The sequence below is a fragment of the Tursiops truncatus genome, chromosome 14, assembly GCF_011762595.2.
Source record: "Tursiops truncatus isolate mTurTru1 chromosome 14, mTurTru1.mat.Y, whole genome shotgun sequence".
Taxonomy (NCBI): Eukaryota; Metazoa; Chordata; class Mammalia; order Artiodactyla; family Delphinidae; genus Tursiops; species Tursiops truncatus.
In genome coordinates this window covers 64,086,556-64,209,306 of record NC_047047.1, presented here as the reverse complement: position 1 = coordinate 64,209,306, position 122,751 = coordinate 64,086,556, and the positions used below count along the sequence as shown (strand labels likewise).

Below are 122,751 nucleotides of genomic sequence, written 5' to 3'. Positions count from 1 at the left end.
TGTGAAACTCCTTGTTTCTTTCTCACCCACCCCTCACAGAGAAGAAAAGCATCTCAACCAGCTTCCTCTTCACTTTATCTAGAGTGGAGTACGATCACTGCAGTATCGATTAATTAACAGATTCCTGGTCTGGTTGCCCTGGCAATGCTCGCCAAAGCGTCAGAACCCTTCCGGAGCAGCACGTCCAGCAGGAAATTAACTATTTTCTTCACACACGTAAGTCAAGTGCACAGAGCACCTGGTGCAGAGATGGGCACCGAGGGGACACACTGTAAGCACTTGCTGACTAGCTGACAGCACCTCGGCCAACGAAGACAGTGCTGGGTCTGCTGCCTTGAACATCTGAAGGCGTTCAGAGCTGGTGGCTGAGACACCATCTAAGGGGAATAGCAGCCAGTGTGATTGTACAAGAGCATCAGCGTGGTGCTAACACCTTAGAAATAATCTAGAAGAGCAGAGAAAAGGCTATCAGCCCTTTGCCAGGCTAGGCTGCCGCTGGACCGGAAGCAGCGGGGGGGCTAGATTGATTTCTTCTGTACCTGTCGTTTTCACTACCGTCTCTCGAGGCAGCAAAGAAGACTTTCCACATTGAACCTCAGTCTTGGCAGTTCCCCCAGAGCAGGCCATGAGCCCAACTCATGCTAGGTCAGATGTCCAATCAGGAAAGTCTCCCTCACCCAAGTGTGAGTAACAGAGAACACTAACTGTATAAATAAACACAAGTACCAGCTTTCAGCTTAGTTATAGACATGCCTGATATCCCCAGTTTGTTTCTTCTGAAGCTATGTTTATGGCTCCAGTCTTTAGGAAAGGTGAGTCCGCCGAGGTTCATCTCAAATTCAGGTTTAAACTGTTTGCTCCATTACATGCCCAATCACTGACTGCTTCTCACATTTCTTTTGAAGACAAAGAACGGAGAGCTGGAGGCTCACTCAAGCTAGCCTACTTGAAGGAGAGTTTATCGAAAAGATACAGAACTCACAGTCACCTGACCCAGTCAAAGAAGAAGCTAATGTCATAAATACAAGCAAGATGATGGAGCTGGGACTGGGCCAACTGTGGCCCAAATGGCAGTAGGAGATGGATTTGAGAGACATTGTGGGGAAAACCACCAAGAGCATGTAATTTGCTGAGAGAGCCAATGCACGTACTTAACCTGTATGAGTTAATCTATTTTACGTGACAGAGAGAAACTGGTTGAAGAGGAAGGTAATGTTAACTCTAACCAGGAAAGACGTCATAGGGAATGTGGCTCTGAACTGGGGCTTATTGAAAGATGGGTAAATTTGGACATGCAGGAATGGAGGAGAGTGGGGACTCCAGATGTCCCCTAGGAATATGTTTCAGGGTTCAGAGGATGGGTCGTCACACTAGTGTACTTTATACATAGCCTTCTACTTACCCAGTGAGGAGTAAAGCCGGAAAAAATAAATCAGGTAATATGGAAAGTGCACAGAGGTATTCATTTAACATTGGCCAATGTGTAGCGGGTGTCTCCTCTGTGACAGGCACTGTGATTATACACAAATTGACGTCACACAGGCGCTGCCCTGAAGATGCTTTTGGCCCAAGCTCACCATATTCACAGCCCATGGAACAGTCTCTAAAAGCAGAGTCTGAAGATCACCCGTATCAATGTCACCTGGGCAGCTTGCGCCAAGTGCACGTTCCCAGACTTCTCCCAAGACTGACTGAATCTGACTTTCTGAACTAAGACCCCAGAATCTTCCTTTAAAGCAGATTCACCAGGGAGCGTGTATGCATCTCAAGGATGAGAATGGAGTCGGGGGCAGAGGACAGAATAAGTATTTTCCAAGCGACCGTGCCCCATATGAGACAAGCATTTTACATAGTATTTCATTTAATCCTCCCAACAACACTACCGTGTTTATATTATTATCTCCATTTTACGGATAAAGAAACCAAAACGCAGAGAGGTTAAAGGTTTTACCTTATGATACAACTCATATGTTTTAAAAAATAGAGGTTCCACGGGTGAAATCTCCTCTTTCACAATAGAAATTTTTTTTAAGTTCACTATAACGGTCAAAAAATTGAGGCAGACCACCACCTTTCAGCTCACCAACAGAATGACATTAGTCCATTTGATGAAAATGTCCAATGAAGATCTACTGTGATTCTCCCAACAGAGACAAGCAGGTATCGTTCCCATGGGCATCTCCAGGACAGGGGGAGCAGTCAGGGAGAGAAGGAACAGAAGGAATGGGGGGAATCAGAAAAGAAGAAAATAGACTTACAAATTGAAAAACTGAGTCAGGTGGGACCGAAAATCACCAGAAGGGCCACTTGAGGACTCCCATGCTATCACTTGGCAAAGTCATTGATTTGCAGATAAAACTGCTTCCCCTTAGCACTGAGATTCAGTGGGAACTCAGTGGTCCAGAAGTATAGACCATGCAGAGCCACTTCGAACAGGGAGAAACAGCAAGCAAAAATATCAACACTCTTTCTTCCCCCTCTACCGCCATTTCAGTATAACCTCCTGGGTCAGGCACTCCCTGATCCTTCCCAGATTGCAGACCATACTCAGCAAAGTAGACACAAACCCAGAGAACCAAATCTACAATGACACCACTGGGAGTTAAGAGGAGAGAACTGCCAGGTAGAATAAGTAGGACTGAGCCTGCAGCAGACAACAATGGACGTTTAATTTCATCATGCAGGAGAAGATTGGCAAGCATGTCCCAACTGGAGCGGATTATTGCAGTGGAGGTGAAATATTTCATAGGATATTTTCAGAGGGAGATGCATGCAGAGGAAACTGTTCCAAATATATATAGTTTAAAATATCTTTGCAGTAACAAGCTAGGTAGGAGCATGTGGGTAATTGATACATACGCATGAGAGCATAATTAAGAACTATAAGACCTGGAAGATTTTCAAGCTCTATGGCAATATAAATTATGAAAAAGTACCCTTTCTTGGGGTGTAGGGCTATTATTCGAGCATCTCGCCTCATTATAAGAGCTGGAACTTACATAGCACTGCACAGAAATGGAATAAACAAGGGGTGACTTGTCATAAACTAATAATGACTCCCGGCTTTGTGTTTCTCCAAGAGTCATCCCACACAAGATCTTATTGGATCCCTAAATGTATTAGTTTTCTATGGATGCTGTAACAAAATTACTACACGTTTAGAGGCTTAAAATGACATTTTTTTCTCTTACAGCTCTGGAAGTCAGAAGTTCAAAATGAGTCTTGCCGGGCTAAATCAAGGTGTCAGTGGGGGGAGGGGGGTGTCCCTTGTGAAGGCTCAGGGAAGAATCTGTTTCTTCCCTCTTCCAACTTGCAGTCCTTGGTCTGTGGCCCCTTCCTGCACCTTCAAGGTCAACCACGTAACATCTTCAGGTCTCTCTCTGCTTTTATTACCACATCGCCTTCTGTCCCTCTGATCTCCTGCCTCCCTCTTATAAGGACCCCTGTAATTACATCAGACCCATCTGGATAATCCAAGATAATCTCTCCATCTCAAGATCCTTAATTTGATCACATCTGCAAAGTCCCTTTTGCCATATAAGGTCACATAGTCACAGGTGCCAAGGATTAGGATGTGAAAATCTCTGGGGGACATTGCTCAGGTAATCACACTCCAAAAATCCTGTGAAGCAGGCACATAAATCCCATTTTTCAGATGAAGAAACTGAGATCCAGAGGCTGCTTGACTTGCCTTTGTTGGGTAGTTTCATTCATGTGTCCCACCAGTATTTATTGAGTGTCTTCTGTGTGGCAGACACTACTGTATCCACAGTGAAGGAAAAGGAGCTTACATGGAACAATAAACAGTTATTTAAAGATCCACATAGATACAAATACGTTTGTGTTGTAAAGGAATGGGGCGGTAGGAAAGGAAAATAACAGAGGAATCATCAGAAAAATAACAGAGGAATCATCATGTAGATTTGTGGGGAGTGAGGTCGGGGAAGCCTCCCTGAGAAAGTGGTATTTATGCCAAGACCTGAAGATATATGGGGGGAGATAGTCAAAAGGAGAGGGAACAACATTCAATCCTGAGGGAGCAGAGAGTGAAACTACTTGGAGTGGGGAGGAATCTGCAACTGCAGGAAAGACCAGCATGGCTGGAGCATAGTGGGAAGATGTCACCTCTGCCTGGAAGCTTTTCCTGATCCTGGACTACGGACCCTCCTTGGACTTACGTGAACCCTTACACTTACCCCTCATTAGAACACCATGTTGAATTTAATTCTCCTTAACTAGACTGTGAATTATGGATAACTAGACTGGGTCTATTCACCTCTGAATACCCAGCCTTGCACAGTTTTTGGCATGATGTAGGTGCTCAATAAACACTCATGGAATAAATGTACAAATGAGTAACATACGGTATTTGGATCCTTTTCTGTCCCAGGACCTGCCAACTCAGACCACAGGCCCATAAAGACAGAGTCCTCCAGCCCTTCCAGACACGAGGGCTCCTGCAGCAGTTGGAGGCCTCTCTCAAATGGAGAAGGTGGTAAGAAAGCTGATTTGCCCATAAGTAAAGAGCTGTTGTAATTATGGAACATTATTCTCAACAGACCAGCAGACGGAAGACAATTTGCATAACAGACGTGCTTATTCATGGAAATGTTTGTGATTTATCTACCAAAGCAGATGAAGACCCTAAAATTAAAATGTGGATGCCAGCACCAGGAAGCCAAACGCTCGCTTCATCCTCTTCTCAGCAAGGTACACACTCTGCCAACAGGTCAGATTCAGCATCTTCAGATCCCTTTACGTGGGGAGCTCTGGAGAAAGTGCAGATCTGAGAGAGCGGCACAGAAGGAAGGATGAAGAAATGTACAAACAGCCCAGCATTTTCCTCTATGCCGAGAGGTCGGTGCTGCCAATGCTGGTGGGTACCTGGCATGAGTCGGGTATGAACTGGAAGCCTATCTCCAGAGCCCGTCTTGGAGAGGCATGGAACAAATGAAACCTGGCAAAGCGAAGTTAGTAGGTTCTGAAACGCATCAGATCTTTGCATATGTCAGAATCATTTCAGTGATTTTTTTCTGAAAATGTGGGTTTTGTGAAAACCTGGATTTCCATGTCTTGGCCGCAGAGTTTCAGATTTCAGTGGTGAATGAAGGTGCCGCCCTGCACACCCAGAGAAGCAGCCACTCTACAGTTCAACCAACAGAAAATCATCTGTGAGCTGGGAGAACATGTCATGCCCTGAAAGTGCCGTATGTTCAGATGAAGAGGGTGACCTACGGGCCCCTGGAAGCTGTGTGATTAAAACTCTCCAGGAGATCTGACGTGAGGTCCCACTGGTAAGACACACTGAGGAGGTTAACCAGGTCCTCTACAGCATGTCAATTACCCAAACCCCAGAGTACACTCTTTTAAACCAAGTAAACAATCAAGAAACTCAGTTTTGAAGCAAAACTGAACTCCTTTAAAGACAACTTCCCTTATGAATGGGCTTATAATAGTGAGAGCTCTTACAAACCATTTGGAGACCAAGTTGCGGGGAACAGATACTCCCCAAATGAAACTTCATAAATGTGGGGTTCTGAGGGAGAAATTCACACTTGAAGTTAAAGACATGGGGTTTATCTTTAAGGTTTTGTTTCTTCTAAAAAATTAACTTCGAAATGCATATTAACAACATCTAATTGTTTACTTGTCTTTAAATAAAAAAACTCTTTGTGAGGGGTGGAAAAGCTTTCCATTTCAAAATCCCAAACTCTTAACTCAAAGGTTGGTCTTGCTTAAGGCCCCTGCACACTTTCTATTGTTTTTGGCTTAAAGGATATTCATCTAAGCTCCCACAGGCTGCCAGCAACATTAAAGGCAGCATCTATTAGTGAAATAAACCAACACAGGTGGCTCTTTAAGGGCAGGGCAAATCACAGAGGATCTCTTTGATCAGACCTAATGGGAATCCACACTCCTGATGCGGATCAAGTGTCGAAAAGGAAATCTTCCCCGGAGTAAATTGGGCTGTGGGAGCAACTGGGAGAGCGCACACTGGTGAATTACTGGCCCTCTTCGGACACCCAGAGAAGCAGCCACTCAAAAACGCAATCAACAGAAAATGATCTGTAAACTTAGCTCGGCCTGCTACAAACGCTAAATGTGTTCAGATGAAGATGATGTCACACAAGCTCAAGCAGATGGATGGAAGTAACTGACAGCTGATCAGGGCGCAGCCGGAAGGCAGAGCTCTCCGCCATTGCGGAGCGCCGACCAGGGGGAAAACGGGAGCGCGCATCTGGCAGCGCAAATATTTAATCACTAGAAAGGCCTGTGCTGCAGCGGCCCAGACTCATCTCACTTCCTGGGCTTTAAGTCTGTTTAGCCATCTAATGATTTGTTTGCTTTTCCAGGTTCCCAGATGTAGTGCCTCTTGGAGGATGGACACAAGCATCTGGTCACCCTAAAGGGGGCTCCTTCAGATGGATGAGTTCCCAGGATACATTACAAGCACATGAGCATGGTGATGGGGACCCAGTTGCCCAGATCACTTCCGGGTGCCCTGACCCGGGTTATCTGACCAGCTGCGTCTTGAACTGCGAAAGTCCCACCACCATACAGACCCTCAGAGGCCCAGCCAGAAGCTGGTCTCTTCTCTTCCTCGACCTCACTGCCTCTTAATAAGGGGACTTCCAACATGCTTTATTTGTCTGAAAAAGCATCTGATTACGTTTGATCTAGGATACAGAAAGTTACAAAGGCATTAAGGAGGGGTGCTGAACATATCTGAGAAATGACAAGAAACCTTGGGAATTGGCTACTCAGAGACTGCCTTTGGCTGGTAGGATACAGACATGGGGTGGAGGGAAAACTTCTCGAATGTAGAATGCAAGGGTCGGAAGCATCTGAGACTCCTGTTCTAAGGCTGGGTTTCTTCCCTGTCTTATGAAGGCCAAAGACTCCTCTGTCTTAGGAGTAACTGACCATGTTCAGCTCAGCCCTGCCCTCTACCTCCCCGGGGGCGAGGGGCTGCAGACCACCTGTGCTCGGCTCTGACACACACACACACACACACACACACACACACGCACGCACGCACGCACGCGCGCGCGCACGCGGTCTATTTCCAGGCCAGCGCTATGTGGCTGATTGGGTTTGGTATTATCAAGCCCACTTGGTTGACGGACCTGATGCTACATCCTTCAACCTGGTCTCTATTTGTAATAAAAGATGACATTTGGATCCTAGTTTTATTTTATTTTTCAACTTATTAAGAATCTGGACAAAGAAGAGGTGGGCTGTTTACTGGGAACCCCGACAGTTTTGGTGGAAATGGCACAGGGTTTGAGGCCAGGAGCCCAATTTTTAAATTCTACCCCTATTTCCTAGTCTAGGGGCTTGGCCAAGCCAGCAACTCAGCAGTTCTCCAAGGGCAGTCGGTGGACCCCCGTGGTTTCAGGATCCTTTCAGGGGCCCTGCAGGGCCAAAACTATTTGAATAATTGTACGGAACTGTTCTTGTCCTTTGTTGTGCTGACATTCACAGCGGCGATGCAGAAGCAGTGGCAGGTAAACAGCTGGCGCCTTAGGTTCAGCCCACTCCTCCCCAACCGTACCTGCCATCATGTTCTACACCACCACACATTTGCAGGAGAACAGGGGGGTAACAGCCAATTTCATTTAAGAATGTCTCTGATAAAGCAGTAAAAATGATTAATTTGATTAAATCTCGGCCCTTGATCTCATACCTTTTCAGTATTTTGCGTGAGGGAAGTATACACATGAAAGGTGCCCCTGGTGAGACACCATCCCATGAACAGCTTTCCTTAGCACCCTGGAGGGCAGATTTCCAGCAGGTTCTGGAGGGCAGAACTTGAGCACGTTCCAGAGCTGAGCTCTGCAGCAAGTCTGCCCCTTTGCCTGCACCCCAGTGGCTTCTCGGCCGTGCAGGGACCACAGCGTGCCCTCCCCACCAAGGCCTGGATCAGCTCTGGGTGGGGGAAGGGAGTTACTTCTTATCTCAGGCCTAGGGGTAGCAGATGCCCTTCTATCTGCTTTTGTGGCATTATTTAGCCCTCTCGTTACTTTTCACTACCCCGTCTCTCGTTACTCCAATCCCCCGTTACAGTTAAAAAGTCTTTATGTAAAAGACCCCTGTTCACCTTACTGTGTGGTTTCTCCCTCCTGATATGACCCAGATTGATACCCATACAATAAGATGGTTTCCTCCACATCCCCTAGAAAGGAAGCCCCCGGTCCAACAGCCCCCTGAATGTTCAGTAAGTTTCCATGGTAATAAAAAGGGGTTTTTAAAACCGCTGCCCAGAGGGCTCGTCTTGCATACTGTGAGTCAGAGGGGTGGGAGTTAGGAGGGGACCTTGCCTTGTTCAATGATGCCCCGTCTGCTTCTTCTGAAACAAAATGCCTTCTCGTGGAGAGGGCTGAGGCAACACTGAGGAGTGAGAAGCAGCTCTGAAGTCACCCATGAAGCCTCCTCTTCCTTCCCTCTCTTCCTTTACCTCCTGCAGGACCCTCCCAAGGAAGGGCGGCTGGGGCAGCCTGAGGCTCTGGGGAAGCTGCCTCTACACACCTGCCTGTCCCCGTCACACGCTCAGCCTGGCCTTTGTCTGGGTCTCTGATGATGTGAGGTTGCACGGGGCAGCCTCCTCCCCTCCCCTCCCTTCCAGAGTGGCTTGATCTGCAGCCACCAGGGTGTGGGTTGACAGCAACTTGGAGGAAAAGGCACCTATCAGGCCCTTCCGGGATTCTAAGAAACCTGAGCGGGAGGTCTGGAAAGAGTTGAGTCATGAGGACCTACCACTTCCTGTGGACCTCGGGTAGGTCATTTACAATCTCTGAACTCCTTCCCACTTCTACTCCTGCCAATCTGTCCACTGCTAAGCTGTTGGAACAATCTCTCTCCAAATCACCCTCTATCCTGCTGCAACCACTTGTCATTATAGCACTCATCCGTCTCCTGATGAATCCACGTTTCAATACTCTGTCCTTTCCCACGCCCTTCCTTCTACCGAGCTCACCCTTCTGTCCCTGGATCCGTCTCTGAGCATTCAAACTAAGTAGCACGTCCTCCAGGAACTCTTCCAAGACTCCCCAAGTCAGTCTGAGCTCCCCAGGTGTGCTTTTGCCCCCTACACTGGGCTACTTTCTTGTATTTTCCTCCAAGCAGACTGCAACCTCCTGAAGAACTGGAGCTGAATTTTCATCTCCATGTGTTAGGATCTAGGCCAGCACCTATATGTCTATTTAAAAAAAAAAAAATCTAAATAATAAAATAAAACCAAATAGAGTAAGTAAAGTAAAATAAAATAAAGAACTACCTGCCTTCTCTGTGCTTGGGGTTACTGAACAGACATCAGCTGTTACAAGTGCCTGGTCAGGCATCATTTTACAAATGAAGAAACCGAGGCCCAGAGTTTAGGTGACTCGATTACATGCCACAGCTAGTACGTGACAGAGGCGGGACTCTGACCCAGGTTTCTTTGCGCTCAGACACGTAGTGTCTCATGGATGACTTTCAGAAGAGGCTATGGGAAGGTGATGGTGAGAAAGTTGGAACACCCGTCAGGCCAGTGAGGAGAGCATGAGATTCTGTCAGGTGGCTGCTGAAATCACTTGACTTTCTGTCCTTTTAGGACAAGGGGAGAGAGCGGCAGGGTCGCTGGGAACCTCTCCACAATGTGTGGTCTTAGGCATCGCTCAGCCCTCTGCATGGGAGCTGACCCACCTGACGAGGGCTGCTGGGGAGGGGTGTACTGAGGGGCCCGCTCCACCCACCATGCGTGTAGACACGGCACCCGTACCTCAGCAGCCAAGCTACAGAGCTGGAAGCATGCAGTCGTCCTGCCCCCAGCCCCAAGCTCCCCGTTCTGGTCCCAGGTGTCATGGGGGAAATAACCTTGCTGCACGGGTGTCTTCCGACTCCTCTACCAGTAAGTCACCGAACAGAAGGGCTTGCGGACCAACAAGCAGGAGCCTCAGCTCACATGGTTGATTGGATCGATTGAAAACAGGGAAAAGCAAGGCAGGGAGAGACGGGGTCGTGAACACACTTAGGATATTATGGAAGGTCCACACCACTGAATCCTGGGCTACAGAATGCTCGGGTGTCCTGTCCCTCTGCCACATCAGCCCTTCCTGCTGACGGTGTGCTCACAAGCACCAGAGTTGAGGCTTTGAGCAAAAGACTGAAGGCTCTGGGCCCAACCACACAGGTGCTCTATCAGTGAGCCTCCGGCAGGGATGGCAGGGTACAGCTGCAGCTCGCCAGTTAGCTGAAAGCCATGGTGCTTATCTGCATTTCTAGGGGTTAGAATGGGAGCAGGTGGGCGTCACTAATGGGCGGCTGATTGACGATTGAGTGCCTCGTGGGTCTCGTGTATGTTCCACGTATCCTGAATATTTGATGCTTCAGGTGCCTCATGTATATTTAGTGCAAAGCATGAATATTCAGAGCCTGCTCAGCTCCTCCAGCCCTTCCTAAATGCACGCGGTGATCCGCTCTCTTTATCTATGTCTGACTTGCCTCTCAAGCCATGGGCTTCTACACTTAGTTTTATCTATCCTCCTTATTTGTTGGTTTCTCGTATTTTCTAGAGCAGAATCAAATATTCTCAAATAATCTGGCAAATGCATACGACTCCAGGTCTATCCACTAGAATAGTAACCCCCAACTATGAACCCTCCTTTACGATTTGCAAAGCTCTCTCGTGCTCACAATCTTATTTAATCTTTGCCACCAGCCTGGGAGGCAGGAGTCACCATCCCAAATCGGAACATGACTACACTGATACTCAGAGAGGTTAAGTGAAATTCCTAAGGCCACACAGCCTCACATCCAGTTGGTGGAAGAGGGGACGTAAGCTCATGTCATCTGGCTCCTGGTCGAATGTGTTGCCCATTTCACCAGCCCACCCCTGGATCATTCTCACTCCGTTAAGGACCCCAACTTTCACAGTATGACTTGCAGAATTCAGACCTCTCCTCTCAGCTCCTGAGCCTCCTGGCATAGCCTGGCATAGCCGGATCTGAAGATACCATCAGTTCTGGGAGCCTGGGTGTCGGACACACATGCACTCAGGCAGCAATGAGCAGCCCTGAGCAGCAATCTCCCAGGCCCCTTTCCAGGCAGTGCCTGCAAACCGTACTGCACCTTCACAGCCACCAGAGTCCCCAGGAGACCTCCCAGCAGCTCCCCACCTCCAGAAGCTCCTCCCCCACCCAGAGGCAGGGGCAGTTTTAGGGGAAGAGTGCCTGCCTCCTGAGAACTCCACGGCCCTCCCATCATTAAAGCCATGGCCAAGGCACTCTAATAATCTCAGATTCCTCCCTTCTCAAGGAAGCCAAAGACCAGGAAAAGAATGTTCTGTGTGAGTCAGCCATCCGACCTGCACCCAGGGAACCCCAGACCATGCAAACTGGGAGAGAGGGTGAGCACGCAGCCCAGCCTTGCTGTGCAGCCTGAACCGGCCTACTTCTCTAAGCGTGTGCAATACCGAGGGTGAGAGAGCAGAGGCGCCAGCCTGGGGCCCCGCAACCTGTCCACCGGCTCTGTCTGAGTAAGGCCCCTGCTGCCGCTGTGCAGCCTTAGCTGGGCTGCGTCTGTCATTACTGCTGATGAGCAAATCAGGCCACCAGCTGGGTGAGTGGAATGTCAAGCTCGGTGACATTCCCTCTTGGGGGAGACTTGATGTGAGGCCAATGGAAAGTCAAAACAAAGACAAAGATCATTTTGATCCTTTCATTCGGCCAAAAGGAAAATGAACCTGGCAAGCAAACCCTCTGTACGAAAGCCCCGAAATTGATGTTTTCCAAGCAGAACTGAAGCTTGGGTTTCAGGCATCAGAGCCTTATGGCCTCTGGTTTGCCCTGGTTCAGAAACCACTTAGCTTCTCCCCTGGGGGGCATCCTGGGGGGGCCACTGTAGAGTGGAGTTAGCCCCTCCTGTGGGTCCACAGTAAACCATAGCAGAGGCCTGGCTCAGTGCTAAGCAGCTTACCTACATGATCACACGTGATCCCCACCATCCTCTGGACCACAGACACATTGGCAACTGGCCACAGGTAACTTACACTAGTAAATGGTGGAGCTGGACTCCAGCAGGCATCTCTTTTCAAGCCCAGCCTGTACCCTCGGCAAATTTATCTCCAGCCGGAGGCAGATTTAGAAGTTATACAGTCCAACCTCCTCCAAGTGCACACATAGCTTTTGTAAACAGTTGAATTGAGAAGTTAGAGAACTCATCTAAGGCCCCATGGATTGCTCTTCAGGAGAACAAAAGCCACCCAGACTCCCTGCCCAGGTGAGGCCTGCTCCTTTCACCACCCCACCCTGCCCGTTCTGGCCTCATTTCCTTCTGCAAGCCGGAGAAGCTGTCGAGGCTTAGGACGGAGATGAGGACTTAACAACCGGCCTTCAGGCCCAGGCCCAGCCGCCTCCCACTACTCACAGAGCTGCCACTGCCACCCTGAAAGCAAAAGTCTCTGGAACTTTCCTCAACTGGTTAATCCCTCTGGAAGGACGAATTCTGAATGTGTGAGAGAAAATGATGCCCAAGTCCCCGGAATGTCAAGATATGAAGAATGTCTTCAGGGAAAGCCTGATGAGCTTCTCAAAGGTGGTTTGAAAAGCCACAGTGCTCGGCATCAGAGTGAAACTATACCTTATGCAACATCAGAGGGACCCTTTTAGAGGAAAGTCGTTTGTCCCCAAGCAAACATTATGTACTAAATATTTTCCCCTAGAAACTCAATTAGATGCTGACTTTTTAAATGACAAGATTCACCTATTACTTCAAAAAGCATTCATTCATTCAATTAATACCAAACGTGGGTTCGGCACTAAGCCAGGCGCTGGGTTCTGAGGGTGAGTGGACTGAGTGCATCATCAAAGAGATGCATTTGAAACAAGGGCTTAAAAGCATAGTTTGCTCTTTTTCAGAAATGAATGAGCTGTGTAAAATGAAGTACAGTACATCAATTAAAACCTGAGCAGAAAAAGGAGGCAAGAAAAGGGGAGTGAGTCCATGTGGGGCTGAAGGGGGCCTTTTGCTCTGAGTCAGGCTGTCAGGACTCTAAATCAGCTGGGGTTTCCCAGGTCGGGGGCTGAAGTTGTCATCTGCAGTCCAGCACCCAGGAAGGAGCCCTTGAGTGGGGACAGGGCGCCATCTAGTGTCTGCTCATCCGCAGCACATGCCCCAGATGTGGGAAGGAAGGTGCTCCGCCCCCAACCTGAAAGATCAGGCTGAGCTCACACTTTCTGAAGTGCGTTGCCCAATGCGAGACACGCTCAGATCTTGTCTCATGAAACTCACCCTGTGAGGTTAGCATGTTTCTCGCCGTCTTATCGACGAGGCTGTAGAGATTCAAAAAGGCGACGTTCCGAAGTAACCCGTGAGCTAAGCAGTGATTTGAACTCAGTTCTTAGGACTCTGAGGTCCTTGCCTGCACCCTGCTGACAAGGAGAGGAAGGGCTGGAGAGGAAGGGCTTGAACGTCTCATGACCAAGCTTGAAGGCCATGGCTGCTGCCTCAGCCCCTCAGGAGAGGGTCCCGATGCCATGACAGAACTTGCTGGGCCCCTGCCTGCCTGTGCGAACTCGCTCACCGGCTCCCTCACGACAGAGCTAAGCTCCGCCCCTCGGAACCATGGCTGTTTCCCAAACACACCGTTCCCTTCCCTGCTTCTGTGTACTTTTTCTCCACGCGCAGAACCGTCTATCTGGAACCTCACCGTTCTCCCTTTACTGTCTTATCTAGTGCCTCTATCCTATAAGACGGCCACGCATCACCCCCCAGGAAGCTTCCCGCCGACTCTCTCAGGTTGGCCTGGGCACCTGTCTTCTGTGTTTCCCCAGCGCTCTGTGCATCCCCAACACAGCGCGCCTCAGACCATCTGTCCGTCAGCTGTCACTCCAGTAAACTATGACTCTGTGTCCCCAGTGCCTAGCACGGTGCCCAACCCATTATAGGAGGTTGACACATGTCTTCTGATGGATGGGTGAATGTTTGAACGGCTGGTTGGCTGGACAGGTGGAGGGGATGCAGTCCCACTGCCCAGCTGGCCTCACCATGCCAGGGCCTCATCAGCACCACGTGCAAACCAGCTGAGCCAATCAGCATGGAGCACCACTGTGAGGACATGGGTCTAACAGAGAGTAACCGCTTCCTTGCCATGGCTGTGCACTGGTCAGGCCTTCTCACTCCTAGCGTCAGGTCAGCTCTAGGTCACATCTAAATTATCCAACAGAGCTTCTGGAACAACTGCTGGTCAGTATGGTCTCCAGAGTTGCTTGGTCTGTGGTCCAGAAAAGCCCTCACTGACAACCTGGGCCTCTGACGAGTAAACCTTCTCCTGCTTCTGAAGTTCAAGGTGAGTGGAGGGCAGAGCCTGTGTCTGTGTGACGTGAGAGGAGCTTTAATAACAAGATGGCCCCTTTTGCAGGTGCCTGGCATTGGAGACGAGGGGTGCCCTCCAGAGACCACACTTCAAGGAAGCAGTGATAGGTTCAGAGAGGGGAAGTAGAGGAAGAAGAGGAAAGTAGAAATGGGATATGAAACCTTGGGCGTTTCAGAAGAGTGGTCGTTGTGAGTGACTGTGTTTTAAAAACAAAACTAAATAATAATGGTTGTAAAGAAAGACTTGTCCTGCCTAAGGAAAACAAGAGCAGCTGCATTTACTGAGTGCCTACAGCATACCAGCATTATTTAATCTTCATAATGACCCAGTAACGTAGACATTTTGGGCTCTATTTTACAAATGAGTAACCTGAGGTCCAATGTCATACAGCTAGAATGTTCCTGCCCAACCTCTCCTCACTTTCATTCCTGTTGGATTTTGTACGCCTTCAGTCTTCGGGACTCTGGGAGAGCGTTGGTAACTCGGGTCCTGGGGCCAGTGACCCCAGAGGGCTGTCTTTGCAGAGCTCCCCAAGAGCTGGACACACAGCTTACTCCTCCACAAAGCCAGGCAGAGCTGGCCCCCTTTTACCTACCTAGGGCCCACAAAACTAGTTTTTTCCTTTTTGTCCATTATAAATATTTTAAAACATATATTTCATTGGGAAAACATCAGCTTGGAAATCCTGGAGGCTAAAATCATTTCTCTAACCCGGCGGGACAACAGAAGGAAAGCAGTGCTCTGTACAGTAAGCTGCTGACTGCCCTGCCCTGGGCCTTAACTGGTATCTAGAAGGTTCTCTCTGGTGACTAAGTTTTTGTACAAAACATGAGAGAAAGGAAAAAAGAAAAGCAAGGATAAATAAAGGGCAGGTATTTTAGTCCCCTCTTGCACTGTCCTTTTAGCAATTAGAGTCCTTTTTTTCTGAGAGTTGAAGGCTTAGGACGGGACCCCCAGGCGTGCTCTGCCTGCTTGGGCTGGACTTCTAGACAGCCCTAGCTTCTGGACTCCCTGACTCACCTGTCTTGGCACCTGAGGACTGACTGCTTGCTCCTCCGTTGCTGGGCTTCTGGAATGCAGACTTTCCACCTGTCTTGGTCATGATAATCACCTGGCTTTTAACTTCTGGAAATCACTGGTGTCCACCACTCACACCTTCAGCATAACTTCATCCGGACCCTTGAACGGTCTACCCTGTCCTAGAGCCTTACTTGCCCCCCATGCCCTGGGGTGACAGAAGATGGGGAGGGGATATGTGGGTGGGGACATGGCTTTGCCCCTCATCTCCAGTACTCAACTTTGGGGGGGCGCAGAGGGAATCTGTGGGGGTGAAGGTTGGCAAGGCACAGGGTATCTGTGAGTTGCCACAGTGATACCTAAACTCGGGGGGTGAGGGTAACACACGAGGGACAGGAGGGCAGCTCAGACCACCACCAAGAAGCCAAACGGGGCGCTTTATCAGAATTAAGTGATCTGAATGCAGATCTCATCTGCACCAAGCAGAACCATCACACAAGTGTGATGAATGGAATAATGTGCAAGTGTCATGAACGGAATAATGGTACAACCTTCCCATCACCCCAAAACTCTGCAAGATGGCCTTCATGGTGCAAAGCAATAATAATTTAACTAAACCAAATATTTAAAATGGCAGGGTCTAAAGGTAGAAATAATGATAAGTAAATAGACATAAAAATCTTTAAAAGACTATATATGATGACTGTTTACAAAATCAGTAACGCCTCATGTATTAGAGCACATGGCACTTATGGTAAACCACTTCACATTTTATCATTTGGAATAAATAAAGGTTTTTATGCTTTGAAAGTGCCCCTTTCAAGCGCTCCTTCCTCCCGCACTGCCCGTCTACCAGGCTGTCAAACTTCCTTTAGTTCTGCCAATGGACACCCTTTTATCCCCTATTCAACCTCCTCCTTTAGTCTCCTATGGACCTGGAAACCAGGTAGTCATGTTTGTTAGAACAGTTTGTAAATTAATAATAAATAGAATTTTAGGGTTTCCCTGGTGGCGCAGTAGTTAAGAATCCACCTGCCAATGCTGGCAGCACGGGTTCGAGCCCTGGTCCGGGAAGATCCCACATGCCGCGGAGCAGCTGTTCGCCACAACTACTGAGCCTGCGCTCTAGAGCCCGCGAGCCACAAATACTGAGCCTGTGTGCCACAACTACCGAAGCCCGCGCACATAGAGCCCGTGCTCCACAACGAGAGAAGCCACAGCAATGAGAAGCCCACGCAGCGCAACGAAGAGTAGCCCCTGCTCGCTGCAACTAGAGAAAGCCCGGGCAGAGCAACGAAGACCCAATGCAGCCAAAAATAAATAAATAAATAAAAATAATAACAATAATAAATAGAATTTTAATGAATGGCTCTGGGTCGCTAACTTATGAGTAAAATGCATGGACCTTGGGAAATGGCCACTGTTCTGATTTTCTGCCTGGGTTCTGGGTTGGTAGGGACGCCAGGAAAGTGAGGGATCACTGTAGCACAAAACATCGTATATACCGACCGTCCGCTGATTAACTCTACAATGCAGCATGGATTTGTTGTTCTTCTTTGAAGTAGATCTGATAGCCCATAGGTCAGGTAAACAGACTGACACCCATCACATGCAGAAGCCCTTTAAGAAGTCGGGTGTTTTAAATTCACTGGCACCCCCCAAATCCAACCATCGGGAGATACTGTCAGCAGAAGATCACGCAGTGACCTCAGATGCCAGATCCAGCCCATCCCACCTGGACCCTGACAGCTCTGTTATGTTCTGTGCTCTTAAAAGTTCAATGTACCCCCGCCCCACCCCCAGACAGTTAAAAGTTAGCCGATCCCTCTACCAGTTTATAGATGCCGGTACAGATGCCTACAAACATATCATTCCCTCTTCAGGTCTTAAAACCTAGACTATTACCCCAAATGTGAGAACGCGGCATGTCTAAGGTCATTTAAGTTGGACACCTGTGGAGTCAGTATCGTATAAAGGAAAGAACACCAAGCCTGGAATCAGATTGCTTAGATGACGTTTCTGCTTGTGACAAGGTCGTGGTCACAGGGAAAGAGCTGGTCTTGACAAGTCCAAGGCAATCTTTCTGCCTCGCTGCTTCCCTCTTTGTATGCTGCCCGTCCAAAGGGGAGATCTGCAGAAAAGAAATCTTACCAGACGAGAAAGTGATGGCTGGAGACACAGTCCTGAAGAGCTGTGGGTGGGTTGAGCATGGGTTGGTCTCAGCCAAAGGCCACCCTTGGGCCATATGCAGAGTCCTCGGTGAGGGCCAACGAGCGTCCAGGCTTCTCAGGAGCACAGAGTCATCATCGGCCACTGGAATGATGAGGAAGAAAATTATGATCTATTCAGACCCATCTCTGACATTCAGTTGAGGATGCTTCATTTCTCAGTCACCAGGTCCTAGAGCCTGATGCAGGACTTGGGGCCTCCTCCCCCATCACTCCTGGGAAGCCATACAGGACATTAATGGAGAGCTTAGCCAGAAGGACCACACCATCCCATAGTAAGTATAAATCAACCTGAAATACAATCAACCTTGACTTCCCTTGGCGCCTGTGAATGATGATAGCCAAGATGCAGGCTGATTCTATATTCAATTCTCAATGCAAGTTTCCCCCATGAATTCAATTTGGCGTGCTTGTGACAGCAGTGTGCAGGTGTGCGGGCCGACGGGGTAGCAGAGATCCAACAGAGCACAGTCTACCTGTTTACATTTGTGGGCCCATTTGTCTGACAGCTTTATGTGGGTGTGATGAACGGTCCCTCTAACTCACATAGGGGGGAACCTCTGGGGAAACCACTCCCCGGGCCAGTTACATAAAAATGGTGATGCTGGTGATGATGAAGATGAGAATGGTGAAGTTACCAGCGGGGTCAGAGAAAAGCCCAGAGTGAAATTCCAGCAAGTTGGCTGCCACTCCCTGTAGGCCTCCTCGATGGCCTTGAGGATCTCCTCAAGGAACCAGAGGTGGTCAGAGCTGGAGAGAACGTTAGACATCACCCAGCCAGCTCATCTCGCACACAGGGAAGCCGAGGCCCAGAGATGCAACGCGATGTGCTGACAGTCCCACAGGTGGTTACGAGGGGTGCTGTGGCTTCACCTTGGGTCTCAGTCCAGCTCTCTTGCCATGATAGCACGTTGCTTTCTAGGAGCCTCTGCTCGAGCTGTGAGCTGCCCTGCGTCAGGAGCCACTCTGATGGCTGTCCTGCTCTCTCAGTGCGGAGTATGTCGCCATGGAAGGATCGCTAGGGATCACGTGTCCTTGGGGATCTGTGATTGGGTACGGGCTCAGAAGTTCTAATCATTGCCCCTCCACCTGCATCCCACCTTCACACTCAAATATGGGAGTGATTGAGGGTAGATACACGTTGAGGGTCCCTATATCTTAGAAGCTTATTCCATAAACTGAACATCCGAGGTCAAGGAAGAAACCCCAGCTTTTATGAGTCTCTTTCTAAGCAGCCCAAACGGAGGATGTGTTTTCGACAGAAAGGGCGGATGATTCAACTCCAGACTCCAGTGTCTCCACATCTGGCCCATGGCAGGTGCTCAGTAAATCTGTGCAGCTTGAACGGAAGGGGAAGACAGCCAGTGTCAGACACAGAGCTGTTTTCTCCTCAGCGTATCACCGCATTCATTCAACAAACACTTGTACCTTCACATATGCCTGGCACACAGTGGGTGCCCAGTCATATTTGATGCACAAATGAATAAGTGCAATGAATACAGTGCTCCATCGTGCACTCAGCAGAACGAAGGGCACTCAGAACCCTTCTCCTTCACAAGCCCCTGAACCGGCAACGGCCACTGCTCCCTAAGATGACATGAATCGACCCCGTGGAGAAGGTCTTACTTCTGGCTTCTGGAGGTATATCCCTTTGCCATCTTGGGTCAAGTTTTGGAAGACGTCTGTGAAAATGCAGTAGAAAAGAACACAGCTAATGCGTGTGTATGTGTTGGAAACAAGAGGGACTAGCTCCTCCCATACGTCCCCTCACCCAGGAAGCCAATTTCGGCCTCTGTGCAATCACACGCGCCACACTTGTTCTAAGCGAGCTGCTTCACACCTTGGCCCTGGAGCAGACAGGGCATAAGTTAGTTCGGGTAGATGCAGCTAGGTTTCACAGGCACAGAGCCAGCGTTCCCCAGAGCTCCCTGCACTGGCAGCAGTCCTCTCTCGTGCTTGAACTGGGGACAGGTGGGCAATCCACGAGGAGAGCAGAGGAAGCCCGGGCCCTCCCTCCTTCCCCCCAGCTCACCCTGCATGTTCTCCACATGCAGCATCAAGCGAATAGAGCTGACGAAGGCCATCTGGAGGTCAGGGCCGCCGTAGCAGATGAGCATCAGCTGGCAGACGTCATCACTGAGCGCGATTCCTGCATTGAGCAAGGGTTCCCACCCTGGGTGCCGGAAACCTCATATCCAGCTCCCCTCCCACCTGAGGCCCCTTAAATTGTCCCTCCACTTCCGGGACCTGAATCCTAATAGCCTAAGATCTTCTTTTACGCGGTTCATTGTGAATTTTTCAATTATTTAGCCTATTAATTTTATTGTCTCTCCATTCTCCATCCCTGTCCCCTAGGCAACCAGCATGAGGATCTTTTCATCACGTGGGTTACTGGCCTTGAAGGCAGGAGGCAGTCTGCTTAGTGGTCAAGAGCATCTATCTGCCTTGGCGTCTGGGAGTCCTGGATTTAAGCCCCAGGCAAGTTAACTTCTCTGAGCTTCAATTTCTTCCTCTGTGCAGTGGGGATTAGAACAGGGTGTTGGCAAAGATTAAATGCGAGTATACATGTGCCAACCCTCAATAAACGTTAGCTGTGATCATAGTGATAATAATCAATGGTTTAGTTATTCACAGATCCTGGTCTTTGGGCCTCTGAACTCGGGGAGTAACCCTACTCATTAGAAGAATGCAGGACGCCACACACCCTGCCCAGCACCACTCACCCCCGCCGCCCCATCCCCTGCCTGGTGTGCGCCCTGCAGCATCACCTCCCCACCCGCCTCCAGGCCTACCTGTGTCCCTCATGGCAGCCCGCAGCTGGGCCCAGTTCAGGCATCCTGAGCAGTTAGTGCCTTGCTTGTGGAAAACCTCCTGCGAAGAGCCCACACCAAAGGCTAAGGAAGCCAGGCGTTTCCAAGCCCCACCTGAGAGCCCTCACACGCCAGTGTCAAGGCTGCAGGACTGCTGAGTGTGAGGCTCCACCGGTAGGCCTGGCTGCCTAGACAAGAATAGGGCAGGGGGTCCCTGTCAGGATCCCACCTCCTCTCCCAGTTCTCCTTAAGGCTTGTGAGAGTGGGCGGTCTTTCTGTTACGGGGGATGGAGAGTCTTGGTATAGGTAAACGTGCCTAATCTGAGCACGCCATCCAAATTTTGAAGGGCTTCCAACCTTATGACTCAGGAGACGGGAGGAGAGTTGTGAGTAATGATTGGAAAAGTAGGAGGGAGCCAATTTATGAAGGACTCTAAATGCCATGCTAGGGAGTGTGAACTCGACTGACGGCCATGGGGAGTCTCAAAACATTTTTAGTAAGGAAGCGATGTGATCAGATGTCGCTTTAAAAATTTAGAAGACTATTGCAACAGGCTCTCTGAGTTTGGGAGAGAAAGGAGGAAACACTAAAAGGACATTAGGGAAGATTAGGTGAGTGGTTGGGCTGAAAGGGCTGAAAGGGAGAGGGGTACCTTATAGTTTTGCAGAATTGCCATTTCTGCACTGTCCCGTGGGAGGCGTGGTGAACACTTGTTCTTACCTGATAGAGCATCAGCTGCTTCCACGGGTCCCCGAATTCCTGGATACTCACGGTGCCGGACGCATTAAGCTGATAGCAGGGTTAAGGTCAAAGCCGCCAGGGGAGTTTTGTCCACACCTCTGGAGGCAGTAATGGGCCCTCCACACAGCAATGTGCAATTTGGGACACCCCATTCAATGTTAGCTATCCCTAGCTGGCCTCCCTTGACTGCTCAGTGCAGCCCAGGGCTCCCTGGCCCTTACTAGGAAAGGACAGAATGAGCTGCAACACAGCAGCACTGAGAGGAGAGGATGGTCTGATGATGGTGATGATGACAGTTACCACTTAGTGAAGCAGGGTATTCTGACATGGCCAATCTGATGCGATTTAAATAAAAAATAGTAACTCTTTTTCTCACTGTTGTCAAAACCAACTCATGGAAGGAGTCAGGCACAGGGCGGCTAAGGATGCCTCTTATATTTAGTCATTTTAGGAACGGTTAAAAGCTGAACGCTTAGCCCTGTAGACCACGTCCAAATACCCCCGCATCAGAGAGACTGGCTCAAAAACACCATGACACACCACCTCTCTTTGAGCCCTGATGGTGGGCCTAGCACTGAGCTATACACTTGACCTATGGAACTTCATTTTCACCTAGTAGGTGGGGTAGGTACTAACTCCTCCCTCTTATGGATGAGGAAATGAGGGCTCAGAGAGCATGATCTTGTCCAAGTTCATACAGCTGCTGACAAGGCTGGGACCTGCCCCAGTGCCTGCATACCTGACCACCATCCCACACTGCCCGCAGCCTCTGCAAAGTTTCTGCCAACATTCTTTATATTTGCAACCCCTCTCACAGTATCCATTCTATGTGCCTCTCTGTGGCGTGGGTAATTAAACTCCGAACAACTTAAGGCAGAGGGTTTGCTAGAAAAATGACAGTGTTGAGAACGAGGAAAGCTGATTTCGCGGCACGTCACGGAACTCCCCAAGCTCTGGTTTCCTGATCTGTAAATGGGGGCAGCGGCTGCCCCATCACCAAATGGAAAACTCAGGACCCTGAGGCTCTTGTAAAAGCTTCTTGTAACCTGGAGAATTGTTACTAACCGCCACCCTGCAGCTGCCTCATCCTCGCTGTCAGGAAGTAAGCTTATTGTTATTAATAACAATATTGATCACTTTTTGATGACAGTTCTGTCCTAAGCACTGTACGTGGGTTATCTCATTTGTATTCATATACAAATCTTACAGAATAGGTTTCATTTTGGGGTTGTTTTTTTTTTTTGTATTTTGGCTGCTCTTTTTTGGGTCTTCGTTGCTGCTCACGGGCTTTCTCTAGTTGCAGTGAGCGGGGGCTACTCTTCGTTGCGGTGCACGGGCTTCTCATTGCGGTGGCTTCTCTTGCTGCGGAGCACGGGCTCTAGGTGCACGGGCTTCAGTAGTTGCGGCGCATGGGCTTAGTTGCTCCGTGGCATGCAGGATCTTCCCAGAGCAGGGATAGAACCTGTGTCCCCTGCATTGGCAGGTGGATTCTTAACCACTGTGCCACCAGGGAAGCCCCAGAATAGGTTTTAATACCATCTCTGTGCTGCACATGAGGACCTGGGGCACAGTGAGGCTAAGTGACTAGTCGGAGATCACAGACCTAGTAAGTGCTAGGGTTGGGATTCAACCCCAGGCCGCCTGGCTCCAGGGCAAAGCTCTCTAACAGCAGAATGCATCCTCCCACAAACCCAAAAAGATACATCCAGTAGGGCCAGGATCCCCTGGCAGGCCTCGAGGCTGAAGACAGGCTGTTCGCTCCTTAGACCTGTGAAGGAACGGAAAGAGTCTGCATGGGCGTGGCCCCAGGGCTGCATGGCCCTTTTCTGAACAGGAAGGGGCAGTGCTGCCTAGGCTGGCCATAGGGCCCAACGACCACCATTTACGTTGGGGCAGGAAGAATGAGAACAGTGGAGACAGAGAGAGAAGGCTTAGAGGGGATTCCTACATCCCAGTAACACAGTAAAACCCTGCAGAGAACATTCTGGTTTTGCTTCACAGTAGGTCAGATGAACATGGCCCTGTGTATCGGAGGGCTGGGATGGGGGCAGACAGGACGATAGAGTCACAGGCTCCCCAGTCTGAAAGGGCACCTTTTTCAAGCTCCCACCCAAACTGGAAGACAATCTCAGATGTCCTGACAGATGGCCTGTCGGTTCTGGGAGCTCACTTTTTCACATGGAACCATAGCTCCAAGTCAGGAGAAACTTCTCCTGTTAATTCCAAGGGAAGCGCCTGTAAAACTCACTCACTAGTCCTAGTTCTACCTCCAGAAAAGCATAAACAGGTATTTGTCCCCTCTTCGACTCCTCCCCTCCATTCGAAACATCTAAACATTTCTCCATCGGTTCCCCAGATGATATGGTTTCTAAATCCTCACCTCCCTCTTCTACGCACTTTGCTTTGCGAGCGTCTCCCTAAAATGTGGTACCGAGACTGGAACGCACTCCTGCAGATGCAGGTGGATTAAGCAGAGTACAGTGGGTCTATCACTTCCAAAATTTTCAGTCCACATTTCCCAAATGAGGTTCCCAGGGAGACGTTTTGCAGAGAAAGGGTTTTGAGTTCAAATCCATTTGAAATATTCTGTATCTATGACCCTTGTCTGCATCACCGTGTACCTTAGCACGTGATCCGTGTACAGGAGCCAATGTTGAAATTTTGTTTAATGCAGAATTTCCTAAGCACCATTGACCGTAGAATCGAACCCATTTTACTTCATGGAACACTTACTAAAACCTCTCGGTTTCTAACATTTCTCGGAACACAATTTCAAAAACACACACTAAATGCTTCCATTAAATACCGCCTGAATTTGGATTCCCTTATTTAGCAGCAACTTGAAACTATTAGCACATGTTAAGCTCAAGGTCAACTAAATTAACCAGATAGCTTTCAAATTAACTGCCACAAAGATGAGGTCTCTTCTCTTAGGAACTTGTGCAACTGATTTTTTAAATATTATAAAATGGCAGATTTTAATTATCACCCTGACTACATTTCATCTTTTGGGCTTGGGCACAGCTTGTGGTGAACATTCTGAATTTTAATTCTGTTGGCTATTATATTAATTATTCCTCCCAGTTCTGTGCCCTCTGCAGATCTGATAAGCCTGCATCCCATGTCTTCTTCCAAGACATTGATAGAAGTTGAGGAAGTGTAAGGGGACCAAGGGCAGAATACAGAGACTCTCAACTAAATACTTAAAACGTATAGGCTCTGACCCATAACATAGAATTATCTCTCTGGGTTCATATTTATATAACTCTTGGGATGATGATAAAACTTGTGAATCATATTGCAAATTTCCAACCCACATTTCATCATTTATTATGGGAGACTTTACCAACTATTTTGCCAAAAGCTATAGCAGCTCTCTGATCTATCAACCAGAAACCCTCTCACAGGAATAAATGAAAGCAATGTGTCCATCCATTCTTTCCAAGGTCATTTTGCATACTTGTGATTAATGCCTTAAAAATTTAAATGTGCAGAAGCCATCTCTTTTACATTTTTTTTGGTTTTTGAGGAGGTGTAGGGAGGGGCTGCATCTCACATTGTATAATTTCTAGAGTCTCCCTTTCTGGCTCTTTTATGATACCCGAGTTTGGCTTTGAGAAACCATCTGGAAATTATACAGTTTCTGAGTGTGTTTGGGTTTGAAATCTTGGCTTCATGTAAAGGAGAGGCAATCACATATTTCAGGTAGCAAATACCCTTTAATTGTTTGGTTTACTTTTTTTCAAAATCATGTTTTTCTCACTCAAAATACTTTTATATGGGCTTTAAGCTTTCCTGATGATTTATCCCAAGCTTCATACAAAGGCATCCACACCGCCCATCTGCAGTTCTCCTTCGTGATGTGCTCCTATCAGATTTCTGTGGGTTAATCAATTTAACTATGAGCTCATCAGAGAGCTCTCTGGTAAGCTAGTCGATACTTAATATTTATTTGCCGGGTTGAGAAAATGAATGCCTTTCTTCCACATGGACTTTATATGCCAAGGAAGAACTATTCAGCTATTCTTCTCAAATTAGCAAACTAGCAGAAATCTTCATTTTCACTGCCATCTATCTTTACACACTCAACTAAGCAAAAAAAAAAGAAACAATTTTCTAAGCTGCATAAATTCCTCTACCTCTTTGTCAGACCACACGACCCACCCTGGTATAAGACACAGCTCCTGGGGCGACCCGTGGGCATTCACATGTCCCACCAGGAGAAAGAGAAATAGACCCAGAGTTCAGAAAGGTTGTGACCCCTGAGTCCTACAGGATGACTCTGAAATACTCACCTGCCCAGGGCATGTGGTTCAGGATCTTCTGCAGTTGGACTGCATTTATTTCTGGATGCTGGAGCAGAAGCAGAGTGGTAGAAGAGAATCATCACTGCTGAAGGCTCGTTAGATGCAGAGGGCCCACAGCTAAAGGGGGTTGGGAAAGGCCTCTCCCACATCTGCTCAGGGTGGCACATATGCCATTTCTGGGCAGAATAACTGATGCCATTTTCCTGCACATAAGGAACATGACTAGACGTATAATTAAATCTGGAATTTCATAAGAACTTCTACAACAGTTTAACTGGGTGCCAAGTTCAGAGCACCCCAGCAGGGCAGGACTCTTAAGAGGTAGACTAATAGCAGTGATTCTCAAACTGGGTTCTATAGAGATGCTTTGAAAGTTCAGCAGTTGGGTTTCAGTTTTATTACTAATAAACTATCCTTAGCCAAGAGTCCAGATTTCCATTGTAGAGTTCAGAAAAGCAACCCTTTACATGAACATTTAACTTTAGAACATATTAATGCAATATAAGTACCATAAATTTGAGCTTATAAAATGGCTGTACGTTATCTGTTCATATTTATCTGTTTTATATATGTTAGGTAGAGGACTGCCGCAGAAGATGTTTGGAAACCCCTGGTATGGAGGAAAACTTTTATAAACAACACACATAAGATTCTGATGTATCCTCTCTGATGACATTAAGCAAAATGCCAGTGGTGAAGATGAGAGAAGACGGGAGGGCTGTTACTAACACAGGCAGTTCATGTTCTTCCAGTTGTAATGACATCACTCAGATGTCAGGCCCAGATTTCTTGCCCTGTTTCTAAATGTATTTCGCATCCTTCAGGTTAGGGACGGGGTGGCCTCTTGCTGGTGCTCAAACCTGGGTCAGCCCAAGGAAAGAACTGGAAGGGACCAGGAGGGTAGGCTTCCTCCTCCCCAATGCCTCTTACCAGTTCTACCCCCACCAACCCACCCACGGGGTCTTCTCCCTGGGCGTCCCTCCCCCAGACCCCCCAGGGCTCATCATTGCCAGGCTCCACCCACACCTCCCAACACTGAGTCTCACCTCTGCCATATTCCATTGTCACAGGGATTAAAAATTAAAGTTGTTTTTCCTACAACAAATCAATGTAGCGTCCAAGAACGGATATGCATTTTACAGGAGCCTTCTGGAAACAACAGCTCTGCTCATTTGTCTAAAACCTTGAGGGCTTTCATAGAAAGTGGCAGTTTGGGGACTAGAAAGCCTTAAATCACAATTTAGACACAGGGTCAGGCAGATGCAAACCCACCCGCCATGGGATTATAGGCTCCACAGCGTGCCCTGCTCCTTGCTACCCGCCTTGGTTCAACTTACCTTTTCAAAGAGTTGGGTGAAGAATTCATCCTGCCCTCCATTTGGTCTACGGTCTCCTATAGGAACAGACACACAGAAGGACTTGGTCATTCCCCTGGACGAATGGACTCTCGTGCACACACTAATGTGCTCACGGCTCCCAGGCCTCTGAAATCTGTGAGTCTGACCTTGAGTGCTGGTTTAAATGTTTTACCATAGCACTCACCCACATCCCTGTTTCTCCAGTCGTCACTGGCTTTGGGGAAGTAGCAAACTGTGAAAGGGGCAGAAGAAACACCGGGTAGAGAGAAACAGAAGGACATGGAGGTGTGACTCCTGCATCTGGGGCTCCGGGCCTTCAACGCCAAGGACCTGACCAGAGGGCAGTTATTTTGGTGCAAAAACAGCAGAACCTGCATACTTCTAGGGCACGATAGATAACATACTATGTGCGCCATAGAGTAGGGCCTGCAGGATCTGCAGACCTCTTCCCCGGACCCCTGAATGTGAGGGGAGAAGCCCCCTTTCCCAGCTCTGTAAACAGTTCCCATCATGTGGAATTCCACCTGACAACCCACCTTAGGGAAGACGACACTTGAATTGCGGCCAATTTCACTGAGGGGGGAGAAAAGACCGAATTACTTCTTGGGGATCATTTTGGGAACGTTTTGACCAATATTCTCCCACCCCTGGGAACTCACCTTCCCAGTTCCTTAGCTGACGCCCCACTTGCCCTTGAAGTGTGCAGTCTGGCACAGGGCTCGGCACACGGCTGTACCTCTCCACGTGCCCTGTGTTCTCACCCCACGGCCTTTGCTCAAGCAGAACCCTCCTCCCCATGTGCCCTTTCCTTTCCCCGCCCTCATCTAACTACTCCCACTCATACGTTCAGACTCAGTGGTCTCACAAGGCAGTGAGGCCTGGGACCAAGATAAACTATCTATGCCCGAAATATGATGGAAAAAGAACTGGGTTCTAAGCACTGAAGGGCTGTCATGTCAGAACAATCATAGGCAAAATACAGGCTTACCTCATTTCACTGTGCTCCGCGTTAGTGCATTTTTTTACAGATTGAAGGTTTCTGGCAACCCTGCATAGAGCAAGTCTATGGGCGCCATTTTTCCAACAGCATTGGCTCACTGCCTGTCTCTCTGTCACATTTTGGTAATTCTCGCAATATTTCAAGCGTTTTCATTATTATATTTGTTACTGTGATCTTTGATCAATGATGTTACTATTGCAAAAAGGTTCTAACTCACTGAAGGCTCAGACAATGGTTAGCATTTTTTAGAAGTTTTTTTTTTTTTTTTTTGGGCGCACAACTCGGCATGCAGGATCTTAGTTCCCCAACCAGGGATCCAACCTGTGCCCCCTGCAGTGGAAGCGCAGAGTCCTAACCACTGGACAGCCAGGGAATTCCCGAGTATTTTTTAATTAAGGTATGCACATTGTTTTTTTTAAGACATAATGCTATTGCACACTTAATAGACTACAGTACAGTGTAAACATAATTTTTATATGCCCTGGAAAACCAAAAATATCCTGTGACTCTCTTTAACACAGTATTTGCTTTATTGCAGTGGTCTGGAACTAAACCTGCCATATCGCCGAGGTAGGCCTGTAATAAGTTTGGCTGGGATGAGTGTATATTGATTCGTCTGAGCCTGATGGTTGATGACAGCCCCCCTCAACTGAACAAACCCTGTGCATCTCTTAGGAATCACCACGTCCTTGAGGCCACCCCTGCTTCCCCCAGGACCATGGAAGGGCGGCTCAGATGCTTCTCCTTGGTGCTCTCCAAACACCCTGGACAGATAAACGCTTACCCCAGACACACCATAACATAAATAACTGTTCATACGTCCATGTCCTTTCCAGCCTTTGAGCCCCTGGAGGGCAGGGGCCAGACCTGTTCTAGCTTTTTCTCTCTACGTCCAGCAGAGTGTTCATTTGTTAGAAGGAGAGCGGGGAGGAAGAAGTGAGGGATGTCTCCGCGCAGACAGCTGCCCTGCTCTCCTGCTCACCCTGTCCCCTGTGTTGGTCACAGAGACCCCCGTCCTCCGCCATTTTCGCCTCACCCTGCCCCCCTCCCCTGGCCCGAGTGGACCCCAACCTCCGGGAGAGGCCTGGACCTTACTAAAAGACGCGCTTCCTGGAGAAGACTCTGAGGACGAACTCAGACTCCTGGCGGGACTCAGATGTGCAGGGCACAGTGACGTATGTCCCAGGCTCCAGCCACAGCTCCCGACTCACTTCCTTCTCTCTGAGAAACGTCTCAGGCCAATTCAGGGGAGCATTTTCCCAGAAGAACTTGGGAGGCAGTCTCCTCTGGTCATCATAGCTCTGTGGGTAGAGGACGGGCACCTTTGCTGGAACCCTACATGAGGTTGAATAAATATGTCGACTGATTTGACTTTGTGTTAAAAACAATATCATACACAAGATGAGGTGAGGAATGTCACTGTGTCTGCACTTTCCACTTTACAGTTGAGGGTCTGAAGTTCAGACAAGTTAGGTCATCTGCACAAAGTCACCTAGCGGGTAAGAGTCTCAGCCAGGATTGGAATTCAGGACAGCTGAGCTCCAATGTCCACATTCTTGATACTTCCTGAAGCTGCCTCCATGTATGTGCTACCATTTCAAGGTTGATCATGACATGATTATGCTCATAGGTACAGACGGACCACCAGCCATCTCCCATACAGATTAACTGGATACTCCGTGTCATCTCAGTGAAAGCAGCCTCTTAAAGAGGAAAGAGTACTGGCCAAAGCTCAGAAGACCCAGATCAGAGGTCTGGTTTGTGTTTTGTTTTATCTCTTATTTTTATTCTCTCTTTCTCTCTCCCTCTCTCTTTTATATCCCCCTTTGGCCCTCTTTTTCTCTCTTGCTTCCTCTTCCCTTGGCTCTCATGCAGGGCTATGGAGGGAGGGGAGATCCATAGGGGGGATGCACACAGTTGCTGCTGAAGACACTACCCACCACATAAAGACATTTCCCAGATTCCACTTAGGGCTGGGGAAACAAAATGTATCTCTTGGTGATACATGCTTTCTTTATTGAGACAATGAGAACTAGAAAATCAGCCCTTTGCTGTCTTTGCCCTGGCTGCCAGGAATCTCAGAACTAAACTTTATAATCAGCTGCAGTAGCTGTTCTAGGTTTAGTGCTCCTGGTAGAATTAACTGCTTCCCTATCTCTCATCTATTTATAACTTTTTTCTTGCCTTTTGAATTCTGTAACTGGTTCATAGTTTTGTTCTGTTTATACTTTTTATTGTAGGTTGACCCAATTCTATTTAGGAATAGGCTTGATATAAATAGCTTTTTTATATATGAAATAGTAGAATTTAATAGAAATTCATGGCCTTTTAGATTTGTCTGATTCACCAATGTTTATTTTGAGATCTGGCATCATTTATACTATTTCCTAGACTTTTTTTTTGAATTTTATTTTATTTTTTTATAGAGCGGGTTCTTATTAGTATCTATTTTATACATGTTAGTGTACATGTGTCAATCCCAATCTCCCAATTCATCCCACCACCACTCCTCGACGAAATAACTTTTTCTTTTAAAATTAATCGGCACCTTTGGGAGCGCTCAGTATTCCCTCGGGAGGAAAACAAAAAACCCAACCAAGCCAAGACACCCAACGCAGAATGGTTTCTTTACAAAAACCCTTTCACTCAATTCAGTCCAATCTGAGAAAATTAAGTGTTTCACTCCTGTTTTCTTTGGGAAACAAAGAATATCTGCCACCCTTCAGAGGCTGGGATAGCTCAGGCCTTCTTAACTGATCCCTCTAGGCTGCCACCGCAGCTGAAACACAGAGCTGTTGCTGTCCTCTGCCTGTGTTTCTGTTTTGTTTTCCCAGCCTTTGTCCCTCGTCCCCTAGTAGGTGGGCTGCATGGGCTCCTGATGTCCCATCTGTTATAGATCTATTTTATTATGGGCTTCAGAACTCAGGCAAGATTGTGATTTTTCCTTCTTCCTACGTTGTGACAGTCTTCAATATTAGCCCTAAGTATTTATGTAGGGATTTAATCGATTCTAAAATGTATCGGTTCTACATCAGGCTCAGACCTGTCTATGGAGGTGTAAGGACTTTGGGGGGCCCTTGGATAAAAACAGCAGATGCTCTTTACTTGCACACACAGAGGCAGTTGGCATTATTGCCAGACCTTCCCGTGGCTCCTTACATAAGGCTGCTGCAGTCTCAGTGAACCCGGGACATCACTCCCTACCAGGGCCAGCCTGGCAAGTGTGCAACTCACCTTGCTCATCTGAAAAACAAAAAAGAGAGGCCTCATTAGGCAGTGAATCCATCTCTTTCACAAGCATGAATTCTATTGGAGGCTGGTATACAAGAAGACTCTACCCAGAGGCCACTTCCCCTCCCATAAGACTTGCTGTTCCAGCCAGTGACATTTTAATCCATCATCAGAAATCCTGGATAAAGGTGAGGCAAGGTAAGCTTGGCTTTTGGGGAGGGGCAAAGGGAACTAGAATTAATTGTACCAACTGTGTGCCAGGCACAATGATAAGCACTGCTACACGATCTTCTTTTACTCCACCTTTTGCATAAATATCATTGTCCCCATTTTACAGATGTAGAAACTGATGTTCAAATGCAAGAAGGTGGCTTGTTCTAGATCACACATTCCCAAGGATTTGCACCCATGGTAGACAGAGAAGGATGTAGGTAGACAGAGATGGATGGTAAAGAGGACCGGAAACAGGAAGAAAGGATAGGACTCCACGAGAGGCCCACCTACCCTGAAGAGGTAGAAGCCAATGGCGAGGTGAGGCTTCTTGTTGCGGTGCCTGTGCCTGGGCTTCCGGAGCAGGGACACCAGCACACTACAAGGCATCTGGAACCTCTTGCCCTCCTGGGGCCTCCAGACCGACAGCAGGAACTTAGGGTTCTTCCAAAATGTGTCTGGGGCAGAACATAGCCAAGGTAAGACAGGCTCCCCTAGCCTCCTGCTTGCCAAACCACAGAGAGGAGCACAGACCCAGGGTGCTGCCCCGGGATTCCCACCCAAGGTCCACCGGACAGAGCTGGGGTCCACCCGGACAGAGCTGCACATAAGCTAATGCTTGGTCCCCGTTAAAATGCTGCTCCCCTGGGACCACAGGCACATTCTCTTCAGTTAGTTAACAGTCACTGACCCAGGCAGTGAACATCTCCAGGACACAAAGTCTGTGCCAGGCAGTGTGCTGGGCAAAAGCTACAGTGGAGAGTAACTCTCAGGTCTGTGTGTCCATAGAAAAACCCGAGGTGGAAGAGGTGGGAGGGAAGGGGCAGAGCTGTGGGGACCAAGCCTTAGCTTATGTGCAGATTCAGCCTTCGGGGGGACACTGTGGGGGAGATGAAGGCAGAGCCAGGGCCACCCGGGCCCCGCCGAGATCTTACCCCCTTCACATCTTTCCTACCCAAGAGACGGCCCATTGTGGAGAAAGGGACACAGTCCCCAAACCTCTCCACTTGGAGAATGTATACGCTTTCATCTCCTATACCTGATGACCTGGGAATCCTTGATTTTGTTTCTCTACCAAACTCTAGGTAAGGAGGGCCTGATACATACGATATAAATACTATTTCAATCCTGCCTGTTATGGGGTGGTTACTTCAGCATATCAGTGACCTTATCCTAAAACCACAGAAAGATGTGACCCAACCTTCTACTATGCCTGTGCGCCTGTGGCCGCCTGGTGCCGATTAGGAAAGGGAACCCTCTGGAAAGATACACCCCCAAGAGGTAGGCAGCCTGACTGAGAATTCTACGCCCTGGTGCAAATTAGGACAAACGTGCCCCATCTTCCTGGTTCACGTAGCCCGGGGCCAGCGCACGCAGCTTGGCCAGCAAAGCCCCCTCACCTTCAGCCAGGGGCCCTGGGCAGCGGCTCTGTCTGCAGCCCCACCTTTGCCTGGAGAAGCTGCCCCTTTAGACCCAAGAGCCCCTGTCTCCTGTGCACAGGCTCACCTTGGGGTGACTTTGTCGGGCCACCAGCCGTGGTCCCTTTCTCCCATCTCCCCTCCAGCATGGTGTACGACCACTTCTGGACCACCTCCTGACTCAGCAGGTCTGGGCTCAGTTTACAGATGACCAGAAGCATGAAATGTGCTTTCAAGTCCTGCAGTGTCATCCTGTGTAGAGGACGAAGGAGATGACATCCAGTCATGAGGACCAGAAGGGAGGCTGCAACTAAGTAACGGGCCTCCCAGCCCTCTGCTGGACCCAGGGCCCCAGCCTCCACACCGCCATGCAGAGCTGAGCTGGCTTTGGACCCATGAGACTGGGGCTGGATGGACCAGTGTGACGGTCCATCTCGGGCAGGTGGTGCTACCAAGAAACCCCACCCTGTGGCTGGAAGAAGCCTCCAACGATGGCTACCTGAGGGCGATGTTCTTGGGCCACTGATGGTGGTGATAAAGTGGAATTGGGGCATTCATAGCTAGTCAGTTGATTTATACATGTTCAATAAGAATTGCACAAATCAGTTCCTCATCATCAATTGATAAAAATCTTCACCCCAATTGGCTAACGTTGTGCCCCAAGGCGTGTTGTCTGAACCAGCTCAGTTTACTATCTGTAAACAGAAATAATAGTATTTGCAGGACTCTTGAGTTCAATGACCACTTACTTAAAGAGCGAAAGGGACACAGCAGTCTGAAAAGGATGGGTACAGGGAGAGGAGGGACAGCGTGGGAGTTAATAGTAAGGGTGAAAAGTGGAAGGAACGGGGAACAGGTGGGTCTCATGTCAGACACCCAGAAGCAGCATCAGCTCAGGGTGTCTGGTGGCCTTTCATAAAAAGGGGTGAGAGGCTTCGGGGTGGGTGGGGGTAGTATTGCTTTGCTCTGGAGGGCACAGGTGCGGTGGTTTATAGTCGGCAAGAAACAGAAGTCAGAAAGGAGGCAGTGGCCACACCCACCCTCTGCTTTGAGCACCCGCTGAGTTCCATGCCAGGGGTCTCTGATCTCATTCCAGAGACTGTGACTGTTTGATTGCCCTGCTAGGCCATGAGCCCCTAAAGGGTCTTCTTGATCTCTGTATAAGAGATCTTGTCTCTTGATCTCTCTTGATCTCATGTATGCCTGGCATACATGAGGCACCCTGTAAACGTTTGCTGGATGGATATCCTAATGTAAGCCAGGGCATGTGCCCCAAGTCTCTGAGTCAAATACCAGAATTCCCCATCATCATCTTTCCTCAGCAGCAGAATCTTCTCCTTGAGGCTCAGTAGCTCCCACATACTTGAGCTGAAAACAGAAAAGAAATGTTTTCATGGGGAAGGAAAGGATGGAGAGGGACATGCAAGAAATTCTTCAGTAAATGCTCTATAGTGTTGCTATTTATTCTCATCTTCATACTGCTTGCAGACAATTACATCTCACATCCTCTATTATGAAAGCAACGTGTGACATTCATTCATCACTTACTCTGAGCCAAGTTCTGGGCTAGGCTCTTGACATATTTTATTTCATTTAAGGCTAACAGCAACTTTACAAAGTAGGGATTTTTATTGCCATTTTAAAGATTAGGAAACTGAGGTTAAAAGAGATTAGGTCACTTGCTTGAAGTCACAAAGTTATTGAATGTCAGAACTAGCATTGGAACCTATGTTACTATTGGGTTTTTTTCCACAGCCCATCATTTTGGACTTCTGTTTCTGGCTACAAAGGAGTAAGGCTTTCATGTACCACTTCCTCACTAGAAACAACTAAAAATGGGACAAAATACAAGAAACAACTGTTCTTGGACATTAGACAGCAGGCAGCACAGAATTGTGACCCCAAGAGGAGGGAGACAAATAAAGTGAGCCTAACATTGCCTAGACTCCTGCCTGAAACTACTTCCCTGGACAGTGACGCAGGGAAGTGGACCCACAAAGAGCCCAGCAGTCTTGCTGAGTGGAAGAGACAGAGTCTGAAGTTCAGGGAGACAAGACAGCTAGAATTTGCTGGGGAAAGTGCCCAAGAGGAGGGGGCTACTTAAACAAGGACCTCCAGAGGACTTAACAGGTGTTCCCTTGAGTCTTTGGCTAAAATAAAATCTGTCCATACATAAAATGAAATCCCACAAGACTGGACTATACACAGAACAATTTCCAGAGCTGACACCAGGCTGGAAATCATTTGAATTCCCACCAGCCAGAGTCAAAAGACCTTACAATATACATGGGGTCTTTAGTAGAGAACCCAAAGGGTCTACACCTTAGTAGTGGGGTCAAGTTAGGCCCCAACTAAAAGTTTTCCTAGAACTGTCCTAAAAGAAAACTTCAAAGTATCAAAATAATCCCTAAGCAACTAAATCTACAATGTCCAGTATCGAATAAAAAATCACTATGTATATGGGCTTCCCTGGTGGCGCAGTGGTTGAGAGTCTGCCTGCCGATGCAGGGGACACGGGTTCGTGACCCGGTCCAGGAAGATCCCACATACCGTGGAGCAGCTGGGCCCGTGAGCCATGGCCGCTGGGCCTGCATGTCCGGAGCCTGTGCTCTGCAACGGGAGAGGACACAACAGTGAGAGGCCCAAGTACCACCAAAAAAAACCAAAAAAAAACCACTATGTATATGAAGAAGCAGAAAATGTGATCCACTATCAAATCAATATCAAAAAAACAAACAACCCAATCCAAAAATGGGCAGAAGACCTAAACAGACATTTCCCCAAAGAAGATATACAGACTACCAACAAACGCATGAAAAGATGTTCAGCATCACTAATCATTAGAGAAATGCAAATCAAAACTACAATGAGGTATCACCTCACACCAGTCAGAATGGCCATCATCAAAAAATCTACAAATAAGAAATGCTGGAGAGGGTGTGGAGGAAAGCGAACCCTCCTGCACTGTTGGTGGGTATGTAAATTGATACAGCCACTATGGAGAACAGTATGGAGGTTCCTTAAAAAAGTAAAAATAGAACTACCATATGACCCAGCAATCCCACTATTCGGCATATACCCTGAGAAAACCATAAATCAATAAGAGTCATGTACCACAACGTTCATTGCAGCACTATTTACAATTGCAAGGACATGGAAGCAACCTAAGTGTCCATCGACAGATGAGTGGATAAAGAAGATCTGGCCCATATATACAATGGAATATTACTCAGCCATAAAAAGAAACGAAATTGAGTTATCTGTAGTTCGGTGGATGGACCTAGAGTCTGTCATACAGAGTGAAGTAAGTCAGAAAGAGAAAAACAAATACCGTATGCTAACACATATATATGGAATCTAAAAAAAAAAAATGGTTCTGAAGAACTTAGGGGCAGGACAAGAATAAAGACACAGATGTAGAGAATGGACTTGAGGTTACAGGGAGGGGGAAGGGTAAGCTGGGACAAAGTGAGAGAGTGGCATGGACTTATATACACTACCAAATGTAAAATAGATAGCTAGTGGGAAGCAGCCACATAGCACAGGGAGATCAGCTTGGTGCTTTGTGACCACCTAGAGGGGTGGGATAGCGAGGGTGGGAGGGAGACGCAAGAGGGAGGAGATATGGGGATATATGTATATGTATAGCTGATTCACTTTGTTATAAAGCAGAAACTAACACACCATTGTAAAGCAATTATACTCCAATAAAGATGTTTAAAAAAAAAAAGAAAATGTGATCTATGACCACACGTAAAAACAGACCTAGAAATAAGAGAGATATGATGGAATTAGCAGATAAGGACATTAAAACACCCATTATAAATGCGCTTCATGTTCTCAAGGATGTAAAGGGAACTATGGACATGATGAAGAGAAAAGTGAAAGATATTCTCAAATGGTATCTCTAGTATTAAAAAATATAATATCTAAAATGAAAACTACTCTGGATGAGACTAACAGCAGATTAGACACTATGGAATAAAGCCCATCATTTTATTTAATCCTCATCACACATCTGGCTCAAAGAAATTAAAAAGTTTGCCTAAGATCACACAGCTACCAAAATTAATTTAACCCGTCATTTTTCTCAAAGACAAGCACTTGTTTTCCTAAACAAACCACTACCAACAACGTTATGATGCTATATTTCTACACCACTTTAAAATTTATATAAATCGGGCTTCCCTGGTGGCGCAGTGGTTAAGAATCCGCCTGCCAATGCAGGGGACGCGGGTTCGAGCCCTGGTCCGGGAAGATCCCACATGCCCAATTAAGCCGGTGCGCCACTGAGTCTGCACTCTAGAGCCCACATGCCACAACTACGGAAGCCTGCGCGCCTAGAGCCTGTGCTTCGCAACAAGAGAATCCACCGCAACGAGAAGCCCAAGCACTGCAACGGAGAGTAGCCTCCACTCGCTGCAACTAGAGAAAGCCCAAGCGCAGCAACGAAGACCCAACGTAGCCAAAAAATAAAAAAATTTATATAAATCTTTGGATGCCATTTTTCCACATAGACCCAGTCCCTCTGACAATTCTCTTTATTAATGTATAATAAATAGAGTGTAGTACATTCTATCAGGAGTAATATTCCACTTATTTTTCTGAGCCTTCATTTTTTCATCTGTAAAAATGATTAAGTGATAATGCATATGTGAAAATGTCAAAAGCACGCATGTGAATTTGTGTGCCAAAGGCAGCCTCCTTTGCAGCCTTTACCTACCCCGTGCTCACCTCTCCCAGCCAGTCTCAGAAGTTCACCTGTCACTCCAGTCTCCTTTCCATTCCACTCTTCCCCAGGGGTTCCGCAGCTTGACTAGGTAGGCAGGTCCATGTTTGGAGGTCACCTGTATAAAATGAGAACCAGTCCAGGTGGCTGGGCTGAGTGCCAATAGCAAATGTTGCAGATATCTGGGTGAGATTCGTGCCTGCAGATGAGACCTTGAAATGAACGATCAAAGGCCCTGGGAGTTGGTAAGAGGAGAAAATGGCTCTGCTGCTCACTAGCTGTGAGACCTAAGGGAAGTTACTTAACCTTTCTGTGTGCTTTTCCTGATCTGTAAAATGAAGCCAATAGTCACATCTACTGCAATGCGTTGAATGGGTACCCTCCTCCAAAGATACGTTTACCTAGACTCTGTCAATGTGATCCTATTTGTAAAAAGGGTCTTTGCAGGTGTAATTAAGTTAAGGATCTTGGGATAAAATCACTCTGGATTAGGGTGGGTCCTAAATCCAATGACAAGTGTCCTTACAAAAGAATAGAAGGGGAAAGACACAGAGGAGAAGGGTGTGTGAAGATGTAGGCAAAGACCGGAGCTATGCATTCCAAGCTGAGGAATGCTGGAAGCCACCTAAGCCGAAATAGGCAGGAAGGATCCTCCCCTACAGCTATTGGAGTGAGTACGTTATTAAGGACACATTGATTTCAGACTTCTGCCTTTAAGAAACACTGTGAAAAATAAATTTCTCTTGCGGCAATTTGTTATGGCAGCCCTAGGACACCAATACACCTACTCATAGGACTCTTGTGAGGATTGAGCTAACATGGGTAAAGCAGTTAGGACAGTATTTATCACATATTAAGTGCTAAATTTTGTTAAATACATTTGTTAAATAAATATAAAATCATAAACATAAATATTTTTAAATATAAATTTTGTTATCTCAATATGAAAATAAAAGTTCTTGACACACACAAACATGACTGATGGAGATCTAAGAGAAAGAAGAAATCAGGTGCGAATGGAGTTGAAAAAGTCTGAAACAGAGTTAAAGGGAATTGGAGGACTTTGGGGAAGTCACACTTACACTTACAGCCAAATAAACCTGGGGTCTGAACCCAACTCTAACCATTTACTGACTCAGTTTTATCATTTCAGTTTTATCATCTACAAAATAGGGATAATATATACTTTGTAAGATTAGTGGGAAAATTCAACTATTCATTTCGTAATGAATACAAAACATTTAGTCCAGTGGCTGGTCCATAATAAGCACTCAGTAAATTGTGTTAAAATAGTAATTAAAATTATTCCGTAATGATTGCATTTAGTGCTTACCAAGAGGTCTTCGGGAAACTCTCAACCCTGGGACTGAATGTGAGCTGCCTGTCTACAGGATACCCAGGGGAAGCTCAGACTGGAGATATGAATGTTTAAGATTATTGGCATACAGATGACAACCGAAATCTTGCAAGTGGGTAATAGCACAGCAGTAGATTGGTTGTTTTTGCCCTCGCAGGGAACAGTCCTCCAAATATAATTTTTAAAATTTCAGTTCCTTAAGTTAACCATAATACAACACAGTGATTGGCTCCCTGACTGTTAACCATACCATATCAGACCACATCTGGGTTTATCCATCAGTTCACCTACACTTCATAAAAACTGTGGCGTGTGCCCTGCTCTGCCTCGTTCTAGGTACTAAGCTTCTGTTCCTCTCTCTGGGAGAATCATGACACTTCGAACTGTCATGCAAACAAAGTAAGTCATGTGTGTGAGAGCAGCTAGCATAGCGCCAGCCACGTAACAGGCTTCCAGGCAGCAGTGATTATCCTCATCTCCTACACTTGGGCGCATGCGGCTCAAACCTTATAATTATTTTTGGCACCTACATCTTAGTGTTGACTCACATCGAGTTTGCTGTCAATTCAATCTCATGTCTCACATGTTAAAACATGTGAGTTCTGTCCCATCCTGCAAAAGGAAACCCTTTGAGAAGATCCTGGTCTGAGCTTCAGTATCCTTGTGGCTATCAGTAGATATCATTTTCCAAACCTACTGCTCCTCCTGTGGTCTCAGTTTCTATTCACAGCATCACCATCTACCTAGGCTTCTCAGAAACACTCAGAGCACGTAACACAAATATGTAATTATGTATGTAGGATTCTATATACACACAAATACATGTATCTGTCAAATCTAAGAGGATGCTATATGCCAGATGCTAAGAATACTTTTTTATCTGACCCACCCCCCCAAAAAAAAAGCATTGAAAAAGATCACAACTCCCAAGCCAAGGAGGTGAAAGAAAGAAGAATCCAGATAGGTATCAGAATAGCACTGACATGGGGAACAAAAAAAGAAGGCTCCTTTTTAAAATTTCAACATTGTTTTGAAAATTCTGGCAAAATATGAAATACAATTATAAACCTAAATAGTATTAATAAAGAAGAAAAACACTAGTTGATCCTCATTTAACTGGAAAACTAAGAATGAACTAAAAAGTACTGTATGAATGAGTATTAAGTAAAAAAACTATACATTAGATAAATACTTTTTAAAGTAATGGCATTCCTCTATATAGCAATAAGCAGTTAGAAATTATCATAATAGAAATATCTTTCATAGTAACAATAAAAATATAAAATAACAGAATAATCTTAAAGGAAATTTTTTTACCTATTTGTAAACTACAGAAAGTTTACACGGATGTAAAAGAATAAGTGGAAAGCTGTATCATTTCCTTGGATTGAAAATTTAAATATTAAGAAGATGCTAATTCTCCAAAAATTAATTTATAATTTTATTGAGATTCTGATAAAAAAATATCCCAATGATCTTGTTTTGTGGGGGAGGGGAGAGACGAGGAGAAGGTAATTGACAAAACATCTTCAAAATTGACCTGGATGAGTAAACACAGAGACATAAGATTAATGTCCTTATTGTAAAAACAAGGAAACTTTTTCAAAACAATGAGAAAAACACAAAATGTTTTTAGAAAAATGAAGGATAAACAAAAATAGACAGTCACAGAAGAAATATAAGTGGCTAATAAACAAATGAAAAATTTCAAACTTTTTTGTAATAATATATACACTCATTTTTAAAAATGAGATATTTTCCAGTTCCCAAATTGGTGAATTTATTTAAATAATAACATACAGTGTTGGGGGGAAAAAAAACCCTAGGAACTCTAACATCCCTGCAATAGGATATAAACTGTTGTACCTCTTTTGAAAAGCAATTTGGTGGTAAGTATCAAAAGAATTAATAATGTTGCCAATGGTTCCATTTATAAAATACATATTAAGTAAATAAAACCATGGATGAAGAATTATGTACAAAGGTGTTCATCTTTCAGTGAAACAGAATAGATAACTCTGAAATAAAGCTTTTATTATTGTTGGCAATAATTCTGCCAATGACTTACATGTTCGTTATTTAGTACGGCTAATTAAATTAAGGAATTTCCATAGAGTTGGATATTAGCATTCATTCCAATTAATTATTTGAATAGTTTTCCAGGATATGTGAAATACACATGGTATAATGTTGACTGGGGAAAAGGCAGAGGATAAATAAATACATATTGACAGAAATAAGACAGAAACTAAATTACCCGCAAATTTCATAATTACTTTTCAATTAGAAGGAACAGAAGATTTTGAGAAAGAGAGAGAGAGAGAGAGAGAGAGGAGGAGGGGGAAGACAACAAGGACAAGAAGAAAGTGAGACTAAGAGATTGTTAAAACATGTTAGTAAGGGAGAGTGAATATTCATACCAGATATTAAGATGTATCATAAGATTACAGTAATTTAAATGGCATGTTACTAAAAATAGACACAGCTTGCTGAAACAGGGTAACTCTGAAATAGGGTTATCCTATTTCAATAATTTATAATAATGTGTCTTTAAGAAGACTTGACAAATCAAAAGAGAATGGAAGACTATTCAACAGAGAACTGGTAAAGAATCTGGAAATAATTTTGAATACATCACCACTCCACAACTTTATACCAAAAAAAAAAAGCTAATGATGAATTTTAAAGTTACATATAAAAGTTTCAAACTAGAGAACAATTTCAAGAAAATAAAAACTCAAATTCTTGAGGAGAACCCTTTCTAAGTTTAATGTCGTAATGGGAGAAATCATAAAGAATAAAACCAATAGCTTTGGGCTTCCCTGGTGGCGCAGTGGTTAAGAATCCGCCTGCCAATGCAGGGGACACGGGTTCGAGCCCTGGTCCGGGAAGATCCCACATGCCGCGGAGCAACTAAGCCCGTGCACCACAACTATTGAGCCTGCGCTCTAGAGCCTGCGAGCCACAGCTGCTGAGCCCGCGTGCCTAGAGCCCGTGCTCCGCAAGAGAAGCCACTGCAATGAGATGCCCACGCACCACAACCAAGAGTAGCCTCCACTCACCATAATTAGAGTACGCCCGTGTGCAGCAACGAAGACCCAAAGCAACCAAAAGTAAAAATAAATAAAATTAAAAGAAAAAAACCAATAACTTTTCCTATAAAACAATTTTAAACTCAGTAAGCAAAAAGAAATTTTATAATCAAAATTGAGAAGCAAAATACAAACTAAATAAAATAAAAATAAATACAGTTTTTAAATAGAGAATAATTGAGACATAGCTGCTGAGTAGCAGACTTTTAAAGACAGGAGCAGGCTCTGCTTCTTCAACTTCCACTGTTGTCTGCTTTTGTATTTTTAAATAATGCCTGCTCCTATCTTCTGCCTTTATCAGTTTCCTTCTGCTGGTACACATTGTGTGATGGTCATAGCCTTATTGTTTTACAATCATTAGCCAACTGCAGGCAATTCACATTTCCAGTCTCTCTGCCCATCAAGAGCCACTTCCCTAATGAGTCAAGTTTGGGGCCTGCTTCAGCACTGAGCGAGATTTCAAGAGAAATGACAGCTCAGCCTTCCTCATCAAGAAGCTTCGTCGACCTCCCCTAGTGGGGAGACAGGCAAGATTTACCATCTAGGAAAGATGCTCAAGACTTGTCCTTGCTCCAGGGTCCCTCTGGATTCCTGTGCTTTTGTCGTTTCACTGCTTTGTTACTTTTATTATCCAAGGGGGGTTGTTTAGTGGGATAGTGCTATCAAGGTACTGCCTACAGGGACAGATTGATATGTCTGGGCTTGGGACCAAGAATTTACTTCTGGTTTTGCTTTCATCAGGAAGCTCGGAGCCACACAAGCTGCTCACTTCTAAGGAGCACTGGGTGAGCTCACCTCCCCCCGACATGATCGCTGCTGCACCAGCCACCTGCCCCTTCTCCTCCCATCTACTGCCTCAAGGGTTAAATTATTTTTCAGAATTCAGGAGATTTTGGAAAGCTGCCTCACACCTTTTTTGGTTGATGGGAAAGGAGGTAGGATGATAGATAGCTCCACAGAGGATGCCTGTGGGGGCAAAGCTTTCGACCTCTCTGTGTGAGTGTTCCTCTCGAGGAAGCATTGGTATCTTCACTTTCAGCACTGCTGTGAGGACCAGATGCTACAAGGGCAATGCCCACCCTCTAGGAACACAAGTGCTATGAAAGCAGAGACTGATAATGAAGGTGATGATGGAACGTTTTCTAATTATAGCTCACATCTTGTAAGTTACAAATGTCTTGCCTTTGGGAGATGAGGTTCTCAGAGAGGAAACTGAGCTGTAGGGGCTCAAGAAGCAGACACTTTAATAAAACCAGACATCCACCACTGCCTCCCATAGTGTGGGCTTTCTTCCTTGTGATATTGGACTTTTCCGGTGAGCTCACCCCTGGTAACCTAGGGATGAGATTCTCTTTCTGCCCCCAAGAGCTGCTGTGTATGACAGATGCACGTCCCAGTAATTAAGTATCAATAGGTGTGGCAGTAATGGTATGAACAGGGCAGGCTGTTCAGGGACAACTGGACAACTGGACTCAGCCTGTTACTTCATCTCCTTTTCCATTTATAAATTTCCCGAGTACAATTTCCTAATCTCCTTATTTTTATTCCAGACTTGCCTTTCTTTGTATGTATTCAGTTTTCATTCATTCAAGGGGAAAGTACAGTAGTTCAAGTAGAAAGAACAGTAGTTCACTTTCCCCTTGAATGAATGAAAACTGAATGAACAAAAGTGAACTTACATGCCATATGTATGTGTATATATATATATATATATATACACACATATATATATATACATATATGTAATTATGTCTATAGATAGATAGATATTGTATAGAGATTATAAAATGGTATTAGGTCCTTAACCTACACTGTGTCAGTTTATCCCCACGACAGCATTGTGCAGTGTCATTCTTAGACCGGGTTTCACATATGAGAATATTGACATAAGAAGAGGTTAAATAGCTTAGTCTAATTCTCAACAAGAGGAATTGGCTGAGCTGACGCATTTTCCCCTTCAGCGGAGCTCAACAAAAAGAGTAAACTATGGTGTACTCATCTGGGAGGGGCCAGGCTGGGAGGGGCCCAAGCTCTAGGGTTGTGGACACCTGGGCCACCACTTGAACCGTCCTCCTGACTCCTCTAACCTCCCCAGTTAGGGCCAGGGCTCAAGCTTTTTTCTATTCCAAGTTGCCACTGCAGTTTTCACCTTCTTCTCCCTCTACTTCTGGCCAGACTTTGGTGGTCTTAGTGAGAAAGGGAAGAAAAAGAAGGAAAAAGCCCAATTTCATAGCGTCACCCTCAAGGGCCTATAGTGAAGGGCACACATTCCACTACTAGCAGTTGTGCTTCTTGGAGCCGATGAGCCACCCTCAGTTAAGATACAAATGAACTGAAAAAAGTTACTCACTGACCAATGATATGCTAGCTTATTAAATACGTCCAGAACACAGGGCAGTGCCCACATAGTGAATAACAACAACAGTGATTATTATACTAAGAGCTAACAGTGTATACTGAGCACTGTCAACTGACCAGGCAGTCACTGAGAAATCAACATGCATTGTCTCCATTCATTCTCAAAAAACTCTCACTCACAATGGAGCTGAGGCTGGGAGAGTGAAGCCACTTTCCTGAGGTCACTAAGGATGTGCGGGCCCAGGGACTCTATCTACTGCAGGTTGTCTGCCTGGGAACCTCAGGGTAACTATAGGAGCCACGTGGTGGGCACAGGAGAAGCACCTGGTAGGAGAGAGGCCGCTAGGAGCCAGCGGGAACTGAAAGCGAATGCCGCTGACAGAACGTTGAGTAGGAAAAAAATTAAGTTCCAGGGGACTACTTGTAGCAGGATATGCTTTTTACAAAGTTCCAGAGCACGAAACCTCAACAATATGCTATTATTAATGATAACATTAATTTAAAAACCAAGGGAATAAATTCCAGGTAGTGGCTAGCTCTGGGGCTGGCGGGGCACAGGATAAGGGAGGGACACATAGATACAGGCAAACTATTGCTAATTTTTCCAGTTCTCGGATTGGCTGATAGGTTCACCAGGGGTTCGTTGTATTATTTAAAAGTGTGTTCAATAAAAAAAGAAAAAAATGTAACAAAAAAGCCAGGTATAAGGAGTTTGTCTTGAACCACGATTATGAAAAAAAATCTACTTTTGTGTATCTAAGGACCAGATATTTTTTATAAAGGATGGGGGAATAATAAATAAATAGCCAAGTACTCATATTCAAGGTTAAGAAATAAAGCACTGCGAATATATAGTTGAAGCCACCTGTGTCCCCATCCCCAATTTCACTTCTGTCCTTAGTCCCCAGAGGACATTGTTTTCCAGATTGTTTTCTATTCCCTTACTTTTTAAAAACTTCTGAGCATCATGAAAAACAGGGAGTGTTTTTTGCATAATTTAAAACTTTAGAGAAGTGGTATTTATTATGCTTTTTATCACAGCCTACCTCGGGCTTTATTTACCCAGCACTGTGTTTTGGCATCAGATCCAGTGTCCTCATTTTCACGTTGGTATAGTACTATATTATTATATGAAATTAATTTTGTTATATGAACATGGCACAATTTATCCACTTTCTTGGTGAAGAAAATTTCATTGTTTATAATATTTTGCTGTTACAAACAATGTTGCCCTCGACATACTTATCTCCCCATGCACCTGCACGTGGGCAAGAGTCTCTCTAGATAACAAGTAGGCATGGGATTGCAAGGTAGATGGAGGACACGCACACCTTGAGCTTTGCCAGGTAATGCCAAATTGTTTCCTAAGGCGTTTATGACTATCTACATGTCCACCAGTGACGAGTGAGAGTTCCCATTGCACCACATTCTCACCACCACTTGTTATCAACCAATGTTTTTCTTTTTGGCCATTTTGGTGGGTGTGAAGTTCCATCTAATTGTGGTTTGGCATTTCTCTAACTACTGATGAGGTTCAACATTTTTTCTTGTGTTTATAGGGTAGAAGTCACGTAGCCTCTTTTGGAAAAGGAATCTGCCTTCTGCTAATATATTTTTTTCTGTTGGAATGTTTGTCTTTTTCTTACAGATGTGCAGGTATTAATTATATATTTTGGACGCTCTTTGGTTGGTTTTATGTATTGCAAATATCTTTTCACTATCTTTTGTATCTTCAGTTGAATAACAGTGACTTAGGTTTACTATTGCCAAATGTATTTCATTTGCCATTTGTTCTTTTGGTGTCTTATTGAAGGAATTCTTCCTGACCTTGTTGTAATATATATATGCATTCTCTGTTACAACCTCTGTATATATCAGGTTTCCACATGTCCTGACTATTTTACTGGGTCACTGTTCTCTTGATCTATCTCTATGCTAAACCTCACCACCTTAACCACTGCAACTTGATAATGACTTCTACTATGGCAAGTTCCCTTCACCTAGTTGTTGCTCTTGCTGTTGATATTGTCTTCTTTTATTCTCCTCCTTCTCCCTTCCTCCTCCTTCTTTTTTTTTTTTTTTTTTTTTTTTTTTTTTTTTGGTACATGGGCCTCTCACTGTTGTGGCCTCTCCCGTTGCAGAGCACAGGCTCCGGACGCGCAGGCTCAGTGGCCATGGCTCACGGGCCTAGCCTCTCCGCGGCATGTGGGATCTTCCCGGACCGGGGCACGAACCCGTGTCCCCTGCATCGGCAGGCGGACTCTCAACCACTGCGCCACCAGGGAAGCCCTCCTCCTCCTTCTAATCCTCCTGTGCCTTCCTCTCTTTTTCTTTCTTCTTCTGGGATACCTTAGCTACTCTTGGACTATTTATTGTTCTACGTACATTTTAGAATCACCATGTTTATTTCCATGGAAAACCCCGTTCAGATTTTAATTTAAATTCTATCTATTATTGAATCTGGCAATTACGCTATAAAGAATTCACATCTTTGTGACATGAAATCTTTCCATAACTGAACATGGTATGTCTCTCCCACTTATTTAGAACTTCTTTAATGTCTTTCCATTTAGTTGTGTTACTTTTCATCTAAAGGTCTGTACATCTTTTGTCAGATTTATCCCTATGTTTCTATTTTTTGTAAATGATTTATTTTTTTTTAATTCTCTCTTGTAACTTGTTATTGTTAGTATATAGACATGCTGCATCATTACTTGGTTCCTTTATTTAAAAGATAGATTTCCCAACTCTTCACGACTGCGAGCTAGAGTTAGATGTGTCAACATACACTCAATAAGTTAAATATTCAGGGCTGACATTTGGTTGTACACAATACCATGGTTGTACTAATTACTAAAATATTGAAATATTTCCACAAAGGAACCCCTGACTTCCCCACCAGCACCCTGGTGATCCTGACCTCTCCCCCTCAACAGACCCAGACCTTCCCAACTTCCAGACACTACTAATGAGGTTTAACATCTTTTCTTATATTTTTAGGACATGCTTGTAGCCTCTTTTATAAAAGGAATTTTTGGGTCTTTTGCTAATTTTTTTCTATTGGAATTTTTTTCTTATTAATATACAGGCATTAATTATATATTTTGGATGCTCTTTTGTGGGTTTTATTATTGTAATATCCTTCTGTCTTTTGTATCTCTACAAAAAAGGGCCTTAGGTCTTGCTTCACTGAGAAGACAGACGTCTGTTCTGATTGCTCCATTCCCATGCCATGTGAGTTGTTAAATATTTTGAAAGTTGCCTCTTATGCTCATATGCCAGTGCTAACTTAACACCAAGGGTGAAATATTAACCTGAGTGGTTTCTCAACGAAGGGTGCAGAGAGCACAGAAAGAGGTGATCAGCTCTGGGGTTCAAGTAGGGAGTCAGGAGATTTGAGCTGTAGCCAAGGAGATCGGAGCCAGCACCCACCTCTGACAATCCCCACTTGAAACCCTGCAGCTCACCACGCTCCTCCCCTTGGAGTTCCCATGGGCACCTCGACCACATGTTTCAGACTTTAAATGCTAAGTCTGCTCTCTTCCCGACTCCGCTAATTGTTGGAACAGTGTCTCCAACCATCTTGTCCCCTACAGTAGAAAATTCAGAATTATCCTAGACTCCATCTTACCCTTATTATTGCTTACCAAGATCTGTCAATTCTATGTCACTAAAAAAGAAAAAAATCTCTTGAATATGACTTTTTCCCAGCCCGATTACCCCAACTCCTACATTTTTGAAGTTTCCTAATCAGTCTCTTGGCTTCCAGCCTCTTTTGCTTCTCCAGCCCCTCCCCTGCACCGCTACCAGCATTAGTAGTCCCACCTGGCCCATTAGCCTACTCTGTTTCCTCGTCTGTGGAGGCGAGTATATGGGAGCCATCTGCCTTGGCAGGAGAGAGTATTTTGTCACTGATGCTGATGAGAATGGTGAGAATATAAAGCAGATTGACTTTGAGTTGGTTTTATTGTTGTGTTTAAATTCCCTATAGGCAAATACACCCCTTTTTGCCTACACCTGGCCAGCTGTCATCCCCTTCTCCTTGGCATGACACTGGAGACATGATCTGCCTCACAGAGCTGCTGCGAAGGTTAAATGAAACAATACTCGCTGGGAACGTAGCCCAGGCCCCTGCCCATGGTGAGTGCTCAGTCAATGTTAACAGTTATCTGCAGTAACATTATTATTGGTTCCTTATCTCCTCCATGATTCCTGTTTCTGCAAAGCCTTCTGTGCCTGGCCTCAGTCACTCCCTTCCACCCTCCTGAACCCAGTACTCTAGGTAGCAAACTGTTCTCTCTGCCTTCACCACACCAAGTTTTTCCATGTTCCCCAGCCTTTGCAAGTGCCCTTTACTCAGCTTGGAATGTCCTCCTTCTTCTCTGTAGATTCGTCATTGAAGGTCCAGCTCACAGTCTGCCTTCTGTGACATCTTCCTCATAGTATCCAGGCAAAAAGAATGCCTCCTCCCGCTGTGCACCCAGGGCCCTCTGCTCCTATCTCCTCTTTAAGGCCGGCCTGGGCTGGAGCTCCTGGAAGGGAGAGACTGTATGTGCTCATCTTGGTGATCAAGTTTGTAACCACAGTCACCAAAATTGTGCCATAATACCGGTTCACTACTTGTGGAGGTTCTGCTTGTTTTGTTTGGTTTTACCGGACGGAATGAACAAATGAATGAATGAATGAAAATGGTTTTGACTTCTTCCTAGACCTAGCAGAAAGTTTGGGTAGTGACAGTTTTGGTCATTTGGGGCAAGCTGATATTGGGCTCTTCTTTCCATGCCCCAAGAAAAATATTCCCAAGTAATAGAGAACCTGTCATCCTAAGGAACTGAACTCAGCAACTAAAGGAAAGACTACATCTAAGAGAAGGGAGAACGTGAAGCAGGTCAACTCTGTCTTCGCAGCTGTCCCTGAGAGGGCGCTGTTCCCAAATCAAACCTCCAGTGGCCGGGAATGAAATACCAGACCGTTCCCACCGAGCTCAGCATCCCTCCCTTTCCAGGCAGCAAGCGGTCGCGGGTCCCTAGTGGGGCGACTGCCCATAAACATGGCGGCGCCCTGCTCAGCTTCTCCCCGCCGGGGCCGCAGGGCCACGCCAGCCTTGCCAGTACTCGGGGACTTCCTCCGCGAGCCGGCTTCCTGCACGGCTGGCATTAAAACAGGCGCCTGGGGCTGCGGGCTGCGGCTGCAGATGCTGAGCTGTCCGCTGGCTGGGCAGCGCCCCCTCCTCCCCTGAGCCTCCCAGGCGGGCGGGAGAAGAGCCAAACCATCCCTAAACTGCACCCGAGCCAAAGCGGGAGAGAGCTGGGGGAGACCGGGGACCCCGGCATCTGACATTTTAATTGCAGGTTTGACTTTTTTCCCAAGATCGCAGCCCTCCCGCCCAGCCAAGATATTTTATCTCCCTCCGGCCTTGGTTGCTGGATGAAGCCGGGCCTGGGCTTGGTCTCAGGAGCAGGGGAAGAGCGCGTTCGCGGCCCCGCGCAGTCGCCCCAGGGACCCCCGAGCCCTGCGCCCCGGCCATGGTGTGGCTGAGCCCCGCGCTCCGGTGAGGCGGCGGCGCAGCTGGGAGCCCGACGGACCCGCCCTGCAGGACGCCTTCCCCAAGGAACGGGGGTCGCCGGACTCCGCGCCCTCCTGCTGGGACTGCGCACCGGGCCCGAGAAGGCGAGCGGTGGCCGCGATGTTCAGCTGGCTGCGTTCCGATGACCGCCGCAGGAAGGACCCCGAGGTCTTCCAGACGGTGAGCGAGGGTCTCAAGAAACTCTACAGGACCAAGCTGCTGCCCCTGGAAGAGCACTACCGCTTCCACGAGTTTCACTCCCCCGCCCTGGAGGATGCTGATTTCGACAACAAGCCCATGGTCCTGCTGGTGGGCCAGTACTCCACCGGGAAGACCACCTTCATCAGGTGAGCCGGCCAGGGCCCCCGCAGCCCACCCAGCCGCCCAGCGCTTAGGCCCTGCGCTCACTCCCGATGTCCCCTCCTGCGTGGAGACAAGTGGGAAGTCTTCATTAGAAGGCTCTGAAAAAATCCTTATGTGCGGGTATCCGAAGCTTACCCCACAATTGCATCGGATGGTCCCCTGCTCTATCCTACCTAGTGCCTCGCCACTGCACTTAGCCCTTGGCTTTGGTGGTCAGTTTGAAGTGTTAAAATTCAGAGCCATCCCTATTCTTCCCATTTTATGGACGGTAAAACTGAAACCCAGGAAGCCCAAGTGAGAAAGCTCCTGGTCGCAAGAGTACCTTAGGCTGGTGGGGTTGTCTTACCCCCTGTCCTTGTAGGGACATACCCTTGATGGGCAGGACCACTTCCCTTGCCTTCTAAAGGCTTCAGCCACTCATATGAGGTCTTTACAGTTGCAGCTGAGGAGGTGGGCTTGGGAGCCTATGGCCCTCTGTCTGGTAGTTCCACGTGTCCTTCTTTTATCCGTTTCCTTCACTGAGCAGAGCTCCTACAGATATCTCTTGGAGACTGGCGACAAACAGTGTCCAGAAGCAGGATGCATTTTTCTTTTCCGTTGATCTTAATGGCTCAGTAATCATATTAAAGTCTTTTGGAGGTGGAAGGGATATTGGCCATGGTCTCATCCGGCCCCTTGACTTGGCAGGGGAGGTAACTGAAGCACAGAGAAGTTAAATACATTGCTCAAAGCCATGTAACAGGGTGGGAGACTGACCTGGGATGCAGGTCCTGGATGCATGGGAGGAGATGGTTGGCTAAATGCCTGTAACTCTGAGCGTGAGTCATCCATCCCCTTGAATTACAGAATCCCTGGGCTGGAGTCAGGAAGTCAGCTTGTCCACCCTGCGTTCAGAGAGGTCCATATATTGTCCACCAGAGCGATAGGACCTTTCCTATCTTTAGAAGACAGGCTTCTCTCCAGTCCACAGCCTTCAAGGCCAGGCCATCTTCCTTGGCCTCGTTCACAGCCCTGCAAGCTGCTGAGGGTGCTCGTGGCCCTCTGTGTAGAGAGTCAGGCTCGTACACAGTGGTGATGTGTTCTGTGTCCACCGCCCCCAGAGTCAGTGGTGCTCATCTCCTGTGGAAGGTGTCAAAGTAGGGGTGCTCTTGTTTCCATTCATTGACCAAAGCACCTGCAACATGCAAAACACTGTGCTTTGTTTGGCGAGGAAAGCAGAAGAGTTCACGGTCTGGCCCCTGATTTTCTAGATTCAAATTCGCTCCAGCTCAAAGCTTTTAACACAAGCCTTTTGGAAGCAGGGCATGCAGCGTACTAGCATGTCATGTATGGAACACCAGATGAGTTTCTCCCTGTGGGGTGGACAGCCTTGGACTCAGCAGCTTTGAGAGGCTGAGTGATTTCTGAAGTTGGGTACCCAGGGGGAATGTTGGCTTTTGGATATCTTATATTGTTAGAAGTACAAGGGCCCTTAATGCTGAATCTAATTCTTTGCTTCTTAACTTTTCAAAAGGTCAGTACCTCCTTTGAAAATCTGATGAAATATGTGGACCCATCTTTAGAAAAATGCACATACATCCCATATTTACATATAATTTGGGGGGTTCAGGGGCTGCCTTGGCCCTTAGGGCAAGAACCCCTGATCTAATCCATCTCCCTTATTTCGTTAAACACCCATTGCTGCCAAAGGCACTTCAGAGCTCCCTGGGTTCTGTTCACGGCTTCCTTTGTACCACGCATCCTCCACCTGGTCCGGTTTATGCCCCACGGGAAGCACAGGCCTTTTACAGGTCGCTCCTGCCCTTGCACAGCCTCCTGCAGCCCTCTGGACACACCTTGGTTATAATTCTTAGTACGTTATTTAGAGCTTCTCCTTCCTGTAGCCCAGCACTTACTACTGTGCCTTAGCTCCCTGGGGCCTTGCCTGGGGTCTCAGCTACAGGAGCTCCCAGTACAGGTTTGCAGAATGGGAGGGGACATGGGGAGAAGCTAGCGTCCCTGAGGGCAGGATCCTGGAGCAGCAGACATGCCTCTTGTCTGAGACACTGTCCTGGCTTTGCCTGAGTCATGCTCGCTGTTAACTGGGGCTAAGAAAGTGGCAGAGCCAACTTGCCATAGATTACTCCTTATCTGAGGGGGACAGGAAGGCCAGGAGAGGCAGATCCCTCCTCTCTCTTATCCTCCGAGTACAAGAGTCCTCCCTCCCCACTCATGTCAGTAACTGAATTTAGCTCGTGCATCAAAGGCTGTCTCCCTTTGAGGGAGAGACTACCAGCAGGGGAGGAGGGGCTGCAGCACAGGGAAGCCCTCCAAAAGCAAATTACATATTTTCCTTTCTTCTCATTAAATCCACTGAACAGCTATTTTTTAAAATTGGAAAATGCAGACAAGAATAAATTTGAGGAAGAAGAAAAAAATGCCCCATCATCCCATGACTCGGGAAACCATTTTAAATATTATATATATAGGGCTTCCCTGGTGGCGCAGTGGTTGAGAGTCCGCCTGCCGATGCAGGGGATGCGGGTTCGTGCCCCGGTCCGGGAAGATCCCACGTGCCGCGGAGCGGCTGGGCCCGTGAGCCGTGGCCGCTGAGCCTGCGCGTCCGGAGCCTGTGCTCCGCAACGGGAGAGGCCGCAACAGTGAGAGGCCCGCGTACCGCAAAAAAATATATATATGTCTTTCCACCAGTATTTTTAGCTATTTTATACACAGTTGAGATCATGCCATAATGTAATTTTGTATGTGGATTTATTTCACTCATAGCATGAGCATTTCCCGGGTAAATTAAAAATCTTTGTAAGCATTATTTTTAAGAGCCACATATTTCACTGCATGTATATGCAGTTATTCATTTAACCAATCTACTTCTTTTGAATGTTTGAAGTTGTTTCTAATTTTATTTTTTGCTATTGTAGAATCGCTCTGAATATCTCTGTGCATAATATTTTTCCACATATTAGACTGTTTTCTCAGAGATTCCCAGAAGTGAAATCACTAGGCCAAAGGTTGTACAGAGTTCTGGGGTTGTTTTTTTGTTTTGTTTTGTTTTGTTTTAACATTTTCTTACTTTTTAATCTTGGTATTAAGAGTCATATTTTTGAGTTGCTTCCCAAGAGGGTAGGCTGGTACAACACCCCTCCCCCAAAGCAAAGAAAGTTCCCCTTGGGGTAGCTAAGTGCGCCTGGGTGCAGAGTACAGCCTGCCTTCGCAGCTACGCCCTCTCCCATCCCTGCTTCTTGCCTTGAACACAGCGATTCAGGTCTGTGTTCCGGCCTGAACCTGTGAGGGACCTTCCCCTCGGAAGCAGACTTGCCTTCTTCACTCCCCGGCTCTGAGTGTCCATCCACTTTCAGTTATATGTACTTGCTTAAGGGTCTACTTCTTGTCTCAGGAAGAACATACAGAAAAGGACATTCTTCTAACAACTAATTAATGTGCTATGACCTCTGCCTGAAATAACTTCCCTGGCCTAAGGCCCGGCAACCCAGGGTAATAAACAATAAATTGGCTGGTGGATGCTTCCTTCAACACAGGCTGCCTCTTCCAAGTACAGTAGCTCTGTGTCCTTCTGGCCTGACAGCCTTCCCTCCCTCCTCTGCTGTTTTTCTCCCTTCACTCTTCCTCCTTCTGGCCTGAAGCCTCAGGTCCCTCCTCTCTCTCACCGTTTGGCCCCCTGGTCATGGAGGTGAATAACTGGCTGCCCCAGGGACTGGAAGGCCCAGTGTCCCCAGCGTCTCAGGGGCCGCAGGGAGGCCTCGCTGGGCTGCGGCGGCACTGGGTATGGGGCCCGGGGCTGCTGGAGCTAAGCTGCCTGGCTGTCCACAGGGAGATCTGAGCTGATCTTGAGGGTCACCTGTGGCTCTTCTATAGCGTGACCCGGACTCTAAACCATGAATGAGCACATGGTGGGGTGGGCCAGTCGGGGGGCTGCTCAGCCAGCCCTTTCGACCTCCCCCCGAGGGGGGAGGGGGCGCTCTGCATCCTCCCCCCGAGGTGGCGCAGCATTTGCCTGTGGCGGTGCCCTCCCCCATCATCTCCCTGGCATCTCTAATGCCCAGGCCTCACGGCAGCATCACCACCCAGGAAAGATGATTCTCTGGCAAGCTGAAGGGCTGGAGGAGGGGCCATCCTTCCATTCCAGGTAGGCCCACTGACCTCTGCCAGGCCCATCCTGCCAGCCACAGCCCCTGCAAGTCCTCACTCCTGTCCCCACTGCGAGGTCCATGGATGTCCTTTTCCTGCCAGGGCTCTGATCTGCTGGTCCTTGAGTGGGACTAGCTGGAAATCCACCTGCCTCTTACAAGGCTTGAGTGTTACTCAAGGGAGCAGAGGGCCTAGGGCAGAGGCACTGGGTCCACCTGCCTGAGGTCCGGCTTAAGATCTGCCTTGAGAGTCAGGTGTGGAGGCCATTGGGAGAAGGACCTCTGGGGAAGGGCTCCATCCCACTCCCACTGACAGCAGAACGCAGCCACGGAAAGAACACGGGTGGCTCGGCAGAACCCAGGCTCCACCAGTTCCCAGCCAAGAGACCATGTTTGGAAGGTCTAACCTTTCTGGACCTCAGTGTCCTTGTCTCTAACATACGAATAGTGACAACTCATAGGGTCACTCAGGCCAGCCTGTCGCAGGGGTGGGCAGACAAGGCAAGGCTAGTGGGAGGCTTGACAGTCTCGCCACTGGTCTCCTTTGTGCTGGGGTCACTTTGATCCCTGGTGGAGGCTGCTGCGCCCCAGGGGCAGCGGCGACTGCTCCGTGGAGCACAGAGCTGACTCCGACCTCAACTCAGCCGTTGAGTCCCCCATCTCCTACCTCACTTTGTGTCCATGGAGTGACTTACGGTATCCCCGGAACCCCGAGAGGCTGACAGGACAAGCATTATTGTCTTGACCCCATTTTAAAGCTCAAGTACACAAGGCTTAGAGAGATCAAAGATACAGATATATATGGGAATTCCCTGGTGGTCCAGCGGTTAGGACCCCTCGCTTCCACTGCAGCGGGCATGGGTTCGATCGCTGATCAGGGAACTAAGATCCCACACGCCACATGGTGCGGCCAAAAACAAAACCAGAAACAAAACAAACCAAGATACAGATATATAACACGAGTACCTGTAACACAGGCAGAAAGTGATACATGCCTTCTGCGTCTACCTGAAGATATGCAAATTAAGAGCTATGTGGATTTTCACAGAGGCGGCGAGGGCCCTGGATTTGCAGTCCAGGTAGAAATGCGCTGAGTTCTTACAGGCAGTGATGAGACGTTTGTTTTCTCTAATTATTGTCTCTGCCAATGTGGGCGCATGTCTGGTGTAGCCTTTGCTTTTCCCAAACTCATGTATGTCATCTCAAAACCTTCACTCTAACCCTCTGAGCTAGTTAGAAACCCAGGATTAGCCCCGCTCTATAAACTGGGGAAACTGAGGCAGTAGGCTCTTGAGGGACTTGTCCAAGGCCATATCTGTGATGAAGCAGACGCCCACCAAGGCGCATTCCCTAACTGAGCCGAGGCAGAGGGTCCAGCCAGCCCAGGCCTCTGGTGGTACTTCCTGTGGCCCCGGCCCTCTGTTCCTCGCCCTGGATGCTGCCCCAGCAGAGGGGAGGTTTGGTCCCGCTATTGCAGAGATGGGTACCCTGGAGACTGGGTTAAGATTCTTGGCTCCACGCCTTACCCTGGGTGCTTAGGTCACCAGTAATGCAAGCCACATGCTTAGATTGCCAGCCAAGCAGGACACCAAAAGATGATGGAAATGTGAGGAAAGAGTTTGCTTAAGAAAAATACGGACAAAAGTAGGCCTCATGGGTAAAATCTGAATTGCGTAGGACTTCCCTATGCCCATTTTATGGTTTAGTATGTATTTTACATGGGATAGCAAGGAAGGGGGACCCAAAACTTTTCAGCTCTTTGGGCCTCTAAATGTTTGCATTTGGCCCTGAACTCGGGCAGCCTCCAACTCAACTTGCTCACCTGCGAAACTGAAATAATTCAGCCATCCCACAGCGCTTCTAGGACCGAATAAGTGGGATAATTCAGGGAAAGGTCGCAGAGCAGCACCTGCCTCACAGCAGGTGCTCAGCCTATCAGCCCCTCCTTATGCTCTTGCTTCCCCATCTCAGCTGCTCTCCCCCAGGCTTGAATTAACTTGTCTTTTTTTACACTGCCTTGGGAATGTTTTTGCCTGGCAACAGAGGCCATCTGTATCGCTCCCCATAGAGAAGCAGCCATGATATTCCTCAATAGGTTTTCCTTTCTGGACACAGTGGTGGCTTTGTTAAGGGGGCACTTGGGGCTGCAGGCCGTACCCAAATGTCCCTGAGAATTTACCCAGCCCTGGGTTCTCTGCTTGGCCTGACTGCATCCCTGGCCTTGCTCTTGGCTTCACTGAACTCTGTATTTCTCCAGACTCATGTGTGGTCGGCAAACCTGGGGTCATGTGGGTTTAGCCGAGGAGGCAGGACAGCAGTTCCAGCCACCAGGCCCTGGCTGGGCCGCCTGAGGCTGCAGCTGCAGAACATCCTGGGAAGTGGCCCCCGCTATGCTGGGGTGCATCACCCTTTGCCTGCCAGCACAGTGCATCTCAGGGATGAAATCTGAGACGCCTGGGTCAGGAAGGTACTTCCCCACTGCTGCTTGGCCCTGTTCAGGCTGGGCATTTTCAAGGGTGCCTCAGACTGTTTGCTTCCACCCCTGTCTATTTCAGCTGTCCCTGAAGCCTTTGATGATATCCACCACCCTCCTTCTGCCTCAGAATTCGCCCGTGCCACACCCCCTGCCTGGGGCTTCTCACCCAAGCACCCACTGGGACAGGTGCTCCCTGCACATGGGCAAGCGTGGATGGGGTTTCCAGATCACGGTGTTGATTCTCATGAAACTGCTTCAAGTCCCAAGAATATCCTTTTAGATCCAGTGGGCCTGGCGCCTGCTTGGGCCACCTGATAGCAATAGCTTTGCTGCCACGTCCCACCCACTGAGGCCGAAGTGTGAACCCCAAGGGCAGCTGTTTATGGAGATGAGCAGTTCCTGGGTTTGTGGGCCCTGAAGCCTAACCTTTCCCGCAAGGCCTGGCCCCGGCCGGCCTCCTGCCAAACCAGATTCTTCTGTGGCCTTCTTGTCCCACTGCTCCTTCTAGTCCCAAGGGGGTGCTCAGCCCGTTTGCATTTCCTGGTCGAGGAGATACCTCAGGCAGGAAGGGAGACAGCGAATGCAGTGGTTAGGAGCGTGAGTGTTAGATTCAAATCCTAGCTCTGCTATTTACTGACTGCGTAACCTGCAGCAAATAGTTTAACCTTTATCTTCTCTTCTGTAAAATGGGATGATGATCTAGGTTCTAGGTACTGGTTTATGTGCTTAAGGTCTGTAACTTATTAACCCTCAGAACACCCGATGAGGTGGGTTTACCCATGAGGCCCATTTGACCATAAGGGTCACCGTGCTCACATCAGCAGCAACGTGACATGAAACGAGACAATTCATGGAAAGTCTAGAACAGTACCTGGCACATCACAGATGCTTAATAAATCACAGCAATGGTCTCCCATGTTACAGAGGAAAGTGCTGAGGTTTGCAGAGGTCGAGAACCTTCTGAAGGTTAGAGAAACCAGGTCTGCTGGCCCCAGGCCCTGAGGTTCCCTGTCTCTCGCCCGAAACCCTGAAGCAGAAGCGTCTGAGAAAACCTGAAGCGTCGTCCAAGTGCAGCTGTGGTGATCTATCCTCACCCCAATCCAGCTTTCAGAATGGTCCTCTGATGGGAGGAAATCCTGTCTTCACACCCAGAATGTGGGGCTGGGATCCTGCAGGGAGATGGGAGGCTTCCCAAGGCAACCTAAACCCCCCGGTGCAGGCGGGGTGGCCCTGGGCAGCGGCCCCTCCGCAGCAGCTCCCCTGCCAGCTCCTCGGGGAGGGAGCCCGTGGCAACCTGACTTGAACTGCCCTGCAAGCACGGAGTAAACTAACAGCTCAGGACACACGGGGATGTCGATGAGCCGGAAGAAACCCCAGCCAGTGCCCCCGGCTGCCACTCGCTGGGCAGAGCAGACCCACCTTGGGGTGGCACAGGGTGGGCAGAGAGCGTTTCCTCGGGGTAGAAGACAGTTGAAGAGCAAAGGGTTTAGTGTTAGATTGATAGGGTTTGGATTCCAGCTCCGTCACGTTCAAGAGTTAACAGTGGGCGAATAGGACGGCTGTACTGAGGGAACCCTTCAAAGCCTGGGTTTCCTCAGTACAGCCGTCCCTTGGTAGTTTCCGCAGACCTTGGTTCGAGGACCCCACCTCCCACGCAGATGCTCAAGCCCCTATGTAAAATGGCACAGTACGGCCGGCCCTCCGGATCCGCGGGTTCCACATTCTGGGATTCAACCACGGGTCCTCCGCGGTTGGTTGTATCCTCAGATGTGGAACCCGCGGATACACAGAGCCCGACTGTACCTACCTATAGGGGTGCGGTGAAGCCAGAAAGAGATACGTTCTCAAAGTGATGAGTGCGCTGTACGGCATGGACATGCTATTGAGTGTCAGTGGTGTCATCAGGATAATGACAGGGTCTAGAGCAGGTTGTCAACCCCAGCTGCACATCAGAATCAACTGGGGAGTTCCTGAAAAGGACCGGTCGCCAGGACCCTGCCCTGAGCCGGCGGGTCACAACCTCTGGGCTGGGCCCCGGCACCGGCAGCTGGAGCTGCACGGTTGCTCCACGGGCAGCCAGCTGAGGACGCTGGTCCTGGAGGTCTCAGGCTCTCTCCCCAGCCAGCAGCCTCTGACTTGCCATCTCTCCTCCTGAGGGCTCCTTGATGTTTCCCTCTGAGCATGAACACTGGCCCGCAAGGTTTAGGGGGAGGGTCTTGGCACACGGTGAGGGCTCACCCAAGGGTCTGCGTTTGTTGGGCAACACACCCCTTAGCTCTTGTCCATCATGGCCCCTGGGACTCTTCTCTGGCCAGTCCCAACCCCGGGCAGTTCTGGACTCCTTCACCCGCATTCCAACCTTAAGCTTTGTGGGCTCAAAGCTGTTCTGAGCTCCTTCCAAAGGGCCTGGTTGACTTTCCAGCCTGTTCTCTTCATTCTGTGGCTCACCATGTGCTCTAAAGGGAGCTGTGGAGAAGGGCAGTGGCCTTGGGCTCTCGCTGCCCAGGCCTGGAGCAAAGAGAGGTACCTGTCCCCTGGGGCCACAGCCTGGTACCTGTGCTAGAGGGTGGGACCAAAAGTCTACGGTGGGGTGGACATGCACTTGTCATAGTGTTCCTGTCACACAGTTTGTATTATGTACGAGTTATTTCTACATTAAATGACTGACTAAGCAGATAAATAGATAAGGACCTATGGGTGGCCAGCAGAGCCTGTGGGTGGCCAGCAGAGCCTGTGGGTGGCCAGCAGAGCCTATGGGTGGCCAGCAGAGCCTATGGGTGGCCAGCAGAGCCTGTGGGTGCTCTAATTCTAACCAAGCCTGTGTGCAGGGACTTTGACAGACTCCCTATAGCTGTGAAGTCTACAATATTCTGTGTGGGAATCAGTTTCAAGCCAGCCACGCTTTATTTCTGAGCCCAAACCTTGCTCTTCCCCGCGCCCCCTGCCCCACACCCCGGCACTGCTTCATGGAGGGGAAAAGATACGGACCGAGAAGGACAGATTTGTTACTTTAAGTTCAACTGAAATCCCACCTCCTCCCAAAGGTCTTTGGCTTCCCCGTCAGTGAATCTCTCTCCCTGCTGTGAAATCTCCTTGCTCTGGATCTGCCCCTCTGCCATGACTCACACCGTCTGCCTTGTGGTAGGCACGCGGTGTTGATCTGTGAATAGAATCCCTGCATCATGACTGTGTTCCCTTCTGCCAGGTACCTGCTGGAACAGGATTTCCCAGGCATGAGGATTGGGCCCGAGCCGACCACGGACTCTTTCATTGCGGTGATGCAGGGAGAGATGGAGGGCATTATCCCCGGGAATGCCCTGGTGGTGGATCCTAAGAAACCTTTCAGGAAACTGAACGCCTTTGGCAATGCCTTCTTGAACAGGTGAGTGCACAGGGAACACACACAGGCCTTGGGAGCTCTCTTTTCTTGGAGTATGAGAGGTGAAAGGGCGGGGCAGGGTCTTGGGAAACTCTGTACCTTTTCCAGACCTGGAATCTCTCTCGATTGTCCCCTTCTTGCTGGGAATGAAACCACCATTGATTAGGGATGCACGAGCTGCAAACACTGAGCTGATTTCTCCCGATTGAGTTGGGGGAAGGGTTCAACTAGTTAAATCACATTTCTCTAATGTGTACCTCCCTCCAGTAAAAGCAGAGAGGGCTACTCTGTGTAGTTCCCAGCTTTTGCCTAAACTACGGAAGGGCTTTGCATCCAACTGACAGGAGGCAAAGGAAGGTTCCTCTCTGTTCCTAGATATTGTTTTTACTTGGTGGCAGGAACACTGGACGTAAGGTAGAAGCCCTGGCTTTGAGCACTGACCCTCCTACTAAACTCACTCTGTGACCTTGGACAAGTCACCTCCCCTGGGACAAGTCAGCCTGCAGACACCAGGGCCATTGGGTCAGTTTGAGTGGAGGAAGCTCTAGAGACTGCTTGGCAAGCTGGCCCAGGCCTTCCCACTATTCTGTTTAACTGGAATGCAGGCTGATCCCCTGATACGCTTGTTACGTAGATCCACACCACAACTTTGCATCTGCATCGCATTTAAAAATGTTTAAACTACTTTCTCTAACTGAGGCATTTAGAGTAAAGGTAAAGACTATGGGCTTTGGCTTCAGACCGACTTGGGTTCACATCCTACCAAATAGCACCGCGATCTTAGACGGGTTACCTGACTGGTCTGTGTCTCACTTTTCTCATCTGTAAAATAGGATAATAGTCATGTCCTCCTCCAAGGCAAGAGGACTTTGCGGAAAAGTTGGCATTTGAACCGGATGTTCAATCATGAGTGAAATCACACTAAAAGGGTTAAAAAAAAAAAAAAAGGATATTCCAGGCAGAGAAAACTGAAAATATATATATACACACAAACACATACACACAGCGGACTGAAAGAATGTGGCTTAATGCAGAAGCACTACGACATACATAGATGGCACTGCGTACGTAGACAGCACCGTAAGGGTCGCGCTTCTCTACAGGAGCGTGCCACAGCTGGGTGACAGATGTGTAGATTAACTGTTGGCTGGGGATCTGTCAGGCACATCCATTGGAGGGATAACAGGATTGGGGCGGGGCTGGGGTGGGAGAGGGCCCTCCATGTGCCACCAGCCTCACTGCAACTGCACACACACAGGGAGGCTACACCCCGGACGCCTGCTGCCCCGTGATCCCATTTCGCGGCCCTTGACATCTCCCCTCCCCTTCTCTGTGGGTGTTCCACGCCTTCTCCAGACACCTCAGGCCCCCCTCTCGGCAGGTGACCTTGCTTCCTATTCTAGAGAAGATGGAAGCCCGTATCCATGGATTCCCTGTAGTTGGTTTGTTTTAAACTGTCCGTAAAGGGAGTTCGTTTGCATCAGTCCCATCCCGCCCACCCCGCCCCTGCCGTCCACGCAGCCTGCAGAGAGCTGAGTCCTCTCTTTTCCCCTCAGGTCTGCACCCCTGCACCCCCGACCCGTGCATCAGGCCATCTGCCCAGGGACGGCTGTGTCAGTTACTCTTTCTGACAGCTCCCCACCTCCCGTGGCTCCTTCCCCGCCTGGAACTATCTATCTCCTCTTGCAAGCCCTGCAGCAGGCCCTACTAGCCCTTACCCCCTTGCTTTGCTGTCGCAGCCAAGTTTCAGGGCTTCACCTCCTCACTTCTTCCTGTCCCCCAACCTGTGGAACATGGCTTCACCCCGTCACAGCTGCCCGTGTGAAGGTCATCTGCGACCTCTCAGTGACAAGCGGTGAGCACTTTCCGTCCTCACCTTACCCCATCTCTCTTGGGTATTGGTTTCTCTCAACCACCAGCCCCTCTCAGCTCCTTGGCCCTCCTCCTGCCTCCCTAGCAGACCTTGGTCCCCTTGGTCTCTGGCTCCTATGACCTGGCGTCATCCTCAGCCCCCTGCCCTTCTCTCACTCCATGCACCCAGCCTGGGTGATACCTCAACCGCAGCCCTGGCCCCAAACACCAGCCCCATGTACACGACCTTCTGGTCACCAAGTGACAGCAGCCCCGCTCAAGGTGGCTTCAGCAAAACGTGGAATGTATTGAGGAATCCTGGGGTGTGCCTTAGAACCTAAGGACCGGAATGTGGCTGGGCCCCAGGCACGATGAAGACCATGGGCTTCGGTAGGGCGGGGGCTGTACCATGGACTTTCCTGCCCCCGCTATGTAGCGCAGTGCCAGAAACACAGCACATGCTTCGTAAATATTTGTTGAACTGAACTGGACATGCTGACAACCATCACATCAGACTGTGTCACTCTTGTGCTTAAAATGTTCCAATGGATTTTTCCCGCCCTCAGTATAAAGTCCACGCCTCTTAATGTGGCCTTCAAGGCCCTTGTGATCCAGGCCCTGCCTCCCTGTCTTGGCCACATCTCTAGGGGCTCCAGCCCAGTGATGAGCGCTCTCCTGGAATGGTGCCTGCACGCACAAACACACACACGCACACACACACTCCCTCACCCCCTCTTTTTCCCTCCCCGCCCCTCATTTCTGGGCTGCATTTACACCTGCTTCTATTAGTTTCCTAGGGCTGCCAGAATAAATGACCGCGAACTGAGTGGCTTTAAAATAACTACTGACTCGGGCTTCCTTGGTGGCGCAGCGGTTGAGCGTCCGCCTGCCGATGCAGGGGACACGTGTTCGTGCCCCGGTCCGGGAAGATCCCACGTGCCACGGAGCGGCTGGGCCCGTGAGCCATGGCCGCTGAGCCTGCGCGTCCGGAGCCTGTGCTCCCCAATGGGAGAGGCCACAACAGTGAGAGGCCCGCGTGCTGCAAAAAACCCCCCAAAAACTGCTGACTGATAGTTTGGATGCCAGAAGTTCAAAATCAAGGTGCTGGCAGGGCCCTGCTCCCTCCAAAGCCTGTAGAGGAGGACCTTTCCGTGCTTCTTCCAGCTTCTGGTTACTCCAGCCATTTTGCTTGTGGCAGCATAATTCCAATCTCCCTTCTGTGCACGTCTGTATCTTCACATAGCTACACACACACACGCATGTACGCTGGCTTCCTGCCCACACCCCTGTCCACCTGGCAAATGCTGGCCATCTTTTGAGGTCTCAGTTCAGGTTCTGCATCCTCTGAGGAGCTTCCCGGACCCTCCTTCCCGTGCATCCCTAGCCTCATCCGCTAACCTGCATCTCTGCTGCCACCTCACTGGGTAGCAGAGGCTCCCTTCCCTGTCTGTTCTTGGAGAGTATGGGACCGTGAACTGTACCTGTGATGGTCAGACACCTTGCTGGCTTCCACCAAAAATGGCATTTAAGAGAGAAGGCTTGAAGTCAGAAGGATCTAGCTTAGGTTTACCAATTTGTATTTGGAGACTTTGGGATGTGATACTGGGAATATTTCCTTGAATAAGCCTTGACTGTTATCCTACTAGCAATGTTTGGTATTTGCACAGCCTTTTAGAAGCCCAGATAAACGTTCCTGGGTGGTGTGCCCCACTCTTCGAGGCCAGCTGCAGTGCCGCCTCCTCCAGGAAGGCTTCCTTCCACCTTGGATCTCCCGAGCCCTTCTCTTGACCTCCCTTGGGGGCGCTGCTCCCATCGCACCCATATCGTGGTTGTCCTTATGCATGCCTCTGCTCTTCCACCAGACTGTGCTCCTGGGGGCAGGGATCGAGGGCTGCACATCCTGGTGTCCCCGACAGCAGGGGCTCACAAACGTAGGCCCACAGCTGCCTTAGGACCACCCCGGGAGCTTCCTCGAAGTACAGATCCTGGGCCCACTACTGGGGCTGAGTCTAGCTTGGGACTGGGAGTCTGCACTGGAAGGCGGCCGGGCTTCAGAACCTCTGCCCAGGGCAGGAGAGGTTGGCGTGGGGCTGAAGCGAGGGTGCCTGAGAGGCAAGGACAGGACGGCGGCTCACCACGGCTCTCCTCCCACGCCTGCAGGTTCGTGTGCGCTCAGCTGCCCAACCCCGTGCTGGAGAGCATCAGCGTCATCGACACGCCGGGCATCCTCTCCGGGGAGAAGCAGAGGATCAGCCGAGGTAAGTGAGGCAGCTGGTAGGGTTGGCTCTGGCTCTGTGCTGCATCCTTTCTGGTACGTTCTCTGGCTTCCATACCAGGAGAGAGGCTCCCGGGGCCTTGCTGTCTCTTGATGAGCCGCTGCTGCCTCATGTGCTGTGTGGGGTCATCCTAGGCAAGGGTCCACTGCAGCTCAGGAGACAGCTAGCCTCGGTCTTCTCATCTGTGAAGTGGAGACGTCAGTGTCTGCATTATGCACCCCATTGGGTTTCTTCATGGGCCAGACCCTGGCTCGCTTCTGAAGTTCCTGCTGTCCCTGCCCCAGGAGCTTGCAGCTCTGCAGGGGAGACAAGTGCCTGCAGAGGACTCCAGCCAACAGCGTGAGGATGGCAGTGTGCTCTGGGGCGTGAGAGTCGGGAGCTGGGTATGTGAAAGCCCTTGAAAACTGCTCATTCCAGACAGATGTGGGGAGTTGTTCGCTGAGGGAGGCTGCCGGCATGCGGGTCGGGAGATGGAACTCAGGAGCCAGACCACCAGCGTCCTGGCCTGCCTCTGACGCTTCCTGGCAGGGTGACCTGGCAGCTTTCTTTCCTTCAGCTGGCTCATCTGTAGAGTAGGGGACATAACTCTATTTTCTAGGGTTGTTTGAGGATTGAAGAAATAATACAGGTAAAAAGCCTCCTACCTGGCACATAGCAAGTCCCCAGTAAACATGAGGTGCTATAGATCATCATCATCACTGGTTTTTTCCTAGCTCTAAAATGCTAGATGGATATTGTAAAAATCTTGAAACTACAGCTCCCAGCTCCCCTCCCCCAGCCTCTCCTGCCACACCACGCTGTGTGCCCCAGACAGACCCCAGCCCTTTCTGTGCCGCATGCCGTATTGCTGGGAAGAAAAGCTGACGAAGCCACAGCCACCCCAGTCCTGGAGCTGGGAGCTGGGCAGGAGCCAGCTCGGCACTCAGAGGGCAGCTTCCGGGAAGGGAAGGCTTTGGACTGGCAAGAGCGCTCCGCAGCAGCCAGGACTCTGCCCTGAACTGACCTCAGGTGCCTGTCTACTTCCTCCTGCACGTGCCTGGGGTGAGGTGCATGGGGGGGCGCAAGGGCGAGGTGGGCGTAGAACCCACGGCCCTGTGGGGAGGAGCATCTCCTTCTGGCCCACCTGCCCTTTGTAAGCACCCTGGCACCCTGTTCAGGGCCCCGTGGTCGGGGGGGAGGGTGCAGCGTGGGTGGCTCTCTGTCTTGTTTCTATTTGTTTCCCTAGATACTCCCTCTCTCCTGACCAGTCTCTACCCTCATGCCGTAAGTCTTCCTCCAAGTTCATCCTGAGTTTAGGCCTAAAGGGCATTTACTGTTTCACACAGACAGCCTATATCTCCTCGAGGAAGGCTTGGAGAGCAGCCCAAATTCTCCACCTGAACCACCCAGGGGGTGGGTGGCTACACAAGGCTAGTGCAGCCTGACAGGTGGGTCCAGAGAGGATTCCAGCCTTCAGGGATTCCAGGGGCACTGGACTGGGAGTTTAGAGCATTGGCTTTTAGAACCTGTGGGTCTCCAGGTCACATTTTTCCCCTGAGCCTTAATGTCCCCGTGCATAACAAGGGGTAATGATACCCATCGCGTGACCTCGTGAGATCCACAGATGGTAATGGAAACACAGACATCAGCTCTGGGTCTGGATCACAGTGAGCTCCCTTCTTTCCTCTTTATCTGCCATCCAGGGTCACCCTGTTAAACAACCCCAGGGTAATCTACGTGAATGGCCTTCCTTGCAGTTGTGCAGTGCACAGCCTATGCAGCTGTACGTGGCAGCCCTGCTCCTAGGGAGTCCTGCCTTCCTCAGCTTCCGTTCCATTCCATTCTTTTCCTATCCCTCTGCCTTTTCTCCTGACTTTATCTTTGGACCTCAGTGGCTGCTCTACTGCAAACTGGGGGCTTGTTCTTCTTGCCCACCCTTCCTATTGCCTCCCACCCCATACCGACTACCACCAGGTCTCACCCCACCTCTGGGAGAAGTGATAGCCCTGTGTGTATCTAGGCAGACCAGTTCGTTCTCTGCCCTCCTGATTCTAGACTATAAATGCAGTTGCTGGCAAAAGTAGCCTGTGATAAAAACAAGAGCTGAGAGCTGGGCCGCCAGTCCTGCATCGTCTGCCTGGGGCAGTGCTGACCCCAGCACTCCACAGAGACCAGGAAAGTTGGGTGGGGGGCAGGGATCAGACACCCTCAGATATCAGGGGAACCCCAAATGAGAAAAGTTTCCAGTATGAAGACCCCCTCCTCGTCTTTCACAATCAGCCGTAGAACTCAGTAGTTCAGTTTATACCTATACACATATGCACCCCCCATCTACACACATCACACCTCCCTCCGCACCCCGCTCCCCACACATGCACACAAGTGTGTGCACAGAACCAAACGCGCTTCGCGTGGCTTCTCGCCCGGGGTTCTCACTCTGGGTTTGGCCGCAGCACAGATTTGGTGCTTCTGGCTTTCCTCCAGCCCAGGGCCGGGCGGGGCCCCGTGGACAGTCCATGCACAGCCCTGCAGGAGGGCACCCGACTGAGGGGTGTATTAAGCCTGAAATCCAGCCCACGTTCCACTCACTGAGCCTGATGCCAGGGCATCGTCAAATCCACACAGAGCCACCTCTGGGCCGAGGCCTGATGTGCCACATTCTGGAAAGCCAGCTGCTCCCAGGGGGCTCCCCGGGCCTCAGGCTTCACGGGAAGGAGCAGTCAGGCCCCAGGCCACAGCTGGACAAAGTGTGGCCCCTCTGCCCGGACCTGGGGGGCTGTGTGTGTCTTGGGGGCAGAGCAGAAGCAAGGGACGTCCAGGAACCTGAGCCCGGGAAGTCCCAGGCCCACACTTGTCTCTGGATGTAGATGCATTGGAGTGGGTGGGAGAGGGGCAGGGAGGCAGTTCCTGGAAGTGACAGGATGCAGCCCAGGACTCATTACTGGGAAGAAGCAAGGATGCGGCAGAGGTGGGAGGGCTCCGGAAGCCTGAGTGTCCTCACACTTGGCAACCACATTTCCTGTCTGTTTCTCAGCTAGAAATCCCCACAGGCCCCACCCTAGAAAAGCAACCCTGTGGCGCGTTGCACACATCACTCCCAGCGGACCCCCTCCTGTGCAGGTGAACTCAGGAGGGCCAGAGCAGGAAGACACTTGCCCAGGTCACAAAACTGGGATGGGAATTCTGCTCTCCTGCTTCCCCGTCCGGTGGCTTTTCAGCACGTTATCATGGCCTGCCTGCCCAGAAAGAACTCAAAGAGGAATGAGGGCAAACTCTCATGTACAACTTTCCCCTGGGGGACCCCGGAGGGTCTGGGCTGGTCCTCACAGCCTCCCATCCCTGGCCTCCTCACTTAGGGGCCTCTGGGGCCCCAGACCGCATGCTGTACATACATGGCTCTGGGGGCATCACACGCGGGGACAGAGCAGCAGAGTCCCGACTCCCTTTAAAAGGGTGCGCTGGCAACTTGTGGCCATCTGGGAGACCTGGGATGAGTCTGCTGGGCTCCTTTTCAAGGTTACTTCTGGGAGGCAAGTAGTGTGGCCTTTGTCATCTGAACTTTTCCCACATTTTGCAAACTGATGCCTTCTAATTTCTCTTTTGCTGAAATGTCTTTATACCTTGAAAGCTTTTGGGGGCAGGATGGGACCTTTTAAGTACCCACCACAAGTAAGTGCCTGGTTGGAGGGCTCAGGCCCCTGAGCTACAGCCTTGCGGGGCTCTGAGCCGAGAAGGGAATGCAGATGGAAGTAAGGATCTGGGTCCTAGGCCCGAGTTTGCCACCACCTGGCTGTGTGAGCTTGGGTGAGCCCCTTAACCTCTCTGTTCCCTCTCCCTTCCCTGTGTGTGCCTGTTTACCTCCTGGCACATGGAGCACTGTGAGGATCGAATGAGATCGTGTGGCTGAAAATACAAAGAAATGTGCTGCCTTGTCAGCACCCTTGCATTGCCTTTGTTTTTTTTCTTTGGCTGTGTCGGATCTTTGTTGCTGCCTGCGGGCTTTCTCTAGTTGCAGCGAGCGGGGGCTACTCTTTGTTGCAGTGCGCTGGGTTCTCTTGTTGCAGAGCACGGGCTCTAGGTGCACGGGCTGCAGTAGTTGTGGCATGCGGGCTCAGTAGTTGTGGCTCGCGGGCTCAGAGCACAGGCTCAGTAGTTGTGGCGCATGGGCTTAGTTGCTCCGCGACATGTGGGATCTTCCCAGACCAGGGCTTGAACCCATGTCCCCTGCTTTGGCAGGTGGATTCTTAACCACTGCGCCACCAGGGAAGCCCCTGCACTGCCTTTCAGGCTGTGAAGGAAGCTGGTTGATGACTAAGGAGTTGCCGCACTTATTGTGTTTGTCTCATTGATATCCTCTTGCCTGGCATTACTTAGAAGTGCTTTCCTTCCATTCCACTGGAGCCTGGGGTCAGTGGGGAGAGCCCTAGCTCCCTGCAGGCTGCCCAGTCTCTGCTCCAGGTGCCTGCACACCAGATCTTCCAGAGGCAGCAGACTTGCTACCCGCAATTCCAGGACAGCCAGCTTCGCCATCTGTCTCCTGGAGCCTGAATCTCCCACCACCCACTAGTCCATACCTTATGAGCCCTTGGGCTGCTGCAGGTGCTCAAGAGCTCCTATTCTGGGGCTCAGAGCCGTTCCCAGGACCAGTGAGGGAAAGGGGGCCTATCACCCTAGACGTCAGGGCAGAGACTCCAGACTGAGTCTAGGCCCTCCCTCCGCTATCTTGTTGCCATGGTTCTACCGTTGACCCCTCATCAGTCAGTCGTTTTTATTCCCATTTTCAGCTGAAAAAACTGAGGTTCAGACTTGCCTAAGGCCACACAGAGAATAAATGGGAGAGCCAACCCGTTCCCTTTTCCTTAATAGGTCCCGTCTGTGCCTTTCAGATGCTCCCATTCTTGGATACCCATAAGCCCAGTCTACAGAAATAATTAAATACCCAGCCTGGAGCCTGCTAGGCTCTGAATAGCCAGGATCGGGGAGGCTGAGCTTCAGAGGAAGCCCACAAAGTCATTGCTTGATTCTCATTTCCTCACAGCCACACCTGGGAGAAAGCTTCCAGCATTACCCAGTTGGTAATTGGATAGCCAGCCTTTCCAGAGCGTACAAAATTTGCAAAAGTGGGAGGGTGAATAGGAGGCCTCTGTGCTTCTGAAATCCTAGAAAGGTTCGCAGAAGCCATCTGCCTGTTCTCAGGAAGGAGCTGGCTTCACATAGGCAGCCCAGGGCATTAAAGACAGCAGTCCCCAGCCTTCCTTCCCCTTGTCCTGCAAGAGCTTCCTTGTTTCTAATCTCCATCCATCCTGCTGTACTCCCCACCCTCATACCTTCAGTCTTAGAAGCAGGGAATTGTGAACTGAGAAAGGAAACTCAGAGATCTTCCAGTCCAACTCTGTGGATTAACAGGCAAAGAGACCAAGGACCAGAGAAGGGAGGCTACTTGCCCAGGGACACACAGCAAATTAATAGCTGAGCAGAAACTAGAGGTGGGCTTGCCCGGGCCAGTGCTCCTCGGGTGACCCCTTCAGAGCACACCCAAGTCATGGAAACTGGTGCCTGGAAGGAGCTCTTTATAAAGGGGCAGAGCCATAGGAACAGCCAGGGTCACAGGCAAGCAGTCTCACCTGCATCCTCTTTGATTGGATCCTCACAGCCGCCCTCTGGCAGGGTCTGGTGGGTTCCAATTCAGAGACCAGAAAACTGAGGCCCAGAGATGACCTGTTCACTGTCCCTGGGATGCAAAAGGCAGAACAGGGCTGACATTTCAGGTCTGTTCAGCAAATGCTGATAGAGCACCTACTGTGTGGGGGGCACCGTGCTGGGCACAGAGGAAGCTGGGAAGGATGAGCAGCCCCTGCCCCGCCCAGCTCCCTGTGCGGTGGGAGGAGGATAAATTCCTGGGTGAGCAGAGAGGCAAGGGCCTGCCTGAGGGGCACCTGAGCCAGCCGTGAGGACAGGAACGGACATGGGCCGGCCTATTCCGGCAGCACTGACCTGCTGCTGTCACTCTCCCGCCCCACCCCAAGCGGGGGCTGGTCCGCTTTTGCAGCTGAGGCTCCTCTTGCATGGCTGCTGCCATCTGGGGTTGGTGAGCGCTCAGGGGCCGGAAGCCTCTTCTCTGCAGCTTCTCTGGCCCCTTCGCTTCCCCCAGCCCGTGGAGGGCTGGCTGGAGTGCTGGGCTTAGGACAGGAAGACCTGTGTTCTGGTCCTGGCCCTCCCTCTGCTCGGTCCTGGGCACATCTCACCCACTTGCTTTGAGCCCTGTCAGTAAGTGCCCAGGGCTAGCTGCTGTGGCTGCACAGCCGGCTGTGAGCTGCTGCCACCAGCTGCCTGTGACCAGCGAGCCGGTGCGCTGAGCAGTGAGGGCTGAAATCTGCTGTACGGGAGGGAGGGAGGGAAGGAGGGAGGGAGGGCGCATCGCAGCTGCCCTCCCCGTGGTCTGCACCGCCACGGCCAAAACCTTGTCAGGCCTGATTTGGAAACAGGTCTCAGCAGAAGGCCAGAGGCCTCTGAGCCCCCTGCCCTCCCCAGCTACAACTGAGGGCACGCCTGCAGGTTCCAGGCGCCAAGGCAGCCAGGCCGTGACCTGTTTTTCCGGTTGGGGTGGATGGGGCCCGGGAGTGAGTTTGCCCTGATTTTCTGAGCCCTCTGCCCGCCCTGCTGCCCACGGCTCTGACGGACTGCCTTCAGAAGGTGAGAGCTGCCCTCCACCTGGCTGTGCTGAGGGAGACTAAAAATAGCCTGGAGCCAGCCCTGGGAAGGGAGGAGACGGGAGGGGAGCGGGAGGCGGGGCGGGTAGGGGCACAGGTGCAGGACCGCTGCCAGCACGGCCTGTGCAGGGCCCCCAGGGCCCCGTGGCGGGGTCCAACCCTGACCCCCACAACATGCCAGCAATTTGGCTCTCCCCTCATCGCTGAACCTCAGGTTTCTCCTCTGGAAAGTGGGACTGTGCCTGCCTCAGAGGGTGGTGCGAAGGGGAAATGAGGTCATGATGTGAACTGAACCAGAAGCTCTGGGGTAGGCCCAGCCATCTGGGTTGTAACAGGCCTCTGGGGGATTCCGCTGTGCGCTCAAGTTGAGGACCACCGTTCCAGGCGAGCAGAGCTGCTTGTATCTGACTCAGTTGCAAAGCAGCTGCCTGATGACTTGCCCCGGTCTCTGATCCTCCTCTGTGAGGCAGGGCAGGAACTGCTGGCTTCTTCCTGTTGGCTGGGTCTCCCACTCAGTGGGGGCAATGAGCTTTGGGGCCCCAGGGTCTATGCCCCTGAAAGCCTGTGATGTTGGGACCCGGGGTCGTCGATCCCACCAGAGCCTAAGTAAGGGCTCCTACCTTCCTGCCAGAGGTGTGGCACTGGGGAGCAGCAGAAGGCCCAACACCTCCACCCTCATCCCAGTGCTGCTGTGTCTGGGCTGTGCGCCCTGGAGCAAGTCACTTTCCCTCTCTGAGCCTCACTTCCCCATGTACTGTCCTCTGTTTCATGGAAGAGGAGACTGAGGCACAGAGAGGTGAAGCTGCTTCCAGCTGTTAAGGGTCAGTGAACATGAGGCTGAAGGTGCAGACTGTTGGCATGACCTCCCCCTCCAGGCCCTCCCAGATCCACTGCTACTTGGGGTTGAGCAGAGCAGGTGCTGTGGGGGTCCTGGAACCAGCCTGACCTGAAGCAGCTCAGTGCCAGATAACCAATGTGTGGCAGCCAGAGGTCTGTCCCATGCTAGGGAAGAAACCCCTTGTGGTTTTAAGAGTTGGGGATTTGGGGGCTGCAGCTGATGAATAAGGAATGAAGCGAGCTTATGAGCAGGCATGAGAAGAAGTTGTGTGTCAGAGCCTCAGATTTCTTCCAGACCAGTGATGGGCATGGTCTGAACCATGGGACCTTGTTAAGAATTTCTGGGTCTTTATTCAAAATATATGTCCAGAGTTTCTTTTCCAGCAGGGCCCCTGGCTCCTAAATACAGTAAGCAAGGATAGGGGAGCTGGATGGTGGCTGTGTTTTATGGGGATAAGGATGTTAATAATAATAACTAGCATCTACTGAGCAGCTGCTAGGTGCTGGGCTGTGAGCATCTTTAGTGTTTAAAATTCTATGAACTAGATAGTATGCCCATTTATAGATGGAAAAACACTGACTCAGAGACATTTGGTAACTGGCTGAAGGCCAAATTGTGAAAATGTGGAGGAGCCGGATTTGAATCCAGATCTGCCTCCCAAGTCCATGTTATTTCTACTGCACCGGCTGCCTCCCCCAAAAACCCTACCCTCCGCCCCCTGACTCTGCTGTGTCGCAGGGTACGACTTTGCGGCAGTCCTCGAGTGGTTCGCCGAGCGGGTCGATCGCATCATCCTGCTCTTCGACGCCCACAAGCTGGACATCTCTGATGAGTTCTCAGAAGTCATCAAGGCCCTCAAGAACCACGAGGACAAGATGCGGGTGGTGCTGAACAAGGCGGACCAGATTGAGACGCAGCAGCTGATGCGGGTGTACGGGGCCCTCATGTGGTCCCTGGGGAAGATCGTGAACACCCCGGAGGTGATCCGGGTCTACATCGGCTCCTTCTGGTCCCGCCCCCTTCTCATCCCAGACAACCGGAAGCTCTTTGAGGCCGAGGAGCAGGACCTATTCAGAGACATCCAGAGTCTGCCGCGAAACGCTGCCCTGCGCAAGCTGAACGACCTCATCAAGAGGGCCAGGCTGGCCAAGGTGAGGCTACCTGGGGGGGTGGGGGGGATGGGCAGCATGGGCGGGGCCAATGGTTTGGGGTGGGGGGGTAGCTGCAAGAGCTGCGGGGGGAAGGGGGGCAGAGCAGGAGAATGTGGTGTCAATGATCACAAGCCCTGGCGTCAGATGGCCAGATTGGACTCAACTCCACAGTTTACTGTGCATCCCGACCCCAGCAAGGCCCTTAGTTGTGCTGTGCCTGTTTCCACATAAGTAAAATGAAAGGGTTAGAAGAGTAAAGAACGGAAAAGCCCTCATCACAGTGCCTGGCATCCTCAGAAGTGCTTTGTACACGTCAGCTGTTGTTACTGTCTTCCTCATCAACGTCATCACCAGAATTTCCATCCCTGTTATGCCTTGACCTTACCCTCCCCACAATCTCACCTTTCCCTGGGATTCAGCAAAACAACATGCGTTGCAAGCAGCGGGAGAGAAAGAGGATGGAGACAGAAATAATTTCGGAAGTAGGAGCAGGAGTGGGGGGATTGATGGGAAGAGATGGGGTGAGAGCCGCCCTAGAGGAAAGGAAAGAACTGAGGTCTCCATCTGAACGTTTCTCTCCGCCCCTGTTATTCAGGTTCATGCCTACATCATCAGCTCTCTGAAGAAGGAGATGCCCTCGATGTTCGGAAAGGACAACAAGAAGAAGGAGCTGGTGAACAACCTGGCCGAGATTTATGGCCAGATCGAGCGGGAGCACCAGATCTCACCTGGGGACTTTCCCAACCTGAAGAGGATGCAGGTAACCAGGGTCTGGGGCCCCAGGAAAGGAGCAAGCTGGCTAAGCAGCCTGAGCTTAGAGGAGGCCACCCTTGGATTCCCTGCGTGGAAACTCAACCCAGAATCAGTAGGCAGGCCAGCAGATGGCCCTGGGTCTGCCCTTCCTGCTGGGCTGGCACTGGCCCAACAGGGGCCGTATCTGGGCCCAGGGAGAAACATGGAGCCCCAGCGCTCCCAGTGGGCAGCAGTGTTAGAGGATGTTCGGGGGTCTGATACCTCAAGTTCATGACCTTCCCCAGTCCTGGCCACCACAGGTTTGGAATCCCCACCACATCATGTGAAACAGGACAAGTCACCTGACATTCTCCTGACCCTTTATTGCTTAAGTTTACCACTGAGCTCCTCCTTGGGAGCAATTTGGGACATAAGCCACAGAGAAGCAGAAATCTTCCCAGGAGCTCACCATCTTTGGAGCATACCATGGGCCCCTCTCTTGGGCCAGGGTCAGTCACACATAGTTTCTTATGTGTGAAAAGTCGTCTGAGGGAGTTATTTCATCCTCCTTTTAGGATGAAACAGTCCTCTGAGGTAGGCATTTCATCCTCCTTTTACAGATGAGCAAACTGAGGTTTACAAAGGTAATTAACCTGCCTACGGTTTTAGTAATGTTTACACAGCCTGCAAGTAGAAACCCCAGGAGTGTCCAAGGTCTAAGGAAAAAACTACCACACCATACTAACTGGATCCTCTCTGACCCTCTCTCTTTTCATCTACATACTGAGGCTACAAAAATACCACCTTATATGGATACTGTGGGTGTATATCAGATAATATCGTGGGCGTATATCAGATAATATTTGCAAGGCACTTAGCATGGCCTGGCACCAACTATGCTCTTAAAATGCAGTAGCAAGTTAGGTGAGATGTCACCAGTAGAGGAAGCTGCCTGATGAGCGCAAGGAACCTAGCTCTCTGCACAATTTTTGCAACTTCTCATGATTAATTCTCATGTAATTATTTTAAAATGAAGGGCTTCCCTGGTAGCGCAGTGGTTAAGAATCCGCCTGCCAATGCAGGGGACACGGGTTCAAGCCCCGGCCTGGGAAGATCCCACATGCCGCGGAGCAACTAAGCCAGTGCGCCACAACTACTGAGCCTGCTCTCTAGAGGCCGTGAGCCACAACTACTGAAGCCCACGCGCCTAGAGCCCGCGCACCGCAACAGAGAGTAGCCCACACTCCCCGCAAACAGAGAAAGCCCGCACGCAGCAACGAAGACCCAAAGCAGCCAAAAATAAACAATAAAATAAATAAATGTATTAAAAAATAAAATATAAAAATGAAAAGTTTTTAAGAATTAGGAAATTAGGAAAAACTAGCAGCAGATGTAGTAGTAATATTGTTTTTGCTCTTGTTGCTTTTAGGGTTTCAGAATATCAGTATAGTCCCAAATACGCATTTTTAATTTCCTATCTAGTAAAATAAAAAGAAAGAAAGAATAGACATCCAAAGCATGCATTTGTTCATGTATGCATTCATTCCTATAACCACCTACCGGGAGCCAGTCACTAATTTCAGAATTGTTTCAACTTTCAGTTTCTCTTTGTATTAAGAATTTAATGATCTTTAAGCAAACATTTGGGGAAGATGACATTTGAAAGGGACCATATGACTTTTTAATGTGAGGAATTCTTTTGCAACATAAATGGTTTCACCTTCTCGCTTGTTTGCCTGTCTGACGTCAGTTTCTGTTAGGGATGCTGGATCAGTATGTAAATGGCTGTCCGGTGGGGGCATATGTGTGGGCTGATGGGAGCAACCCTCACATCCTCTGGAAGATACTGGGACTCCCTAGTTGGGAGCCCACCAAACACGCTTAGATGTGGACAGGCTGGGAGAGACAGGGACCTTAGGAGGTTGTGCTGAGGGCAGGAGAAAGGCTTGTCAGCTCCACCGTCCCCCGCCCAGCCCCCCCAGGCTCCCTGGTCCAGCCCTGCCCTAGAAGGGAGGTGAGAATGCCCAGGCTCACACTTGTCTTGAAATGTAGCTGTGGGTGTTTTCTGAATTTTTCTGCAGTGAACTCCGTGTGCTTGTCCTGAGACTGTCCCCTGTGCACTGGCCTCATCCCAGTGTCCTGAGATTGCTGTGGCCAGAGCCAGGGTGGGAGCGGGAAACTCTTGTCTTATCATTATAGAGGCAAAGGAGAAGCTGGATGCTTGAAACTCAGGACCTTTCAAAATGGCAAAGACATGCAAAGCGGAACATATTTCTTTTACTGTGTGCTGTGGGGGTCATGGGAAGTCAAGGAGGGGAGCTGTTGCCCGTGCCTACTGAGTCAGAACCCTCAGGGAGAAGCCAATAGTCACCTTATCTTTGATAAAGGAGGCAGGAATGTACAGTGGAGAAAGGACAGCCTCTTCAATAAGTGGTGCTGGGAAAACTGGACAGGTACATGTAGAAGTATGAGATTAGATCACTCCCTAACACCATACACAAAAATAAGCTCAAAATGGATTAAAGACCTAAATGTAAGGCCAGAAACTAGCAAACTCTTAGAGGAAAACATAGGCAGAACACTCTATGACATAAATCACAGCAAGATCCTTTTTGACCCACCTTCTAGAGAAATGGAAATAAAAACAAAAATAAACAAATGGGATCTAATGAAAGTTCAAAGCTTTTGCACAGCAAAGGAAACCATAAACAAGACCAAAAGACACCCCTCATAATGGGAGAAAATATTTGCAAATGAAGCAACCGACAAAGGATTAATTTCCAAAATTTACAAGCAGCTCATGCAGCTCAATAACAAAAAAACAAACAACCCAATCCAAAAATGGGCAGACGACCTAAATAGACACTTCTCCAAAGAAGATATACAGATTGCCAACAAACACATGAAAAGATGCTCAACATCACTAATCATTAGAGAAGTGCAAATCAAAACTACAATGAGGTATCACCTCACACCAGTCAGAATGGCCGTCATCAAAAAATCTAGAAACAATAAATGATGGAGAGGGTGTGGAGAAAAGGGAACACTCTTGCACTGCTGGTGGGAATGTGAATTGGTTCAGCCACTATGGAGAACAGTATGGAGGTTCCTTAAAAAACTACAAATAGAACTACCATATGACCCAGCAATCCCACTACTGGGCACATACCCAGAGAAAACCAAAATTCAAAAAGAGTCATGTACCAAAATGTTCACTGCAGCTCTATTTACAATAGCCCGGAGATGGAAACAACCTAAGTGCCCATCATCGGATGAATGGATAAAGAAGATGTGGCACATATATACAATGGAATATTACTCAGCCATAAAAAGAAACGAAATTGAGCTATTTGTAATGAGGTGGATAGACCTAGAGTCTGTCATACAGAGTGAAGTAAGTCAGAAAGAGAAAGACAAATACCGTAGGCTAACACATATATATGGAATTTAAGGGGAAAAAATGTCATGAAGAACCTAGGGGTAAGACAGGAATAAAGACACAGACCTACTGGAGAACGGACTTGAGGATATGGGGAGAGGGAAGGGTGAGCTGTGACAAAGCGAGAGAGAGGCATGGACATATATACACTGCCAAACGTAAGGTAGATAGCTAGTGGGAAGCAGCCGCATAGCACAGGGATATCAGCTCCGTGCTTGGTGACCGCCTGGAGGGGTGGGATAGGGAGGGTGGGAGGGAGGGAGACGCAAGAGGGAGGAGATATGGGAACATATGTATATGTATAACTGATTCACTTTGTTATAAAGCAGAAACTAACACACAATCGTAAAGCAATTATACCCCAATAAAGATGTTAAAAAAAAAAAAAGAAAACTCTCTCCAGATAATCCCGAGAGCATCCTGATTAAGAGCTACTGGCTTAAGAATGACCTGTGGCTTCTACCATGATTTGGTTTTAGTTGCCCTAGGCCTCCATTTTTCCTTCCCTAAATAGTGATAGCATGTGATTTCCCACTTGCAGAAGGTCACGGGGGAGTGAATGAGATAATTAACGTAGTGAAAGCACTTCCAGCGTTCTTGAGTATAACCCTTATTGAAGTAGACACCCGCATGACTCAGTCTCAGAGGGGTACAGCATTCAAGATCCACTCACTGTTCAATAGCCAGAACTAACTTAAAGAGCAATTTAATTATAGTCATCCCTCGGTAACCACAGGGGATCGGTTCCAGGACCCTCCACAGATACCGAAACCATGGATGCTCGAGTTCCTTATATAAAATGGTGAGGTACAGCTGGCCCTCTTGTATCCACAGATGCAGAACCCTCGGATACAGAGAGCTGACTGTATTTGCTTTCTAGAACGCTGGAGGAAATCCAAATGAATCAGACCAGTAATGGTTAAATTTCCCTTCCTTCTCCAGCCCCTGCAACGATTTTCTCTCTTGAAAAATCCACCAAGAGCCAACGTGCCTTTTTTCTCCTCCTCTCATATCTTTTGTGGATCTCCTTCCATTGTCTTCTGTCCTCACCTTCTTTCTTCTCTCTCTTTCTGCAGGACCAGCTGCAGGCCCAGGACTTCAGCAAATTCCAGCCACTGAAAAGCAAGCTGCTGGAGGTGGTGGACGACATGCTGGCCCATGACATTGCCCAGCTCATGGTGCTGGTGCGCCAGGAGGAGACACAGCGGCCCGCCCAGATAGTGAAGGGCGGAGCATTTGAGGGCACTCTGCACGGCCCCTTCGGGCACGGCTATGGGGAGGGGGCTGGGGAGGGCATCGATGATGCTGAGTGGGTGGTGGCCAGGGACAAACCCATGTACGATGAGATCTTCTACACCCTGTCCCCGGTGGATGGCAAGATCACGGGCGCCAATGCCAAGAAGGAGATGGTGCGCTCCAAGCTGCCCAACAGCGTGCTGGGTAAGATCTGGAAGCTGGCCGACATCGACAAGGATGGCATGTTGGATGACGAGGAGTTCGCACTGGCCAACCACCTCATCAAGGTGAAGCTGGAGGGCCATGAGCTGCCCAACGAGCTGCCCGCCCACCTCATACCCCCGTCCAAGAGGAAAGCCACCGAGTGATGGGGGGCGGGGAGGTCCAGAGCAGGCAGGAGTTAGAGGAGATGGGAGAGGCGATCACACACACACACACACACACACACACACACACACACACACACACGTTGGGAACAGCACTGCGGATAAGGGGACAGTGATCCCTAGGTCTCCAGGTGGATCTTCGTGTGGACACATCTCCAAGTTCTCGGCGTTGCCTGAGGCACCGGAGCGCTCCCAGGGTCCCGGGTATCAAGCCTAGGTCTCCATTCCTCTTTCCCTCCCCTATTCCACTGCCCAGAGACCCGCCTTCTCCCACAGAGGGGGCAGTTCACTCACCCACAGATGGCCCACCTACCTCCAGATTCCCCGGACTCAGAGCATATGGAAAAGGCTTCTCACTTAATAGACAATCCACTTTTTTTCTGTGCTTTCTCCCCCCTCTTTGGCTTCCTCATATGAAGTCTGCTCTGGGGCCAGGAGATGGGAGGGGAGGGGAGCTGCGGCAGGGAGGGGAGGGGAGGAGGGAAGCGTCCTCAGCGAACCAAGCCCCAGACTTGAAGACACGTGGCCCCGAGCCCTGTTCTCTCCCAGGCTTAGGCTCTGACTGCCTTGGCAGGCCTGGCTTTGAAACCTGCTTGCGCTTCACTTCAAAGAATCCCAGAACCAGAGAGAGAAGGGAAAAACTCGGCGGGAAAGAAAGCAAAGAAACTGTTCTGTCATCCTCTGCTCTCATAGCCAGTCAAGGTGGGTTTTATTCCACAGATTCTGGGACATTCATATTTTTTCCCACCTGGCCTCTATGTACCGATGCTTGTACTCGCCTCACATTTATCCAGCCTCTTCTGAGTGCCAGGAGCTGTGTTAGGCACTTTATATACATTATCCCACGTGGTCCTCACCACGCTCCGAGGAAGTATGTGTTAGTCCCTCCAATTTGCAGAGAGGAGCCTGAGACTCGAGTTCAGGTGACCCTCCCAGGGTCACAGAACTCACATGTGATAGGGCAAGGGCCACAGACGCTGCCCTCTGCTGGGATGATGTGCGGGATCCCAGCGTTTCTGGCTGATGATAGACCGCGGCAGATAAGCTGAGCACACAGCCCCCTCGTGGCCTCCCGGAGCGGGCTGGCGAGGGAGAAGGGCCAGCCAGCATCTGGTGGGCCATCAGTCTGGCCATCTGTCACAGCACAGAAGCAAACCGTGCCTTCCGGCGACGCTCCCCATGTTCCTAAAATCGCAGAAGCCCGACAGCACCAGCGGGAGAGTGGGCTGGCCTGTTGGGTGCTGTTTGCCTCTGTCTCTGCTCTGCCTCCCACCCAGTAGCCTGAATCATCCCAGCTCAAATGCAGCCACCAACTCTTATCCGGTGGGACCTCCTGCTGATTCTCTGAAGGCCAGTTTGGGAGGTCTAAGGTCGTGTTCCCTGCAGGACCCCCGGGAGTCCGCGGTGTCCTCGGCAAATCCCCACCGTTCTCGGTGCCCTACAGGCTTCCTCATGGTCTCTCCCCTGGCTTGCTTCGCGGCCACTGACTCAGTCATTTGTATGCCATGCTCCTACTGTGATGGAAAACGAAAACAAGTATAACTTATTTTGTATCTATGTTGAGACTATATAGAGAATATTCTGTGTATCTACGATGTGCTTACTACTGCAGTGCATTTGTCCTCAGTGTTCATGTTAATATAGCACATTTATCCTTTGGTACACGCTTGGCCGCAGAGCATCATTCCGTGGGAGGCTGAGGAGAGGAGCTGGACTCTTACTCGGGCATCTCGGGCAGAGGATCGGGGCCGCCCATAGCCAGCATCCACGAGTAGCGTCCCATTGGCCTGGTGCCTCTCCAGGCCCATTGCCCTGGTGGAACCCCACTGACACTCTGGACGGAAGATGGTCCCCAACTCCTGGGGTTCCTTCTGCATCCGTACATTTCTCTTTCTCATGAAATGAACACCAAAGGAAAATCAAGGCAGAGAGGTCTGACCTCCTCTAACTCAAGGGCCAAGCCCAGCAAAGGGACCATTTCTCACCTCTTCGCCTTTACTTGAGCCGAAGGAGAAATGGGAAGGAGACAGCAGAGGGAGGGGAGGTTTCTGTCATTATTCTAGATAAAAGGGGGTGTCTGTCCCCTCACCCCAACGCCTCGTGGACACATGTGCCACCTTCCTGCCTGTCTCCCCTCCCTTCCTCAGGACTCCACCCCGGAGAGATCTGGGAGGCATGTGGGAGTTCGTGTTGCCATCTGCTGAGAAAGAGGAGATGGGGCTTGAGGCCCCTCCCCACGGGTGAGGGGACAGATGAGGGACACTTCCTCTGGGGCTGTCCCTCTGCCCCTGCTGCCTCGACCTACTGACCTCTTGTGGGCTCTGGGGGCCTGCAGAGATCCCCTGCCTCAGCCTCGAAAACATGTAATGTGGACAGCAGAGCCACGTCACAGCAGTCTCACCGGCAAGAACCCCCAGAGGCTCCGCTGGCCTGTCGCTCCTTCCCCCAAACTCAGCCTGGGCCACAGAAATGCTCAGACAGGAAGAGCCACGCCCTCTGCCCCTGTGTCCAGAAAGCCTGCCCCTGGCACCTGAGGACTAAGCCATGACCAAAGCCCAGTCACGTACAGGGGACGCTGCTGCCACAGCAGGGCCTGGCCTCCGTTTTCAGGGTGGGAAGAGGTTTCCCTGAGTCACCCCACTCCCATTTGTCCCTTCTGTTCCAAGAATCTACATTTATGTGTTGGCTGGTCAGAGTTAGCACAGCCATGTGGGGGGAATAGGCTTATTTCCCCTATGAGATGTTAACTAGCCTCTATACATATTCAATCTTTTATTCTTTAATTTGTCCATCCATCCATTTATCCATCAAGTCATCGTTTCATTCAGAAGACACTGAGAATCTCCTGCAGAAAAGGCCCTAAGATGAGGTTCATACATCCATTGAGCCATTCAAAAACACTTGATAAATGCCGCTTGCGCAGGGGGCAAGTCCTAGACGGAGCCAATCAGATTCCAGCTCTCGAAGAGCTCACAGCCTAATTGGGGAAGTGAGACATTTACACAAACATCGATAATACAATGAGGGACCATGACAGGTCCTGGGATGGGGGAGTGCCGGAAAAGTGGAGGCTCACGAGAGTCAGAAATGGCCTCCAACTGGAGAGAAGGTGGTCAGAGAAAGCCTGGGGCAAGGGTGGGGCACTTGAGCGGAACCCGAAACATTCTGGAGTCTGCCTCTTGTGCCCATCTCTCTTCTCTAATCCAAGGAAGACAGGATTTTTATACAAAAGTAAACACACCGCATTCCCAGCCCACAAAATCATGACTGACTCGGAACCGCTGATGTATTTGAGGAAAAGCATGATGAGAATTTTGTCCCTGGGGACTGTGCTGGTTTTTTCACAGGCCATTTCAAGTAAAAATTTTATCAGTATCTTTCAAGTTGAAATTTTCAGTGCTTGGAGAAAAAGAAAAATGGTAACAGGGATGGTAAGTTATCCCAGCTGGAGCCATGAGGGAAATGGAGGTTGTAAGGGACATGGCTCTCCGCTCGACCTCCCCCTGGAGGTCATTAATGCTGTTCCCCACAGTGTGGTTCTCAGGTCCTTCTGGCACAGGGAGGACCGAACTTTCTACTCCTTTAAAGTTAAGGAAAACGTAAATAAGACGGAAAGACAACCCTTAGAATGGGAGAAAATATTTGCAAATGAAGCAACCGACAAAGGATTAATCTCCAAAATTTACAAGCAGCTCATGCAGCTCAATATCAAAAAAACAAACAACCCAATCCAGAAATGGGCAGAAGACCTAAATAGACATTTCTCCAAAGAACATATACAGACTGCCAACAAACACATGAAAGAATGCTCAACGTCACTAATCGTTAGAGAAATGCAAATCAAAAGTACAATGAGGTATCACCTCACACTGGTCAGAATGGCCATCATCAAAAAATCTACACATAATAAATGCTGGAGAGGGTGTGGAGGAAAGGGAACCCTCTTGCACTGGTGGTGGGAATGTAAATTGATACAGCCACTATGGAGAACAGTATGGAGGTTCCTTAAAAAACTAAAAATAGAACTACCATATGACCCAGCAATCCCACTACTGGGCATATACCGTGAGAAAACCATAATTCAAAAAGAGTCATGTACCACAATGTTCACTACAGCTCTATTTACAATAGCCAGGACATGGAAGCAACCTAAGTGTCCATCGACAGATGAATGGATAAAGAAGATGTGGCACATACATACAATGGAATATTACTCAGCCATAAAAAGAAAGGAAATTGAGTTATTTGTAGTGAGGTGGATGGACCTAGAGTCTGTCATACAGAGTGAAGTAAGTCAGAAAGAGGAAAACAAATACCGTATGCTAACACATATATATGGAATCTAAAAAAAAAAAAAAAGGTTCTGAAGAACCTAGGGGCAGGACAGGAATAAACTTGAGGACCCAGGGAGGGGGAAGGCTAAGCTAGGACGAAGTGAGAGAGTGGCATGGACATATATACACTATCAAATGTAAAATAGATAGCTAGTGGGAAGCAGCCGCATAGCAAGGGAGATCAGCTTGGTGCTCTGTGACCACCTAGAGGGGTGGGATAGGGAGGGTGGGAGGGAGATGCAAGGGTGAGGAGATATGGGGATATATGTATATGTATAGCTGATTCACTTTGTTATAAAGCAGAAAGTAACACACCATTGTAAAGCAATTAGACTCCAGTAAAAATGTTAAAAAAAAAAAAAAAAAGGTGAGCTGCATGACTTGCTTTGGCTCGCGAGATATGGTGGTCGGCGACGTGTCCCCTCCTGGCGGAAACAAGCATGCGGTTTGCCACATTCTGCTTCCCTTGCCTGGTCGGGAATGCACGTGGGAGCCTTAGTGAGCCCAAGTTCCTGGGTCACTCTGAAATCCCTTACCAGTCTGCACTGGACAGGTGGCACGAGCAAGATGTGAACTCTAGTGATTTTAATTTTAAGCCGCTGACAGTCATGGGCTATTTATCACCCAGCATCACCGAGACTATCACAGCCAAAATACCTGCTAAGTTCTTCCAAAAGTTTAGTCCATTGAGTAAGTGTAAAGGAAAGTCTTCTAGGAGATTGAGTTTCTGCTTTCTCCAGAACCAAGTTCACCTGAAGCTCAAGGCTTAAGTGATTTACATAAAGTCTTTTAGTGTCTGAGCCACATTCTGCAATGTCCCAGCCCCAGCCCTTCCATATCGCTTTTTAAGCCAGAGAACTTTGCACTAATGGAGGCAAATGCTGATAGGCCCTGTCTTCTTTCTGTGATAATATAGATTCTGGGGATTGAATGGGCATTTGTCTGCCTAGAGCTAAACAGAGAGTGCACGGGTTGGAGAGAGAAGAACTACAATCCCCAGACTCCCTTGCAGCCAGGCTCAGGATGTGGTTTAGGTCTGCCAACCAGATGTACTCCTGGGAGAGTTTACTGAAGCAGATCATGCCAGAGGTGGACCCAGCAGCTAACACAGAAGCTTCCTGACTTCACAGCTTCCTTTTCATGCTCAAGAAGCTAGAGGCCTTCCTTGTGAGGTCAGATGAAGCAGTGGCCTGCACTAGTGACAGCGCAGCAAATGATCGTATGCCGCCTAACCAGAGGGCCTGAGCGCTGCTGAGACGTGCAGACGGGACGCAGGCTGCAACAGGGCAGGCTTCCTGGAGGGGTGTGTGGGGGTGTGTGTGTATGTGTGTGCTGGGAGGATACCCTGAAGTGGTTCTTGCAGGATAAGTGAGGAAGGGAGGGGATCACTCTCCAGAGAGAGTGATGACTGGGGAATTTTCAAAGTAATAATCCCTTTCTAAGAATCCAGGGGGTACGAACGTGTGTACTTCGAATACTTGAGACTATAAAATAAGGAAATGGTAAAAAAAATAGCAGTTCTATCTCCTCCCTTAGAATTTCATGGGGAGAGTTTCCCCCAACCCCTTCCCAGGAAACGTCACTAAAGCATATTAGCGACAACCATGGCCTGAGGGCTGGTCAGCATGTACACACCTCATTACCCAGAGAAGACGTGGAAAGTGCAAGGACTGCGGCTCAGGCTACCTGAGCTCCAGCATCAGGAGAAGCCATGCGGCCTCTCTGTGCCTCCGTTTACTTTTCCCCTAAGTAGGGATCATTTCAGTTTTGGGGAGGTACTGTGAAAATACAAAGAGACAACAGGTGGGAAAACTCACAGTAACATAAATGCTGCACACGTGAGTTTTGTTGGCATGTGCTGGAAGAGGCACGATTCAGGGAAGAGGCAAGAATCCTACGTACGGGAGGGAGGGAAGGAAAGCAGCCACGCCCCAAAAAGGCACAGAGAGAAAGAAGAACGGAACAGGTGTGGAGGATCTGGGAAGTGCAGGCTTGCAGTGCCTGAATTCTTGAACTGTGCCCGGCGGCTGGAGACTACCTGCGGGTACCTGCAGGCCCTAGACCGCCAGGGCCCCGGCCACCTGGGTAAATGCACAGCCCTGCATCTCCGCTTGGCATCCCTGCCTGGCCTCCCAGCCACCGCGCTCTGGTGCTGGCAGAGGGCTGCGAACAATCAAGGTGCACTCGCCGGGTGGGCTGGAGGGGCAGCGTGACAGCCTGGCTCCAACACAGGCCACCTACGGATGTCACAGGTCATAGCAGATCCTCCAGGATATTGAATACACAACCCAAATATCAAAGGTTTATCTTCATTTACAAAGTTCCAGAATCACACTCTTACGTGAGGTGAAGTCTCCTTTTCTACCAGCCTGTGTTTTGTTTGTTTTGAAATAGTATTTCTTAACCCTTGTTTGAGACAAGGAGCTAAGAGAGTAGCAAATGCCAGATGAGAGTAGAAAGGAGGTGACCCTCATTGCATCCCAGCCCCACTGTGGGATGGGACTGGGATTTGGTTCACCTTCGAGAGAATCTCACTTCCTGGTGTAACGATGATGCTAGTGAAATGTGGCTTCAGTCCACGTCTCCCTTCTCACAGCCCGCTTCCTCTCTTTTCTCTTTCTCCTGCTCTTCTTCCCACCCCCATCCAGGGTGCCAGAGGACCACTTCTCCCCAGCTGAGCATTCTGCCCTTTCCAGACCAGTGATATACACACACATCCCCCACTCGCAGTAGCCGTGTCTGTTCCCTCCCATGGAGCTGAGTCCTGCCATGGGACCACTGGCTGATCTGAGGAACCAAGAGTCTGCATGTGTGACCATGGGGTCCGATGCTGTGGCCGTGACTCTGGTCACAGGTATGAGTCTAGCAGGATGGCCCAGTGGGAAAGGTCCCAGTCAATCCATCAAAGAAGAAGGCTTGAGATTCAGTATCAGGCGGGTGTTGGGACACACCACCATGCAGGCACCTGCTCCTATGCAGGCTTCCCCTCTGGATCTTATCTACTTCCTAAATACCTCCACAGCTTTCTCGGCAGTACACAGCAATTCCCCAATTCCAGAAAATTCTACTCCTCAGGAATAGGCCACGCATGAAAAGATATAACTGCAAGGAAGTCAGCTGGTGCTTCTTGCCCTGAGCAGAGTAACCGTGCAGAGCAGCCTGGAGCAGATGCAGCTTGTCCTCTTGATCCTCTGGCACGTCCAGGGACCACAGGAAGTGAGGCCTGAGATAACAGCAGCCCTGAACTCTGCAGTGACATTTCCTGGAACTTCTTGAGAAGAAGAGAAAACAAGCAACTGACTCTGAGCTGCAGCGCCCGGCCAGATGTCACTCCTCTGTCCTGGGGACTGACTTAATGTCTGCTTTGGAATCCAGGTCTAGTGGTCTGTGTACAAGAAGGGCCACTTCACGCACCAAGGATTGCAGCTGGGCTGCCTCGACTGGATAATGACAAAAGTCCACAAGCTGGGATTTTCCAAGACCTAATTCAAATGGATCAATGGCATTGGCATACGTGTTGAATTTCACCACCCAGATGATGAAGTCCTTCAGGGCGCGGAACACGCGTAGCCCAGTGCAGGGGTGCCTCGCTGTGTCACCTGGATGGTCCTCGAGTGCTCATTTCCCGAGCTGCAGGTCGCGCTGCCAGCTGCCCGCCCTCAGCTTCAAGCAGTCTCCAGAAATTACCCTCAGCGGCCTCCCCCCGGTGCCACGCCCTCTCCCCAGGAACAGCTGCACCCAGTGTGGGGTCAGTGAGAGGCTACAAAGGCCTGGCCCCTTGCCCCACCTGGAACGGTTCTGAAGCGCCCTCTCAGTTTAGAATTCCACACGGGCTCAGCCCAGCCCTCCAGACTGCACTGCAGCCCAACACCTCCCTCCGCCCCCTCCTGCGTCTTTCTCTTCCCCTTTCCAAGAGCACCCCCCGATACACTTGCTGCATGCTAAACTCCATCCCAGGGTCTGCTTCCCAGAGACCCCTCCCTGCAATAAAAGAGAGGGTGTGGCAGATAGAAGCTGCTCAGTAGACACTGGTTGGCACAGTTGGTCAGTTAGTTGCTCAGTGATAAATCCAGTCTGAGGTTGGCCTCATGGGGACTACTTAGTTGACCATGCAAATAGGAGAGGTGGCCTTGCCAGAAGGTAAGTACCACGTGGCACCAAACCTACTTGGCAGGTCACTTTGAATCACTGGGAGAAGCTGGCACTACGGAAGGCAGGGAAAAAGGCAAAATTGTTCGAGGTACACCTCAGGCAGCTCCAGCCAAGGGTTGTTTATTAGTAAATGAGGGGAAGGACCACAGGACTTCTTCTTTGCAGAATGAGACCATTGTTTCAAATCACTCTCAATCTGCAATTTCTTCTTTTCTTACTGACGGCCAGTCTCTCCTGTTCGTGGACGTGCTGCAGCTCAGAGAGAGACAGAGGTCCATCGATGTCGGAGAGAACATCCTTTCAAAACGTAAGCATTAGAGGGAAGGACACTTCCTTAGGAGCAGAATTGGTGAAGATGCCGTCCTTAAGCAGAAATCTAGAACCACTGCATTGGGAGACTTTTCTGCATTTGCCGTAAAAGCCTTGGTGATAAGGATGAGATTTTTTTTTTTAATTGCAGACTTGTAGGATATAATAGAAGATCAGTGGATGAAAAAGAGCTGGGGCAACGAAAGAAGATCTGATGGGGATCAGGGTACTCACGGCTGGTTTCCACACCCCAGCAGCCATGGACGAGTAGCAGCTGCTGGGAACACTGATGGGAGGACTCAGGGTGCCTTCCTGACCAGTCAGCTACGGCTTTGCTGGCCCAGAAATGGGGAACGGTGGTACATCCCTCCTAGACTAAAATGTCACCAGTTCCTCAGTGAAGAGGAATCAATTTAATACCAGAGCCATATTGTACACCATATATAGTTTATTATATAATTTTATGCTAGACGTAGTTAATAGTTTAATGAACCATACCAATCTTATTTCATAGTCTCAATCATTTTATCATCTTTGAAAAGTCTTGAGAAAAAGGATCCTCTTCTGATACTTTTAAGCAAATGGAAGCCTGGACACGGTGAACCCCAGTGAATCATTGTGGTAAATCCCCTGTTGGCCAGCGTGGGCAGGATGGGTAACAGCACCCTTTATAGAACATGCCATAAGGCCACTTCCTGATTGTGTCTGGCCTAGGTCATAGAAACACAGGTCTAGGAGTTGAACGGGACCTTGGAAATCATCATGTCCACCCAGCCTCAGACACCCACCAATGGAGCTCTGTATCCTTATGACTGTCCCTGGCCACCCACGTGTCCAGACCAACTTCTTCTGGATGCGATATCTTTCAGCAGTCACTATCTCATTATCACAACATTTGCCTTATCGACAGGCACATGGAACTGCATCTGAAAAGAATGTAGGGCCAAAATACACTTGTCAAAACCCACGGAATGTACGACACTGAGAGTGAGCTCTAACGTAAACTACGGGCTTTGAGTGATGGGATGCGTCACAGTGTAGCTTCATCCGTTGTAACGAGCGTACCATTCTGGCGGGGGATACTGAGAGTTAGGGAGGCTGTGCATGTGTGGGAACTCTCTGTACTTTCTGCTCAGTTTTCCATGAGCCTAAAACTGCTCGAAAAATAAAGCCTACTAGTGAAAAAGAAAGAAAGAAATCAGGGCCCTGTCTGCACACGTGGAGCTCGGTAGCTGTATGTCACAGTGAAGGACGTGCTGCCTGGCATGAACTCTGGGGTCAACGGGGTTGGGTCCTCCGGCTCCTATTCCGTCCCGCTGAGACAAAATAAAGTCAATGACTGCTGGGTGTTGTGAGGGGTTGAGCTTTGAGTTGGGGGAACTGGGGTCTAGAAAAGAAAGAAGATTTAAATAGGTGATCATTTAATTAACTCTCTGCAATATTCTCATCTTTGCAGCTGTAGCTTATCTCAGGAGCACTTGGTTCCCCTTGTCCTCGTGCTCCTTTTCAGCTCCCCATTTCAGTTCTACTACTGAGGGCCTGCCTTCCACCGTGGCCAAGCTTTGAGACCATCATGTCCCATCATTTCCCTCCGTTGTTGGTCTCATGTGATCCAGGCACAGAAAAAATAACCCAAGATGACTTATTGCTGAGAGAAAAGGAGATAAGTCACGAGAAGGGAAAGAATTTTTTTTTTCTTTGCTGCTCAGGAAATGCAACTCGCTAGATAAGTTTTTTTAAAAAATGAACTCTAATTTTCTTCCAATGCAAAAATAAAATTTCCCTTGAAAACCAAATGTATCATTTATGTGTCTCAAACCAGAATCATTTTTTTGTTCAATAAAAAAGGCAGATTGGGGGTGTGGGGAATATGATCAATTTCAGCACACGCCCTTTCTCTGTGAGAATTAATCAAATAAGGATGAAAAGTAAGGTAATCCTTCCAGTGCCCTTCCCCTGACTCTTCCCACTGCCCAAAAAGATTTCATACAAAGCTATTTCAGTTACTGTAGGGTTTGGCCCTAATTCAACAATTTTGCCAAAGTATGTGTTAGGAGTAGTGCAGTGTCTACAGGGCTTCAACATTCGTGTGTGTGTGAGAGAGAGACAGAGAAAGCGTCTGTGAGCATTTATGTGTGCCTTGTGTGTGGGTATTCGTGTGTGTGGCTGCGTGTGTGTGTTTACTATTTTTGTCCTGTTTCTCTAGTGGTACAACAGTTTTGGAGAGTACCTGAGAACAACTTTGCAAAACACCTTACCGGAACGTTCCTATCCTGTTTCTCTTAAGCAATTCCAGCTTTGGAAAGACAACACTGAAAAGTGCTTCCAGCTGAGCAATTTGAAGACTCAGGACAATGTTGACCTATCATGAACCAGTCAGGTCTCCAGGCCACCAAGCCCATTACCAGGTCCTCTGCAGCCCGTCATCTGGGCAGGTAGTTGAACCCTTCTTTGAACCACATCTGTAAAACAAGGTAAGGGCTCTGCACCCTTTCCTCCCGGTGCTGCCTGCCAACACCCTTCCACAGAAGGCAGCTCGGGAATATGCCCTCTCTCCTTGTCACCACTTTCCCCTCTTTTCAGCCCCGGTCACAAGCCCACAGTGGCCTCTCCCTTTCCTGAACTGGATGCACTCACACACTCAGCACCTAATAATGTGAGATGAGCTGTTTATTAAGGGTCTCAAGTGTCTTTATTCTGTCTGTTGACCAGACTCCAAGCTTCCACAGGCAGGCTTGAGTTTCCTGCTCCTGTTGCTTCCACCCAAACTGCCTGGACGAGCCAGGGGCAATCCGCTGGTATTTGGTGCTGGACAGATTGTCACAGGCCCAGTGAATGGAGTCCCTTGAGGGCTGCAGTCAGCGAAGCCTCCAGCCTTGCACGGACTCGGATGAGACTTGATTGTTAACTTGCCCCAGCTTGACATCCATGAAGTGGCAGGACTGGATTAGCAACGGGAAGTCTTTCCAAGGATTTATGTATATTTCGTCTTCCCCTCTCTAACTGGAGACTTTTCAAGGAGAGAGATACACCTCCTTCTACTTTTTATATCCAACTATATCACCTTAAAAAATGCTTAATAAGGAATGAAGGAATTGTTTTTTAAAAAGGAGCAAAGGGCACAAACTCTTTAGGGAAATAATAGGAATCAGAACATAGAAAATCTGAGATTATTTACATACAGCCCCACTAGGGACCAGAAGAATAGACAAATTATTCTTCAAAGTCCTTTCTAGACTTGTGACACTGGATACTGAAATAGCTTAAGTGGTCAAGCTGTTGACCTTGTTCGTGTCTGAAATGTCTTGTGATCTACCTGATCCTTAGTTGCTGACCATCGTGCACTCGTGGTATTGCCATATTCTATCTCTTAAATGCAATGGAAAGAATAATAAGTCTCTGATGAGTGAACAGACTTTCATCAGATAGGAGCATTTTTTCCACGTTAACAATGCTCCCAGGACTTGACAAGCTGGCCCTCATTTCTCTCCATCAAGGTCCTGCCTGTACTGTGAGAGCCTTGTGACTAAGAACCTGATAACCTGCTTGGGAGGAGGAAAGGCGGGAAGTCAGGTGAGGACAGAGCCTTCTCACCCCAATGCAAGGACAAGAACTCTTCTCCCAAGTCAAGGATAGGATATTTCCCAGAACTCTGAATTCTTGCCTAAGGTATATCCAGATTTGTTTCCATGCTTTTGGGTGGAAATGTCCCATTCCCAGGTTGGATCAAATTGACTTCATATAACAGCTGAACTCCAAAAACACTCGAACCAAGGGTGACCAGCTCTTTTGAAAACCTACTAAAGAGAAGAGCTCTCTAGATGGGGCACAGGCTCTCCGCTTCACGCCATCCCTACTCAGTCTGCCTAACAGATCGCATCACCCACCTACACCTTTAGGCATTTTGTAGATCAGCGAGAGCACAGGACCAAGACCTGAGCCTTGAGGGGTGGCCCAAACAGGCAGAGAGGGCAGAGGGCACAGTCACTCCTTAGACCTGAGACAGAGCAGCAGCCACTTCAGAGCTGGAAGCAGAACATGGGATCTCAGAACCCAGTGGTACTAAATGCAGTGGAAAAGCTACCAAGAACAAAGGCTGGTGAAGTTTGATAGGGGAGGTTCAGGAGTCATCCAGAAGGGGGCAGGGACATAGTGAGTTGATGGACTACATGTGGCAGAGGTTTAGCAACCCATAGATGACCAAGAATGGAATAGGAGCTCAAAAGGAAGTGGAATTTTTTAACAAAGAGGAGTCATGAGCATATGTTAGGTTAGCAAGGAGTCAGTTGGAGAAAAGATCTTTAGGGTAACCTACACTCCCGGCTTGCCTGTAACTGAGCAATTTCCTGGGATATGAAGCTTTTAGCATCAAAACTGGTAAAGTCCCAAGTAAACTGGAATGAGTTGGTCATCCTACAAAATGCAAAGGGGACAGAGTGGGGATGGAGAGAGGGAATTACAGGATCCTGGGAAAGGTAGAAAGGCTGACCTGGAAAGGGAGGCTTTCTATACACCAATTATTTTGCCACTGGGAAGTCTCTTGGTACACAAGGAACATTTGGGTTTACGGATTATAGAAACACGTTTGCAGTTGCTCAGTTAGCTTGGTGCAGGGCTGAAGTCCTGGTGTCTCCTGCTACTCCCCGTTCAAGCTCTTGGTTAACTTGTTTCAACTATCTAGAACCTTCTGGTCACTGACATTCGAGCTCTCTGCCCTCCAAATCAAGGTCAAGCTTTCACTGTTAGTCCTCAGCCCCTGACAAACAAAGCTCCTTGCACCAAGGTCCCAGGCCGGGCCTCTGCTTTGGATCAGAACATTCTTCCAAGGGCTTCATGGACAGGAAGTGCTCAGGCCTGCAGCGTACGGGTGGGCGTGCTAGAACGTCCCCCGACCTTCTCCTGCTGCCGTCTGGCCACATCCCTGCAGAGCTCACATCCTCAAACCCCTCTTTGACACTTCATCTCCCCCAGCCCGGGTCCACTTCTTTTAACAGTGCTTTCTCAGGAGCAGGGTTTAGGTACACAATTCCTTATCAGTGTATCTTTTCTTAGAATTTAGGAAACTCTCCAAGCTGACAAACCTCTCCCCTTCATATCTGTCAGGGGTTAGAATCAAACAGGGAATCCTGAAAATATAGAACCAGAGTAGCTGCTGGCTCTGCTGCTATTAGCCACGTGACTCTGGGTGAGTAAGCTCTCCAAGCCTCCATTCTCTCATCTGTAAAATGGGTCTATAAATGCCTACCTCCCAGTGTCAGCCTAATTCACCTAGAAGGGATAAACAAAAACAGTTTGCCAATTCTTAACCATACTATAAATAAGGTAGCAGCACCAGAGGTAATGATGAGCTGAAAAGACATCCTGGAAAGCCAGCAATAAATACCTGTTGAATGCATGAATAAATGAAGGAGCGAATATACGATTGCTGACATGATCAGACCTGGGGAGAACCCCAAAACAGTGCTAGCCTAGGTATGAAACAAGGAAGAGGCAGTCCCAAGTTCATGGAGGTGGAATTTGAAGTAAGTCGGCAGTATGAAGACAGAAAAGCTGGCAGGACACCGGGTACAAACGTGAGCCACAGAGGAGGCCTCGCAGCGGAGGGAAGCAGCCTTGCCGTGAGAAGCCTCCTTAGTTCGGGGCCACGCACAAGCTCAGCCACGCGCTCAACTGTCCTAGCATCACACACACAGAGGCTGCCGGAGCCAGAAGAGGTTCCAACACAAATGTAAGCGAGTAAAGCGGACAGGTACACGACAGCGGGGTGCTGGGCAGTGGTGAACCGGAGAACGCACGCCCTTTTCAACGGAGGCCTTTAAAAATCGGTTAAAAACAAAATCTTTGCCAGTCTCACAAATACAGATGAAGAAACCGGCTCAGAGGGTGGAAGAGCCTGTCCACTGGTGGCAGCCTGATGACTGCAATCTCTATCTTCCAACTGCAAGCGTTACATCGTCAAGACCCCGGGGGAGAGAAGAGGGTCTGTGGACATGGCAGGTCTCCTGCCCCTGACCCTCAGCCTAAGCTGAGCTTCAGACTGCTTTCAACACTGGCCTTGCCCTGATGCAGGTTCCGAGATAAAAGTGCAATAAGGAATGTGCCAGAAGCCAACATAAGGACGTGATTCCCGCTGGTAATGAGACACAGAGGGAGGCTGGCTGTATTAGTCTGCTTGGGCTGCCATGATAAATGCCACAGACTGGGTGGTCTGACCAACAGAAATGTATCTCCTCACGGTCCTGGAGGCTACAAGTCCAAGATCAAGGGCATGTTCGTTTCTTCTGAGGCCGCTCTCCTTGGCTTGTCTTCTCCATGTATCTTTATATGGTCTTTCCTGTGTGTGTGTCTGTGTCCCGATTGCCTCTTTTGGTAAGAACATTGGTCATATTGAATTAGGGCCCATCCTAATGACCTCATTTAACCTTAATCACCTCCTTAAAATCGTATCTCCAAACCACAGTCACATTCTGAGGTACTGGAGGTTAGGACTTCATCTGAATTTGAGGGGGACACAATTCAGCCCATATCACTGGCTTTTGGTAGAAATCAACAATCCTTCAACATTTTAATGACATCTGTCCTCTCTGGCACTGTGTATACTAGAAATAATCAAAATCACGGGAACAGAACAAGGGGTCCTCGTCACATAACACTGCAGCAAAGCTCTGAAAATCAGCCTCCCCATTTCCTAGACACTTTAATTCTTTCATTTGAGAACTTTTTTTGGGGGTAGGGTGGTTAAACATACTGTATTCCAGGCACTCTGCCAGGTACCGGGGACACATTTGGTGAGCAAAGCTGACCCGGCCTGGGCCCTCAGGTAACTTCAGAGTCTATTGAAAACATTTCTTCTGGTTCTACCCTTTACTACTTATATGTCTTAGACCAGGTTGCTTAACCTCAGTGAGCCTCAGTTTTTATATCTGTGAGATGAAGAAAATAATACCCATAATTAGAGAAGATAACATGACACATAGAGAAGGTCTATCACAACCTGTGGAACTCATGTGTCCTTAATCAACGTAAACCTTCTCCCCTAAGTCCTATTACTTAGGATTCCACATAAAATAATACATACTGAGGAATTAAGCTTTTCAAACTTGAAAAGGAACATCTTTAATTTGCCTAAATTTGGTACTTCCCATCCCAGGGCAAGACGAAAACAGGACCATAACTTATTAGTGGAGACAATGAACATGTTATCAACAGAAAGGCACATTCCGAGAGAATGCAGGTCCCGCTTCCCATGGTCCGGATCATCCCTCCCTCTTCCAACGCGGGGGGTTGAGGAGGGACTGGCGCCATCTTGGACCATAAATCATTTCCAAACGGTTCCTGGAGGGCACAAACCCCCGGAGCAGTACCTTCCACGCAGCTAAAGAATTTCCTGCCAAAATGGATAAGAATTTCCTGTTTTGCTTTTCATTATTACTTGAAATAATCATATTCCGAGTCTTGGCAGATCGTAAGTAGCAGGGCCTGAGGGTGCATCAGCGCTTTTCTGGATTAATTCCGGACGATTGCAGCCACCTTAGAAATGTCAAGTTGAGATCGGGACAAAATGCACAAAACGGCCAGTTGGAATGAGAGAGAAGGACAGCCGATGCATGGGGTCCCCTTTGTTTGGCGCTGGACTTTACCCATGACTTTGCCCATGACTCCAGACCAGGCAGGAGTGTCCACACTGTCGCTCAGCCTGATTTTCCCCTTAGAGTTCAGGAGGGAGCTCCCACAAGCCCTCAGGGTTATCCCCTCTCCCTCCTGAGAAGGTCCCAGGTGCCCTTAGAAGCATGAACCTCTCGGGGCAGCTCCAGGTAACTCCCAGACTAATTATACTTGCCCCTGTGTGGGCATCCAAACATGCTCAGAGAACACAGGCTGTACAGCCAAGGTCTAGGCGGCCAAGACCTGTACCAGGTACCTTCACAGGTAGTCTCACTTGCATTTGTCCCATTTCCCCTGCTGCACCCAGCCTAGAATAAAGCCTCAGGACCTCAGGGTCTCATCACCTCCAGCCCCAAGGACAGCAGTGGCCTCTTACCTGGTCTCCCCCTACCCTGTGCTATTCTTATCCCTACTTCTCTAGAGCTGCTGGTACCATCCACACACCACTCAATACGTTCACAAACCTGCTCAGAAATCACAGAGCCTAGCAAACAAGGCACGCGCCCCTCCTCCCGGCACTCAAAGCCCCGCGCGATCTGCTCTCAGATTTCTCTCCTATTATTCCTCCCCTCGTGCACCTACACTTCGGCCAAACGAGGTAGTTCCCCATTAAGTTCACATTTCTTGTCCTTTGCCACACTCCTGCTTCTGCCCCCGCCAATCCTTCTAGATCCTGTGCTCTCCAATCCCTGCCTCTCAGAGTGCAGCCTTCTCCATGAAGTCTCCCCATCCAGGCTGCTCAGGGCCAGCGCTCCCATCCCCACCGCCCCACACAGCTCTCCGTATTGTTTTGTCACAATGTAGGGACGATATGGCCGGTAGGACTGTTGCCAAATATTCCCAGTCTCTTCTGCTGGGCATTTGGTGGACGACCTCGTGACTTGCTTTGGCCAACAAATGTAAATGAAAGTGATCCGCGTCATTTTTGGCCGGGAGCTTGAAAAGCCAGTGTATACTTTGCCACTTTTTCTTCCCCATGAAACATGTGTCAAGGTGAGGCTTCCATCAGCCTGAGACCTTGCTGACCTGCTATGATCATACAGTGGGAGTGAGAAATGTCTTTGCATCATAAGCCACTGAGATTTGGGGGTTGTTTGTTATCACAACAAAATCTGGCTTATCCTGAAAGCTACGATATGAAATCTAAGAGAACAACTAGCCCATCTCCTGCTTTACAGGCGAGGAAACTAAGGCTTAGAGGAAGTGGAATGACTTGCCCAAGGTCACATCATTAGTAGTGACTCAAGTCTAGGGCCAAGTTCCCCTAACATCCAGTCCAATGCTGCTTCCATGGCACCATCCTGTAGGATCCTTGAGACCAAGGACCTAACAGCAGGAGTCTGGGATCTCAGCACCGGCCCTCCACTACTTAGCTGTGTGATCCTGGGTGAGTCACTCCTACTCACAGACCTGTTTCCCCACTTCTAGAATGAGAATACGGGACAAAAACCCTTCTAGGCTGTCTTGTCCTGTACCCCTCTGTGTTCATGTCGGTGCCCTGTATTTGTGGAGGACCAACCAGCTATCTCAAGGGCTTATCTCATCTCTCCCTGGGAGTAACCAGGACTTCTCCAGGCGGGGCAAAGGTCAGACTACATGCACCGACTCACTCTTGAATCACCCTTCCCGTCTCCTAGTTCCTCATCCAGCTGCCCACAGCTGTGAGTTTATGCTTGACTCTCATCTACCAGGCCCTGCCTTTAACTGGTATTTATTCAAATAACATGTACGGTCCTTAACCAACTCCACACAAGCACCTGGCCTTTGGCAATAGAGTCCATAAGGTATGAGCTTGTTTTTTCGTGTGTGTTTGTTTCTTTTGTTTTTTCTTATCACACCTCAGTTCTTGAGTATTCTAAGTGCTGTCAGCCTTTTAATCAGGTCATCAGGTTTCTGTCCGGGACATGCTCTTAATTCCTTGTCTTTGTCTTTCAATCTCCTTTCCTTAAGCTGCCTCGACAGGAAAAGAACCAGTTCTTTGGGAGTTAAGACAGGAAGTTCTTAAAACATGGCAGACCATCATGTATTCCTGGACATGGTGTCAAAAGTCAAGGCGGCCCTTCAGCCATCAGCCACATGCCTGACATTCTTAAGGAGTTGGTCAACCCAGAGCAGGAAGGATCTCAGAGCATGGGTGACCTCTTCCTCATACTGGTGGCAGAGAGGACAGGCCATGCCCTGGAGCAGCTCCTTTCAGAGCAAATACTTTGCCACAGAAGTATGTTGTTCACAAGGACACTGGCAGTCTTGGGTTTCCCCTTTCCGCTTTGGCCAACTCTGTGAGGGACATTAGAGCAAATGACCCAGGAGCTACCAGAGGCAGTGTCCTTGCAGCCACCTCGAGTCTTCCATTAAGCCCCCTTTTCACCTAACCCCAGGCTAGTTAACCAACCAGACCAAAAGTGGAAAGGAACCCAGAAAGTCTAGTCCAACCTGGCCATGAGAAACATAACTACAAATCACATCTATATTTTAAATATTCTAATAGCCACATTAGTAAAAAAAACAACAGGTAGGTGAAATTAATCTTAATGATACCTTTTTATTTACCCCAATATATCCAAAAATTGTCAGTTCAATGTGTAATCAATATAATTATTATTACTGAGAAAGTTTACATTCTTTCTTTGAAACTGTTTTCAAAATCCAGTGTGTATTTTAGGTTTACAGCACACCCCATTGGACCAGTCACAGTTCAAGTGTTCACTAGCCGTTTGTGACTAGTGGCCTCTGTATTGAGGGCACAGGTCTAATGAAGCCTCTTACCATTAGAGAGGAGGAAACTGAGGCTCTGAGATGAGAAATGAATGACATCAAGATCCCCACTTCAGAGGCAGGTTAAAGGCTAGGTGTCTGCGTTACCCTTTTAGTTGTACCACTAAAACACCCCAAACCAGAACAAAACAAAAATACCACTCAGCAGCAGATAAGGTGTTGGTTTATACGAACCCCAGACGAAATGCTAAAGGTACTTTAGCAGAGTACAAGAAGTCATGTGACTTTCAAGTTCAAGCAAGTTGGGCATTGAGGGAATTTCTTCTGCTCTCCGAGTGGGGTAGTTATTTGTGCTCCAGTTAAAACCAAGCAAAAGCAGCTGCGCCGCTAAACAGATGCTCCTTCCAGGAGAAAGGAGTCCTGGAGGGATGCCACCCATCCAGCTGGCTGTGCCCACACTAGTGGCCACTGGATCCATTAGCCTAGCTTCTGACCTGCAGCAAGACATTGAACGAAATATTGCTGGGAAAGAGAAAAGAGCATGAGTTCGGGAATCAAGTTGACCCGAATTCCAATCCCTGACCACCTCCGTGAGCTTCTGTGTTCTCCTCTGTAAGTTGGGGAAGATGCTGATGATACTTTCCACTGATGGCTGCTGGGGACACTGAATGGCCTGGTGCCGCTAGCAGGTCCCCTGGCACACAGTCAGGCCCTAGTAAACTTCGGCTTTCCTTCCCTGATGTTCCTGAGGCTGGTTTCTCATAGCAAATCAATGCCATTCTCCTAACTGCTTTAGGGAAAGGGGTTCTCTGGCTTAAGGGCCACTCTTAGCCAGGACCACTTAGTCAGCTGCGAAGTGCTGCTAACTGGACCTGTCTCAGTGTCTTCATGGATGTCTCTGGAGCACCTTTCTAGGCCCAAGCATGACGTGCACGGAGCATCGCCCTCCTAGAGTCAAGGTGGTCCTCCTGGCAACACTGCTACCTGGGGTTAGGAAGAAAACCAAGCTGGGATGTCACAGCTCTCTGTCCATCAGTGCTATCTGGGGCCAGTCTCAGAGGGAGTAAACCCTGGGAGCGAACCCCCGACCAAAGTTTGGGAGGGGAACTCCTCAGTGGGGGGGTGATAAACTTAGTGCCCAGCTTGGATATGGGAGTGCCTCTCTCTCCCTGTGGTATTTCTAATTCTAACATCAAGTAAAAATAGAATTTCCTGTTGATCTGATAAGAAATTCCTGTTTTTCCAGGGAGCAGGGGAGACTGTATTGGGGGGCATGGACAGCAGGGTTTACCAACTACTTCCGAGATAGATGATTACAGAAAGGAGGGGCCCGGTGGGCCCTGGTTCACATTTACTTATTCTTAAAGTGTAAAGACAGCTCATGCCAAGAAGAATCACAGGGTGTGATGAATAATTTCCTACATACATTGAAGACCTTGGCTAGCTTTGGAAAGTTCTTTCTGCTAGTTCCCTGGGGCCTGGATATTTTTAGTTGCCAGATGCCGTTTGGTCCCGATTCTCAGGCTGAGATGTTGAGCCTCACACATGGAACATGGCATATCAGGGCGGCACCTTGCAGGGGGTGTGCAGGTGCCAGGCCTCAGCCTTCACCACAAATCCCTGGTCACCCCAACTTGTGCTCTGCTTCTAGGGTAGCTCAGAGCCTCTGGCTCAGCAGTCCCCGCTGTGCTTGCTTCTGCATAAACAGTTCAAAGAGTTTGTCTCTAGTGGACATTTGAGGCTTTGGGGTCTCCCAGCATCCAGCTCCCATTCCTTCTGTTAATGGCTCCCACATTTCCACTTGGAGAATCACCTCTTCCACCCAATGTGCCGGCTTGACGGAACTGTCAGTCAAGGATTCTTGCCCTCCCCTGGTCAAGTGGCCCATCAATCAGACCCTGTCCTGGGATTTGGAACCTTGAGTGGAGTGATGTAAAGACAGAAAAATGACCATCACCCATTCACCCCAGCAGTCAGCCTCTGACCCCAGGACCCCGGACCTCGTCTGGCCCCTGCCCTTTTGAGTCTGATTATTCATTTCTCCAATTCTGTGGGCTACCCAGGTGTCTTCTAAAGATCTCCATTTTCTAATACTTATAAATGAAGCACCGTGATAAACGCAACAGTGCACTGACGGTGAGTCGGAGGTGTCACCTTGTGTGTCTTCTAACAGGAAAGTAATAGTCTTAGCACAAATGTGTGATCCTGGACTAGCTGAGAAGCACCCCGACACCAGACAGCTCCTCGGCCTTTTAACAGCCCCGTGAGGAAGGCAAGCAGCAATCACAGCACCTCTTGAGAAGTGAGGAGGCTGAGGTTCAGAGGCCTGCCAGCTGCTACACAGCCTGGGCATGGAGAACCATCATGTAAACATCTGTCTGTCTCCTGACCCCAACCTAGGATGTTCTCTACCAGACCTCCTGAGCTGAATTGGAGCTGTGTCCCAGGATGGGGGTTATTTGATCTTTAGCCTCTTCTGCCTATTGATGCCCATGTCCTGGCTCACCAGTAACTAAAATTGGGAAACTAGCCTCTGAGATATATTTCACAAAGTCTGACTTGCATCCAAGCAGAGAAGCCATAAAAACACTTTTTTTTTTTTTTTTTTTTGCAGTACGTGGGCCTCTCACTGTTGTGGCCTCTCCCGTTGGGGAGCACAGGCTCCGGACGCGCAGGCTCAGCGGCCATGGCTCACGGGCGCAGCCGTTCCGTAGCACGTGGGATCCTCCCGGACCGGGGCACGAACCCGCGTCCCCTGCATCAGCAGGCAGACTCTCAACCACTGCGCCACCAGGGAAGCCCCATAAAAACACATTTTAAAGTCACCTTTAAAATGTCATCGGGATTGTACGTGTGTGTTTCTGTTGACACTTCACAATAGCCAAAACGTGGAACAGTCTAAATGTCCGTTAATGGATGAATGGATACACAAATTTTGGTATATCCATACCATGGAACATTATTTGGCCATTAAAAAGAATAAAGTGTATACTAGTGTATGCTACAGTGTGGGTGAACCATGAAAATATACTAAGTGAAAGAAACCAGGCACGAAAGGTCACATATCAGATGATTCCACATATATGTAATACTCAGAAGAGATAAATCCATAGAGACAGAAGACAGCTGGTGGTTACCGGGGGCTGGAGGAGAGGGGAATGGGGAGAAACTGCTTAATGGGTACAGCGTTTTACGTTGAATGACAGAAAAGTTTTGGAACTAGATAAAGGTGGTGGTTGCACAATATTATGAATGTTCTAAATGCCACTGGATTATTCACTCTAAGATGGTTAATTTTATGTTATGTGAATTTTATCTCAATAAATGGTATAAATACTTTTGTTGATAACAATAAAACTAATTTGAACAAAACAAGAATATCATTAGGACTCATCCTTTCGTTTTAATTCCTATTAGTCTCCCTGACTCCTTTCTCTTCCTCCGTCAAACATTCACAGTCACCTGTCACCTCAGGGCTTCCTCACACCATTTTCACTCATGACATTTGGTCTCTCAGCAATGCCCAGTGACATCCCAGTGTCTAGAGACGAAGTTTCAACTGGGTGTTCAGAGTCCTCCAATCTCTACATCTCAACTGCCAGCATGCTCTCTACTCTAGCCAGACTGTCCTCCCCCCCATCACTGGTCACTGAGCTCTTCCTGAGCCCAGCCCTCCTAAGAGACGTGATCTTCATGAACCTTCACCCTCTATACAGGTGGGTGATGATGATGATGACGATGATATTACCAAACCACTGCTGCTACTATTAATAATAGCTTCCATTCATCCAAAACCTCATGTGCCCCAGCTCTTCTAGGTGTTTATAGTGGGGTAAGGATGCTTCCCATCAAATTGAGACGGTTTTCCTAAGCTCCCGGTTTGTGGGGTAGGCTCTGGTGTTAAGTGTTCTGGTGACTCCTTCTTCTGTAGTAGATAGGGTGCAGCTTTCTCTCGTTCTGCATTTCTGCCATGATAACATCTACTCCCTTTTGTTTTACATTTCCCCCCTTTCGTTTTGCATTTCCCCTTAACCTCTCCCTCGGCTGATATGTAGAATTTGCTATTTGTATGACCTATGGAGCCTGACGATGGCATTGGAGCCAAGATACCGGGACAACTGCCATCTATCAAGAACCTTCCCATGGGGTGGTGCTGTGTGTTAACAGGCCAAGAGGTCCTAAGAAGAAGAAGATAAGATGAGATCTTTGAGAACAAACATCTTTGACTTGTGGGCAAAGTTCCGTGGATGGGCTGGTTTCCCCTCTCCAGTGCTGCGTTAGCTTAATTAGAGCTCGGGAGGGGCTGAATGGAGCCCCGTTGTCAAATACTGCCATGGGGGTACGGGTTATTTGTTTGAGGTTTTAGCTGGTTGAATGGCTGTTTGTGTTTTTTTCCTCCTGATTTATATGCCTTTGAAACACACACCTTTGAGCAAGGCTGTGAGCTGCCCAGCCCAGGGTCAACAGGCATCTTGGAGTCAAGGAGTGCTAAGATTCTGAGAGCCGAATTGCAGGGACATGGCCCCCAAAAGAAGAAAGGGTGTCCTGGCAACACTCACTCACTTACATTCACTGTTTTGTGTAATATTTATAATAATTTTAGCTAGAGAGAGATAGAACTGTCTCCACATTAGAGATGAGGCAACAGACTCAGAAGGTTAGCGAAGACACAAAGTTAGTACCCGTGGAGTGTGGACTGAATTCCAAAGTCTCTGCTTTTCCCTGCACTCCAGTGTCAGTTCCCCTCTTCTCTCCATTCTTAGTCATTCCTTGGGGCTCTTCTCTCTATGAATGAGCTGGCCTTAGATTAGCTCTCCCACTTGTGGGGTCTCTGTTCTGGACTCCTACTGTGCATACGAGCTATGTTACTCGCTTGAATGTTGATTTCATAATCGTCTAATATATTCTAATCTAACTGAGTCTCCTAATGGGACAGGAAGGAAGGAGGCAGGGCACAACCTTAAAAAGAATGACACAGCTGTCAAGGACAGGACAGGACATAAACTGCTTAGAGCCAACAAAGTCCAAGATAGCGGAGGATCAACTTCCAGTAGACCCTGAGCCTCATTATAAGTTCATTGTGATACATTAGCATCTAAATGACACACCCGGGACAGTTATGAGGCCGACCATAAAGGGCCAAAAAGTGTGCAGTGTCCCAATTCCTGGAAATCCCTGCCTCTTCCCCAAAACAGTTGGAATAATCCTCCCACTCAGCCCATGAAATTACCCAGCCCATAAAAACTAACCACCCCGGAAGCAGCCGCATAGCACAGGGAGATGAGCTCAGTGCTTTGTGACCGCCTGGAGGGTGGGATAGGGAGGGTGGGAGGAAGGGAGACGCCAGAGGGTAGAGATATGGGAACATATGTATAACTGATTCCCTTTGTTATAAAGCAGAAACCAACACACCATTGTAAAGCAATTATACCCCAATAAAGATGTAAAAAAAAAAAAAAAAAAAACTAACCACCCCGTATTTCGGGGAGGCTCTTGCTTTCTGAGGTGGACCGCATTCTGTCTATGGAATGTGTCTCTCTCTCAATAAACCCGCTTTCACTTTACTATGACTCGCTCTTGAATTCTTTCCAGCACGAAGCTAAGGATCCTCACTTGGCGGCCCATCCCAGGGACTCACCCAAGGCCTGGGACATGACCATCCTCTCACCACATTTTTTCCTACAGCACTAACATATGACTATTTCTTTCAAGCATGCGTAGCTTGTATCCTCAATAAAAGCATAGATTCCTTGAGAGAGGATGATTGCTCTGCTCCCCTCTCCTCAACCCTGCCTAAAACAGTGCTAAATAAGCAGGAAGTGACCACCATGTCCTGGGATCTGGGAATTTAAATAGTCCTTAAAGATTGTTCTCGGGCTTCCCTGGTGGTGCAGTGGTTAAGAATCCGCCTGCCAATGCAGGGGACACAGGTTCGAGCCCTGGTCCGGGAAGATCCCACATGCCGCGGAGCAATGAAACCTGTGCACCACAACTACAGAGCCCACGTGCTGCAACTACTGAAGCCCACGTGCCTAGAGCTCATGCTCTGCAACAGGAGAAGCCACCGCAATGAGAAGACCGCGCACTGCAACAAGACTAGACCCCACTCACCACAACTAGAGAAAGCCCACGCGTAGCAACGAAGACCCAATGCAGCCAAAAAAAAAAAACCACCAAAAAAGAAAGAAAGAAAGAATACCAACCAAACAAACAAAGAAAGATTGTTCTCATCCAGGACCAGACTACTCTAGAAACTCCTCAATGATCACACGAGCAAATGAAGAAAGGAACATTGTTTCAACTGACTTCACTACCTCTAGTTCTTTTTGCCCTTAAATAGAAATCCAAAATTTCTTCTAGGAGAAAGAGGACAAAAATAAATAGATAGCTAGTGGGAAGCAGCCGCATTAGCATTAGGGAGATGAGCTCGATGATTTGTGACCACCTAGAGGGGTGGGATAGGGAGAGTGGGAGGGAGATGCAAGAGGGAGGAGATATGGGGATATATGTATATATGTAGCTGATTCACCTTGTTAGACAGCAGCAACTAACACAACATTGCAAAGCAATTATACTCCAATAAAGATGTTAAAAAAAAAAATCCTCTAGGAGAAAAGAAAGTTAATTCCATTCCTTCCAGGGTTTTGGCTCTCAGAGTTCCAGAGTTGACAGTCACCACTACTGAGACTCATTTAGGGGCCATACTGACTCTGCTTTTAAAAGCAATACAGGTTCACAACCCCTTATCCTAAACTCTCAGAACCAGGTGTGTTTCAGAATTCAGAATTCTTCAGATTTCAGAAAGGTGATGTGGTGCATATACAATATATCCTGTAACAACCCCAGCCGTGTCCAAAGCAGCACCTCATTAGTATTTCTAAACATAGCTGCATTCCACATCAGGAGACGGTTTACTTCCAAATGAGTTTCGACACCAACCACACAATTTTCAGAGCTTTTTGACTTCAGAATCATAGATAACAGAATGTGGACCTCTAGTAGATAATAATTATTGAGTGCTTATTATACGCCAGACTCTGCTAAATGTATACTGTGAGTTAACTCATGTAATCCACCAACAGACTCAGAGGTAATTTCTCATTTTACTTCCATTTCACAGATGAGGAAACTGAAGCTTAAAGAGGTTAGCAATTTGCTCAAGATCACACAGAGAGTGAACATGGGAGCAGAGCTCCATGGGTAGTTGTAGATACAACCACTGGGTTTGGGGCCTGGGCAGATTTCACCCTCAGGTATGGAGAGGCAGAGCCCTAGGTCTTGAAAGGAAGAGACAAGAAAATCAGTCACCTTCCAGAACTAACTGAATGACAGGTTCCAGGCTGACCCTCAGCCTTGACCATGAATGAGACAAGCATGCCATGGGCATCACCTGGCCTGGAGGGTCCGCAGAGTGCAGGTTAAGAGCAGGGGCTCCAAGGCCAGCCCATGAGGGTCAAACCCCGTAACTAGCCGGGGGATGCTGGGCAAACTTCCTTCCTTGTTAAGTTTCAGTTCCCTCTTCTGTAAGATAAGGTTTCTTCATGCTTCTTCACAAGACTGGAAGATTAAATGAAACAATCCATGTAAACACAACGCCTGCCACAGAGTGGGACCCTTGATATTGCTTTAAATAAATGCCTGTGACGGAAGAAAATAGGATTGTAAATTGAGATAACCAGAGAGGAAAGGCATAGGCTGACTGATCCTTCAGTGATCAAGTGCCCCGTCTGAATCCTTTCGCTGCTGAAAACACCCTTGTTTCACAGCCCTTCACCACTCAGCCACACTAGACTGCGGGTTTGAGGGCGCGAGAGCAACGCCATCAGGGCCGCGGGCAGTCAAACATGTCCTGAACAGGCCACGCGGAGGCGGCATGGCTGTCTCACACGGGCTCGGGCGGAAGGTGAGGGTTACGGTGGCCCGGGCTGGAGCACTACGGTGCCAACAAAGACCCCGACAAAGACCTTGACCCGCAGTCTCTGAACAGCTCAAAGACAAATGGATAGGTCGCTACTCCTGTCAGTTCATTCTACACAAACACCCTGGGGCATGGCCTCGCTCGCCCACGGTTTTCCTCCCGTGGTTTGCCCTTCCCCCACCAAACACAGGCCCTCAGAAATGGCCACCTGGGGCAGCACGAACAGCCAGCCATTCCCCCGGCGCCTGAGGAGGCAGGATTTGCCTGAAGGATGCTGACAGGACCACACTTCACTGGGGTCTTCCAGGGCCCACACCGGCATAACGTCAGGCCTGGGGCCGCGTTCTGCAAGACGCTTGTTCTCGGAGACTCTGCACCTGAAAAGCTTTCCTCTCATCTGCAAACTCATGGCCACACAGGGGCACCAGACGAAGGGCAACAGAGAACAAAAGTTCCAGGAAGACGGGGCATTTGACCACTCACCATTGTGGCTCCCTGCTCACCATTGTATCCCCAGGGAAGAACAACGTTCCGCAAATGATATAGGTGCTTAACAAATGTTTGTTGAGTGAATAAAGAAAAGGACACGCACCTCTTGGGCCGTGCAACGTACGGCTCAGCGTCCCCCGAGGAGGTGTCCCTGCCTCGTCCTCCCCATCCTGGCTGCAGGCTCCTCCTGGCCAGCACGGGAGCTCATCTGAGCACCACGGCCCACACCTGAGGCACGAGGAAAGGGTGTCAAAGCCAGAGGAGTCCGCCCTGACCGGCTGCTCTGACAGTGCTGTCAGCTGTGGCTTGTCAAGCCCCCGTTTCAATCTCACAATGTCTGCCCTTGTTCCGCAGACAGACCTGCCATTAGGAGCGTTCCAGACCAAACCTCAGCTGCTCCGAAGAGCAATAATTAAATCAACAGACCGTGATGTCTGCGTTCGGTTCCTTTCACACCTGTCTGCCAGCAGGATTACTGGGTAAAAGAAGATCTTGGCTGGGCCCAGACTGGTAAGCACCCTGCAAAAATATCCTGGGGCTGGCAGGGAGGGAGGTGGTGGTCAGCCACGTGCTTCTCAGACCCACGCTGCAGCTCACTGACATTTCTGGGGGGGCTGCCCTGTGGCCCGGGGGAGCTGCAGGTGGGGCTGGAATGAAAGAAGCTCACATAGAGAGTTGGCAATAGGCTATGGATACGGGCCGGGAATAATCGCTCCCTTCGCGAGCATCTACTGGGTGCCTCTGGCCTTCAGAGCTGTACCGGTTTCTCTGTCTCTTGGTTCCCTCCTTCAGTGGCCCTGAGTTGAGCAGTTTCCCCAGGCTGAGGAAAGCACTGCATGCCCACAAGAGATGTTCTGGAAATACTTGCCGACTGGGCAGGGGCAGAGGTGGGTGACACCCCAGATTAGAGGCTCTGCGGCCAAGTTCCCCTCCCTTCCTTGCACATCTCAGTGACGCCCCTGCCCCCGGATGGTGTCCTAGTTTGGGGCCCCAGGCTCTGGGGAGCGGAAAGGAGAAGGCTCTAGGCTCCCAGGGGCTCATGGGAAGGGAGGTCAGCATGTCACTTTCCTCTCTCAGGACCCCATGGCCTTCCGTAAATACACACAGCCTGGAATTCCTGACAATCCCAGCTGATTGTCCAGGAAAAAGAAAAAAACCACAGAGCGCCCACTGAGCCCTGCCCCATTCTAGGTCCCATAAACACGGATGATTAAAAATACTTGGAGCCCTTGAAAGAATGCCTTCCGCACCAGGGCCCGAGGGTGAGGCCACAGGCTCTGGGACAGGCAAGAGCAGCCCCTGGAAGCGAAAGCAGTCACCTCCAGTGGGGCCTGGGGGCCTCTGCTCTGAGGGGCTCCGGCAAAGAAACTTGGGAGCAGAAGTGTCTCTGGAGCCTGGAAGGGCCTAGAAGAAAATGATAGAGGAGGCCGGCTGATTCTTACTTAGAAAGAAACCCAAGTAAGGTGTGTCAAAATTGTAATGAAAGAAAAAGTAGAAAAACCTGTTGCTTTCATCCAATGGGTTTTCTAAAGGGGAACTTCTACCTGGGATCACAGAAGGGCCATTGAATGATAAGCTACAGCTGGGGGGGGGGGGGTGGGGTGTGTGTGTGTGTGTGTGTGTGTGTGTTAGAGACAGAGAGTGAGTGAGTGATGGGGCTGGAAAGTAAGAAGCAGACTCACCGTCCTGGCAGGGGTGATTGACATGGTCGCAGGAGGAGGTCAGGCTGCTGTTACCCAGTGGCAGCAGGGAGAAGTGAGGGCACCAGGCCATTCCTTTGGGTGCCCTTGCTACTCTTTGCCCCAATCTTGACAGTATATGGAAAATGAAGCAGTCATGGGCTTAGAAAAGCATTGAAGAGACTCAAATGCCTCAGGGATGAGGGTCTATCTGGGTCACAATACCAGGGAAGCTGTTGAGACCAGTAGAAGGGCTGGCTGAGGGTGTGGGCAACAAGGATGAAGATATGAGCATGGATGTGGCCCTGAGACCAGCTGGGGTTTGTCTCATTTCCTCTTGTAAGTGTCTCCCAGGAAAAGAGACCACCAGAATTCTGGACGAGCTGCTTCCAGAACTTCTAAGAAGAAGTGGGTCTGAGTGGCACAAAAGATAGACCATTGAAGATGCTGTGCTGAGCAGCCCAGATGCCGCTTCAGGACTAAAGAACTTACTCCCGCAGCTGCTGGAAGTGCTGCCAGCTGAGAACCCCCTTCAGAGTTGCCTTGGTGGTAGAGTTGCCTCGCCCCAAATGACACCCTCTTCCCAGGGCAACCTGCATCCAATGACTCGTGGATGCGGAGGTGGAAAGCCCTGTACCATCACCACCACTCAATCCGACTCTGAAGGTCCACCCCAGCTTCCGAGCTCCCCACGGTGTTGGCGGGGGCCTTTGTTGCCGCTGCACCAGCCCGCAGCTCTCCCCTCACTTCAGTCCTGCTTCCTCCTTCCCTTCCTTCCACAGATGTCCATCCCAAGAGCGCTCTCTAATCAAGCTTCCACACCGCACGCGGATCCTGCCTCTGTCTGGCATACTGGCATAGGGCCAAGCACCCACACGTGTGTTTGGCCAAATAAATACATATTCTGAAGTCTGTTCACTATGTATGCATTATCTACTAAAAACTTAATATTATTAGAGCAGACGCAAATGATCCCCTCCCCCGCCCCCATACACACAAACCTCAGGGGGAAGCCCTGGAGTCACCTCCAGGAAGCCCTCAAGCGTTCTGAAAACCAATAGGTGAGGGCATGGCTCCAGGCAGAAGGGAGCCCTGGGCGGGGCGCTGGTTCGGCACCAGAATGTCTGATTCTGACCTGCGCTTCTGCCCCTGCAGCTGGGTGAGCTGAGGCGTCAGCGCACTCCTCTCACAGCCCCACCCTCGTCGGTCTGAACTGCCCCGGCTCCTTCCTGGGTTGTGTGGGAGAGCCAATGAGAGCTTCAAATATTATGTTTGGAAGGACATTTTAAACTGCAAAGGGCTGTGCAAAAATAAGAGAGAATCGTTTAGCGAATGGCCCATGAATTGTGTTCATTCACTGTGTTCGTGGCTAATTCTGGACACTCATCCCCCTAGTGTTGGATTAAACAAGGTATCAGCAGGACCTGCCCTAAACACATCCACTGTCTTCTTTGTCTGGTTCATTTTAAGACTTAAATAAGATAACAAATGTGAGAGTGCTTCAGATGTCACACTAGTGTGTGCAGGTTTGCTACACAGTGGCGGGTTTGGAGCGGGGGTGGTGGGTGCTGGAGAGAGGTAGGCTGGAACCAAAAGAGAAGACCCAGGTCCCATGCTTTCTCCACCACTTACTAACTTGGTGGCCTTGGGCAAATCACCTAACTCTGCCTCTGTGAAATGGGACTGGTAGTTCAAGCTTTACTTTCCTTACAGAGTTTTACTTTTTTTTTCTTTTTCTTTTCTGAAAGTCAATGAAAATATGTATTTGGAAGCATTTTGGGTAAATTGAGGCCAAGAGACTTACAAAGTCCTTACCTCCTATAAGTGGAAAAGTTACATGGAACCCAGGGCCTTGACTCCCAAGCTCAGCCTCTTTCCATGCTGGGTCAAGTATTAGGACTAAAAATAACAACAGCAATGCCGATTACAACAGTGATCACCACCGCCTTTAAAATACCTCAGGCAGCTTGGCACGTCTGTGTTCGTTAGATGCCCCTCTGGGATGAGGGAGTGCAGCCCGGTGAAGATACCAAGGTTTCTATTTCAGACCCCACTCACCACTCACCCCCGGTGCCAGGCACCCTTGGGCAGTGTCCAACCTGCCCGACTCCATGTTGGCAACCCCTGTGGTTATCACCTTAAGTTTTGAGTTGTTTTTCTGCAGCAGGGTGGCTGTGTGCTCAACATTTCACTATTTCGAAGGCTGTCCCCTCATAGAGCAGTGAAATCGGTGGGCCAGAGCGTAGACTGGTCAAGAAAGAAGGCACCAACCTGACAGACAGACGGTGGGGGGGGGACCCTTCATCTCCTCCCTTCCTAGGAGAGAACAGGGAAAGGAGTGTGGCCTGGAATCAGAGGAAAGAAAGAGGAGAGGGGGAGCCCAGCATGTGGTCAGGATTTCAATCGGGGAAGTTCTCAGTGTACAGAGGAGAAGAGGGCATTGTCAAACTTCCCGTTAGGGAGGGGACCTAGGGAGAAGGGAGTTCTGAATGCTCCCAGTGTTTCCAAAGGGCCTCTCCATTCCTACCGCGAGCTTTCCCCTGCAGCCAGGAGGTCTGGCCACCCACGAGGCGGCCCGTTATGTCAGTGGGAAGAAGAGCCGCGGCCTCTGGGGTGAGGCGGGAGGTGCTGGTCCTGCATCTCAATTTCCCAGCACACAAGCCCAGTCACCTCCCTTGTCCCTTCTCTCTCCATGTAACACACACCCCTTTATTCTGGGTGTGGACCAATGGCATCTTGCCTTGGTGGAGAATGACCCAAGTCCTGTGATACACGGGGATCCCTCCACCGCTAGCAGCTCATGGAATAACTCAACATCTTGCGAATGTCACGTAGTAGCTGGGAGGTGAAGGCAATCAGTGCGGACACCACTCTGCGTGTTTCTAGGTCAGATGAGTTTCTGGATCAGGGGGATCAAGGTGTTATCTGAGAGTACAGAGTTGCAAGTCAGCTGACCTAAATTCAAGTTCTGACTCAGCTGCTCACCCACCCAACTCGTAAGTTAGCTAACCTCTTGAAGCCTATTTCCTTACCTAGAAAATAGGATTAACGCCCACATCATACAGTCACCGTGAATTACAAACAAAAGTATCTGTGAAGTATAATATGAAAGGTTACACTGAGGTGGGATCGCGTGATGGTGAAGATCAGGGTATTTGGGGTTAAAGAGCTCTGCACTGGGTCCCAGTTCCACTCTCCACTCAGGCTGGACCTTGGACAGGCACTGAAATGTTTTAATGTAGATTATTTTTTAGAGCAGTCTTAGGTTCACAGCAAAGCTGAGCAGAAATTACAGAGGCTTCTATATCCCCATCTCCCCAGTCCAGAGCTTCCCCACCATCAACATCCTGCCCCGATGTTACAACTGATGAACCTACATCGTCACCCAAAGGCATTATCACTCGAAGTCTTCAGTTGACATTAAGGTTCACTCTTGGTGGTGTACAATTCTGTGGGTTTTGACAAACGTACAGTGACGTGTATCCACCATTATAGTATCACACAGAATATTTTCACTGACCTCAAAATCCTCTGTGCTCCGTGCCGCAGAGCGGCTGGGCCCGTGAGCCATGGCCGCTCGGCCTGCGCGGCCCTGACAACCATTGGTCTTTCTACTGTCTCCATAGTTTTGCCTTTTTCAGAATGTCACATAGTTGGATTCATATCCTACGGAGCCTTCTCAGATAGGCTTCTTCACCGAGTAATGTGCATTTAAGGTTCCTCCCTGTCTTTTCATGGCTCGATAGCTCCTTTGTTTTTAGCACTGAATGATAATCCATTGTCCCAAGGTACCATGATTTACTTCTCGGCCCACCTACTGAAGGACATCGTGGTTGCTTCCAAGTTTGGGCCATTATGAATAAGCTGCTATAAACGTCCACGTGCAGGTTTGTGTATGGAGTGAAGTTTTCATCTGAGTAAATACCAAAGAATACAAGTGCTGGATCATGTGGTTCCTGTAGCTTCTCTGAGCCTCACTTTCTTCATGATGTTTGATTGAGCTACTGCACATGAAGCACTGTGCACAGCACCCAGCACGTAGATGGGGCTCAACTAATGGGAGCACTGCTCGTTAGCCTACTCAAAGGTTAGTGAAAACACTAACGTAAGGGATGTGAATCCAAGCATCGTCTGAGGGGGATGACATATGGGTACGTCATAGTCATGAATCATCTCTCTGCAGCCCAGGAAGGCTCAGGGCAACAAGAAACGCTGGAAGGCTGTCAGGGCACCGCTGCCTCCACGGAGGAGGGATGTGGTGGTCTTCCTGTGCAGCCTGTGCTGTGGGAGGGGAGGTGGAGATGAACCCTCTGTCCCATAGTAAAGTCTGTCCCAGGTTGAGCAAATCAGGGTGTTGGGGGGGGGGGGTATCGTGAACCCTTAGACGTCTGCTGTCCTCCACCGTCTCCTTCCCAAGTCCACTCCTCACACAGTTTCCCCCACCCCTTCCTCCACTTGACTCATCGGAAGCTAAGCCCTGCCCGTAACCAGAAGCTCAGAGGTGATGAAAACAGGCTCTCTTTTCGTTTCACCTACTTCCTGTGAACTCACTTAATTCTTCCCAAAATTACCAGGTCACCAGGAAGCTTCGCTAGTTCAGTTTTTTCCTTTCTTTTTTCTTTTCTTGTTCCTTCTCTGATGACAAGATCTACTTGGGATCTAGACTTCAGTGTAAAGTGTGAGCGGGTAGTGTTTCTTTGGAACCCACTTCTTTGGTATCTTTGGAGAGGCTGAGTGAGGGGATGGGACTGAATGACAAATGAGGCTCCCCATGTGGTATGTGGTTTCCAGAGGCAATGCATCCTTTCCTGCTGAAAGGACTAAAGACACATCCTTCGGGCCTCCAGCCCTGGGCCATGTTAGCTGGAAACAATAATGGTGCTTATGGGTTTTTTTGTTTGTTTGTTTTGTTTTGTTTTACATCTTTATTGGAGTATAATTGCTTTACAATGGTATGTTAGTTTCTGCTTTATAACAAAGTGAATCAGTTATACATATACATATGTTCCCATATCTCTTCCGTCTTGCAGCTCCCTCCCTCCCACCCTCCCTATCCCACCCCTCTATGTTTTGTTTATATCTCGCCCTTCCTTCTCCTTCCAGGCTGCTATGCAATGATTAAGTGATCTGAGTCAGGATCAGGCCTGAGCCTCCCAGGAGCCAGAAAGCTGGAGTTTCTGCCAATGATGCTTACAAAGCCAGCGAACGTAGGAGGCTGCCACAGGAGAGCCTGTGTGGGTGCCCCTCTAGTGACGTCACCTGGGCATCCTCCAACAGGTCACCTCTAAAATGAGGGTGTTGGACTTAATGACCTCTTTGATTTCTTATAGACCCATTTTTAAATACTTTTCCAAATGATCTTAGCACTAGCCAGTAGAAGTTACTGCCATGATGGACATGTTCACTAAAGCTACACCGTGCAGTAACGGCAGCCGGTAGCCAGGTGTGGCCATTGAACACTTGAAGTGTGCCTTGTGTGGGCAAGCAACATTTTTTATTTCATTTAATTTTAATTAATTAATTTATTTATTTAAATTAATTAATTTATTTGGCTGCACCGGGTCTTTGTTGCGGCATGTGGGATCTTCGCTGCCGTGTGTGGGATCTTTTAGTTGTGGCATGTGGGCTTTTAGTTGCAGCATGCGGGCTCTAGTTCCCTGACCAGGGATCGAACCTGGGTCCCCTGCATTAGGAGCATGGAGTCTTAACCTCTGGACCACCAGGGAAGTCCCTAATTTTCATTACTTTAAATGTAAGTAGCCACAAGGGGCTGGTGACTACCATATTAGTCAACACAGGTCTGGGGAGCTGGATTCTGTCTCTTTTAAACTGCATGTTCTGTCGATTCCACCTGAAAATGGTAGCACAAAACTGTCCTCTTCTCTTCATTTCCAGTTTCCGCCCTAGGCTGAACCATCACCATCCCCTCCTCCGTGGTTTCTTTTCTCCTACTTTCACCCTCTATGATCCTTTTGGCATAGCACAGAGTGAGCTTCTTCAAAAGTAAAATTGACCAAGATATTCCTCTTCTGAAAACCCTTCATCAACTTCCCCATCGCAGTAAAATCGAAAACCCCCATGAGGCCTGGACACCTTGCTCCATCTCCCCCTTGCAGCCCAACACTAGGCTCCTGGAAGCCACCAAATCCTTTTCCACCGCAGGTCCTTTGCACAAACTTTCCCTTTGTTCTGGAGCTGGGCTGTCCAATACAATGGCCACTAGCCACACATGGCTTTTTTATATATACACTTAAATTAACTGAAATTAAATAAAATTTAAAATTCAGTTCCTCAGTCACATGAAACACATTTCAAGGGCTCAGGAGTCACACGTGGGGCTCCCCTGTGGCGCAGTGGTTAAGAGTCCACCTGCCGATGCAGGGGACACGGGTTCGTGCCCTGGTCCGAGAAGGTCCCATATGCCGTGGAGCGGCTGGGCCCGTGAGCCATGGCCGCTGAGCCTGTGCATCCGGAGCCTGTGCTCCGCAACAGGAGAGGCCACAACAGTGAGAGGCCCGTGTACCTCAAAAAAAAGTCACATGTGGCTCATTGGTACCATACGGGACAGTACAGATACGGAATATTCCCATCATCACAGAAGTTCTGGGACAGTCTTCCCTACACTCGAGCTTGGCTAACTCAACCTATCCTTCAAGTCTCAGCTTAAATGTCACATTCCCACAGAGGCCTTTTCTGATCCTCCAGCCTAAAATAAGAGCCCCTGCTTTCTTTTGTACAGAGCCTGCAATTTTCTTTTTTAGTTCTTACAACTGTTTGCAAAGTTATAGTTAACCTGTGTGGTTGTCTAATGTATGCGTCTATTAAAATCTAGGATAATGTCTTTTTTGTTTACCAGTCAATCCCTGGACCCTATCTCAGTGCCTTGAGACTTAGTAGCAGCTCATTCCTGTTGGGTGGATAAATGAAATAACGAATAAATGGAGAGAGTGGTTGCACGTAATCTACTCATCTTTCAAAGCTCTAGGTAAAGAGCCAGAGCTCAGGAACCGTACGGCCCTGGAATGGAATCCTGACTGCCAGCTATGTTTCAGCCCGTTGGTTAACCTTCCGAGCCACCCTCTCTGCACATGTAGGAGGGAATGCTATTGCCAGCTCGGAGCACTGTGGTGAGCTGTGAGTGAGATAGACAGGTAAAGCCCTTGGTCCACAGTCAGTGCTGTGTGGATGTACATTCCTTTTCCTTTATCACTTCCCCTGTGTCCTTCCAGCACTCTCTGTGAGGTCTTCTCCCTCTCACATTGCATCTCCAGCCTTGGCTTCTGAGTCTCTCATTCCTTGGTCCCATTCCCTCTAAGAGGATTTTAGTTTTCTCTCAGCTGCCACAACTCAAGGATCAAACCAGAAGATTTCTCCAACATAGAGAGCTCACCTTGCTTGGGCCCTTCCTCACTGCCCTCCCTGTCTCTGGCTGTATAAACCAGCCTGACTCACCTGCCCACCTCCAACTCATAAAGGCAAACTCCAGCCCTGGAAATTCTCTCAGAATAGCAGGTACGCAGGCATCTGGCCTAGAGTGGGCCCACTCTTTTTCTAGGGTGTTTTTGATCAATTTGCGTCTGTGAACCACCTACATCAGTATTCCCTGCTTGTTTAAAATGCAGATTCCTGGGCTCCCACTCCGGACCCATTTAACCAGAATCTCTGTGGGGGGGCCCTGGAAGCTGCATTTTCAGTAACCAGCTCAGGTGATTCTGTTGCTCTAGATTAAGGCTTCTCAGTGTATAATATTTACCCCCTCAAGCACTGGGAAGATCCTTCTGGTAAGTCCCTCACTGATCCTCCCTTTAATTTGTATAAAATTTTATTTCTATATCAAAAGATTATTTACCAAATACCTACCAAGTGAGTTATCAAGTGAATTACTACTATTATTTGGGATCTATAAACTCACATTAAAAATTTAGTCGGGTTTACAGTGGACCCCAACTCACTGTTCTCCCCGGTTGGCATGGCAGCATGTGGCCATTCTGTGGACTTCCACGGGGCACATGTCCACAAAGACACTGAAGTGCCCAGAGATGCTTTTAGGAGGACTCACTGTAGTCAGAGGCCCATCACTGTCTTGAGTTGGTCATGATTTTGAACTGCTGCTCTTCTTGGTCTTTAATGATAACTTACTGTGGGTTTGTCATGGTTGATGTAGTTTATTATGGATTACATGGTGAGCCCTATAGTACGTAGGGGTGCAGAATGACACCAACACAAGTGGGGCCTGAACATTCCCAATAACTAGACTTTAAGACATGTAGCTTGCTGTTAAAACATGAGTAATCTTAAAGCTAAAGCAGACGTGTGTGTACATATATAAACAATCCCTCCAAAATTTGCTTTAGAATGATAGCTTATTGTAATCAGGGTGGTTTTCCATGTGGCAGTATAAAGGGCAGGGTCAGCCGGCTTCGGGCAGTCATTTAACCAGCCCTGCACTGCACACAGCTACCGTCACTCCTTTTTACTGCCTTTGCACCCTGAGCGCCCACTGTCTGCGGCAGCGCTCAACCGCTGCTCCGACACCCCCTCCTCACGCCGCAGCTCCAGGGTCCCAACTGGAGCCCTGGGTGCAGTTGGATCAAGTTAACTGCAAAACAAGACACACATGGGAACAGCCAAGAGGCCCCGCCGGGGACACGGGCAAGAAGGCATTCACCCCAGCAGCTGTGACTGCACCCAGGCTCCCCTCTGCATTCCTGCTGGGAGTCTGAGCACATCCTGTCCGCTGTGTCCATAAAAACAACCTTTGTTATGCTCATCTCAGCATTGTTTATGATGGTAAAACCACTTGGGAACAAGCCAAATGTCAACATCGGGGTGGGGGGATTCATTAAATAAACCACGGTGCCATCCATACAATAGGAAACTATGTATCCATTAAAAATAACATGGAGGAAGAATATTAATAGACATGTCAGCTGGGAGCCTGTCTTTGCTCCTTAGGGGGACACCCGGAGAGGAAGGCTGGCTGTTCTCACTGCTCCTTGCAGCAGGTCTCCTGTCTCCAAAGTTCATTCTTTCCATTTCCTCTGCCTGAAGAGCCCTCTGGCCAGGCTCAGCCTATGTAAATTCTACCCATCAAAGGTAGGCAGGATAATGGCTCTCCAAAGAAGTCCATGCCTTAATCCCTGGATCCTGTAAATACCTTACCTTGCAAGGCAGAAGGAACTTTGCAGATGTAAATTAGGTTACAGACCTGAAAATAGGTTGATTACCCAGGTGGGGCCCAATCTAATCAATTTCCCCAGCTGGGGTCAGAAGAGACAAGAAGAAGAAATCACAGATATTCAAAGCATGAGAGGATTCGCCCTCACTGCTGGGGGCAGGGGTGGGGCATATGGAAAGCATGAGGAGGAACGTGAATGTCCCCTTAGGAGCAAAGACAGGCCCCAGCTGACAGCCAGTAAGGAATCAGGACCTCAGTCCTACCACCACAAGGAAGTGAATCCGGCCAACAACTTGAATGAGCTTGGAAGCAGATTCCTCTGCAGAACCTCCAGAAAGGAATGCAGCCCTGCCAACACCTTGATTTTGACCTTGTGAAACTCTAAGCAAAGGAGCCAGCAGAGCCGCATGGTACCCACATATCTGACCTACAGAACTGTGGGATAATAACTCTCCTGGCAACGTAGTACAGTATTAGTAACTATAGTCACCATGCTGTACATTACAAGGTGTAGTTTTAATGCACTAAATTTGTGGTAATTTGTTGTGGCAGCAATAGAAAATTAACACACCATCCTTCAGCACCATCATTCAGTACAAATGCCACTTCCATGAAGCCTTCTCCAGTTTATCCATCTATCCGTGTGTCCCCTCTGAAGTCTCAAAGCATTCTGCCCTGAGCCTCTTCAGCCATTACCATGGTCCACCTGGGTTATATAAGTAGGGTTATTTATGTACATGTCATATTTATCCTACTAGATGATGTGCTACTCGGGGCAGCAACTGAGGCTTATTCATCTTCATTTTCCTTCCAGGGCACAGCACCTCATGTGTAGTCAGTGCTAAATTTTTCTTGGAAGTATGTTTCACAGCCTGTACGGGTGGTTATTGTTTTAATAAGATGAATTACTGTGGCAATTAGGAATTGAAAGATGGACCCTAGAAATATTTGTAAATATAGAAAGGAATAGCTGATTGATGATGGATACTGACAGCATAAGGAAAATTAGAATGGGCAACAGAAGGATATATGAATATGGGGATGCTTGGAATTATGCTCCGGCAGTTGGCTCTGAGATGTAAATTCATATGCAAAATAAATAGGATTGAAAGTTATCTAAAGTGTTTTAGAATATAACCTCTTAAAAGATTCAACTTCTTGGCAACATGAAGTTTTAATTAAATGAATGTTCTTCTTCTGCTTCAAATGGATAGAAATGTAGAAGAAAATGTAACACCCAGCTGAGCTCAAAAAAAAAAAGAAAGGGACACCCCCACGTTCCAAAAAGAAGAGGGAGCTTGAAGTCAGCAAGAGCTCCAAAGAGACCTCATAGTCCCATTGATGCAACTACCAGATGATGGAGCCTCTGTTACTTTGGGTCCCTGAGGGACCGAGCAGAGTAGATCCCCACCAATATCCTTTGATGTTGACATGGGAATGAAGAAGCAGAGAGAATCCCAAGCATAATAAACAGTGAACACATACCTAGATAATGGAATATCTTAAAATACCTTAACAGAAGAAAAGCAGCCAGTGAGAGATGTATTACCTGCAAAAGAATGACAATTTGACTGACATCAGAAAAATATATGGCAAGGACTGAGAGAAAAGAGCTGCTTCCTAGAATTCAATACCCAACTAAATCATGATTTGAGGATGAGGGCAAAATAAAGACATTTTTACAAAAAAGACCAAGTTTACCATTCACAAACTCTGACTGAAAAACTACTAAAAGATGTGTCTCTTAATGAAGGAAATTGAACCCAGAAGGAAGAGTGGGATATAAAAGCAATGATGAGAAAACAAAGGTAAACATATGAATACAACTAACCTTTTCAAGGATAACACAACAATGACTAAAGAAAGTGTTAGAACAAGGTGAAACTACTCAGTTACAGAGATGGAGGAAGAGAGGGCATGATCAGAGTTCATGCATTTTAAGGTTCTTAACCTGTTTCGTGGCAGCATAGATATTTAATTAAACATAGGCTTTTCTAAATACAGTGTGCATGTTAAAAATTGAAAGATTATCTCTAAAAGAGTAGAAATAGATTGTAGAACAAAAAAACTAGTAGAGAGAGCAGGGCAGGAAGGAAAGAAATAGCTTGATTAAGCCAGTGGAAGACAATGGGCAAAAGAGAGTAAACATGGTCAGTAGAGAAACACCAAACGAAATGACAGAAATAAATCAAAATACATTATTAATCACAATTGCTGTAAATACCTTATTTTGCCAGTTAGAAAGATTCTCAAATTGCATTTAAACACACACACACACACCCTCATCTTATATACTATTTATAAGAGACTCAACTAAAACATAACATGAACAAGTCAGAAATAAAAGAACAAAGTAGACATACCCGGAAATGACAATTGGGAGTATGGGCTGTGGAGGAAAATTCTCACCCGTTGCAGAAGGAGGTATGTTCGAGGATGTTTCCCACAGTGTTGTTTGTAGCAGTGAAAGATTGGAAACAGCATGAACATCCGCTAGTATGAGGAAGAAGAAATAAAATTTGGCATATACCTATAATAAAACACTACATAACAGATAAATGGCTGAACTAGATCAAATGAATACATATTAAAAGCGTAAGGTTGAGTGGAAAAGCAAGTTGCAGAAGGATTTCACCATATGATATCATGGATGTGGGTTTTTTTCCAAAGGAAATTTTATTGAAGAGCAATATACATACATAAAAATGTACACATCATGATGAACCATTCAACGAATTTTCACCAAGCGGCACACCCTTGTAACCAACACCCAGGTTAAGAAACAGAACGTTAACAAATATCCCAGAAGATGTCTCCTCCACCTTGCTCTGCTCTAGTTACTACCCCTGTCCAAAGGTAACTACTCTCGTAACCTCTAATCCTATAGATCGGTGTTGCCTATTTTTGAAATTTATATACATGGGATCATATACATACAAAGTGTGTACTTGTTTCCTGTCTGGCTTCTTTAATTCCATATTATGTTTGGGGGGCGCATCCTTGTTGAAGCATGTAGCTATAGTTTATTCGTTCTCTTTGCTATGCTAGGATTCCATTGTAGGAACGTGCCACGATAATTTATGCTTTTCATTGGTGATCTACATTTGGGATGTTTTTATTTTGGAGGTATTACAAGCAGTGCTCCTATGATCAGTCTTGGACTTTTTTTTTGGTGCATATGTGCATGCATTTCTCTGAGGTATAAGCTCAGCAATTCCTGGGTCAGGGGGTATGCAGACTTTCAGCTTTAAGTAGAGACTCTCAGTAGTTCTCCCCAAGGGTTTTACCAATTTACTTTCCTAGCTGTGTGTGAGAGTTCCAGTTACGCTGCATCTTATTCACACTTGAATTTTTAGTCTTTTTAATTTTAGTCATTCTGGTGGTTGATGGGTATGACTTTTGAAACACATTCATGCACAACTACTGTACGTTGCCTGTGAATGAATATACATGTAATATAAAAACATGAAGGGGGAGGATAGACACCAACCTTAGCATATTGACTACCTTAAGGCAGAGAGGCAAGTCTGAGGGCGGGGGTGGAATGAAATGGAAGGCTTCAGCTGTACTTATTCATTTTTAAGCATGAGAAACAAATATGGGCAAACAAACATTTTTAGAACTGGGTGGGAAGTATATATGTGTCTTTTATTTTTCTCCATATTACTTATATTTGGTATACATTGTAATTGAATTTATTTAAGAAAAAAGTTCTTAAAGGAAAAACAGACCCTCCACAGGGAAACAAACAAATTCAAAGTGTATCTGGTTATAAACACAACACTCAAAACATGAGTAATAGACAAGATGTTCCACTTCTGTGTATAATTGTTTCAGTACATAGAAATGCTTTAAGAAACTATCGTACAAAATAATTATGTGGGTCTGATAAAGGACTAGAAGCAAGTACCAAAGTCGAGTATCTCCATTTATAATTTTTTTGCAGGAAGGACGATTCCCCATGCTGCGGTGGATACCTCATGCATGTCCATTTAGAAATAAAATTTTCTTGCAGGGTTGGTATGATTATTCAAGCCGATTTTACAGAGGAAAACACTGAGGTTCAGAGGGACTAAGTGACTTGCCCAAGAGAGAGGAAGAAGAGAAGCAGAGGGGCTTGGCCCGCCCACACTCAGTTCCTAAATAGCCAAGCTCTGCCTGAGGCATGCTGGTGCCACTGCCCAGGGCAGGTGTTCACTCCAGCCTTGGTGGGAAGCAAGGAAAGGCAGCCTCCCTTCAGTACATCACATGGACAGGAGGACCCCAGGAAATACACATCTCATGGGACGAAGAACACAGGGCACATGCATGGGTCAGTTCAACGCTGTTGATGGGTGAGGACAATTGGCTGCACGGAGGAAGGGCCCTGGTCTCCAGCCCCGCTAGGGTGTGATGGAGATGGGAAGGCAGGAGGAAAAGGCGGCAAGCCACACGCTGCCCAGACTCTCAGAAACGCGCTCTGTGCTTCTAGGGCTGGTGTTCTGAATGCATCAGAACAGTGGGAGCAGCCTGGGCTGCTTAAGCCCCCTCCCCCAACATTCAGGGCTCATTCTCAGGAAAGACTTCTGAGTGAGAAATCTCAGGTCTCAGGCTCGGGCCATCACAAAGGCACAGTAGAGCACTCGGAAGGGTGCTCCAGTGGGCCACCCTGGAGCAAGCTAACCGGAGGCTAGTTTGATCCCTAGGCACAAAATGGTCTCTCCCTCTGTTGGGATTACATCACCCCCTCCAGGCAGTCCTCCTGGGTGGCTTCCTCCAGTGTGGCCACACTGGTATCCTTGCCCTGACACTGGAGGATGGGTAACTCGCTCTCACCCACTTCCTCTTGCTGCTCTGCTGCCTCAGGCTGATCCAACCACAGCCGCTCAAGAAGCTCTCAGGATGTGGGTCTCTGAGTGGACCCTTGAAGCTCCCCTTCCCCTGACCTGGTGGGGGAAAACGCTGCCCCATACACAATCTCTCTCTCCATCCCTTCCTCCCTCCCTCTTTTCTCTGTAACAAGGAGGATATACATCTTGCTGTCTTCAAAGACATACTCTCTCTCCTATATCTCAAACTCTGTATTTCATTTCTTTATTCCCTGAGGTAGGTGAGGAGCTAAAGGCAGCAAAGTCCGTTTCCAGCCAAGCCCCTCTGCAAGTCTCGCATAGATGACTTAGCCCATCACTTTGGAACAAGGGGATGTTTTGCACTGACTGTTTTGTTCCCACCTGTGGAGCTTCAGAAGGATTCCAATTGCAGCACCCTGTCCTAGAGCACAGGCGACAGTAGGGCACAGTGTTTGTCTTGGGCTCCAAGCTGTCCATATCGTCTTCCCACCCCACGTGACTAGAATTCTATCATTTTCCCCACAGTCTGACCCAAAGGTTGCCTAAGAGAAGGCTCGCTTGACTAGTGGATATATGATTTAGTTTAAAGCATCTGGACCAGGAGTCAGGCAGCCTTGTCATAAGCCTGTCTCTCCCACTAAAGTGCTGTGGGACAGTAGACAAGTCAGTTACCCTCTCTGGACTTACGATTCTTGGCTGTTAAACAAAAAGCTTGAGTTTGATGGTTCCCAAGTTCTCTCCAGTTCTAG

The 122,751-nt window shown here is 48.7% G+C and overlaps 2 protein-coding genes across 2 annotated transcripts; one reads left to right on the top strand and one right to left on the bottom strand.

Moving 5' to 3' along the window:
- Positions 1-19,078: 19,078 nt before the first annotated feature.
- Positions 19,079-37,617, bottom strand: CAPN14 (calpain 14; the record flags this gene model as incomplete). The annotated part of the gene is given in 15 exon segments (XM_033838198.1): positions 19,079-19,280; positions 19,631-19,747; positions 20,391-20,469; positions 21,130-21,198; positions 22,854-22,918; positions 25,446-25,503; positions 26,795-26,826; positions 26,829-26,850; positions 27,352-27,388; positions 28,911-29,114; positions 29,348-29,354; positions 31,547-31,714; positions 32,763-32,926; positions 33,968-34,042; positions 37,436-37,617. Coding segments are annotated over 15 exon segments (1,374 nt in total), but the record flags the coding sequence as incomplete, so codon positions are not given.
- An 11,731-nt stretch (positions 37,618-49,348) lies between these two features.
- EHD3 (EH domain containing 3) lies at positions 49,349-78,925 on the top strand. The gene is made up of 6 exons (XM_033838783.2): positions 49,349-50,123; positions 59,963-60,139; positions 64,148-64,245; positions 72,529-72,941; positions 73,537-73,701; positions 78,189-78,925. Exons 1-6 carry the CDS (start codon positions 49,897-49,899, stop codon positions 78,714-78,716), a joined length of 1,608 nt encoding a protein of 535 aa, XP_033694674.1. The 5' UTR covers positions 49,349-49,896; the 3' UTR covers positions 78,717-78,925.
- Positions 78,926-122,751: the final 43,826 nt, after the last annotated feature.

Bases quoted from the DNA above. Each gene is read 5' to 3' on its own strand.
- EHD3 (XM_033838783.2), top strand. From the start codon at position 49,897: ATGTTCAGCTGGCTGCGTTCCGATGACCGCCGCAGGAAGGACCCCGAG. The intron at 50,124-59,962 runs GTGAGCCGGCCA...CCCTTCTGCCAG, and splicing joins GGGAAGACCACCTTCATCAG to GTACCTGCTGGAACAGGATT. The intron at 60,140-64,147 runs GTGAGTGCACAG...CCACGCCTGCAG, and splicing joins GGCAATGCCTTCTTGAACAG to GTTCGTGTGCGCTCAGCTGC.